General features: G+C 47.7%; 2 protein-coding genes across 3 annotated transcripts; one reads left to right on the forward strand and one right to left on the reverse strand.

Annotated features, from left to right (window-relative positions):
• The first annotated feature begins 5,183 nt into the window (after nucleotides 1-5,183).
• PDZK1IP1 (PDZK1 interacting protein 1) lies at nucleotides 5,184-17,930 on the forward strand. The gene is made up of 4 exons (XM_073643527.1): nucleotides 5,184-5,371; nucleotides 8,080-8,200; nucleotides 15,758-15,847; nucleotides 17,790-17,930. The coding sequence occupies exons 1-4, from the start codon at nucleotides 5,308-5,310 to the stop codon at nucleotides 17,860-17,862; spliced, it is 348 nt and encodes a 115-aa protein (XP_073499628.1). The 5' UTR covers nucleotides 5,184-5,307; the 3' UTR covers nucleotides 17,863-17,930.
• A 23,502-nt stretch (nucleotides 17,931-41,432) lies between these two features.
• LOC141156942 (cytochrome P450 4A6-like) lies at nucleotides 41,433-115,503 on the reverse strand. 2 transcript variants are annotated; one of them, XM_073643528.1, is made up of 12 exons: nucleotides 115,159-115,503; nucleotides 85,903-86,047; nucleotides 72,342-72,386; nucleotides 71,931-72,058; nucleotides 71,452-71,576; nucleotides 66,145-66,296; nucleotides 65,422-65,528; nucleotides 65,065-65,317; nucleotides 63,736-63,888; nucleotides 62,412-62,476; nucleotides 43,667-43,749; nucleotides 41,433-42,435 (listed from the first exon to the last, which is right to left on the reverse strand). In XM_073643528.1, the coding sequence occupies exons 1-12, from the start codon at nucleotides 115,324-115,326 to the stop codon at nucleotides 42,216-42,218; spliced, it is 1,644 nt and encodes a 547-aa protein (XP_073499629.1). In that variant the 5' UTR covers nucleotides 115,327-115,503; the 3' UTR covers nucleotides 41,433-42,215. The 2 variants fall into 2 exon arrangements, with proteins under 2 accessions (XP_073499629.1, XP_073499630.1); XM_073643529.1 differs by having other exon boundaries at nucleotides 63,736-63,869; nucleotides 65,127-65,317; nucleotides 115,159-115,501.
• Nucleotides 115,504-144,179: the final 28,676 nt, after the last annotated feature.

A 144,179-nucleotide genomic window follows, 5' to 3' on the forward strand; every position in this document is an offset into this window, starting at 1 on the left:
GGTTAAAGCCTTGAAGAGTCGGTGTCTGATTCCCGTTCGACAACTCCAGAAGCCGGTTTGGGCATTGTCAGCAGAAGAACAAGCCCTACTCAGAAACAGTCAAAATATGTCTGTACAAATTAAGCTCCAGATTGGAGCATTACACATGAAGAAGTTCACATTCCAGGTGCTGATTGGCTTACCCACAGGATGTCCAGAGCTGAGAGATCTAGTGCCCGCTCAGGTCTGGAGATCCTGCATGGTGTATCCTGGGGGACTGCTAAGGTACAAGAGGTGTCCAGTCCCCATATCTTCAGGACAGTCATCAGTTTCTTCTTCTTCTCCACCAGATCTGCTAGTCGCTGACTCGCTGTGCGCTGAAGTCTCCGAAGGAAGTGAAGCAGAGGCAATGTCCCCACACAGTCTCGATGATTGTATCAATGATCTGGCTTCAGGTACCGTCCCGCCTTACAGACATGTCATCTCTGAAACCAGACTGAAGATGGTCCTAAAGCAAGGACCCTCCGTCTCTAATAAATCTGGTCTTATGTCCATCAAGGCGGTGTTTACCCCCGAGTCTCTGCACCCCTCCAACCATGCGGAGGACCTCCAGTTGTTTCCTGAATCCTCTGGGGTGCTACCTGATAACAAATGGAGAGAGACTTTCCTACACCCTGTACCTGGTACTTTGCCCACTTCATCCAGTAAGCTTGGCAAAGTGTACTTCGAAGCAGTGATTACCCCCGAGTCTCTGCACCCCTCCAACCAGGTGGAGGACCTCCAGTTGTCTCCTGAATCCTCCGGGGTGCTACCTGATAACAAATGGAGAGAGACTTTCCTACACCCGGTACCTGGTATGCCGCCCACTTCATCCAGTAAGCTTGGCAAAATGTACGTCAAGGCGGTGGTTACCCCCGAATCTCTGCACCCCTCCAACAAGGCGGAGGACCTCCAGTTGTCTCCTGAATCCACCAGGGTGCTACCTGATAACAATGGAGAGAGACTTTTTTGTGTTCATCTGTTGCTGAGGATGGCTTGATAGGAGGAAGCATTCTAGTCACCAAGATGATGAGACCAGTTTTGTTTCCTCTAGTGGACAGAAGAGGTAATTCTCTTGAAGAGAAGGATTGGCCTCCAAATTCTCTGCAGAAGACCCTTGCAGGCTTGAAGAAGAGGGGGCGTAAAGGGGGGGTACTGTAACATCCCTGGCGGTGTGCTTGCATAGTGCACCACCTCCCACTATGCAAGACCGCAATCTTACCCATCAGTCCAGCCTACAAACCTTGCTCCAGTTCATGCTGTGTTCATGTCTCTTGTCTGATTGCTTAGAGCGGTGGCCCGGTTACTTCCTGATTCTTATAGCTGCTGTGGGCGCTCCTAATGCGTCCCCAGCCTATTGCTGTGAGTCACTGGATATTTAAACCCCCTCCACCCAGAAGGAGGGGCCTGAGCAACACCTTCGCTCAGTTTGTCTTTGCAACTGAATTGCCAGGTCCTGTCCTGTATCTTGTCTGTTTCCGCCACTCTGGGGGCTGCATACCCAGACCTGTTATCTCTGACTTCTAGTCTGTTTCCACCATTCTGGGGGCTGCATACCCAGACCTGTTACCTGTGACTTCTAGTCTGTTTCCGCCACTCTGGGGGCTGCATACCCAGACCTGTTATCTCTGACTTCTAGTCTGTTTCCGCCACTCTGGGGGCTGTATACCCAGGCCTGTTGCCTGTGACTTCTAGTCTGTTTCTGCCACCCTGGGGGCTGTATACCTAGGCTCGTTCTTGTATCTCGTTGCAGTATCAGTTCCTGTCTGAACTGTCTCCTAGCCTGTTACCTGTTTGTCTCTATGTCCGTACCTTCCCTTTTCTTGCAGTGTCTGAACCTGCACCTAACTCCAACTCGTCTCTGTACTTCTGTTTGTGAGTTTTGTGTCCACTCGCTACTTCATAGTAAGTACCTTGTGTGTATCTGGTTCTGCTTGTCCCTTTTCCCTTCCTCCGTATCCACCTCTTGTGTTCTAGCCATCTTCCTGTATTTTCCAGTCTGTTCCATGTGAACAGAGTCCTGTCCTCTCTGCCTGCACCTTCAGCCCTGTTCGGCTCTGCTTGCTCACCGCACCAGCGGTTTCCCTCTGCTCTGGCTTGTCCACCGCACCTGCGGTTCCGCTCTGCTCTGCCTTGTCCACCGCACCTGCGGTTTCACTCTGGTCTGCCTTGTTCACCGCACCTGCGGTTTCGCTCTGCTCTGCCTTGTCCACCGCACCTGCGATTTCGCTCTGCTCTGCCTTGTCCACCGCACCTGCGGTTTCGCTCTGCTCTGCCTTGTCCACCACACCTGCGGTTTCGCTCTTCTCTGCCTTGTCCACCGCACCTGCAGTTTCGCTCTCTCTACCTTGTCCACCGCACCTGCGGTTTCGCTCTGCTCTGCCTTGTCCACCGCTCCGACTGTTCCGCTCTGCTCTGCCTTGACCACCGCTCCGGCGGTTCTGCTCTGCTCTGCCTTGACCACCACTCCGGCGGTTCCGCTCTGCTCTGCCTTGCCCACCGCACCGGTGGTTCCTCTCTGCTCTGCCTTGTCCTCCGCTCCGGCGGTTTCGCTTTACTCTGCTAGTCTACTGCATCTGCGGCTCTGTTCCTGTCTCCCAGTCTGTACTGGACCCTCTCCAGCCTGCGCTCCAACCTGCTAGTACCTCCCTGTCTGCACTCCAGCCGTGCTTGCCAGTATCTCCCTGTCTGCACTCCAGCTGTGCTTGCCACTACCCACCTGTCTGCATACCAGCCGTGTTTGCCAGTGCCCACCTGTCTGCATACCAACCGTGCTTGCCAGTACCCACCTGTCTGCATACCAGCTGTGCCTGCCAATAGCCACCTGCCTGTATGCCAGTCTAACCTGCCTGTTCCTGCATTCCCCGGTGTGGGTCAACAGCTGTGACCGGGGTCTGACCTGGAGTAGCACCTGGTCCCTCTGCTCGGTTCCTCCTTGGTTCACGGAGTCGACTGAGCCGCCGTGCGACCTTGGTCGGATCGGGTTGATCTTAGTTACGCCCCTCCAGGCACACCTCGGTTCATGGTAAAGTGGGATCACTAATCACGCTCACGCCAGTCAGTCCGGGCGCGAGCGTAACACACAAAGGAAATAAACATGTGTATAACAAAACATGTGTAATTGCAATAATTTTCTGGGAAAAATGCTTTACTTTCTGGGACAATTTTCGGCCATGACTGTAATTTGTCCCTCTTTCGTAAAAGTTGGGAGGTAAGCGTTTACACCAGCTGACTGCTGGCACCAAAAGACTGCCGATTAGCTTCTTGTTTGCTGATCGGCAGATGCTTAGTAGCCTGTTTACACAGGACGATGTGCTGCCATGAATAATAATCTTTTGGGCAAATGAAAAGATCATTTCACCCTACGAACAAGCAATTTATGCGTGTTCGTAAAGTGATCAGCTGCCTGCTTAGACTGCACGTTCCTAGGAATGCTGGTTCACTAATCAGCCAGTATAAATGCACCTTCCGTAATATTGTGCTCCTCTGACTTATTGGCCTTTCTCTGTATATAGGTATTTCATATTTTTATTTATTTTTGTATTGTTTTTCTGAAGAGCTTTTTTCACCCTTGAGAAGGATTTTGCTGATATCTTTCTTTTCCGTCCCAGTGATTTTAGCGTTTACAAATAAGATTAAACTTTTCTTTATGTAAATCTTCTCTAATGTGAATTAGTTACTAATTAATGTGGCAAAACAAACAAGATCTTTTATCATGGAAATTCCAAAAATGTATACAAAGAGCCAGCAACACATGTGGCATCCAGCTCCTTTATTTATTGGTGATATTTCCAAAATGAAGTCAAAGTGAGGCTTAAAAGTTGGCTTCACCTTAAACGACTGCCGATCACAAAGCAGATAACTGTAGTATTGGTATAAAGTAAGATCTGTACAGTCATATGATATGAGTATGCATTATAGAGCACTTGATGCTTTATTATGGTCTATAATGCGGCACTGTGTGATGGTATTATTTAGGCTTGTTTTAGCACTAGAATTGAGTGTGGTTTAACGCTCTATCCAATAAATGTCATGTATAGAGATGAGCGAACCCGAGCTTAAAAGTTTGGACTTTGTACCGAACAGTTAGTTCCAGTGCTAAATGCCGAACCTGGACTTCTCCTGGAGGTCTGTTACCATGGGGAGAAAGAGAGGGGGGAGAGAGCGAGAGAGGGAGAGAGAGTCAGAGAGAGAGAGGGAGAGCGAGAGTGAGAGAGGGAGTGAGAGAGAGAGCGAGAGAGGGAGAGGGAGAGAGAGAGCGAGAGAGAGGGAGAGCGAGAGAGCGAGAGTGAGAGAGAAAGAGGGAGTGAGAGAGAGAGGGAGAGAGAGAGCAAGAGAGGGAGAGCGAGAGAGGGAGCGTGAAAGAGAGTGAGAGCGAGAGAAGGAGAGTGAGAGAGGGAGAGCGAGAGAGCGAGAGGGAGTGATAGCGAGAGTGAGAGAGAGAGCTAGTGAGAGCGAGAGCTAGAAAGAGCAAGAGAGAGAGAGTGATATAAAGAGCAAGAGAGGGAGAGTGAGAGAGCAAGAGAGAGAGAGCGAGAGAGTGAGAGATAGCGAGAGAGTGATATAGAGAGTGAGAGAGGGAGAGTGAGAGAGCGCGAGAGAAAGCGAGAGAAAGCGAGAGAGAGCGTGCGAGATTGAGAGCCAGAGAGGGAGAGAGAGAGCATGAGAGAGAGAGATAGAATAATTTCAAGCTCAAAAGTTCGGGTCCCCATTGTTTTCAATGGGGTTCGGGTTCTGGTGCAAGTTCGGGTACAGTTCTGTTACCCAAACTGAACTTTGGACTATAGTTTGGTTGGGTACCAGAAACCGGACTTCCACGGGTCCACTCATCTCTAGTCATGCAGATCCCCACACATTGGACTTCACATCCAGACCCTAACAATTGGTGCTTTTAGGGCAAGCTTCAGCGTTTAGAGGGGGGGGATCAGTGCCGCTGCCTGGTCTGTGCCGTGTTATGGTGCAGAATTCATTTTATATAAAGATGAAGATCCTCTTTAATTTAACATCTGCCCCATAGTTTTGATCAGCAAAAACTCGACAACAGATAATAAAAGCTTGTGATATCTGCCAGAGACTTGTGGCTTCCAGATTAATGATGTGGCTCGTTGGTTTTTTACTAGGTGATGAATTAGCTCCTGTGACTGGAGCCGCCAGGTCCCTCCCAAAGTGGAGAGGTGTTGCCAAATACCTGGCAGGTTGAGCATTAACTGCAGAGGAATTCTTCCTTGTCCTGATTTCTGTGATCGGAGGTTATTTTCCTGACCAGCGCAGGAGGGAATCTCAGTAAGTATGGTGTCCCTGCAGCTCCTCTCCCTGCTGCTTCTCTCTCTAGGACCGGTCTCCTGCCAGTCAGGTAGGTTATTGTATTACTGGGCTCTTCTCCATTGCATACATTTGCTTTTATCTTATGCGTATAAACATCATATGGACAAAACAGTCAGGCAAAAAAACAATGTGTGCGCACGAGATTTCTGAAATCTCATAGACTTTGCTGGTACTGTAAAACGCAGCTTAAAATTTGCATAAAAAAAAACGCTGCAAAAACGCAACATGTGAACAGAGCCTAAGACTCAGGTCACATCACATCATGCTGGAAGAAAAGGCCAAAGGCAACATTTTCTCCTCTGTTGGGTAAACAGAGTCCTATGGATACATTTGGCATATTCTCTGGCATGCATATATGTCAAACTTCTCTAATGTAATGTGAATGGGAAAGTTCTCTTACAAAATACCCCAGCAAAACTAATACTTTTCACAGCTTCTGGTTTGTTACAATGTGTCCAGTCTAGCCAATCCTCTGTGAGCTAAACCTGCACCAGCACAAATCTCTCTTCTATCCTGATAGTTTGATACAATGTATCAGGGCAGGTAATATGTATGAGCCTGGAATCCATACTGTGTATTTTGAGGAAGATTCTCTAAATTTGAAACAATAATAAACCCTCATCTGTGAGATGTCAGGTTGAGTTTTAAAGGGAGTCCATCACCCCCAAAATGCATTTTAAATGGGCTATACAGTGTTGTAGGGGACTTAGCCCCTATAACTATACAAGCACTGTACCTGCTACTGGTACCCTGCCTGAAAAGTAAGTTTTAATTTATATGCAAATGAGGGGGCTTTGGTGCACCCATGGTGTGGCCAAGAGTCTGGTGCACAGTTACTCTTCCTCATTTGCATATTTGAGAAATTGCCCCCTTCTGAGGCAATTTGGGGGAGGTGCCCAAAATGCAAATAAGGATGCATAAGAGTGCACTAGACTCTTGGCCACACCATGGGTACACCAAAGCCTCCTCATTTGCATACAAATTAAAGCCTGTTTTCTCAGGCACTATACCAGTAGCAGGTGCAGTGCTAGTATGGTTTTGATAGTCCCTTACAACACTGTATAGGCCATTTAAAATGCATTTTGGAGGTGACGGATTAAACCTCTGGATGCAAATTAACTTCACACAAGGGTCTTTAGGACATTGTTCTCTTGATTCCATCATTTGGATCCCCAGCAATAACATATTTATCCCTTATATCGTGGATAGCTTATAAATTAATTTAGTAGGAAAACCCCTTTAAGACGTATATTGTGATTGTACAAGGTTTTTATAATGACCAATGTCTGACTGCGAAAACTCTAAAGTGCCATTAGCTGAAGACTTATGCAAACAAACAGCTCTGCATATCGGTGCCAGGAATCTTGGGGCCGCTGCCGCTCGCTACTTTTTTCTGCTTCCACGTCACTGTGTGTATATTTTTGTCTTGATTTATTTTACAGTATTTTTTTTTTTTTTGTAAATTGTGTCTTGTGAAATAACAGGGGTAAGTAAGACATTTACAAAAGCTCATGAATCACCTGCTGTTAGCTCAGGACCCATTGTGTAATAGGGCAGACAAACACATCATTGTTATTGTGCTTTCCCCAAGCAGAAGAAGCAAGAACGTCATAAGGAGTTTGGGTCGCCATCCAATGAACAGTGGCAGGCATTGCTCAAACCTTTCTTCATCCTTGCGAGAAAAATAACTCTTTGTCACAAAAACGCTGGGAATTTTTGTTGAGTTTTTAAGTAGAAACTGCTGGAAATGTTCTTTTTTGGGCAAGTTTTTATTTTTCTGAAGAGTTTTGGAAAAGTTTTTTTTCCTGAACATTTTTTTCTGATTGGATATTGCCTAGTTTGGAGTGAATTCCTTTAGGATCTGCTTTTATTTTCCATACCAGGTGTTTTACAATACCTTTACAGGGGCAAAAAAGGCTCAAAGAAAAACTCCTTATATGAACAATAAAGTGGATTTTATAGTTTATCGAAAGAGTTTTCTAAGGATTTTTGAAGCAGTTTTAAAGGGAAAGATTTTTGGAGAGAATCCGCTTCAATAAGCTAAAAATGGTGTAAGAGGAACCCTTAAATAATATCAGAAAATTATCCAAGACGGTGCTGCGCTAGGCACTATGTGTTAAAGGGATTTTCCATAGACAACATTGACCCAAAATGGACAACTCTTTTTTTGTTAGATCACAGATTATTCTACTCCCCTCCCTTTCAGTTATATTTGTGGAAACTGGCAGCAGGAGTTTAATTTCCCTGCAGCGCTCCCACAGGGGAAATGCAGTATTACACTGCTCTCATTAAGGTCAGTGATCTGTCTCTGTAATGCAAGGACGTGCCGGGTCTTCCAGAGGAAAGATGCTGGTGGTGGTCTCTAACCAGTCTAATTGTTGAGATATTTTCTAAATCTGATCATCAAGGGGGTTTCATGTTGAACAACTCAATAAATTAAAGTGATATCCCCCCCCCCCCCGGAGATGGTACAGTGTAAGTGGCCAATGAATGCCACAGTGGTAAAACTTGGAAAATCATTGATATTTATAACGATAGGGGGCACCAGAGCTTGAGAAGTCACAAAAGTCCCTATGTGCCATATGAATAGACCAGTACTATTAATAATGTGTGATTTTTTTGGGAGGGGGAGGTGGGTGGGTTGTTACCAATTTTGCATTGGGGTCTAGGAGCTTCAAGCTAAAATTGTCTAAAAAAATCTAAAAAAAGTCAAAAATCTTGATGTTTCTACTACAGAGACCAGCAAGCAGACCAGGAAGATTCCTCAATGGGGCACAGGTCTAATTGCCGTCACAGTTTTCCTTTTCCTTGTTCTTGTTATCTACGTGGCCAAGATAGTTATGAAGAAATCATCTAAGTAAGTATTCTGAATGTAATGGACAGCAAAAGGCTGCCCTCGATTAGAAAAGAAGCAGATCTGCATTCAGAAACAGCGCCTCACCTGTTTACTGGGCGTGTCTGGTATTGCAGCTCCCCTCCACTAACATTAATGTGCCATCATGCCTCCAAGAACATGTGGACTTTTTGCAAGAAAGGAGCCATCTTTTCCAATCCTGGACAAGACCATTGATGTGCTACTTGTAGCACCGCAGGAGACAGTGTTACATTTTAGGTAATTTGTAATCTAGTTAATTATTTGTATGAAAAACCCTCAGTGAGTACAAAGGTTTGTAGTCAGCATTCACATTAGGGGAAAATATGCATCTACGAGAGAGGAGGATCCTACATTTGTGAATGCTTATATTGATCGATCTGGTGTACCATAATTGTAGAGGAGTTTTTCCACCACCAGGGCTACCAGTAAGGTGACAGTAGGGACTTGTCAACTTCTCAACCTTATTTGCAGACATAAGAAAGTATCTTATGTTACTGTAAGACGAGGTGCATTATAAAAGAGGATACGTGTAGGGGACGCTTGTATTTAAGAAGTTCAGAAATGTTTAAGCAGAGTAACGGAAATCTGGACGGTTTCTTTAGGATTGATCGCTTATGTAAAATACTGGACAGCTCTGGTCACATCTGCCTCTCTGGAATGGTTATTAGTTTTCACTTAATTCTTTACATTATCTATTCACTTTTTTTCTAGCTTTATGTAAATATAGTTTAGAATGATCAACCAGCAAAAAACTGGAAATGAAGCTCCAACTCAGATGAATTGCGCTCATCCCAACCCCAAAATGATACTTAACGGGGTATACTCAAGTTCGAAAGTTCTACCCTAACCACAGGATAAGGGATAACTTTCTGAGTGCTGGAGGTCCAACCCCCATATTCCCAGTGATCCCGAGAACTAGGGCTCTGAAGAGCCACGGATGAATGGAGCACAGGTCGTTCATGCGCACTGTCGCTCCGTTCATTCCAATAGAAGTGCCAAAGATCAGCCGAGCGCAGTGCTTGTCAATCTCCGGCACTCTGATTAAGAATGAATGGAGCATTTGTGTGCATGATGGACCATCACTTCACTCAACCCTGGTTCTGACCACAGTGGCCAACAGCAATCATAAAGTTATCTCCTATCCCGTAGACCAGTGTTCCCCAACTCCGGTCCTCAAGAGCCACCAACAGGTCATGTCTCCAGGATTTCCTTACTATTGCGCAGGTGATATTTGCATCACCTGCACAGGCAATAATTCCATTACCAGTTCAATACTAAGGAAATCCTGAAAACATGATCTGTTGATGGCTCCTGAAGACCGGAGTTGGGGAACACTGCCGTAGAGAAAGAACAGCTTTAAAACTTAAGAACACCCCTTTAAGGCCACTATACACACACATGACAAAAATGGGCCAATAGGAAATGAAAAGTCATTAGTCGGTGGAAAATAAAGCTTCTCTGTCTTCTTTGGCCGTGTTGGATTTTTTGGGTTGATGATGCAACCAGTGCTTATTATTGGCCCAAAAAATCCAACATGCCGACCTTGTTTTTAAACTAAACTGAATGCTTGACAATCATCTCCTATGCTCAAAATCATCCATTTCAGATTACTTTTATTTAATGCCTATCGTAGTGTTGGACTGGGGAGCCAAGGGCCCACCAGTAGCCAACTCCAGGGCCCCACTTTTCAGCTTCATGCAAATGTGGCATAATCCTCAATCACAAATTTATATAACAATGAACTGGGTAGATTGTTAGATGAATAAGATGCTGCCATTGTCTGCACATAGTGATTCAAGTATATAGTGCTGAGTAGTGGCCCACCAGAGGATTCTCCTGTTTTCCTGTTGGCCAGTCCAAGCATGTAAGCCTATGAGAGCCATTACTGTACCTGCTCTTTGCTGTTCTAAAGATTTGTACTGGAGTCTTTGTACAGACTTTACTACAACTAGAAATAGGTCTAGAGCGGAGGTTGCCATTATTGGCACAGGAACCTGTCCAAAAATTACCATAGAGAGATTGCTTTCTTCTGGAGAAAAGCATATTTTTTTCTGGTTTGTGGGAAAATTAACATAATCTCGGTTAGTCTTTAATTTTGTCTTCCCCCTTCTTCTTCCTCCTTCCCAACCATATTACTACTAGTTTAAGGATATAGGTTTCTGGTTGGGAAGAAGCCCAAACTTCACAGACCAAGCAAAGCTACGTTCCTTCACTGACCATTTCACAAAAAATGAATTCTTGTTTCTGTGTTGGATTTTTTTTTGGATATTTCAGTGGATTTATCCCCATCAGAATACCTGCCTTGATCTCTTGATTTCTGCATTGGATGGCTCTACTTCTCGTTACGTTCCAACACAGAAATTGGGCTCCCCCTACCATATGTGTTAACACGTGACATGACTAGACGAAAGTGCTTGTATAGGGATGACTGTCTGGTTGCGTTCATTAGCTAAGTCAGCCTCTTATTCCATCAATGTGGATGCGGAGACAGAGAAGCGGGCTGGCTTAGGTAACTGAGACAGATAGCCAGCCCCATTCTCGTATGTCACTTGTCATGTGCCAACACAGAGAAGACGAGAAGCTGATTTTGTGTAATGGAACAAACCAGGTAGTAGAGTGAATCAGCGCTGGAATCAGGACATCAGCGGAGCTATCCTAATGAAACTAGTTTAGTAAATTCAACACATTTGCATTTCTAACACAAATAAACAACTTTTTATTTGGCTGGACAATTCCTTTAAGGGTTGGCATTTAAAGGATTTAATTGTGTTGTTCTTCGGAGCTACTAAAATTGAATTTGCAATTTATTTTTTCATGCAAACTAATACATTTTGTTAATTCCGTTTCCCCCAAAGAGAAGTGAGCGTTTGGCACAGGGTTTGTTGCCTTTAGGGTTACGCTGAAATTGTGTTTATAGTTGATTGCTGGTCACATTCATATGTAAATGTATCATAGAGGTAGAAGATTTATAAATGCTATGAATGTGGCAGTTGTAAAAGGGACTGATTTAGCTTACTGGGAGAATCAGAATGTAAGGGAGTTTCTGAACACAATAAAACCTCTTTGAGATGACCACCATTGCACTGACAAGTGGTCTTCTAGAGGAGGCGTGGAAAGAAAATGTGTACAATATATGGTGGAAGTGAAAATCTATCAAAGGAAATCTGACCTGCATAAGTTGTGGTCTTTTCAAGGAGGTGGTCTTTTAGACATGTTTCGATTCATTTCTACACAGGGAGTAATCTACTCTTCTGAACTGATAATTTCTTACATTCTTGCCGCCTGCACTAGGGGGAGCTCAATGCAGAAGGTGTTTACAGCTGGTATCAATCTGTATATAGTGAGCTCCTCTTAAACGGGTTGTCGAAGACTATATTATTTTTTTTTGCTATGCGTCAAAACTAACAAGCAAGTCGTTGCTAGCGACCTGTCTGTTCTATCTGGGGCAGCTCAGAACAGTTACTGGCCGGTCCTGCCAGCGATTCAGCTACTCCACGTCAACAGAGCTCTTCCTCTTCCGGGCTGCTCTTTCGACAGGACATGACTGCCGGTGTCATGTTAATTGACAGCCGGCATCCCGAAGTTAGGCAGCGGGAAGTAGGCTGCTAATCAGAAGACATCGGCAGTCACACCCCGTCAACAGAGCAGAGCAAAAGAGAAGCTTCTTGTCACCACTCTGTTGTCGGTTATCTCGGGGCCAGTGGCTCCTTCCCTGTCCCTAGCGCGAGGGGCGCCCTAGCTATCCCTGCTCCCCGGATTACTTCTAATGGTAAAGACACTGGGGCCACGTACCTTGCTGAGCTCCTGAATCCACCCTCAGTCTGTACCCTTCCCCTCACCCAGGGAAGAGGGAAGTAGTAGTGTATGGCAATACAAAAACCAGAGTAAGAAGGTAATACAGGGATAAAGAAAAATACCAATCATACAAATATGCTCTCATAAACAACAGAGGGGAACACGGGGGAGTGAAGTAAGGAAAAAATCTAAGTAGGAGAAGAAGAGAATTTGCACACATAAAAAAACAAGCATCAGTCTTTATATAACTCCACCAAACACTTCCTCAAACAGCAAAACACCACCAACTCCTGAACCATGCAGCATGGAGCTAGCTCTGGCACTCCCTGATTGCCAGAGGTGAGTACATATAAGTGGGAGAAGTGGCTAACACTGAACAGCTGAGAGCATCAAAGCAGGTAAGCTTCCAGGAGCTCTCAACTGAACAGATTAACCCCTGCACTGATAGAAGAAACCTGCACTGTTTAATATGAAGGTGAAGTGCTTCTAAACAGTGCAGGAGTAGGAGAAATCAGACAGCGCGGTCTTCTGGCTTCTCTAGATCGCGGTAAACCTGTGACACCTCTGCTCTGTCAACAAGACGTTGGTGGAGCCAGCATAATCACCGGCACGTGTCTGTGCACGATCTTTCTTGGTAGAAAGTTCAGCACGATCTTTCTGTGTCTCCCTCTGGTCATATTCTCCCTCTGCTCTTCCCTTCTTCTCTCTTTTCCATAAAGTCTAATATGAGGTGTAGCCTGACATCTCACTGTGCTGACAGTCTATCTTGTGGCTTGGGGGGAGAAATGGCTTATAAGTGAAGAAAGAGCCGGTTTCTTTGATAAATTAGCTTACAAAGTTTATTATGTTTGCCTGTACCATTGATATATACAAAGTTTTTTTGAAAACTCAGTTTCCATTTAAAGGGAAGAAACTTCTATGACTCCAAAACATTTATATGTCTGCACTTTAAAAAAATAAGCAAGTTCATCTTGCAACTGTAGAAGTTTCTGACAGGGTCCCTTTAAGGATCACATAGACTTTTCTCAGGTGGTGTTTTAACACGCTTTATTCTCTTGCATTGCCTAATAATAGGTGTGACAACTTCCATGTAGAATATACTCCAGGATTACAAACACCATACTCCACCCAGGTATCAGCTTTGCTTTTGTTTCTCATCTGGGTGATTTTTATTCACTGACTGCTCACACAATTTGATCCCAGTGCCAGTCTTAGACATGACATTAGGATGGCAACACCCTTTAGTTTGCCTGGTAACATCATCATGGCATTAGGTTTAAAAAAAATGTCAAATACTTATCTTGTCAGCCTGCAAGACTATTTGCCATCTTGTAGAAAACTGCTTTAACTAAGGGTATGTTCACACAGGGCATTTTTGGTGCATTTTTTTTCTGCAGGAAAACCTGCTCTTTTGCCAGAAAAGAAACATTGTTAAAAACACAGGTTTTAGTGCACTTTTCGGGATCTCAAAGTTCAGCTTTGCTTCTACCACAGAAGCATGAGCCCAGGTCACCAATGCAAGACATGTGTGGAACCATATTAACCAGAATTACAAATGTAACAGTGGGGGGAGGCAAATTGTTCTGGAATAGTTTACCTAGACATTGGCAGGGTATTGAGCTTGTAGGACACGGTTTACTTTCATACTTTGGTCTGCCATTGAGTTGCTCAGGCATTGTTTAATTTTACACCTTGGTCGGCCACAGGTATTGTTCAATCTCACAACTTTGTCGGCCAATGTTTACTTTGCATGGATCACTAATTTAATTAAACTGTGCTAATCCTAACTGACATCTCAGGTGACCAAGACAAGATTGTTTAAACTTGGGAAAATCACAAGAATAAATGTGTTTCACATACTGCTGCACTTGTTTTTTTTCACTAAAAATGCAGCAAAACCTGATATTTGCATTTTTTCAGTGTTTTTACTACCCATTGCTTTCAATGGGTGAAAAACATTGCAAAAACAGTGAAAGAAGTGACATGCTTTATTGTGCAAAGAAACCATGCAAAGCACAAAATACTGAGGACAAAAAAAAACAAGCTGTGTGCATGAGATTTCTGAAATCTCATAAAATTAGCTGATACTGTAAAACACAGCTGAAAATGTGCATAAAAAAACAAATTAAGTCTTCTTAGATATTGTATAATTGGATGCAATCATGGTGTTGTTAGCATTTTTTACTTGACTGTCACTTTAAATTATAAAGCACTAGTCTTACATTATTTAAGAGTTTTGGTCCCGATGGTTGCAGCTTTGGCATAGTAGTAGTCTATTTTTTAGATGTGACCACAAAGAAATATTGAGCTGCAGCACCAGGAGCTTCTACTTACACCTCTGCAGCCATGCAAGGATTCAATGCAGCTACTGTAGTAAAATCTTCACCAGGGATCTAGGACAATAGACTCACTGATGAAATATGTAAAGTTTACATTCGGGAAGTGATTGGAATGCCTGCTGTATTTCCTGTGCATTGTACCAGATATACTGTACTTTCCTGCCTATGACGATTCACATTGTGCAAACAGAGACTTAAATACATTTATGTTTACTCCGGGTTTATTGAGGAGGAATAGAAGCTATTTTATTGTCCCAATGCATAAAAAATAATGCAACATTGCAAACAGTTTTGATTAAACATGTCTTATTGTTTTGTGTATCACCTTGGTAACAGACTGCAAACAAACACAGTGTAGTCTGACCCTTCAGCCATAGTCCCTTCCATCTGCGCCCTATTTCCCATGCTAATCTGCTAAATGTATGCTAGCAAGATGTAGAGGACAGAAGGAAGAGAGGTGGCGCTGTAGAGTCAGACAATAAAAAGATTGCTTGTAGTTGGATATTGTTATATCCCTACCTGCTCCAGCGACGTCTGCATCTGTCACCAGGCACCTCCATATACACTCTGCAAGCGGCTCTGGTGATGGAGGATGTGACATTGCCAGGCGCTGTCCAGCTAAGAATACTGGTGTGGCTGAAACTTATGGTGCTGTCCAGTCCCGGGAATGGGTGAGTCCATCCCAACTGCTCAGGAGGGGGAATCAGTTCCCTGCTGAGTTCTACGGGGCTATACCTCACCCTGTATAATATCCCAGCAGTCTACTGAGAGTTGCAGGTTGAGTATTGGAATATTTGGTTACCTGTTCTGGTGACATATCTGCTCATATTCTGATTCTGACCTGGCTTGATCTTAACCTTGCCAGCTCAACTGTTTTTTTATCTGACTTCCTAGTAGCTATTCCTCGGACTATGTTTTTTTCCTCCTGATTCTGTCTTTGGTTCTGTCCCCCACATATACTGACCAGGCTAGTTTTACTACTCTTGCGTCATACTTGCTCCCCCGGCCAGCAGCTACTTCATGGATGCAACCCAGGTGGCCCTGTTATAAGTCAAGCTGTAATATTGTGAAGATCAGGTTACGTATAGGACCTGCTAAATGGAGTGGCCAGCATCTAGTATGTCTTGAGGTTGCCTTTTTCAGCTGACAACCTCTTACAGATTTAAAAGATATTTTTAATCAAGACTATTTGCAAAATTCCTACTCTACGCCTCTGGAAATAATACCTCCAAAATAATTGAATATGTTAAAATTCATCCTATCCAGTCCTTTTTTCCCAGTTTAGAGAGACCGATAAATTACTGCTTTATGCCCATAAATATTTTATTTCTTTTATGTGTATGATGTAGAACTAATTTTTAGTTGTACTGTATTTCATAGTTATGTTATTATTCTTCTATTCCAGATCCAATATAGAGGCAGACCCTAAAGAAGAATCTAAGGTCCATAACGATGCGTCTGTTCCTAATGGCACCTATGGTCAATACACCAGCAGGTATGGATGACAATGGAGCACGTTGGACTTCTAAACTGTAATTCCATGCAAGACAGATTGTAGCCGCCAGAGGTACGCCAGATCCCCAGATTGTAGCTGCCAGAGGTACATCAGATCCCAAGATTGTAGCTGCCAGAGGTATGCCAGATCCCCAGATTGTAGCTGCCAGAGGTACACCAGATCCCCAGATTGTAGCTGCCAGAGGTACGCCAGATCCCCAGATTGTAGCTGCCAGAGGTAAATCAGATTACCAGATTGTAGCCACCAGAGGTACACCAGATCCCCAGATTGTAGCTGCCAGGGGTTCACCAGATCCCCAGATTGTAGCTTCCAGAGGTACGCCAGATCCCCGGATTGTAGCCGCCAGAGGTACACCAGATCCCCAGATTGTAGCCGCCAGAGGTACGCCAGTTCCCCAGATTGTAGCTGCCAGGGGTTCACCAGATCCCCAGATTGTAGCTGCCAGAGGTACGCCAGATCCCCGGATTGTAGCTGACAGAGGTACGCCAGATCCCCGGATTGTAGCTGCCAGAGGTACACCAGATCCCCAGATTGTAGTCGCCAGAGGTACACCAGATCCCCAGATTGTAGCCGCCAGAGGTACGCCAGATCCCCAGATTGTAGCTGCCAGAGGTATGCCAGATTACCAGATTGTAGCCACCAAAGGTACATCAGATCCCCAGATTGTAGCTGCCAGAGGTATGCCAGATTACCAGATTGTAGCTGCCAGAGGTAGACCAGATCCTCAGATTGTAGCTGCCAGAGGTACGCCATATCCCCAGATTGTAGCTGCCAGAAGTATGCCAGATCCCCATATTGTAGCTTCCAGAGGTACACCAGATCCCTAGATTGTAGCTACCAGAGGTATGCCAGATCCCCAGATTGTAGCTGCCAGAGGTATGCCAGATCCCCAGATTGTAGCCGCCAGAGGTACGTCAGATTCCCAGATTGTATCCGACAGAGGTACGCCAGATCCCCAGATTGTAGCCGCCAGAAGTATGCCAGATCCCCAAATTGAGGCCTTCAGAGGTACGTCAGATTCCCAGATTGTAGCTGCCAGAGGTATGCCAGATCCCCAGATTGTAGCTGCCAGAGGTAAGTCAGATTACCAGTTTGTAGGCACCAGAGGTATGCCAGATCCCCAGATTGTAGCCACCAGAGGTACACCAGATCCCCAGATTGTAGCCGCCAGAGGTACATCAGATTCCCAGATTGTAGCTGACAGAGGTACGCCAGATCCCCAGATTGTAGCCACCAGAGGTACGTCAGATTCCCAGATTGTAGCCGACAGAGGTACGCCAGATCCCCAGATTGTAGCTGCCAGAGGTACGTCATATCCCCAGATTGTAGCCGCCAGAAGTATGCCAGATCCCCAAACTGAAGCCTTCAGAGGTACGTCAGATACTCAGATTTCAGCCGTCAGAAGTACGCCAGATCCCCAGATTGTAGCCGATTTGCTGTAGCTATTGAGGAGGTTAGGCAGGGCTATGTTGATGATACAGGACAGGATAGGCAAGGGTCAATGCCAGGAGGATGGCTCAACATACAATTCAAAGCTCCAAAGCATAACTAGAAGATAGAATTGAGGTCAATAACAAAGTCCGAAAAAGGAGAATACCAGGAGTAAGTCTGAAAGATTGAGTCAGAATTACAGTCAGGATGAGCAGAATCTTGTAACCAGGATCAGGACAGTATAATGATTGGTAGCAGCCAGAGAACAAGTTTAATTTCACTTTAAATAGGTCATCTATGGTAATGTCATTGTGCTTCACTACTGGACATCTTGTTGATCATTTCCTAGTAACAATAGGAGATTCTTTTCCGTATCATACGTGCAAATATTTTGGTTGTTACATTGCTTTTACTGTGCTTTTCGCTTTGTCACATGTGAATAGTAAGATCTTCCAGTGTCAGCCATTGATACGTCTGTTGTTATTTTCAGATCCCGAGAACATGAGCACTCCTATGACAACCCAACTGAAGTTGATGATAACGTTCTCACTACCCCCATGTAATGATAATGTCTCCATGACTTTCTGACCACAAGCAAAATTATCAAGATATTAAAGAAATAAAAGGAACACTTCTCGTTATTAGACAGCCCTTCACCGGCCTTTCTGCTTTCCTCGAGTCACTGGGAGCATAGTCATTACTTTTCAGTATTATCCTGTAAACTTTGTTATAAAAGACTCTTATAAATACTAAGTCACAAAGAATCTACGCACGTAATTACTTGGACTCAATTTACACTCAGTGGGGCTTTCCACTTTTTGTTATGATCGGCTCAGCAGCATCCTGTCTAGAATCATTTTGAATTTTTGCAACCATTTTTAATTGTTTTAAAACATCTACAACAAAAAAAATGTAGCAATTTTGCACAAAATCTACTGTTTTATGTACATAGCAAATCTACCGGACTCCATGTTAACAGACTATAAGTAAAATAAACACTCAAAAAAAACCAAGATAAAAACATAAAAAGGAAATACCCTGCAGTAAATAAATAAACAGCAATAGTGCATGAAAATATTAATATTAAAACCTTACCATTTGTCAAGTGACATACATGTGGACAAGGGCTGAGAAGGACTGCCCCGGATAATGGACACCCAGGCGTGGGGAACTACATGAATGTAATGTCCAGCTCAAAGAAAAGGGAGTTCACTCCTTTATTTGAACAGAATGCAAAAACACTGAAACGAAAACACCTGAAGAGGCTATGTTCACACGTTGCATTTTTGCTGTTTTTTTCCAAAGGCAAAACCTGCTCTCTTGGCAGTAAAGAAGCTGCTTACAAAAAAGAGGGTTTTGTTGATATTTTATGTGTTTTTGTTGCTTTTTTGTCTGTCTCTTGTGCATGCTGATAAAGTTTATTAGTTCATAAAAAAAACATGATTCAACTTCCTCAGTTTTTTGCACCAAAAACGCAGCAAAACCTGATACCTGATTTTTTTGCTGCATTTTTGCACTACCCATTGCTTTGAAAGACGCTGCAAAAACGTTGAAAGAAGTGACAAGCTGCATTTTGCAAAAACGCAGCAGTTTGACAAATCAATCAGGAATAAAAAAACAATGTGTGTGCATGAGATTTCTGAAATATCATACACTTTGCTATTACTGTAAAACACAGCTTAAAATTTGAGCAAAAAAAAACGCAGCAAAAACACAATGTGTGAACATAGCCTAAGTTGGTATGCATGCAGCGTGTAGACGCATGTTCACACTGGCCAATAGACAGACAAAACCCAAGATAAAAACATAAAAAGCAAATACCATGCAGTAAATAAAAGCTGCGTGTCCACTAGCTGGGTCTCAGTCCTTCTCAATCCTTATCCACATGTACGTCACTTGACAAATGGTAAGGTTTTAATATTAGGGGTTAGGACCATCCCGAATAGGGTCACCGTGAAGTGGTGGGATGGCTTTTTCATTTTTTTGATCAAAATAATAATGTTGACTAAGCTCCCTATATTATTTTCACTCATTATTGCTGTTTATTTATTTACTACAGGGTATTTGCTCTTCATGTTTTTTCTTGGGTTTTGTCTGTTTAGTGGCCAGTGTGAACATGCGCCTACACACTGCATGCACACCAACTTATATTCCAGTTAATCTATTCAGGTGTTTTTTGCACAAATAAACCCTGTGTAGTCTGATCTTGCAGTTGTGCCATTATTCATTTGCTCTCTACTTCTTTCTTACCTACCAAATGTACGTTAGTAAGAAGAAAACGCGTTTCTCGGCAGCACGCTCACACAATCCAATGAGCTCCGGTTACTGGTAGAGTGCCTTTTTATGGCAGGATATTGAGGTTTTTCCGAGATATTTTGATCTCCCATTGTCTTCGTGTCATCAGAAAGCGGTAGAGAACCCCCCTCCTCCAACTACCAAGTCAAGTGGTACCCAGCTTTGGAAACAATACAATACTTGGCCAGGCCAACCCTGTCAATGTGAGAGTAGCCATAGGGGCCAGATAAGTAGTGGCTGCACCTAGTCCTTGGTGTCTAAGAGGATCCAAAGGCCCACGTGCCACATGAGAGGTCCGGTATTATATATGGCACTTAGTAGGTGGGGGACCCTCATGGGCAGACATACAATTGGTGTACCTTTTGCAGCCACATTGGGGCCCAAGAGGTAAGAGGACCACATCTGCCACCATGCAGGTGGAATTCTGCATTATGATGAGTTATTGGACTGTAAAGGGCCCATGAATTGTTCTCTTCTGTCTGTGTCCCCATTGGGGACCCTGTGATAGATTTAGCACTGGGAGGCCCTTTTCTGCACCCTAGGTTGAAGCATAATAGGATCTTTTTGTTTTATAATGTTGATTAGATCAGGGTGACGGTGGGTAAATGATCTGCCCGCATACTATGGGTTTAGTAAACTTTTCCAGAGTTAGACTCAGCACTTTCCTACAGCTCAGTTATTGATTAGTGCTTAAGAAGCTTTTTTTACTTGCAGCCGGAGGAACACATCTTTGGTTTGTAGACCTTACAGCTTATTAAGCGTTTACAGGGATTTTCTGCACCACTTAACCCTTCCTCCCACCACCCTCCACCCCACCACCTCTTTCCAGGCAGCGACCACTTCCTGCAGAACGTTTCTTTTGGAGATCCCCAAAATTCTCAATATTGACTTACTCCACCCAAACACAAGGCCTGGCATATACATGTTATTACTGGAATAAGGAAAACTTCTTTGTGACTCGGAAAAATAATCATTGTATTAATATTGTGTAAACAGTTAGTGTTATATGTTATCAGCCATTACATTTTGTGAGCGGCTGTATGTTTATATTTTGATACTCTATACTATTAGAATTGATTATTGTGTTATTGGCTGATGATGATCTATCAATCTCTGTACACATTTTGTGACTATTTTACTGACCTCGATTTTATTCTAATAAATAGATTTTTTTTTTTCAAAAGTTTCCGAGTTCTTAAGAAAATAAATTATATAACAATATATAATGCATTGTATATGCAGATGTAGCAGAGCCAAATCTATCATTGAGTTGAGCTTTAGGGGTGGCCTTAACCGTCCCCGTTCCTGCAAAGCTGAGGCTAGGTCACATATTTCCCATATTTCCCATATAGCCACACTTTAGTAGTCCCTCTCAGTTGTGACTAAGGAGGGGATTCTATTCTATAATGTTCATATATCTTAATAGGGAATAAGGAAATTAATATATAATTTTGGAAATAACTCATGTAACCTAGCATAATGGTCAATGTACTGTCCATGTACAGTCTGTTGTGCACCAAACTAATGCAAACTACCTGACCCCAGCCCTATGCAATATCAGCTCTAGAAAATCTGTAAAATACCATATTTTCTGGACTATAAAACACACGGTTTAGCAAGAAGAAAATCTGACTAAAAAAGTGTGCGTCTTATAGTCCGTAGACTGCTTCTTATGATCCAAAAGAACGCTGAAACAGCGTCCTTCCCGATTACTGAGAAAACTGCTCTCTCTCCTGCTGCCTGACACTAATCTATCTAATCGGCGCAGGGTAGGAGAGAAATTCCCAGGACCTGCACATTAACAGAGGTGCATTTACATTGCAAGATAATTGTGAATGAGAGTTGGTAAAAACTCTTGTTTCACGATTATCTGGCCATGTAAACAGGGTGCCTATAAATAAGAAAAATTCCTGTTCACCTGATGAAATGATTTTTTACATCATAAAAATATCATTGTTCTTGGCAGTGCATGGTTCTGTGAAAATAGGACTCGCGCTGCCGAGAACAATGGCAGCCTAGCACACTGAGTGATCTGTGCGTATCATTTGCTTTGGTCAGCCTGTGTAAACAAGCATTCAAACGACCACCAATCATTAAAAGTTTACTGATCGACAGTTGTATCGTGCCGACAGTTGATCTGTCTTAATGGACCCTAAGTGTGCAGCAGAAGTGTGTTTTCATTGATGTGCAGAGCTGTGTGTGTTGATGTAGCAGACCTGTGTGTGTTTAGCAGAGCTGTTTTTGTATGTAGCAAAGCTGTGTTTATGTTGATGTAGCAGAACTGTGTGTATAGCAGAACTGTGTGTGTGTGTGTATGTAGCAGAACTGTGTATACAGCAGAGCTGTGTGTATTTAGCAAAGCTGTGCGTGTGTTGATGCAGCAGAACTGTGTGTATACAGCAGAGCTGTGAGAATGTAGCAAAGCTGTGTGTGTGTGTTGATGTAGCAGAGCTGTGCATACAGCAGAACTCTGTGTGTGTATACAGCAAAGCTGTGTGTGCATGTAGCAGAACTGTGTGTATACAGTAGAGCTGTGTAAAATACGCTGAACAAGCCCTAAAAGCTGACACATGGACTAAAAATGAATCCAGCGCACTGAAGAAAAATAGTCTGTTTTTCTCCTAACCCCCTCAAAAAATTGATCTTAATAAGACCTATAACATGAAAGCTGTGCTCTGAGTGGTTGCTTTGCACAACACAGACATATTTCCTTTTGGACAGTTTCACAAAATCCCCCATGTTATTTTCCCACCACATGTCTAAAATATTAACAGTATTTGTTGCCCATAGCAACCAATCACAGCACAGCTTTCATTTTTCCAGAGCACTGCATAACATAAAAGCTGTGCTGTGATTGGTTGCACAGAACATAACATAAAAACTGTGCTGTGATTGGTTGCTATGGACAACAAAGACATTTTTCAATATTTTCCACTGTAAAAGGCACCATAAAGCAGTAATTTAGCATTCCTAAATTAACATTGTTGTCCCTGTGGTCACTAAAGCCAATAAATTTCTCTCTAAATTTGGCCGTTCATAACAAAGATTGAAATAGGGAACAGGGCGGTTAGAATACAGTTATTATCTACATGTTCGTGTCCGTTGCCGGGGTCATATGATGTGTATTACATGACGACGACATCTTCTGTATGTCAGTGTTCGGAGCTGATAAGGCCAACTGTCCTGATCTGCTGAGCTGATGACGCTCAAGCATTCATGACACAGTGCAAACATGGCAAATATTACGCCATAAAACCAGTTATACTTCACGGCTGCCATGTGAATAATGAGCGATGTTCTCCATCCAGGCTGCGGAGATGTCCTGCTGATCACAAGCACCAGAGCAGACAGTGAAGAATACCTGGTGGCGGATTCTTGTGCAGACCCATTTGTTGCACGCTCCGCATGCTGTCAACTTAGTGGTGGCAATCAGCCTCTTGTATCTCCAAGTATCGCGGAGACATGGCGTGTGTATTTGTAATGATAGTGGGTTTGGAGGCTTCTGACAGGAAGACGGGAATTGTGCAAGTATCTTCTTGCTGAGCCAGACACTGATAGCATGTAAGAGCCTGCACTTGTGGGTCCGCAGGGCCTCCTGATAACATCACAGGCTGATAACGCAACGTCTCGTAAGACAAACTGATGAAAAGGTGGGGAGATTAAGAAACAAAAAAAGACTTTATGAATGTAACAGTCATTAACAGGGATGCCTAGCCCTTTCTTACCCATGTATATGTGCTTTCCATATATATATTACCCATGTATATGTGTATGAAGTGAATCGAAGCCTTCGAAATGTGGTGCTGGAGAAGGATGTTATCAATACCATGGATGGCAAGAAGAACAAACAAATCAATTTTGGAACAAATCAAGCCAGAAATATCACTCGAAGCAAGGATGACCAAGCTATGACTTGCCTACTTTGGACACATTATACGAAGATAACGAGCAACAATGGAGAAGGACATCATGGTCGGAAGAATAGAAGTTACAAGGCAAAGAGGAAGACCAGAAACCCGATGGCTTGATACCATCAAGATAACGGCAGAGAAGACCCTGGTGGAGCTATCTAGACTTGCACAAGATCGATCTTCCTACAAAGAGCGTTCATCCATCAAGTCGCCATGGCTGGAGATCAAACCAAAGACCATTAAATAATAATAATAATAATGATATGTGCTTTAGAGGGGTTGTCTTGCTATGGACAACCCCTTTAATAGGCTTATCATACTGATTAGATCGCTGTGCGTCTAGCTCCAGAGACCCCCATCAAACAGCCGTTTTTGCCAGGGAGAGATTCACTGCAGGTTGTACTTTTTTTAGCCGCTATAAGGCAAATATAGTATTATATGGCGGCCATCAGTGACTGGCAACAGTATAGGTCCCAAATAGGGGACAACCCTCTACGATGTCCATATATCCCCTTCCCACATCTTACATACTTGCCAACCATCCTGGATTTCCCATGACTCCTGGGCCGATAGGGGCCACGGTTTATAGATGACCTGGAGATGTAACCCGGGAGAGGTTAGGTTGGTGGATGGAACTTGAACGTCCACAGAAATGTTGGCATCTATGACCTTAACATATGAATACGTCAAGATGATCGTGCACGATCATTGGTGGGAAGATGACCTTTGGGGTATTTTTAAACAATTTTTTTTTACATTTTGGAAGAGATAATCCACATGATAATGATAGAGATAATTCCATAATCCACATGAGCAACCCCTTTAAATACTCTTAATTAGCTTCCTATTAATTTCAATGGGAACATATACCTCTAGTGCACACGGTGATGTTTTTTTTTTCCCGTATGTTTTTTCTTCATATGTAAAAAGAATCAACCTGTTAATTCCTGAACGTTTCTGCTTGAAAAACTGCACCAACTTTTACTACTGAATTTTATCAGGTAAAAAAAAAATGACATACACAAAATCTATGTAAAAAATACATCACAGTTTTTAGATAGCAATTTTTCAGCCATAAAAATCCACATCAAGGAACTCAGTGTGAACATATTTCTATACATACAGTACAGACCAAAAGTTTGGACACACCTTCTCATTTAAAGATTTTTCTGTATTTTCATGACTTTGAAAATTGTACATTCACACTGAAGGCATCAAAACTATGAATTAACACATGTGGAATTATATACTTAGCAAAAATGTGTGAAACAGCTGAAAATATGTCTTATATTTTAGGTTCTTCAAAGTAGCCACCTTTTGCTTTGATGACTGCTTTGCACACTCTTGGCATTCTCTTGATGAGCTTCAAGAGGTAGTCACCGGAAATGGTTTTCACTTCACAGGTGTGCCCTGTCAGGTTTAATAAGTGGGATTTCTTGCCTTATAAATGGGGTTGGGAGTGGACCATCAGTTGTGTTGTGCAGAAGTCTAGTGGATACACAGCTGATAGTCCTACTGAATAGACTGTTAGAATTTGTATTATAGCAAGAAAAAAGCAGCTAAGTAAAGAAAAACGAGTGGCCATCATTACTTTAAGAAATTAAGGTCAGTCAGTCCGAAAAATTGGGCAAACTTTGAAAGTGTCCCCAAGTGCAGTTGCAAAAACCATCAAGCGCTACAAAGAAACTGGCTCACATGAGGACCGCCCCAGGAAAGGAAGACCAAGAGTCACCTCTGCTTCTGAGGATAAGTTTATCCGAGTTACCAGCCTCAGAAATTGCAGGTTAACAGCAGCTCAGATTAGAGACCAGGTCAATGCCACACAGAGTTCTAGCAGCAGACACATCTCTACAACAACTGTTAAGAGGAGACTTTGTGCAGTAGGCCTTCATGGTAAAATAGCTGCTAGGAAACCACTGCAAAAGACAGGCAACAAGCAGAAGAGATTTGTTTGGGCTAAAGAACACATGGAATGGACATTAGACCAGTGGAAATCTGTGCTTTGGTCTGATGAGTCCAAATTTGAGATCTTTGGTTCCAACCACCGTGTCTTTGTGCAACGCAGAAAAGGTGAACGGATGGACTCTACATGCCTGGTTCCCACCATGAAGCATGGAGGAGGAGGTGTGATGGTGTGGGGGTGCTTTGCTGGTGACACTGTTGTGGATTTATTCAAAATTGAAGACATACTGAACCAGCATGGCTACCACAGCATCTTGCAGCGGCATGCTATTCCATCCGGTTTGCGTTTAGTTGGACCATCATTTATTTTTCAACAGGACAATGACCCCAAACACACCTCCAGGCTGTGTAAGGGCTATTTGACCAAGAAGGAGAGTGATGGGGTGATACGCCAGATGACCTGGCCTCCACAGTCACCAGACCTGAACCCAATCGAGATGGTTTGGGGTGAGCTGGACCGCAGAGTGAAGGCAAAAGGGCCAACAAGTGCTAAGCATCTCTGGGAACTCCTTCAAGATTGTTGGAAGACCATTTCCGGTGACTACCTCTTGAAGCTCATCAAGAGAATGCCAAGAGTGTGCAAAGCAGTCATCAAAGCAAAAGGTGGCTACTTTGAAGAACCTAGAATATAAGACATATTTTCAGTTGTTTCACACTTTTTTGTTAAGTATATAATTCCACATGTGTTAATTCATAGTTTTGATGCCTTCAGTGTGAATGTACAATTTTCAAAGTCATGAGAATACAGAAAAATCTTTAAATGAGAAGGTGTGTCCAAACTCTTGGTCTGTACTGTAGATGAAACCCCACTGTAACTGCCTACAATTAATTATTCCTCCCATAGTTGCCAACATTTCTCAACACTTTCCAAAACCCATCCCCAGCTCCTAACCAGGGACACCGTTAACCCTCCCGGGCCCACCCCAAATGCCCACTTTTGGAAAGGGTTTTTTAATGCCACCATCGCCCCATTTCGGCCCAGTAGTCTGTGAATTCCCAGGACAGTTGGGAACTACTGTATGTCCTGCCAGTGATGCAATCAACATTGATCGAGACACCATATGGGGAAGGCCCTACTGTTGTCACTATGAAGACAACATAAAGGTCTCTTCTAAACAAAAAAACAGCCTGTAGCTAGTCCTATCCAAAGACATACTGGTAAGGAATTTAGATTGTGAGCACCATTGGAGATAGTGATGATGTCTGCAAAGTGCTGCGGAGTATGATGGCGCTATATAAGCAATACATAATAAATAAATAACTGGTGCCTGCTATTTCTATTCACATGCGCATATTATACTGCAAGTGAAAAAAAGGAAGTTTCCCTTCGTGAGGTTATAAAAATTGTTTCAAATTTTAATAAAAAAATCAGAAAACATGTTATTAAAAAAACACATATAGACTAACATAACCCTCCACATATTTGATATCCCCATAATTATCAGTGAAAAAAAAAAAGAAGCAAACTGGTGGATTTTTTTTGCTTGCTTGTTCCTCCAAAATGAACTGAATGCACATTAAAGTGCACTGGCTTCAAACTATTTGAAATGCTCCAAAATTTAGCAAATTGTGGCGTTTTTACACCAGTCCTGGCCAGCTCTGCCAACTTTTTTGAAAAAAATGGACGAAGCATAGCTGGGACGGGGCGCGGCCAAGTGTGGCCGACAAAGTCAGCATGATTCATGCCATAAAAGTGTTGTAAATTACGACAAAAATTTACTCCAGCCCCTGACTGGAGTACATGTCTTGTGATGGTGCACATCTCTTACTGAATTTGAATTACCTCTTACTCCAGAGCACCCTTCAAAATGCCGGTTTTGAGGAATCGAAGCCCTAAATGGTAACATATAGTTATCACAAAATGGCATGTTTAAAGTAAAACTTGTCTTGCACAAAACCCCCATATTGCTACGTTAACGAAAAAAATAAAAAAGTTATTAGTTCCAGAATAATGAACTGAAAAATACCTAAATTTTTGTGTGGTCCAAAAACGGTTAATAGAGAATATGGACAGGGATTGTGTTGCTAGCGTAATTTTAGCAATTTTATACCACTTGAAGTGGAACTTTCACTGGATTTTTTAATTTAAAGTTTCACCAACTGTCACTGCTCCACTGATTCTGGGACAGTTTTTCTTTTACTTCTGAGCCCCTCTGTTTTAAAGTTATGCCCCTCCTTGGTAATAATGGTGCAAATTTTCCCTTCAACTAACTGGGCATGTACTACAGAGCTTCTCTATGGCTGTGGCCTTGTTTTAATTGGCCAGTATCAGAGGTGAAAAAAGAAACGCCCACAGAGAAGTTATGTGGTATACGCCCAGTTGGTAGAAGAAAAAATTTGCATCTTTATTAAAGAGGTTCATAACTTTAGAATGGAGGGCCACAGAAAAAAAAGAAAAACTGTTTCAGAATCAGTTGAACAGCAGTAATTGGAGGATGTACAGCGTTTAAATGGAAAAATTCCAGTGAGAGGTTTTCTTTAAATCTTTAAAGGGCATTTCCATTGAAGTAATATGTAGAGATGGATGAAATTAATTTCTTTGTATCACTGTAAGATTTGGGTCATTTGGGGAAAAAGTTGTCCCGAAATTAATTTTTATAGCTATAAATTTGGCACTAGAAAGACGCTGCTTTCTCTTTGGTGCAGGAGAATCTTCTTTCTAAGGTTCCTGGAGCTAAATTATTGGAATGGGTTTTCCCATGCAAATTATATATATATTATTCTTTTTTCGAATTTTTTGCAAGTAGAAGTTTTACTTGTTGTGACCTCCATTAAAGCCTGATATAGTGATCATCACAAGATCTCATCCTGCCATCACTCTGCTAAGCTCTGCTGTTTCATTACCCTCCAGTTTTTGTTATCTCAGAGCCATAAAGTGGGTGCTACTGTATGTAGACGCCCTGCACAGCTGGAATCAGACTGGCAGACATACAGCTCCCAAGTCTCTGATGTCAGTAAACAGTAAATAAGTGAGCAGAGATAATCCATGGAGATAAAGGTCCAGATGAAGGATACAAATCCTGATCACCCTGATTATTGCAATCAAATATTTCAAAATACTTTAAGGGGTTCTATAGGATGATGATAACACGTCCCCGAGCTGGCCAAATTTTGTTTTTACACTTTCGTTTTTTCCTCCCATTTTTCCAACAGCCATAACTTTTTTTTTATATTAAAATAACCGTATGTGGGCTTGTTTTTTTATGGGATGAGTCGCAGTTTTGAATGACACCATATAATGTACTGAAAAATTCCAAATATTGTGAAATGGAGAAAGAAAATGCTCATTGCTTATATGAAAAGTTCTGCATCTCCAATTATACTTTTTATATTAATTGCTCTCAGTTTTCTAGATACCTGCTTGCTGTCACTGAATAGCTTTTATTTACAACCCTACTAATCTGATCATTCATTGAGCTCAGTTTGTTTCTTTAAAGGTAACTGAGCTTATGGACAAACAGTTTTCAGAAAATGGGCAACCCCTTTAAATGTATGGGATTTCTTTCTTGTATATTAAATGCAGCAAATATATGTCAAAGACTCCACTACTGACACATCCTATTGCCCTCGGGAACTTTTGATAAATTTGCTACGTGAATCAATTCCTTTCCCGGGTCTTACCGAGTTCACCATGCTCAATTGTCATCTTTAGTCGCAAATGTTACCGTATGTATCATTCGGATGATATCAAGACTGGTGTTCAGCTTCTGCGTGCAGACAAGAAGATTCCCGTTCACAGATAGTAAGCAGAGATCTTGGAAATGAAAAGGATGGATAGAAATTCTCCAATCTGTTTTAAAAAGATTATTCCCATCTTTTAAAATGATGACATAGTTATCATTGGGAATCCGACCTCCACTGATCCTGAGAATGGGACGATGACCCTCCCTATCGGTGGGAATCCGACCACCACTGATCCTGAGAATGGGAGGATGACTCTCCCTATTGATGGGAATCTGACCTCCACCGATCCTGAGAATGAGACAATGACCCTTCCTATTGATTGGAATCCGACCTCCACCGATCCTGAGAATGAGACGATGACCCTTCCTATTGATTAGAATCCGACCTCCACCGAACATGAGAATGGGACGATGACCCTCCCTATTGTTGGGAATCCGACCTCCACCGATCCTGAGAATGGGACGATGACCCTCCCTATTGATAGGAATCCGACCTCCACCGATCTTGAGAATGGGACAATGACCCTCCCTATCAGTGAGAATCCAACCTCCGTCAATCCTGAAAATGGAACGATGATCCTCCCTATCGGTGGGAATCTGACCTCCACCGATCTTCAGAATAGGACGATGACCTTCCCTATCGGTGAGAATCCGACCTCCACTGATCCTGAGAATGGGACGATGACCCTCCCTATTGATGGGAATCCGACCTCCACCAATCCTGAGAATGGGTCGATGACCCTCCCTATTGATGGGAATCCGACCTCCACCGATCTTGAGAATGGGACGATGACCCTCCCTATCGGTGGGAATCCGACCTCCACCGATCCTGAGAATGGGACGATTACCCTCCCAACCACCAAATTAAGTCGAAGGGCCCTTTATGATTTCAGATGATATCTAGCTTGTGTTTGTGTGGTGCCCTGCTGTGCATTGCTGCCACAGAACCCAGAAGGGTGCATGGATGGACTTCTCCACAAGAGGCCCTCACACATTCACACACCTCCACCCTACCACCTCAGACCAGCAGAGGGAGCCCTGATAGGGATATATATAGGGAGGGTGGAGCCAGGCAGCTGAGTGAGTGTTCAGAGACAGAGAGGAACACAGCTCAGAGGTGAGCTGAGAGCGTTCTGACACTCAGAGAGCAGTGAAGAGGCAGCATGCTGGCTGCCGTGCTTAGGCGAGCCAAGGCCTAAAGCACAAGTGAAAGTCTAGTGAGGCCCTGAGTGTGGCCGAAGGCGAGAGGAGAAGGAAGAAGTAACAAGGGGACAGAGGAGCTTACCAGGCTCACCCCGAGATATATACCGGACACCCGGTCCACGCATACGGGGTCCCTTTATACCCAGTAGGGACCACTGGAACCCCTGGAGGACTACAGGTCCCAGGTTTGCCAAACGCTGACTACAGTACCAGGGCTAGGAGTCACGGAGGCCCCAGCGTCCAGGGAGAGTGAATTCCAAAGAGAAGGCCCTACCACCAGTTCAGCAGGTGCAGAGAGAGACAGTAACCAAGCTAGGCCTAGTTTCAGGCAGGCCAGAAGCTTAACGAGAAAAGCCACGGATCAGGACGCCCTATACCCGTTCACTGGGAGAGTCCAAAAGTGCACCCTTCGCCTGGAGTACCCTGGACCGTGCCTGCAGCATCACCAGTAAAGGTACTGAAGCTTACCCCCGTGTGAGTGTCCGTCTTTCCTCCGGGACCGTCCTGCCGTCTCTCCCCAGCATCCTCCATTACACCCCACGCTGCCCTGGAGCTAGCTCTACCTGTGGAGAGCCACACCATCCCTGCTGCCGTAACACCAGCTCCAGAGGACTGCTCCGCAGCGGCAGCACCCTTTTGCCGCATTCCACAGGTGGCGTCACGAACTTTCCAAATCCCCTATAAATTCCCTTTTTTACTGACCGCCCTGGGTCACGGACCGGGCCAGCCACCGTGATATCCCCCACTGGCATACGCAGAGGCCCGGCTGCCGAGTACTCCCACGGCCCAGGGGGCACGTCATTTGTGATAAGGAATTAGATTGTGGACACATTTATTCTGTGGAATGTCATATGTATGATATGATATTTCATCAATCTATAGGTTGAAGGACAAGGAGTCCTGCTCCGTTAGAGCAGCCGTATCGATGATGTCATAGGGCGAGCGGTGCGGCTCTGTGGATAGGAGGAGACAGTGGTGTCATAAATACATTTATTATGGGTCCCATTGTACTCCGTGCTAGCGGCAGCCATCCCTGGAGCTCGTGTTATCTCCTTATTACACCTGCTCCAGTTAAGAGATCAGGCTGAATTTTTTCCCGTAGAATCCAGGGTTTTGGGACTGTTAATTATTCTCGGAGGGTTAGTGGGGCCCTAATCTTTCACTGGCAAGCAGCATCTCTAACTGTCTGAATCCTCCTCCTGTAGTTGCTGATAATACACCATCTGCATGAATGAACGCAATTATCAGGCCCTGTGACACGACTGCACAACCCGATAATAAATGTGTAGTAATGACACGCCGCTGCTGATTATCTCCCTGATATAGATCCCTTTACTTCAATTGTTTGCCTATCTAAAAATGGCTCACGATAAACGTGGGGTTCTGTGCTAAAATACCAGCTCTTTATAGCGCCCCCTTCAGCCCAGCCGAGCTCATTTAACCAGCAAATGCACAGATGAAAAATTATTCATCTCAAATTGTTAAACACTCATAGAATTCATTATTACATTTACACTTTTTTTTGGTCTAATTTTTGGTGTTTTTTTCCACCTGTTTGCAAAATATTCTTCTTTAATTCACTACTTTTTTTTTAAAGTCTATTTTATCTTTATTGCTTTTTTTTACATTCATCATTGTGGCTGATTCATCGAGTTATGATTTTATCAATTTTTGTGCAAATATATTCCAGACCCACAAAAGGAAAGTAAGAGGAAATCCAGCACATCCATCCGGGGTAAAAGGATTTTTCTTTATTAAAGTTCTATTAAAAAAAAATACAACCAGATCTTTGGAAAATAATTAACATTCTGGCTCTGACACGTTTCTGGCGAAACTGCCCTTAGTCATAGTATAAAGAACAAATCAAAATGGTATTTAAATCATTAGGGACCAATCACATAAAAATAGGGAAATGACCAATAGTGAACCACCATTGATGTAAAAAAAATTATCAAAATATTTACATAAACAAAAAAAGAAAACATCAACAAATATAACAATGATAATTAAAAAATAAATGTATGAAATTCATTCCATGTGGATACTTGGTATTTAAAGTTAAAATCCAATATGCCTCATGTGTGATCACGACTCCTCCCCACCCTGCCCCATCCCCCGAGTGACTTTATGTACATCTGCACTTATTGTGCACATTTTGCATCATTTTAATAGAACATGAAACTTTTTGGGCTAAAAAGTCTTAAAACAAGATTAAAGAAGAATTCATGAACCACAAGCACCATTTTAAAGAATTTAGTGCAAAAAAAGTGAAAAACGGCCCCACTATCAGCATTTGATCAGTGTTCGGTCAGTATATTTTCTCAGGAGTGGAAGCCAAAACTAGGAGTGGGTGATAAATGCAGAATTGGTGACTTGTTTCTATTACACCTTTTCTCTGATTGTTCCTCACCTGGTTTTGGCTCCCACTCCTGAGAAAAAATACTGACCGAATACTGACCAAATACTGATAGTGGGGCCGTGGCCTAAGTTTTAAACCTGTTGCCCACTGGAATAAAGTGTAAATGCTTCTTAATTTGGGCTGTTCTTACACCAGAAACTTAAATTGTTGGCTTTTCATAGTTATGGTTTATTATGCTCATTTATTGCAGAATTATTTATAATTTTGTATCCATTGAGGAGACAGTCAGATTTATATTTATTTTTATCTTGAATGCATTCCTGCTTTTCTCCATTCCTGATACATGGCCCCTTCTTCCCTGTGTGTAAATCTAGTGGGTGTGGCCATCAGCTGGTCTTTGTGGGTGTCTTCTTGGGGACCACACCCACTTGACTAACAAGACATATACAGTGAAGCGGAGACCTATCACAGGAACTGAGAGGAGCAGGAACAATAAAAAAATATCACTGGATTCAGGAGAACAGCGGCAATTACACCAGGAAAAAAATTACATATTTATGGCAAGTGACAGATTCTCTTTTAAAAAAAAGTTAATACGCTTACAGTGGGAAAGAAGTATTTGATACATTGCCGATTTTACAAGTTTTCCCACCTACAAAGAATGGAGAGGTCTGTAATTTTTATCGTAGGTCACTTCACCTGTGAGAGACCGAATCAAATAATAAAAAACAGAAAATCACATTGTATTATTTTTACATAATTAAATTGCATTTTATGGCATGAAATAAGTATTTTATCACCTACCAACCAGCAAGAATTCTGGCTCTCACAGACCTGTTAGTTGTTCTTTAAGAAGGCCGCCTACTCTGCACTCATTACCTGTATTAATTGCACCTGTTTGAATTTGTTACCTGTATAAAAAACACCTGTCCACACACTCAATCAATCACACTCCAACCTCTCCACCATGGTCAAGACCAAAGAGCTGTCTAAGGACACCAGGGACAAAATTGTAGACCTGCACAAGGCCAGGATGGGCTACAGGACAATAGGCAAGCAGCTTGGTAAGAAGGCAACAACTGTTGGCACAATTGTTAGAAAACGAAAGAAACAAAAGATGACTATCAATCTTCCTCTGTCTGGGGCTCCATGCAAGATCTCACCTCGTGGGGTAAGAATGATTCTGAGAATGGTCAGGAATCAGCCCAGAACTACATGGGAGGACCTGGTCAATGACCTGAAGAGAGCTGGAACTGACGCGCCCCCTGGGACATATTCCTTTTTGAGGGGAATACCCGGCACCGGATCAGATGGGGGGTTGTAGTCTCCGAGCGGCTGTGACCCGGTCCCGTGCCCAGGGCGTCAAGCTCAGTGTTATGTGGCAGTCCTTACTGATGTTATTAAAGTTCGTTGTGTCGACTACGCCACCCGTTGTGATGCGGTCACTGTGGCCGCCGCTGCTGCAGGGTCCGCTGAGGCTGATGGTGGGTGCGCAGCTTGGTGGGATAACCCCCAACGGGAGGGGTATAGCCTCAGAGGGGACAGGCGCAGAGGATGGGGGTTGTGGTGGTGCGGTGCAGCCGGTAATGATGACAGACTCGGGTTGTGCAGTTAAGGGTCTTTACTTACTGCAGATGTTCCTGGTCACTCTAGCTCCAAGTGACCTCCCGAGCCGTGCTGCGTCCACCAGGTCCTGGATCCAGCCAACCCCCAAACAAGTCCGGAGCGTGGCCCTGAGCTCTCCCTCTGTCCTTTCTTCAGCCGTCCCCACCAGTGATTCACCTAAATCCAGCTCCCTCGGGCCTTCTGTTGGGCAACCTTTGGCCTCAGGTTCCCTGACCCTCCATGTGGTGTGCCTTCAGGGTGAATGTAGTGGGTGACCGTGACAGACACTGCCCACGGTCTCCGGTCTTTGGCTGGGGAATGTCTTTGCCCCCACCAGCTTGGGTTCCGGTACCCTTGTGCTGACTCCTCACCCGGTGTTCTTATTTGGGTTCTTGGGTCCCTTCTTTGTCCCCCTCTGGGTCTTTCTGCACTCCACTCTCTCTCCAGGGCTGTTGTTTCTTTCTCTCAGCTGCAGGCTTGTCCTCTGCATCTGACTTCCTCTCTGCGTCTGACCCTGATTCTAGTTGGTGCCCTCCTTATATATCCCTCTATGTGTGAGCTCAGGTGACCAGCACCCAATGAGCTCCTATCACTACCCAGACTGCTCCCCCTATCTGCCCCTACACTACATGGGATGTTCCTCCCCCCTCCCACTCCAGCCAGGAACAGGCTCGGTCGCACCTGCACATTTCTAAGTGGGAGTGCCGTCGGCCTGCTCCTCTGGAATGGGATGTATGTAGTGCATGCAGTCTATCTGAGCCCAGTTCCACACTCCTTCCTTACCCGGGAGTGGAATATCACACCTCTGGGTTGAGGTGCAATACCCCTGTAGCAGCCGAATCCTCAGGGTGCTACATTCCCCCCTGGTAAATCACAGCACGTCCTCGGGCTGCAAGACATAAAACACCAAAACATACAAATTTTTATAAACATGTAAAACACATAAAACATATATATATAAAACTTTCTCGTCGTCTTTTTCTTTCTTCCTCCTCTGGTCACCGTGCAACTCGTGACCAGGTAAAGTGCGACAGTCTTTTGAAAAACAGTTTCTCATATAAAACCGGTAGGGGGCGCTTTAGGAAGCGCAACTATGTACAGGGGAATTTTGGCCGTTCTCAGTCCCCGGCCAGGTAAAGGGAAAGGGATGGCTGCTCACAGTCCTCAGCCTGGTATGGAAGGGGTCACACAGGTAAACAGTTCACTGGTCCCAACGGGGACTACTTTAGCAGCAGCAACAGTTCCTTTATACCCCGATTGGGTAACTATTTACATCACTTCTCGGCCGCACTCAACGGCGTCTTCCTCCTGCTCTTTGAACTTCAGACCCGTCCGGGTCCTCTTGCTCCTCCTCCCAGACGCGGCACCCTTGGTTTTACGGGCGCGGGCGCGGTGGTGGTGGCGCCCGGGTTGCCCAGGCCTTGCGGCCAGGCCTGGGGCACCTGGAAGGTGAAGGGCACCGTTAGGACGGCGGCGGCCTGGGCTACCTGGCCTTGCGGCCAGGCCGGAGGCTCCGCGGAGGTAGGGGGCGCTGTTGGTGGTGCGGCGCCCGGGGGTACTAGGCCTTGCGACCAGGCTGGTGGTAATTCCTGCTTTGTCACGCTCCGGGTCGGGGCGCGTGATGTCACAGGGGTCGCGGCGGCGGCTTCCGGTTGGGGCCTAGTCCATGGCGGTGATCTGGCGGCTACGGGCACAGCAGGGGGACTTTCGGGCTCTGCGACGGGGAGCTGGGGCAGGTAAGCGGTGTCACGGCTTGGGGTATAGGCGTCCCCTTTACCTGCCTCCATGCGCTCGGCTCCCTCCTCGGCGCCGTCTCCGGCCTTGGGTCCTCCCGCGCCATCCTCAGAGGCGGTCTGCTTCCTCTTCCAGGGTAGCGTGCTCCGTTGACTGGTCTCTGCTTGCTGGGCCATCTCCCGGCTCCACTCCGCCAGTATCTCACGCTGTACCCGGGCCATCCTTCCCGCGAGGCCCTCCAGGGCACTCCGCGCGCACTCCCGGTCTCGGGGGAGTTGCGCTAGGATCTCCGCTAAGCCTAGCGGGGTTGTTGACTCCAGCAGGCTCCTGACCATCGGGTCGGTGCTGCTCTGCTCTGTTTCCGGCAGGCTCCTGGCCATCGGGCCGGTGCTGCTCTGCTCTCCTCCTTCTTCCTCCAGCAGGCTCCTGGCCAGCGGGCCGGTGCTGCTCTGCTGCCGCTCCATTCCCGGGTCTACTCTTTCTCTCCTCGACTCCGGGTGCTCTCGCTCTAGACACCTTGTCTCCGGGTGCGCTCGTTCTAGACTCCTCCAAGCGACACCCATCTTTGCTCTTTTCTTTCGTCTCCTCCCACTTCGAGGGCGGTCCCGGGGCAACTCGGTGACTGTCAGCTCCAGGGGTAGTTCTTTCACGCTGACAGACACCTCCAGCATCACAGTCTCTGTTGGTGGGGGCGGTTTCCACTTTTGGCGCCATTTTCTGTCCCGGCCCACGATGGGAGGTGGCCTCTTGCCCTCCTTTGGCACGCCCATAATGGCGTCCGCTGCTCTTCCAAGGCGGGAAATCTGCGGTTTTGGCGGGAATCGTCGCCCAGTGGCGGGAAACTCTGCAGATGGCGGGAACAAGCTGGAAATGGCGGACAATCGGCGGGAAACGACTGGTGATGGAGTCCGATGGCGTGGACCCTCCGGAACCGGCAGGAGTCTTCTTTCTGAGGTAAACTTGCACTTTTCTTCAGGCACGCAGTACCCGGGTGTTGCGGGCACGTAATCCTGCCGACTACGCCAAAGTTGACGCGCCCCCTGGGACATATTCCTTTTTGAGGGGAATACCCGGCACCGGATCAGATGGGGGGTTGTAGTCTCCGAGCGGCTGTGACCCGGTCCCGTGCCCAGGGCGTCAAGCTCAGTGTTATGTGGCAGTCCTTACTGATGTTATTAAAGTTCGTTGTGTCGACTACGCCACCCGTTGTGATGCGGTCACTGTGGCCGCCGCTGCTGCAGGGTCCGCTGAGGCTGATGGTGGGTGCGCAGCTTGGTGGGATAACCCCCAACGGGAGGGGTATAGCCTCAGAGGGGACAGGCGCAGAGGATGGGGGTTGTGGTGGTGCGGTGCAGCCGGTAATGATGACAGACTCGGGTTGTGCAGTTAAGGGTCTTTACTTACTGCAGATGTTCCTGGTCACTCTAGCTCCAAGTGACCTCCCGAGCCGTGCTGCGTCCACCAGGTCCTGGATCCAGCCAACCCCCAAACAAGTCCGGAGCGTGGCCCTGAGCTCTCCCTCTGTCCTTTCTTCAGCCGTCCCCACCAGTGATTCACCTAAATCCAGCTCCCTCGGGCCTTCTGTTGGGCAACCTTTGGCCTCAGGTTCCCTGACCCTCCATGTGGTGTGCCTTCAGGGTGAATGTAGTGGGTGACCGTGACAGACACTGCCCACGGTCTCCGGTCTTTGGCTGGGGAATGTCTTTGCCCCCACCAGCTTGGGTTCCGGTACCCTTGTGCTGACTCCTCACCCGGTGTTCTTATTTGGGTTCTTGGGTCCCTTCTTTGTCCCCCTCTGGGTCTTTCTGCACTCCACTCTCTCTCCAGGGCTGTTGTTTCTTTCTCTCAGCTGCAGGCTTGTCCTCTGCATCTGACTTCCTCTCTGCGTCTGACCCTGATTCTAGTTGGTGCCCTCCTTATATATCCCTCTATGTGTGAGCTCAGGTGACCAGCACCCAATGAGCTCCTATCACTACCCAGACTGCTCCCCCTATCTGCCCCTACACTACATGGGATGTTCCTCCCCCCTCCCACTCCAGCCAGGAACAGGCTCGGTCGCACCTGCACATTTCTAAGTGGGAGTGCCGTCGGCCTGCTCCTCTGGAATGGGATGTATGTAGTGCATGCAGTCTATCTGAGCTCAGTTCCACACTCCTTCCTTACCCGGGAGTGGAATATCACACCTCTGGGTTGAGGTGCAATACCCCTGTAGCAGCCGAATCCTCAGGGTGCTACAGAACCACAGTCTCAAACATTACTGTTTGTAACACACTACGTCATCATGGATTAAAATCCTGCAAGGCACGCAAGTTCCCCCTGCTCACGTCAGCACATGTCCAGGCCTGTATGAAGTTTGCCAATGACAATCTGGATGATCCAGATGAGGCATGGGAGAAAGTCATGTGGTCAGATGAGACCAAAATAGAACTTTTTGGTATCAACTCCACTCGCCGTGTTTGGAGAAAGATAAAGGATGAGTACAACCCCAAGAACACCATCCCAACCGTGAAGCATGGTGAGGAAAACATTATACTTTGGGTGTGCTTCTCTGCAAAGGGGACAGGATAACTGCACCGCATTGAAGAGAGGATGGATGGGGTCATGTATCGTGAGATTTTGGCCATCAATCTCCTTCCCTCAGTAAAAGCATTGAAGATGGGTCGTGGATGAGTTTTCTAGCATGATAATAACCTGAAACACACAGCCAGGGCAACTAAGGAGTGACTCCGTAAGAAGCATTTCAAGGTCCTGGATTGGTCTAGCCAGTTTCCAGACCTGAACCCAATAGAAAATCTTTGGAGAAAGCTGAAACTCAATGTTGCCCAGTGACAGCCCCAAAACCTGAAAGATCTGGAGAAGATCTGTATGGAGGAGTGGACCAAAATCCCTGCTGCAGTGTCTGCAAACTCGGTCAAGAACTACAGGAAACGTCTGAATTCTGTAATTGCAAACAAATGTTTCTGTACCAAATATTAAGTTCTGTTTTTCTATTGTATCAAATACTTATTTCATGCAATAAAAGGCAAATGAATTATGTAAAAATCATACAATCTGATTTTATGGATTTTTTAAAGATTCAGTCTCTCACAGGTGAAGTGACCTACGATAAAAATTACAGACCTCTCCATTCTTTGTAGGTGGGAAAACTTGCAAAATCGGCAGTGTATCAAATACTTATTTTCTCCACTGTATATTTAATAAGAGCCGCATCTTATATGCTGTGATGTTATCAGGGGTGTAATAAACGTGGTGGAAGCGGGCTCTCCAACTTTACCACCCTTTTTAGCTGGATGTGTGTCTCAAATGCTCATTTAGTTGAAATGTATTGTGGAACAGAGGGCCACCGTAAAATCAGAGGCTGGCAGCTGACGTCAGCGTGCCTGTTGCGGGCGGTGCATGTAGTTTTGTGCTCTGGCTATGGAGGAGGAAGAGGACACGACTCGTGAAAGCGGCGACATGTAAAAGAATTTAAAAAAACATAATTACTATAGCAGGCCAATTGAGGGACATTAGTTTATGGCCTTATTGTCGTCACTACAGACTGATAAGCCCTGGTGCAAAATTTGGACCTAGCCTCCCCACATGTATGGGTCCTTGTAGGGTTCTAAATCCTATAAGGACATACAAGTTGCAACTCCTCCCCCATTATGTAGTAATGTCCCCTATCCTGGTGTAATATATATATATATATATATATATATATATATATATATATATATCCCCCATCCTTGTATATATGTCCTCCATCCTGGTCTATGTGTTCCTTATCCTGGCCCCATCCTGTTATATATGACCTCCATCCTGGTATATATATCCCCCATCTTGGTACATGTCCCCCATCCTGGTATATCTTCCCCATGCTGGGCCCTTCCTGGTATATATGTTCCCCATCCTGGTATATATGACCGCCATCCTGGTATATATCCCCCATCCTGGGCCCTTCCTGGTATATGTCCCCCATCCTGGTATACTACATATGTCCTCCATCTTGGTCTATATGTTCCTTATCCTGGCCCCATCCTGTTATATAAGACCTCCATCCTGGTGTATATATCCCCCATCTTGATACATGTCCCCCATCCTGGGCCCTTCCTGGTATATATGTTCCCCATCCTGGTATATATATGTCCTCCATCCTGGTAAATATCTCCCTTATCCTGGGTCCCATCCTGGTATATATGTACCAAATCCTGGCCCCCATCCTGGTATATATATCCCCCATCCTGGTATATGTCCCCTCAATCTGCCGCTGTTCTTTAATGCATAGAAAAAAATAAACCATTATACTCACCTTTCCCCCGCTCCCCCGCCGTGATGCATCCTGACTTCAGCGTGCAAGCGACGGGAGCGAATGACATCACTGCCATACACCCCAGTCACATGCACGTCGGTGTCAGCGGCTCGCCTCTGATTGGCCGGCCGCATGTACTGCAGAAAACAGACTCGACGAGTCTCTGCGCCACAATACACTTCAGCTGAATGTGCGTCCGAGAATGAGATATTATTGGTATACAGGGTTTTTTCAGTCACAGGACGGTGATTATACTCAGACACTAAGCGGTGATAATATATGCTCATTGTGTGCTGTATTTATCTTTATTATGTGATTTATTATTGGTATAGCAGACTTATATAGTAACAATATGGCGATATTTATTAGTCGGTAACTGTATGACAACCATTTAGAAGTATGACTTGGAAAATGATCTTATTGCTGTGTTTTTTGTAAGATTTATATATATTTTTTTAATTGGGAGGCGGTCGGGGAAGGTGAACACATTTGTCTTTTTAGGATCTAGACCACCTGTACAATTTCTACATTCATTGGTTTTTAAAAAAAAGCTGAAATTCGTCCTTAGGGGCGTACACAAAATTGTAATATGGCTCCGTGCAGTCGTGTCATGATGCACATTGACGATTTAGGGCTTTGCTGTTCCTTTAGATGCCTCTCGTTTTCTATGACAAGATGGGTAATAAATAATAATAAATGCAAATTGTAATTTTGGTGATCAGGAAACATGAATGTAGAAATATCCGATGGGATGAGGAGGAGAACAGTTCATGGCTTTATTCCCCGTCATTTTTGCCTCCGCACCATTCGCTTTGGCTCGTACATTATATGGCAAAGCAGTTTTGTATTGTAAAGCGTTTGCTGCCACCTGCTGGTAGATACAGGTTTAAACAATAAAGAATGAAAATACCAGACATGTAAAAGAATTACAAAAACAACAACTTTTATTTTATAATTATATTAATTATTGTATAAAAAAGGCAGTAGTGAACTAAAACCTCAATTACAAAGTTTGCTTTTTCCTTTTCAGAGTTTTATCCTAGTGGTGAGTAAATTCACTGTTCCTTTATTACAGCTATGGAGGATGGATTTCAGAGGTTACAAAAAGCCCAGTATAATAAGTAGTAGTATGTGTTGTTTAAGGGGTCCTTGAATAGATTTAGAATAGGGGCCTCAAATGTGTATTTCTGAGGCACTAGTGTGAATGGTGCCCTATACTGAATGTCTGTGGAAAAGTTATTTCTCTTGAAACTTCCATACAGTATGTTGAAATTTTGACATAGGAAGGCAGAGGTAGCAATGGTACCCCAGTCCTTCTTTCAGGCACCCCAGTCCTTCTTTCAGGCACCCCAGTCCTTCTTTCAGGCACATGGTAGGTGGAGACCCTTTTTCATATTTCACATTGGGACCCTAGAGCATCATCTTGTGCCTCTGGATCTTTATCTCCCCCATCATTAGATGTAAACCAAAGTATTAATGTTAAAGGGATTGTCTACGAGTATAAAACATGAAATTACCTGCAAGAAATTTGCTGCTGCAACCAAACACCGGCTTCTATGGACACATGCCATGCCGGGTAGTACGAGTGGAGGCAAGTGATTGGCTGCAGCAGTCACATGGATGAACATGATGTCATCACTCTGAAAAAGTAAACAAAGAACAGCAACAGCCAGAGAAGCAGCAGTGCCGGATCTGACATGTGAGCAATGGCTGGTTTATCATTATATTACATATGATTTAATGATCCATAAAACAGTGGTCTACAACTCCCACCCTGTAATGGGCATACCATGCTGGGAGTTGTAGTTTTGCAATAGCTGGAGAGGCACAGGATGAAGATTGTCTTCCTAGGGAATGATTTATGGGCTGCTGTCTATACAGCGTCCCCTACACCCTCAGCTCTGATCGTGTCTTTCCCATAATCCGTCTCAATCTTCTTCAGCTTTAGATGAATTCCGTTCATAGATCGGAGAACTATCTGAGGAATTTTCTGAGGTTCATTTTTGGGGTCCGGCAGAAGCTGAAATTTCTGTAATATAAGAGCCACGGCCACTTTCATCTCATTCATAGCAAAGTTCTGCCCAATGCAATTTCTGTAACAGAAGATGTACAGCGTTATCTGATCAGTCACTCAAAGGGTTACATTACCGTACACTGTATTTAAAGGGAACCTGTCATGTCCCCAAACGCTATTAACCTACAGATACAGGGTTAATTTACAGATTAATAGCGTTACAATGCTGTCTGGCCGCCTTACTGAAAGTGTGGCTACTGGGAAAAAATAAACTTTATTCCTCCTGGAGGCCGCCAGCTTTCAGTCATAGAGAAGTGCACAAAGTGGCTTCAGTCAACACTCACAGCACTGTAAGCAGTGGCTGCTAGCATGTCTGGGCACCTTTAAATGAAAGCTTGTTCAGTACAGAGTGAGCTATCAAAGTGCCGGGGCGTGCTTACAGCCATCATGCCCTGACTGTAGCCATCCTGAGCACACCTCTATGACTGAAAGCTGGCAGCTACCAGGAGAGGTTCTTCCAAAAGAACAGCATTGTAACGTTATTAACCTGTAGATTAATCCCTTACCTGCAGGTTAATAGCATTCGGGGACATGACAGGTTCCCTTTAAAGGAAAAAATCCAGCAAAAGCTGAAAAGCGAGTTCATCCAGTTTGTTCTAGAAGTGTCCTTTCAAGGATACAGATCCCACACGTATCACCATTTCCGTTTGTGGCTTCTTCAGGAGTTGCATAGACCTCAAACCTCTGAGGAAGCTTCAAACAGGGATGTATCTCTTGTTTCCCACATCCCATGCTGCCACATTCACTTTGGTGAAATTCTTTCATTATTTTGCAAAACTTTTCCTGGTTCGTTCTGTATGAATTATGGGTTTGCACTTGATCCCACTTGGGTTGCATCATTTACTTTACTATATTGGGGCTGTGGAGCTTTGATGTATTTTATATATTGTGCTCTGATTATGCACATTCATGGATTTCTTTGATTAGTTTCTTTGTAATAACTTAGGATGTGGGGGGGGGGGGATAGATCCACCATATTAATGTTGTACCTTGTGTGGTGTTGGATTTTAGATGTAGTTTCTTCATTTTTTGATAAATATTTAATAATAAATAAAATTAAACATTGATATACTGATATCTGGGAGAGCGACAGGTTGTATATCCTCTTTTTTTGCATTTAACTAATCAGGTTAAAAGTGTCATTTTTTGCAGAATGCTGAGGAGTTGCCATAGAAAAAAAAGGTTTTTTTTACTATAATTTTAGTACTTCATGCTTAAGATTCTGGAACAGTAAATCCCTGTTGTCTTACCTGGATCCAGCCGCAAAAGGAAGAAAGGCATGGGGGTGTCTGTCTGCCGAATTCTCCACGGAAAACCGCAGGGGATCGAACACCTAAAGGTGGAAAAAACAAAGCAAAAAGATTACTTCACAGATGGACTGAGTAATGTACGGGGTTAAAGGGGTTGTCCAGAAATATTTTACCTAAAGCTTAGAATTGTATAAAAGCTAAATCCAGACCCCCCCCATCGCTCTTCTGCGGTCGTTGCCCAAATTCCTGCTGGATTCTGTATTCTCTCCTCCAACAACATGGACATTCGTGGTCTGCATCAGGGACCACATTGGTAACATGTCCATGTCAACTTGTCATCTCTGAAGACCTGAATATAGAAATTGCTGGACCCGGGAAAGTGTTGTAGTGACGGGGGACAATTAAGGTGAGTGATATTTAGAGTTAAAGGGTGGTGGTGTCACATCTACACATATCTGCAGGGTTTCTCTGATAAAGCCCCCCCTTCAGACTATTTTGGAAATCTGGAAGATTGAATGTCTGGAGAAGAAAAGGTTATTGCTACCATGAGTCCTGTGTCATCCAATTGTAAAGCGTCCTGTGACCATTCATGTGGGGGGGCTTCTCATGCATGGAGGGGGTTTCCTAAAAACAGGGCCATGAATAAAGAATGGGATCTAAACATCCTCCAAATGAACCAGGAGCAATATGGTGATGAACAATGAATTTTCCAGCATCATGGAAACCATGTAATAAGGCAAAAGTGATAACCAAGTGGTTCAGTGAACAAAACAGTGACATATTGGGTTCATGGCGGGGAAACTCCCCAGATCTCAATCCCTTATAGAACCCATGGTCAATCCTCAAAAAGTGGGAGGACAAACAAAAATACAAAAATTGTGATAAACTCCAAGCACTGATTAGGTAAGAATAGGCGGTCAGCAGTCAGGATCTGGCCCAAAAGAGCTGATATCCAGCTGCCGGGGCCAAGGGTAGAAGTCTGGAGAAATAAGGGACAGCACTGGAAATATTGAGTCTTTTTTTTTACTTTTTATTGACAAATATATCAAGTTTATAGAACTTCTAAAATTCTTAGAATTGTACTTCAATAACCAAAGAAACATCCCATTAAAAAGATCTAAAAAAAAAAGCAGAAAGAAAAATAAAATTTGTATCAGTTGCAAAACTTTTGGTCATAACTGTATAGAACAAGTGATCAAATCCCCTATGTAGACTAAATAAAAGCAGTGAAAGGTAAAAAAATATATATACAGGGTGGACCATTTATTTGGATACACCTAAATTAAATGGGAATGGTTGGTGATATCAACTTCCTGTTTGTGGCACATTAGTATATGGGGGGGGGAAAACTTTTCCAGATGGGTGGTGACTAGTGTTGAGCGATACCTTCCGATATCAGGAAATATCGTATCGGATTGGATCGGGCCGATACCCAAAAAGTATCGGATATCGCCGATTCCGATACCGGAAACCAATGCAAGTCAATGGGACACAAATATCGGAATGAAAATAAACCCTTTCTTTCCTTGTAGGTTAATTCTACATGAAGTAAAACAACTAAGAATAATGTAGAATGACATGAAAAGCCGGCAATTCATCAGCGGCATTCACCGGTACCCGACAATTTACAACAGAAAGAATAGAGCTTCACACATAGATTAGGTAGATAGAAACATGTCAGTCACATATATATGAAGTACAGGGACAGTGTTGCTTACTGTACTTGTCATTTAGTGTAAAGGATTTATTAAAAAAAATATTAGTGTTTTCGTGCACCGTCTCTTTAAAAAAGCCGGCCGGCAATTCAGCAGCGGTACCCGACAATTTATAACAGACAGAATAGAGCTTCACACATAGATTAGATAGATAGAAACATGTCAGTCACATATATATGAAGTACTGTGACAGTGTTGCTTACTGTACTTGTCATTTAGTGTAAAGGATTTATTTAAAAAAATAATAGTGTTTTCATGCACCGTCTCTTTAAGAAAGCCGGCCGGCAATTCAGCATCTGTACCCGACAATTTAGAATAGAAAGAATAGAGAATCACACATAGATTAGATAGATAAAAACATGTCAGTCACATATATATGAAGTACAGTGACAGTGTTGATTACTGTACTTGTCATTTAGTGTTAAAATAAAGGATTTATTTAAAAAAAAATTGGCGTGGGGTTCCCCTTAATTTTAGGCTCTAGCGGAGGTTAAGCAGACAGCTGGGGCAAATGTTTGAAGCCTGGGAAGGGGGTAATACCCACGGAGCTTCCCAGGCTACTAATATCAGCCCCCAGCTGAATACCTAGCCTTTACTAGCTATTAAAATGGGGGAACCCCCCAAAAAAAATAACGTGGGGTCCCCCCTAATTTAATAGCTAGCACAGGCTAGGCAGACAGCTGGGGGCTGATATTAATAGCCCAGGAAGGGTGCCATGAATATTGGCCCCCTCCCAGGCTAGAAACACCAGCCGTCAGCCGCCCCAGAAATGGCGCATCCATAGGATGCGCCAATTCTGGCACTTAGCCTCGCTCTTCCACGCTGCCCTGGTGCGGTGGCAGGGGGTAATAGGGTTGGGGTTGATGTCAGCTTATAATGCCAGCTGACATCAAGCCCAGGTTAGTAATGGAGAGGCGTCTATAAGACACCCCCATTACTAACCCCATAGTCAAAGTTAAAAGAAAACACAAACACCCAGAATAAAGTCCTTTAATTGAAATAAAGACACAATTCTTTATTGTTCTAAATTAAACCATACTTACCATCACGCCCATTCCAGCTGAAGCCAACGATCTCCTGCAATAAAAGTAAAATAATAAAGCAACCTCATCCTTACCTTTCCATGGTTCCCACGACAGCTTCAGCTCTGCTACATCGAGATGACAGGCTGGACCGCAGCAGAACGCTGCCATCCAGCCTGTCATCCCGCAGACACTGAGAAGCGCAGGCATGCTTGCGCTCCTCAGTGTCTCTCTGTGACGTCATCCAGATGAGCCGAGTTCATGTCCAATGAACTCAGCTCACCTCATGCACGCCACTGACAGCGTGGGAAAATTCTCCTGCACTCAGCGCTTCAGCGTGAGAATTCTCCCACGCTGTCAGTGACATACATGAGGTGAGGTCATGTCCAATGAACTCAGCTCACCTCATGCACGTCACTGACAGCGTGGGAAAATTCTCACGCTGAAGTGCTGAGTGCAGGAGAATTTTCCCACGCTGTCAGTGACGTACATGAGGTGAGCTGAGTTCATTGGACATGACCTCGGCTCATCTGGATGCCGTCACAGCCAGACACTGAGGAGTGGAAGTATGCCTGCGCTTCTCAGTGTCTGCGGGATGACAGGATGGATGGCAGCGTTCTGCTGCGGTCCAGCCTGTCATCTCGATGTAGCAGAGCTGAAGCTGTCCTGGGAACCATGGAAAGGTAAGGATGAGGTTGCTTTATTATTTTACTTTTATTGCAGGAGATCGTTGGCTTCAGCTGGAATGGGCGTGACTGTAAGTATGGTTTAATTTAGAACAATAAAGAATTGTGTCTTTATTTCAATTAAAGGACTTTTTTCTGGGTGTTTGTGTTTTTTTTAAATACTTTACTAGAAATTCATGGTGGTCATGTCTAATATTGGCGTGACCCCATGAATTTCGGGCTTAGGGCCAGCTGATAATGCCAAGCTGGCCTTAACCCCTTTATTACCCAGTGAGCCACCGCACCAGGGCCCTGGATGAGTTGGGTACAGCGCCAGAAGATGGCGCTTCTATGAACGCGCCATTTTCCGGGGCGGCTGCGGACTGCAATTTGCAGCGGGTGGGGCCCAGAAAGCTTGGGCCTCCCTGCGCTGCGGATTCCAGCCCCCAGCTGCCTTGTTGTACCTGGCTGGACACAAAAATAGGGCGAAGCCCCACGTATTTTTTTTTTTAATTATTTCATGAAATTCATGGAATAATTAAGAAAAAAAGGGCTTCCCTATATTGTTGTGTCCGGCTAGGTACAAATAGGCAGCTGGTGGTTGGGGGCAGCCCGTTCCTGCCTGCTGTACCTGACTGGACACAAATATAGGGCGAAGCCCCACATAATTTTTTTTTAATTATTTCATGAATTTCCTGAAATAATTAAAAAAAAATTGACGTGGGGCTTTGCACTATATTTGGGTCCAGCCAGGTACAGCAGGCAGGAACGGGCTGCCCCCAACCACCAGCTGCCTATTTGTACCTGGTTGGACACAACAATATAGGGAAGCCCTTTTTTTCTTAATTATTCCATGAATTTCATGAAATAATTAAAAAAAAAAAAACGTGGAGCTTCTCCCTATTTTTGTGTCCAGCCAGGTACAACTAGGCAGCTGGGGGATGGAATCTGCAGCGCAGGGAGGCCCAAGCTTTCTGGGCCCCACCCGCTGCAAATTGCAGTCCGCAGCCGCCCCGGAAAATGGCGCGTTCATAGAAGCTGGATGCTGTACCTGGCTGGCATACAAAAATATGGCGAAGCCCACGTCAAAAGTTTTGGGAAAAATTAATTAAAAAATAAATAATAATTTAGGGACTGCATCTTTATTAACTCCTCAAATGTCATTTAGTGTTAAAACAATGGATTTATTTTAAAAAAAAATGGCGTGGGATCCCCCATAATTTTAGTCTCTAGCGGAGGTTAAGCAGACGGCTGGGGCAGATGTTTGAAGCCTGGGAAGGGGGTAAAACCCACGGAGCTTCCCAGGCTACTAATATCAGCCCCCAGCTGAATACCTAGCCTTTACTAGCTATTAAAATGGGGGACCCCCCCAAAAAAAATGACGTGGGGTCCCCCCTATTTTAATAGCTAGCAAAGGCTAGGCAGACAGCTGGGGGCTGATATTAATAGCCCAGGAAGGGTGCCATGAATATTGGCCCCCTCCCAGGCTAGAAACACCAGTCGTCAGCCGCCCCAGAAATGGCGCATCCATAGGATGCGCCAACTCTGGCACTTAGCCTCGCTCTTCCACGCTGCCCTGGTGCGGTGGCAGGGGGTAATAGTGGTGGGGTTCATGTCAGCGCCAGCTGCCATGAAGCCCAGGTTAGTAATGATGGGCGTCTATAAGACACCCCCATTACTAACCTACAAAGTGTTAAAAAGAAAAAACACACTACACCCAGAAAAAAATAATTTATTTGAAATAAAACACACAATTTTATTTAATTCTTAGTTTACTAAAAATAATAGTTACCTGTCCACGTTCCTGCGCTGATCTCCCATGCACAGCTGTCACATCTGGAGATGGTGACAGCTGTGCATGGCTGCTGTAAGCTCACGCTGCCGGGAACACGTCCGCTCCCGGCAGCGGGAGCCACTGACTGAGGTCACCGGAGTGCATTCAGGCAGCGCAGCTCCGGAGACCTCCTTTACGGCACTGCTGTACCGTGGGAATTTCTCACGATACAGCAGGGCCGTAAAGGAGCTAACCGGAGCAGCGCTGCCTGAGCTCCGGTGAACCCTTACGGCCCCGTCATTCTAGCGGCGGCAGCGGTTCAGAGCGGTCACATTCTATGTGGCTGCTCTGAACTGGAGATCTTCGTGGGACACTCGTGGACTGCTACGGAGGGGTAAGGATAAGGTTGTGGTTTATTATTTTATATTTTATTACAGGAGATCGATGGCTTCGGGGAATTAGGTGTCTAGGTGAGTATAGGTGTAGTTTTTTATTTTTTACTTTATTTTAGGTGGTGATCGGCGGGGACAGGTAATGTATGAACTAATTTCTTTTAGGTAACCACTGGCCACCAATGACATGTATTTAACATTTATTGGGGACACAGTAGGGCAATTTAAATAGCAGGATCAGGCTGATGGGAACTACTGCTCCCATCGAGCTGATCCTGCTGGCAGGAGTGGACGGGGGACAGACATAGGCCGATGGGAGTAGTAGTGTCACATCGGCCTATGTCTGCCTGCACGCACAGACACCCCGCACACACCCGCACACACACACCCCGCACACACACACCCCGCACACACACACCCCGCACACACACCCCGCACACACACTAATCATGACGGGTCTGGGAGGTGAGGCTGACCTGTGCGGCCGTGGGAAAGTTCATGTGAGTTCATGCAGTCAAGCATGAACTCACATGAACCCTCTGAGGGCAACGCGGCGACTTCAAATGAACAGCTGATCGGCATCACCTGATACCTCAGCTGTTCATTTGAAATAACCGGCGGGAAAGCGCAGCACAGAACGGGAAAGCCGGCGGTGAAGTCTTTTCACTGCCGGCTTCCCCGCCCGGGTCCTTCACTCCCCGCTCCTTGGAGCTGCGCTCCCCGCCCGGTCCTAACTTACGATCGGGATGGGAGGTGGCGAGGGGAGCGGAGGATCGGGGTGGGAGGCTGCGGGGAAGCAGTATGGGGCTGTGTGATTGTTTAAAAGCCGGTGGCTTTATACCGCCCGCCGGCTTTTAAACAATCAGGAGAATTCTCCCCCGCTGGGATGGCATTCTGATGACAGGCTGGATCGCGCTGCCATCCAACTTGTCATCCTTCACAGACACTGCAGAGCGCAGGCATTATGGGAACTTCCGATTCCGGTATCCGATATTGTAAAAGTATCGGAATTAAGTATCGGAATTCCGATACCGCGAATATCGGCCGATACCCGATATTACAGTATCGGAATGCTCAACACTAGTGGTGACCATGGCGGCCATTTTGAAGTCGGCCATTTTGGATCCAACTTTATTTTTTTCAATGGGAAGAGGGTCATGTGACACATTAAACTTATTGAGAATTTCATAAGGAAAACAATGGTGTGCTTGGTTTTAATGTAACTTTATTCTTTCATTAGTTTTTTACAAGTTTATGACCATTTATAAAATGTGTTCAAAGTGCTGCCCATTGTGTTGGATTGTCAATGCAACCCTCTTCTCCCACTCTTGACACACTGATAGCAACACCACAGAAGAAATGCTAGCACAGGCTTCCAGTATCTGTTGTTTCAGATGCTGCACATCTCGTATCTTCACAGCATAGACAATTGCCTTCAGATGACCCCAAAGATAAAAGTCTAAGGGGGTCAGATCGGGAGACCTGGGTGGCCATTCAACTGGCCCACGACGACCAATCCACTTTCCAGGAAACTGCTCATGTAGGAATGCTCGGACCTGACACCCATAATGTGGTGGTGACCATCTTGTTGGAAAAACTCAGGGAACGTGCCATCTTCAGTGCATAAAGAGGGCAACACATCATCATGTGGCAATTTCAGATATCCAGTGGCATTGAGGTTTCCACTGATGAAGAATGACCCCACTATCTTTGTACCCCATATACCACACCATACCATCAAGATACGAGATGTGCAGCATCTGAAAGAATGGATGCTGGAAGCCTGTGCTAGCATTTCTTCTGCGGTGTTGCTATCAGTGTGTCAAGAGTGGGAGAAGAGGGTTGCATTGACAATCCAACACAATGGGCAGCACTTTGAAAAACATTTTATAAGTGGTCATAAACTTGTAAAAAACTCGTGAAAGAGTAAAGTTACGTTAAAACCAAGCACACCATTGTTTTCCTTATGAAATTCTCAATAAGTTTGATGTGTCACATGAGCCTCTTTCCATTGAAAAAAATAAAGTTGGCTCCAAAATGGCCAACTTCAAAATGGCCGCCATGGTCACCACCCATCTGGAAAAGTTTTCGCCCTCCCATACACTAATATGCCACAAACAGGAAGTTGATATCACCAACCATTCCCATTTAATTTAGGTGTATCCATATAAATGGCCCACCCTGTATATAAAACATATTATATAATGCTTTTTTAACTTTTCACTCCATTTATTTAGGGGATTTGATCACTTTTTCTATACAGTCATGACAAAGTTTTGCTACTGATTAGTGATGAGCGAGCATGCTCACTACTGCTCGGTGCTCGCCTGAGCATCTCACTGCTGGAGATGCTCGGCGCTCGGCGAGTATTTCCAGGTTGCTCGGGCGGGAACTCGGGTCCCCCCCCTGCATGTTTGGAGCTCTTTAGAGAGCCAATGAACATGCAGGGATTGCCTGCCATGCACTGTAATGCCGTAGCCATGTTGGTTGTGGGCATTACAGTGATTGGCTGGCCGCACAGCGTCATCTATATCAGACCTGGCGCCGCCATACTCGTCACAGTCACTCCAGATCAGACAGTGTAGGGAGAGCTGTTGCTATGTCAGGGAGAGATTTGATTGTGTATTAGGTAGTGTAGGGAGAAAAACCGTACATTACACATATCCATCTTAACAAACAGTCCTTCTGAGGACTAATCCATCTGCAGAGATATCAGGCAGGCAGGGTATATAGCAGACTGCAGTGCATATAGCACAAGAGGCTCCATTCTGCCTTCTGCTGCTGTTAGATATTTCTAGAAATAGGCCCAGGTCTCAGGAGCCAGGAATAATTTTCTTTGGATCTTAATCCTCATTATTTGCTTAAAAAGCAATCCAGTGAACACTGTTTTTTCTGTGCCATTTGCTTGTTGGCACTACAGAATACAGCCAGGTCCTTTCCATATTAGAGCACTAGAAATTCAGCTATTTGAAACTGTTTTCTCCGTCAAACGGATCACATATACGTTGTCAGAAAATACTGCCATTTCTGGCCTCCATTAAAAATTTCTTTCAGTGTGTCAGTGAAGCAATTCACAGCAGTTTGCTGTTCACACTACTGACCTACAGGCCAGGTATTTAAAACTCTGTTTTCTCTATCACACGGATCACATATAAGTTCGCTCCAAACTCAGTCATTTGTAGTGAGCGTGGAAGATACTGTCCTCCATTTAAAATGGGCAAGGCACGTGGCAAGGGACGGGGGAACTGGATGTGATGGTAATGGTGCATGCAGAGGCCGAGGACAAGGCTGTGCGCAAGCCGAAATTGTGCCACAACCAACACCCACATCTTCTCGCCTGACCTTCCTGTCACAATTTCTAGGGGACCGCAGCACACCACTATTGAACCCAGAGCAGTGTCAAAAGTTTGTTGGTTGGATAGCGGATAATGCTTCCAGTCACTTAGCCACCACCACCACCCTGTCTTCCACACGGTCAAGTCTCAGTAGCCGTGAGTCTGGACCGCATATTCCTCACCCTGATCCTCCTTCCTCCCACCATGCCGAATGCCCGAAGACAACTGATCCCACACTTGGACACTCTGAAGAGCTGTTCACTTTTCCATTTATAGATTCTGGCCTCTTGCCCGGTCCACTTGAAGCGGGGCAAGAGGAGATCGCGTGTAGCGATGCCCAAATATTTGAGCAGCCATGGTCACATGAAGGCGACGGTGGGAAAGTGTCACAAGAGGTGGACGATGATGAGACACAATTGCCAGAAAGTCAGAAGGAGGATCAGGGTGCGGAAGTGGAAGACGAGGTGGTGGATGATATAGTAACTGACCCAACCTGGCAGGAGGACATGCAGAGCGAGGACAGCAGCACCCAGGGGGAGGGAGGCAGAGCACCCCAACAGGCAGGAAGAAGCAGTGTGGTGGCCGCAGACAGAAGGCAGGCAACCGTTCCCCGTAACACGAACATGAAGGAAGTTGCCAGTACAACTGTTAGGTCTTCCCGAGTCTGGTTGTTTTTTAAAGACTCTGCCGATAACCCCAAAAAAGCCATTTGCACCACCTGCCAGGCCAGCATCAACAGGGGTGGCAAAATGACCAGCCTGACCACCACCAGCATGATCAGGCACATGGCAGCAAAGCACCCGACTTGGTGGGCCGAACCCCAGGGTCCAGGAACAGTGTCTGCGTGTGGCACCATTGCTTCTTCCGCTGTTGTGCATGCAAGCCAATCCCCTGTCCACGGTGCATGCGAACATGCCTCCTGCCCTGCACCTGTCGTTGCACACTCTCAAGTAGCAGCATCAGGAAGCATGTCCTTGTCCCAGAGCAGAGTTCAGTTGTCCATACCCCAGTCCTTGGAACGCAAGAGCAAATATGCAGCCAAGGTGATGCGCCCCCTGGGTCGTGAGGGGAACTCGGCAGCTGGGCATATGGATGCTGGTGGGGGATATCACGGCGGCTGGCCCGGTCCGTGGCCCAGGGCGGTCAATAAAAAGGGGGTTTCTATTTATAGGGGATTTATAGAGTTTGTGACACCACCTGTGGAATGCGGCCAAAGGGAGTCGCCGCTGTGGAGCAGTCCTCTGAAGCTGATGTTACTGCAGCAGGGATGGTGTGGCACTCCACAGGAAGAGCTAGCTCCAGGGCAGTGTAGAAATTGTTGGTTGTGCTGGGCGTTGTAGTGCAGGGGGAAAGATGGTGCAGCTTAAATAAGGGATGGAGGCAGTGCGGTGCAGTCATCCGAGTCTTTACTCACAGTTGTTAAGTTCCTCAGGTTGCACTGTCCAGTTTACAGCCTCCCACGTCGCGATGCGTTCACCAGACCGGGGGTTCAGCTCTTCCTCAGGTAGGTTAGGAGCACCTGACGGAACCCCGCTTTCTTGTGTTCCTCTCTAGACCGACTTCATGCTGGGTCTTCTCCCTCCTGCCCTGCGCTGCTCACTCTCAGTCCCGCTCTGGTGCTCTGAAGTCCCTCCTGTGGGTCGGATCCCGGACCTGATTGACCCTCCTGGGGATTAGAATGCGGCTTACAATCCCTCTGTCTTCTGACAGATTCGGGGCGCACGGGTGCCACCCTGCACTCGCCGTACCCCCTAGCATCACTTCTTAGAACGGAGCCTACTCCCTGCTCCCCTCCTGGGCCTCCAGTCCTGGCCCTACTTGTGGAGAAGAGCTCCTAGTGAGATTCTGCTCCCGGACTGTTCTTCTGAACTGTCCCGAGCTGTTCTTCTGAACTGCTCTCCCTACTCAACTCACTCCTTCACTGAACTATCTAAGATGGCTTCCCTATATGTACTCCTACCAAAGTGCTTCCTCTAACTACTTCCTCCACCCACACCCACTAGTGGTTCCCCCCACTCCAGCCAGGGTCAGGGCTCAGCAGGAAACATACATTGCGTCTTGGCCTTCCAGATGGCCTGGAGTAGTGTAGTGTTGAATGTGGGTGTTGGGGTTCCGGGCAGCACTCCCTCTTTACCCAAGAGAAGGAGACACCACACCTCTAGGTGAGGTGCAGTACCTCTGTGGCGACTGAACCCTCAGGGGCGCCACACTCCCCCCTGGTAAAACACAGCACGTCCGCGGGCTGGAACAGAGTAAAAACAGGGTATATTACAGACATGCAAATTTTTAGATGCATCACATATAAGATCATAAACATAGCATTGCTTCCCTTTATGGGAGGCACTTTTTCTTGAACGTTACAGGTTATTGTTACACTATAAAACATTTCTTTCATTAAACATTTTTCAACAGGTTACAGTACGTTCTGTAACCGGGTGTCCATTTTCTTTTTCAAACAGGTGCAAAAGTAGCAGCATGAGGGACCCGTCCGCAAACCCTCAACGTAGGCCCTGGGCGTGGCTACAGGGCATAGGTGATCCTGGTGCTGGACCACGTCTTCCGCCACGCCAAAAGGGTTTTTCTTCTGAGGTCATTTGGTTACGCTTATAAAACAAATAAAGAGCACTTTAAGAAGTGAAGAACTATGTACAAAATCAGTTCTCGGCTGCTCACAGTCCTCAGCCTGAAGTCTGTTTACCCTGACGGGTAATTATACACACAGAGGAACAATTTCTGTTGGTACCCTTACGGGTAACTATATACAGTTTAGTCCCACCTACTGTACTAGTAGTGGGGTCCCCTCCTGGGGTATTTCTGATTTTTGCTGGACCCAACCAGGTCATCAGCCATGTCCTGCGGGGGGGGGTGTCCTCAATCACACGGTACACCTTGAGAGCATACGGCAGAGCCATGGGCATGATCCGTGCCACAGCTCCTGCTGGTGCAGCGACTGCTCCTGCCCGAGCAGCACCGGACGAAGATACTCCTGCGGGGGCGTTGTCGAGGGCCGCGGCATTCTGCTGATCATCCGCCATCGCTGCGCCCCCCCCTAGTTAACTGCGGCCTACCTTCCTGCTTGTAGAGACGGCTGCGGTCCCTCGGACGGGAAGAGGAGAACTGCTCGACTAGCAGTTCCCGGTGCAGGACCTGGCGTCCCCTTGCGTCTGACGTCAGGGTGTGCGCTTCCTGGCACAGGGGTCTCCTTCCAGGACCTGACGCTGTGTCAGTACGTGAGGCGGGGCCTGGACTTCGCGCGTTTACGCCCCTCTTCTTCCCACGAGGCGACAGGAAAATGGCGGACAATGGCGGGAAACCTCGGGAATGGCGGGAAATCTTCACCACAGTAAGTGTTACAGTCTTTTAAGGCGCACAGTACCCGGTGGCAATGGGCACGGAATCCTGTTCGTTGCAACGGGCACGAAATCCTGTTCGTGACGCCAGAAGTTGACGCACCCCCTGGGCCGTGGGGGTACTCGACAGCTGGGCCGGATGCTGGTGGGGGATATCACGGCGGCTGGCCCCGTCCGTGGCCCAGGGCGGTCAATAAAAAGGGGGTTTCTATTTATAGGGGATTTATAGAGTTCGTGACGCCACCTGTGGAATGCGGCCAAAGGGAGCCGCCGCTGCGGAGCAGTCCTCTGAAGCTGATGTTACTGCAGCAGGGATGGTATGGCTCTACACAGGAAGAGCTAGCTCCAGGGCAGTGTAGAAATTGTTGGTTGTGCTGGGCGTTGTAGTGCAGGAGGAAAGATGGCGCAGCTTAAATAAGGGATGGAGGCAGTGCGGTGCAGTCATCCGAGTCTTTACTCACAGTTGTTAAGTTCCTGAGGTTGCACTGTCCAGCTTACAGCCTCCCACGCCACGCTGCGTTCACCAGACCGGGGGTTCAGCTCTTCCTCGAGTAGGTTAGGAGCACCTGACGGAACCCTGCTTTCTTGTGTTCTTCTCTAGACCGTCTTCACGCTGGGTCTTCTCCCTCCTGCCCTGCGCTTCCCCACTCTCAGTCCCGTTCTGGTGCTCTGAAGTCCCTCCTGTGCGTCGGATCCCGGACCTGCTTGACCCTCCTAGGGATTAGAATGCAGCTTACGATCCCTCTGTCTTCTGACAGATTCGGGGCGTACGGGTGCCGTTCTGCACTCGCCGTACCCCCTAGCATCACTTCTTAGAACGGAGCCTACTCCCTGCTCCCCTCTTGGGCCTCCAGTCCTGGCCCTACTTGTGGAGCAGAGCTCCTAGCGAGACTCTGCTCCCGGACTGTTCTTCTGAACTGTCCCGAGCTGTTCTTCTGAATTGCTCTCCCTACTCAACTCACTCCTTCACTGAACTATCTAAGATGGCTTCCCTATATGTACTCCTACCAAAGTGCTTCCTCTAACTACTTCCTCCACCCACACCCACTACTGGTTCCCCCTACCTTTGGGTTCCCCCCACTCCAGCCAGTGTCAGGGCTCAGCAGGAAACATACATTGCGTCTTGCCCTTCCAGCCGGCCTGGAGTAGTGTAGTGTTGAATGTGGGTGTTGGGGTTCCGGGCAACACTCCCTCCTTACCTGAGAGAAGGAGACACCACACCTCTGGGTGAGGTGCAGTACCTCTGTGGCGACTGAACCCTCAGGGGCGCCACACTGGCCCCACAGGCCACACTACTAAATTCTCACATTTCACGACTACTTGCGCTCGAAATGTTGCCTTTTAGGCTCGTGGTGACGGAAGCATTCCGCAACCTGATGGCAGCGGCCGTCCCTCGGTACTCGGCCCCCAGCCGCCACTATTTCTCCAGGTGTGCCGTCCCCGCATTACACAAGCACGTGTCCCAAAGCATTAGCCGTGCTCTCAACAACGCAGTTACCGGTAAAGTCCACCTAACCATGGACACGTGGACAAGTGCTTGTGGGCAGGGATGTTCATCTCGCTTGTAGCATTGGCGTCTCTGCCCTCTGCCAGGCAGAGACGCCGTCCCCCTTACCGCCGTGGTCCTGCTCCGGCGTCTTCCGGCCTCCCGGCAGCTGCTGCTGGTGCACGCAGCTTCCCCGGGTCTGTGCTTAGGGCGCGCGCGCTCCCTTCCTCTTAAAGGGGCTGCACGTGCCATCCTAAAAAGTCCCGGGCCAATGGCTGGAGGACTTCTCCCTATAAAAGGCACCTCCTCCAATATGGAGGTGACTGTGCAAGGTTGTTGTTCTGTGATTCTTACTTTGCTTCAGCCCTCAGGTCCCCTGCAAGTCAGTCCTGTCCGCCAGTCTGATCTTCAGTCCAGTCCGCCAGTCTGACTACTTTCCTGCCCGAAAGTCTGTCTACGCTCCAGTCCGCCAGTCTGTCTATGGGCGCTGCCCGCCTGCTTACCTGGAAGCACTTGCCTGTTACCTGCCGTGCCTGCCAGCCCGCTTACCTGGAAGCACCTGCCTGTTACCTGCCGTGCCAGCCAGCCCGCTTACCTGGAAGCACCTGCCTGTTACCTGCCGTGCCTGCCATTCCACTTACCTGGAAGCACCTGCCAGCTACCTGTTGTGCCCGCCAGGATGCCTACCCGGAACACTCGCCTGACAATCTGCCTAACCAGCCTGCTTGTCTACCCAGACCACCCGCCAGCCTGCCAGCTGAAGCTCATCCACTGTACCAGTCAGTTCCTGCCTTCTGACCCATGGGAGTCACCTGCTCTCACACAAGGTCGGTCCCAGAGTGGCACCTGGTCCCTCTGCTCGGTTCCTGCCTGGTTCACGGAATCGACTGAGCCGCCGTGCGACAACCCCTCTGGCCCCTCCTTGCACCGCAGCACAGAGGTTCCACCACCCGGATCCGTAACATCACTGACGGCACACTGGGTTAACAGAGTGGAAGCCGGGACCCAGTCGGACCTTGGGACGGAACACGTCCTCCCGACGCCAAGGATTGTGGGCCCTAGGTCAATCAGTGTTGTCCCCAGCTCCTGCACCTCATCCTCCTCCTCCTCTTCAGCTTCCATCTCAGAAATGAGCACATCAGTCACAAGCTGGAAGCACTGTATGCACTGCCTCGGCCAAGCGGCAACAGGCTGTGCTGAAGCTTATATGCTTAGTTGAAAAACCGCACAATGCTGAAGAGTTGTGGACAGCTGTGAAAGAGCAGGCAGCTCTGTTGCTCACACCGCTGAACCTACAGCCAGGCATGGTCGTGTGTGACAATGGCCGGAACCTGGTGGCGGCTCTGAGGCGAGGTGATCTCACACACGTACCATGCCTGGCTCATGTGCTTAACCTCGTCATTCAGCGGTTTCTCAAATCCTACCCGGAGCTGCCGGATCTGCTTGTTAAAGTACGCCACCTGTGTGCCCATTTTAGAAAGTCAGCTACAGCTTCTGCCACCCTTGCAGCGCTTCAGCAGCGTTTGCAGCTTCTGGCTCACAGACTGGTGTGTGATGTCCCCACGCATTGGAACTCTACACTGCAGATGCTGGGAAGGATTTGTGAGCAGAAGAGGGCAGATGTTGAGTACCAGCATCAACAAGGTGTCGGTATTCAGTTCAGACTCCACACATAAGACCTCAGGAGTGGACATGGATGTCAGACATATTTACCATCCTCCAAAACTTTGAGGACTCCACCAAGATGGTGAGCGGCGATGATGCCATAATTAGCGTCACCATCCCGCTTCTCTGTCTTCTGAAACGCTCTCTGCTCACAATTAAAGAGGATGCATTGCAGGCGGAGCACGATGAGATGGAGCAAAGAACCATACAGGGTGATTACACACAGCCAAGCCTCATCTCATCCCAACGTGAATTGGGTGACAATGAGGAAGAGGAGGAGGAAGGACAGGAGCTAGTTTCATGCACTATAGACGGTACTACCTGCACAGCTGTCATACCGTCTGCTCAGCATGGATGGCCAGAGGACAGAGAGGAGGAGGAGGAGAGCATGGTCAGTCATCCTCTTGGTGAGGACAAGGAAGTCTTGCCTGTTAGTAGTCTGGCACGCATGACTGAGTTTATGTTATGCTGCCTTTCCCATGACCCTCGCGTTCTCAAAATTTTGGGTGACAGTCATTACTGGTTGGTGACACTTCTAGACCCACGCTACAAGGAGAACTTTATATCTCTTATTCTTGAAGCGGACAGGTCTACAAAAATGGGGCAGTAGCAGAAGGCCCTTGTTGTTGCGGAACTATTAAAAAAAAATTCCCATCTGAAAACGCTGGCGGCAGAGGGCACACTTCCTTGAACAACCAAGGAGTACAGGCGAGAGAGACACAACTTCAATCCAGCAGAGGCAAGGGAACACTGTCAAGGTTTTGGGAGAGTTTTCTCAGACCCTCCCATCGCACAGGCCCTGAGGCGCGGGGTACTCTCACAAGGAGTCCACACAACGTCCTCCGTGATTCCGCTGTGCCTTATAATTATTGGGTATCCAAGCTGGATACGTGGAATGAACTGGCTCTCTATGCCTTGGAGGTCCTGGCCTGCCCTGCCGCCAGCGTTTTATCAGAGCAGGTTTTTAGTGCCGCTGGTGGAATTATAACTGATAAGCGCATCCACCTGTCAACTGAAAATGCTGACAGGCTGACTCTTCTAAAAACAAAAAAGAGCTGGATTGGGTCAGATTTCTCAACACTACCGAATGATAGCAGCGTAACATAAACTCAAATCCAGTGTCTTTTCTTGGGAGGTGTATTCCCATGCACCTTTTCACACCCACACATGGGTGTACGCTTCCTGATTTTGTCTATTTGCTCTTGTCCTCCTCCTTCTCCTCATCCTCCACCACCATATCACCAGGGTGACCGTGGTCAGTGATGCAACACCCACTTCATTTTTTTTAAAGGGTGTTTATGATGCCCGTAAAACATTTTTTTTATACAGTATGTTCATGTATACCCCCCAGGGGTAAATGTTTGTCAGCCCATACACTTAGTGCATGGGCATTACAAGTATAGGAGGCCTGCTCCTTTCTAATGGGAACATTTTTTATGAGGCCCTCCTCCATGTCTCTTCCAAGGGGCATTGAAGTGCCTCCAAATTTTTGGCAGCCCTTGCATTCACTGCATAGGACAACACTATGGGAATTTGTCATTACTGTGGCCCTGCTCCATGTGTCTTTAAATTCTTAGTGGGGTTTTTCCTAAAATTGGTCAGCCGTTGAACTCACTGCATACCCTATAACTGTATAGCAGACCCTCTCCTTTCTAATGGGAACATGTCATACTTGTTACTGTGGCCCTGCTCTCTGTGTCTTTAAATTCTTAGTGGGGTTTTTCCTAAAATTGGCCAGCCGTTGAACTCACTGCATACCCTATAACGGTATAGCAGCCCCTCTCCTTTCTAATGGGAGCATGTCGTACCTTGTTACTGTGGCCCTGCTCTATGTGTCTTTAAATTCTTAGTGGGGTTTTTCCTAAAATTGGCCAGCCGTTGGACTCACTGCATACCCTATAATTGTATAGCAGACCCTCTCCTTTCTAATGGGAACATGTCGTACCTTCTTACTGTGGCCCTGCTCCGTGTGTCTTTAAATTCTTAGTGGGGTTTTTCCTAAAATTGGTCAGCCGTTGGACTCACTGCATACCCTATAACTGTATAGCAGACCCTCTCCTTTCTAATGGGAACATGTGCATGGTGGGAGGCATCTTCGCATGCGCCAAGGATCACTTATGATGGGGACACTTTTAGGCAGTGACCTGGGAGTCAGAGATGCTTCCAGAAGTCTTCCCCATGCTGTTCCCATGTCTTTTCAGCACTGTATGCTTGTGTCTGATGATGTCTCACACGCCACATGGACAGATAAGGTTGTAAAATGTTAAAATGACATTTCCTGGTGAATGCATTTGTCTTGGTTGAAAGCAATGCAAAAGTGCAAAAACGCATCAAAAACGCTACGTGTGAACATAGCCCAAGGTGTGGAGGAGTATTTTTGTTTTTGGCTATTTATTTTGCCTTATATACAAGTCATTACCCTGGAAAGGATGTTCCTTAACATATTTCACAGGATAATCCATTTTGGTTTCGTTTTTGTATGTTTTATTGTGAGTCCGTAAAAGTGGGGTAATACTCTGACCACGTTGCTGACAGCAGTGATCTGGGAGTCAAAAATTCTTCCAAGAGTCTTCCCCATGCTGTTCCCATGTCATTTGAGCACTGTTCCCATCGATTTGGGCAATTTTTAGGCCCTCAGAAGACCGCCGGGGGGAGCTGCCTGAAAAATGCTAAAGTTTCCCATAGACTTACATTGGGCTCGTTACTCGGACCGAGCACTCGAGTATTCCAATTTGCTCGACCCGAGCAACGAGTACCCAAGCATTTTAGTGCTCGCTCATCACTACTATTGATACAAATTTAATTATATATACTGTATATATATTAAATATAAAATTTGTATTAAATCCATCACAACAATAAGAATCACCCCTCTTTTTCCCCATCCAAAAATCTAGAAATAAAAATAAAGCATATTCAATATCACTGACAGATGTGTGCAGCTATAACTATATATAATTCAATCATAGAGTACGATATACCACAAATCATTAAGGCCATGCTCACACGTGGCGTTTTTTTTGCAGCAGGTTTTTATGCAGTATATTTGGTGCAGAATTTTGCAGTACCAGCACAATGACATTTCTGAAATCTCATGCACACGACGTTTTTGTTTTTCCTGCGCTTATATATTAAGCTCTCCTGCATTTTTGCCAAGAAGCAGCACGTCAATTCTGTTGCTGTTTCTGCAGCACTTTTCACCCGTTTAAATGAATGGATGAAAAATGCTGCAAAAAAATGCAACAAAACCACGCATAATGTATGCAGAAAAAAAAAACAACGCTGCAAAAACACAAGTGTGTGAACATAGCCTAAAGTTCAGCAATGAGTGGACTTTTTACCTCTGGGTCTTTCCAGAAACCAGGGGATCGGTTTATGCAATAAATGCTGAGGATAACCGTTGCACCTGCGGTAAATAGGGCAAAAATAATAATTTACTTAGAAATGTAAGAAAATGTCGTACTATGCATATTACAATGCTCTGCGGTCGCTGGCAACTAGCGGAATTCTGCAGAGGTTCCGACTAATAAATGTAGGGAATCTCTGCCCCCTGGTGGTCTTATTTGGTACTGCAAGTTTTTTCATCCATATTGCCCATAGATTATATTCTAGGCACCTTGTGGTGATGACTGTTCATTATTTTAATTGTCAGAGTATTAATAATGTTTTATTTCATCCGAAGAAGGTATTCATTGTTTATTATATAAAATATTTTTAAAGTTTTGATATATTCTTTTTTTCCCCATTTTTGCAAAGTATTTTTAATGCTTGAACTTGATCTGTCTCGTATTATGTCTTTAAGAACTAGATATTTTTGGTCATTTAATTAGAGGTCAGCAAAGATCTTTTATTTATAGTTAAGGCCTCATTTGTTACTTATTAGATATTCAATCAATATTTTTTTAAGGCTTTACATTTATTAGGAATGAGGTATATAAATGGAATGAAATTTGATATATTAGTGATTAGGTCCTGTTTTTTTTTTTTATTGATTTTTGCCAAAGTCTTAGCTCTGTTTATAAAAGGATTTGCTATTTCACAATATTTAACCCTATTATGGGGATTAACCATAATTAATGGTTTAGATTTTCTTTGAGTGAATTAATCTCTAGATCTAGCCAGACTTTTCTGCATGAAGAAGTCCACCAGTCCGTAACGCTGGCTAAGTGGGTGGACATTCTGTATTTTTCAGAAAATATTACATTTATTAACCCCTATGGCAAAAGAAAATCAAAAAGCTAGAATTGCCATTTTGTCGTTTGCTGCAACTCCCCCCAAAAATGCAAAAAAGATCATACGTACCCCAATATATCAATAAAACCTGTCAGCTCGCCGCACAAAAACACTGACTTGAAGAACAACATTTCCAGGTCATTTGTACCGCACAATGTACGCCATAATACAAAACTCCAAAACTATGGCGGAGTTGTGTTTCGTGTTTATTTTCACCATTTTACCCCACTTGTAATTTTTTTTCTCGTTTTTCAGGACATTATATGGTAAAGTGAATTGTGTCATTGAAAAGTAAAACAAGACATCATATATTGAAAGGAAAAAATAAAAAAAAGTTACGGCGAGGAAAAAACGAGAGTACAAAAATGAAAAACTGTGCAGTTGGGAAGGGGTTAAAGCAGAATTTTGCTTTCAAAAAATAAAATCACTGACCTTCAGGAAGACTCCGACCATCACAGAAGGTAATCGGTTTGCTGAGCTTCCGGGCAACTCCAGGTACTGGGGGATACAGTCGCAGGCTCTCCTTAATGCACATTGTAGTATAGGGGATCTTTCCGAGGTCTTCCCTGTAGAAATATTTGGATGCTGTAACCATAAAGAATTTTAGCTGTACGTGTAAAGAATCTGCCAGACCTAATCATACCCACGTTGTCCATTATAAGAGGTGGGTTTGGCTGAGGTTTATTTAATATTTTGCTTTCCTAGAATGGCTACAAAGTTCTGAATTTTCTCTATCCACTAAATTAAGTTATTAAAAAGTTCTGAATTTTCTCTAATCACAATAATAATAATAATAATAATAAATAATAATAATAATAATAATACATTTTAGTGGTTAGAGAAAATTCACTAATCACTATATAAATTTGCTATTATTATGATAGTGATTAGAGATAATTCAGAACTTTAATAATAATAATAATAATAAATAATTATTATTATTAAAATTAATTTTAAAAAAAGTTCTGAATTTTCTCTAATCACTATCATAATAATAATAATAATACATTTTAGTGGTTAGAGAAAATTCTGAACTTTTTAATAATAAATAATAATAATAATAATAATAATAATAATATAAAAACAGTTCTGAATTTTCTTTAATCACTAATAATAATCATAATACATTTTAGTCGTCAGAGAAAATGCAGAACTTTAATAATAATAATTATTATTATTAATATGAAAAAAGTTCAAACATGTCTCTAACCCCTAAAATGTATTATTATAGTGATTAGAGAAAAATGCTAAACTTTTTTAATAATAATAATTATTAAAAAAGTTCTGAATTTTCTCTAACCACTAAAATAAATTATTATTAATATTATTATAGTTATTATTATTATTAATAATACATTTTAGTGGTTAGAGAAAATTCAGAACTTTAATATTAATAACAAATAATAATAAAAAAATAATAAACTATACAATTTTGCTATCACTGTAATTGTACAGACCCAGAGAATTATATTGCCAGGTCATTTTTGCTGCACAATGAACACTGTAAAACCCAAACTCCCAAAACAATGGTGAAGTTGCTTTTTTTTCTCACAATTTCACACCACTCAAACCCCCCCCCCCCCCCCGATTTTCCAGTATATTTTATGGTAAAGTGAATGGAGTCATTCAAAACTACAACTCATCCCGGAAAAGTCAAGCCATTCTATGGCTTTGTGGATGAAAAAAAAAAAAGTTGTAGCTTTTGGAAAAAGAGTGAGGAAAAAAGAAAAGTGCAAAAATTAAAACTGGACTTATCAAGACCTGCAAAATCCCTGTAAATCACACAAGTCATATATCGGTGGCCTTGTTGCGCTGAGTCCCACCATTCCACTGTGTCCCGATCTCCCATGACTCCTCTAATCTCCTCCCGGCATTTCTCCTGGTGTTCGAGGTGCTTTGCCATGGCGTATAATATCCATGAGATGCCGCTGGCTGTTGTATCATGTCCCTCAAACATGAATGTGTCCACCTCTGCCCGCAGGTCCTTATCCGACAGTCCATGACCATTCTCATCCTAATATCACATATTAGAGTGCGGCATTATATTAGGACACCCCAAATGACAAAAAACGATTCTTCCAATAGACCTGATAACAACGTCCAGGGCTCGGCACTCACCTTCGCACACAGAAGGATATCAAGAAAATCCAGATGTCTCCTTTGACTGATCTTGTCCAGTTCTTTCTCATTCTTCAGCAACTCCTTCCTCTGCTTAATAACTTTATCTAGGATACAATCCACAATGGACAGTGCTTTAATTTTGCAGATATTCCGCCAGGGTGAAGGGAAGGCGCAGCGTCATCTCAGCCTGCGAAATGCGTGGGAACTTCTTAAAAGGAAAAAGTAAAGGGAAGAATTTCCTTACTGTATCATAAGAAAAGACATTTATGAGTGTTTTAGGTCTTATATGGCAGCGGTGGTCTCTGTCTGGAGAACTTAGCGGATGTGTCTGATCAGAAGTCATAATTCAAGGTTAAAGAGGTTAAATTACAATGTTCTTTATTCATAGAATAGGTGATAACTGTCTGATCTCTGGGGGTCTAACTGCCAATAATGAGAATGGGGGGTGCCCTGTGTGAATGGAGTAGTAGTGAGCATGTGCGACCACTGCTCCATTCACTGTCTATAGGAGTGGTGGTCGCACATGCTCACTACCTCCCCATTCATATAGGGGATTTTGGGCTCAGGATCAGAGGAGGTCTAGACCCCCAAAGATCATACACTTATCTGTCCTGTGGATAGACAATATATATTATTTGTAGGACACATCCTTTAAGATAATAGTGATTCTGGAGAGAGTTGGACCCATAGTATCATGTATATAATGTATATATACCCTACCTGTATGCTCATGTGCTATTTTCAGCGCTCGCCGGTTGCGAAATCCTTCTGGGCTCAAGTAGTAGATGAAGTCAAAATGGTAAATGAAGTGACGGAACCTGTGATCCACCAGGTAGGAGAGCTCGTACACCGCTTTAATGTAGGTGTTTTCACTGTCAGGACAAAAATTAAGATCCGACTATAGTAAAGTAAAGCTCAAGTCCATAGTCACCACAATGTTTATGCAGCCAATGCCCAACATATGTTAAAGATGCCACCATTTTTGGAAGAAAGATACCATGTTCCTATAATATCATACAAATCCTAAAAGAATGTTCTCAAAATTGAAAGCTGTGGACACAAGATGACCTCCGATTGCTGAAAGTCCAACTTAGAGAAACCCCCAGTAATCACAAATGGAATGGCTTCATTCACTGTGTATGGGACTGATCAAGAAAGTTTAGTACAGCATGACGCTATTGTAGCACCCTGAGGATTCGGCTGCTACAGGGGTATTGCACCTCAACCCAGAGGTGTGATATTCCACTCCCGGGTAAGGAAGGAGTGTGGAACTGAGCTCAGATAGACTGCATGCACTACATACATCCCATTCCAGAGGAGCAGGCCGACGGCACTCCCACTTAGAAATGTGCAGGTGCGACCGAGCCTGTTCCTGGCTGGAGTGGGAGGGGGGAGGAACATCCCATGTAGTGTAGGGGCAGATAGGGGGAGCAGTCTGGGTAGTGATAGGAGCTCATTGGGTGCTGGTCACCTGAGCTCACACATAGAGGGTGTATATAAGGTGGGCACCATCAAAGATCAGGGTCAGTCAGTTGCAGAAGACAAGTCTGTCAGCTGGAGTAAGGCAGAGGACATCCTGTCAGAGAGGAAGAGCAGCCCTGAGGAGAAAGCGAGAGAGGAGCAGTGAGAAAGACCCAGAGGGGGACAAAGAAGGGACCCAAGAACCCAAATCAGATCACCGGGTGAGGAGTCAGCAGAAGGGTACCGGAACCCAAACTGGTGGGGGCAGAAAACACATCCCTAGCCAGAGACCGGAGACCGTGGGCAGTGTCTGTCACGGTCACCCACTACATTCACCCTGAAGGCACACCACATGGAGGGTCAGGGAACCTGAGGCCAAAGGTTGCCCAACAGAAGGCCCGAGGGAGCTGGATTTAGGTGAATCACTGGTGGGGACGGCTGAAGAGAGGACAGAGAGAGAGAGAGCTCAGGGCCACGCTCCGGACTTGTTTGGGGGTTGGCCGGATCCAGGACCTGGTGGACGCAGCACGGCTCGGGTGGTCACTTGGAGCTAGAGTGACCCGTATAACAACTGCAGTAAGTAAAGACCCTTAACTGCACAACCCGAGTCTGTCATCATTACCGGCTGCACCGCACCACCACAACCCCCATCCTCTGCGCCTGTCCCCTCTGAGGCTATACCCCTCCCGTTGGGGGTTATCCCACCAAGCTGCGCACCCACCATCAGCCTCAGCGGACCCTGCAGCAGCGGCGGCCACAGTGACCGCATCACAACGGGTGGCGTAGTCGACACAACGAACTTTAATAACATCAGTAAAGACTGCCACATAACACTGAGCTTGACGCCCTGGGCACGGGACCGGGTCACAGCCGCTCGGAGACTACAACCCCCCCATCTGATCCGGTGCCGGGTATTCCCCTCAAAAAGGAATATGTCCCAGGGGGCGCGTCAACTTTGGCGTAGTCGGCAGGATTACGTGCCCGCAACACCTGGGTACTGCGTGCCTGAAGAAAAGTGCAAGTTTACCTCAGAAAGAAGTCTCCCGCCGGTTCCGGAGGGTCCACACCATCGGACTCCATCACCAGTCGTTTCCCGCCGATTGTCCGCCATTTCCAGCTTGTTCCCGCCATCTGCTGAGTTTCCCGCCACTGGGAAGCGCTTCCCGCCAAAACCGCAGATTTCCCGCCTTGGAAGAGCAGCGGACGCCATTATGGGCGTGCCAAAGGAGGGCAGGAGGCCACCTCCCATCGTGGGCCGGGACAGAAAATGGCGCCAAAAGTGGAAACCGCCCCCACCAACAGAGACTGTGATGCTAGAGGTGTCTGTCAGCGTGAAAGAACTCCCCCTGGAGCTGACAGTCACCGAGTTGCCCCGGGACCGCCCTCGAAGCGGGAGGAGACGAAAGAAAAGAGCAAAGATGGGTGTCGCCTGGAGCAGTCTAGAACGAGCGCACCCGGAGACAAGGTGTCTAGAGCGAGAGCACCCGGAGTCGAGGAGAGAAAGAATAGACCCGGGAATGGAGCGGCAGCAGAGCAGCACCGGCCCGCTGGCCAGGAGCCTGCTGGAGGAAGAAGGAGGAGAGCAGAGCAGCACCGGCCCGATGGCCAGGAGCCTGCCGGAAACGGAGCAGAGCAGCACCGACCCGATGGTCAGGAGCCTGCTGGAGTCAACAACCCCGCTAGGCTTAGCGGAGATCCTAGCGCAGCTCCCCCGAGACCGGGAGTGCGCGCGGAGTGCCCTGGAGGGCCTCGCGGGAAGGATGGCCCGAGTGCAGAGGGAGATCCTGGCGGAGTGGGGCCGGGAGATGGCCCAGCAAGCTGGAACCCGTCCACGGAGCCCGCTCCCTTGGAAGAAGACATCGACTGCCTCTGCGGATGAAGCAGGAGGACCCAAGGCCGGAGACGGCGCAGAAGAGGGAGCGAGACGCATGGCAGCAGGTAAGGGGGACGCCTATACCCCATACCGGAAGACCGCTTACCTGCCCCAGCTCCCCGTCGCAGAGCCCGAAGGTCCCCCAGCTGTACCCGAGACCGCCATGACACCGCCACCGACTAGGCCCCGACCGGAAGCCGCCGTCGCGACCCCGATGACGTCACGCATCGTGACCCGGAGCGTGGCGCAGGAAGAAGAGCCTCCGGCCTGGTCACAGGGCCTAGCGTTTCCGGGCGCCGCATCCAAAGCAGAGCCATCTACCTCCGCGGAGCCTCCGGCCTGGTCGCAAGGCCAGGTAACTCAGGGCGCCGCCGTCCTAACGGTGCCCTTCACCTTCCAGGTGCCCCAGGCCTGGCCGCAAGGCCTGGGCAACCCGGGCGCCATCACCACCGCGCCCGCGCCCGCAATACCAAGGGTGCCACATCTGGGAGGGGGAGCAAGAGGACCCGGACGGGTCTGAAGAAACCACCAGCCGTAAGCTAAGAGCAGGAGGCAGACGCCGTTGAGTGCGGCAGAGCAGGAGACTGTATATAGTTGCCCGTCGGGGCACAGTAAATCGAAACTGAAAATTGAAACTGTTGTTGCTGCTAAAATAGTCCCCGTTGGGACCAGTGAACTGTTTACCTGTGTGACCCCTTCCATACCAGGCTGAGGACTGTGAGCAGCCATTCCCTTCCCCTTTACCTGGCCGGGGACTGAGAACGGCCAAAATTCCCCTGTACATAGTTGCGCTTGCTAAAGCGCCCCCTACCGGTTTTATATGAGAAACTGTTTTTCAAAGGACTGTCGCACTTTACCTGGTCACGAGTTGCACGGTGACCAGAGGAACAGAAGAGAGAAAGAGACGACGAGAATGTTGTTTACCTGAAAAAGTTAATATATGTATTTATATAGTATTTCGTATAATGTTTGTATGTTTTACATGTTCATATAAAAATTTGTATGTTTGGTGTTTTTGTCTTTGCAGCCCGAGGACGTGCTGTGATTTACCAGGGGGGAATGTAGCACCCTGAGGATTCGGCTGCTACAGGGGTATTGCACCTCAACCCAGAGGTGTGATATTCCACTCCCGGGTAAGGAAGGAGTGTGGAACTGAGCTCAGATAGACTGCATGCACTACATACATCCCATTCCAGAGGAGCAGGCCGACGGCACTCCCACTTAGAAATGTGCAGGTGCGACCGAGCCTGTTCCTGGCTGGAGTGGGAGGGGGGAGGAACATCCCATGTAGTGTAGGGGCAGATAGGGGGAGCAGTCTGGGTAGTGATAGGAGCTCATTGGGTGCTGGTCACCTGAGCTCACACATAGAGGGTGTATATAAGGTGGGCACCATCAAAGATCAGGGTCAGTCAGTTGCAGAAGACAAGTCTGTCAGCTGGAGTAAGGCAGAGGACATCCTGTCAGAGAGGAAGAGCAGCCCTGAGGAGAAAGCGAGAGAGGAGCAGTGAGAAAGACCCAGAGGGGGACAAAGAAGGGACCCAAGAACCCAAATCAGATCACCGGGTGAGGAGTCAGCAGAAGGGTACCGGAACCCAAACTGGTGGGGGCAGAAAACACATCCCTAGCCAGAGACCGGAGACCGTGGGCAGTGTCTGTCACGGTCACCCACTACATTCACCCTGAAGGCACACCACATGGAGGGTCAGGGAACCTGAGGCCAAAGGTTGCCCAACAGAAGGCCCGAGGGAGCTGGATTTAGGTGAATCACTGGTGGGGACGGCTGAAGAGAGGACAGAGAGAGAGAGAGCTCAGGGCCACGCTCCGGACTTGTTTGGGGGTTGGCCGGATCCAGGACCTGGTGGACGCAGCACGGCTCGGGTGGTCACTTGGAGCTAGAGTGACCCGTATAACAACTGCAGTAAGTAAAGACCCTTAACTGCACAACCCGAGTCTGTCATCATTACCGGCTGCACCGCACCACCACAACCCCCATCCTCTGCGCCTGTCCCCTCTGAGGCTATACCCCTCCCGTTGGGGGTTATCCCACCAAGCTGCGCACCCACCATCAGCCTCAGCGGACCCTGCAGCAGCGGCGGCCACAGTGACCGCATCACAACGGGTGGCGTAGTCGACACAACGAACTTTAATAACATCAGTAAAGACTGCCACATAACACTGAGCTTGACGCCCTGGGCACGGGACCGGGTCACAGCCGCTCGGAGACTACAACCCCCCCATCTGATCCGGTGCCGGGTATTCCCCTCAAAAAGGAATATGTCCCAGGGGGCGCGTCACTATTTCCGACAGTCCTTTAGAAAATGAATAGAGCAGTAATGTATGCTCAGCCTCCACCACATATAGATGGTGCTCCTCACGTTTTGTTTTTGGAGAAAAGCAATGTGAATGGCAACCTATGGTTACATCTGCGGCACTGGCGGACACAGACAGAAAAGGGCCCCTGTGCAAGAACAATATATGGGCCCTTTGCAGCCCAAGAGCTCCTAAAACTGCTAAATTGTACCTGGTTTGGAGGTAGAAATGGGCCCCCTTGCCTCTTGGGTCCCTGTGCGACCAAGGTTGCACCAATGATATGTCCGCCCCTGATCTGTGGTATACGCCAGGAACTTTCCTGGCACTTATGCCCAACGAGACCTGGTGGCTGAGGTTTCATGCGTCTCCATTCCATCATTTACCTGTCTGTCTGGCAGTTGCTGTTGTAGCTGAAGGCACATTTCATGATGGTGTCCAGGGTCATGAGGCTGACATGATGGAAAAGCTCCACTGGTTTCTCATCTGGTACCAGTCGCTTCCATTTTTCCTAAAGAAACATTTGATCATTGACGTTTGTTACTCTAGATCCAGAGGACTGAACATCTGAAGATTGGTTCCAAGGACTTGGTCAGACGTAAAGTCCTAGTCTTTTCAATAAACGCAAGAGAGGACAACAGCGCTGGACTGGCCACCTGGCAAGTCGGGCAAATGCCAGATGGGCTGGTCCGGCCGTGGGCAGCTTTGTCTCCTACGCTGTTAACAGCATCGGCGTCCTTAGGACACCGATACTGTTAACCGTTGTGACGGAGCACAGAGCCACTTACTCCATCACTTACTCTGTCAGACTGCGGGCATCCTGGAGCCTACATGCACTAAGATATTTATTTGAAACAGTAATTACCAACATTATCTTGGTGCAGTCGCTCATTAGAGTCACATACGGCTTGAGGACGTCGTAATGAAATCCTGGAGTGATCAGACGACGATGCTGGAACCACTTCTGCCCTGAGGAGACCAGCAATCCTTCCCCTAGGATAAATGACGACATATGACATGTGCTCCTCCATATTGCTGATTGTCTGTGTGAGCAAGACGTCTGAAGTACATCCACTTAGTCTTGAAATGTTTGTGCAGACTTATTCTCCTACTTTGTGCTATTTTAATGTAATTTTCTTAGACATTTTATAACACAGGTCCATAGTCTCTTTCAGGAACCCAGTGCATACACATAATTCCCATCACACTTTTTCACATGCATTTTAAGGGTCGGATGCTAGCAACTGTACATTTGATTTTTAGCCACATTACTCACCAATCCAGGGGACTATAAATCTGTATGCGGTGTCATCTTTTGGGTCTAAAAAAAATAGAGATATATAAGAAAGGTGCACAATAAATATTAAGTCATAACTTAATGGGGTTTGTATCAAGTTAACCACTTCGCACCAGAGCCTGTTTTTGCCTTCGTGACCGGGCCAATTTTTTCAATTCTGACCACTGTCACTTTATGAAGCAATTACTCTGGAACGCTTCAACGGATTCCCCTGATTCTGAGACTGTTTTTTCGTGACATATTGTACTTCATGATAGTGGTAAAATTTCTTTGATATCACTTGCATTTATTTATGAAAAAATTGGAAATTTGGCGAAAATTTTGAAAATTTTGCTATTTTCAAACTTTGAATTTTCATGCCCTTAAATCAGAGAGATATGTCACACAAAATAGTTAATAAATAACATTTCCCACATGTCTACTTTACATCAGCACAATTTTGGAACCAACATTTTTTTTTGTTAGGGAGCTATAAGGGTTAAAAGTTGACCAGCGATTTCTCATTTTTCCAACAAAATTTACAAAAACATTTTTTTAGGGACCACATCATATTTGAAGTCACTTTGAGGGGTCTTTATGACAGAAAATACCCAAAAGTGACACCATTCTAAAATCTGCACCCCTCAAGGTGCCCAAAACCACATTCAAGAACTTTATTAACCCTTCAGGTGCTTCACAGGAATTTTTGGAATGTGGAAGAAAAAAATTAACATTTAACTTTTTTCACAAAAATGTTACTTTAGACCCAATTTTTTTTATTTTCACAGGGGTAACAGGAAAAAATGGACCCCAAATTTTTTTGTGCAATTTCTCTTGAGCGCGCTGATACCCCATATGTGAGGGAAAACCACTGTTTGGGAGCACTGCAGGGTTCGGAAGGGAAGGAGCGCCATTAGACTTTTTGAATGTAAAATTTGTCTGAATAATTAGCAGACGCCATGTTGCGTTTGGAGAGCCCCTGATGTTCCTAAACAGTGGAAGCCCCCCACAAGTGACACCATTTTGGAAACTAGACCCCTTAGGGAACATATCTAGATGTGTGGTGAGCACCTTGAACCCCCAGGTGCTTCACAGAAGTTTATAATATTGAGCTGTAAAAATAAAATTTTCACATTTTTCCCACAAAAACGTTTTTCATCCCTTAATTTTGCATTATCATAAGGGGAATAGGATAAATTGCACCATGAAGTTTGTTGTGCAATTTCTCCTGAACACGCAGATACCCCATATGTGGAGGCGAACCACTGTTTGGGTGCACTGCAGGGTTCGGAAGGGAAGGAGCGCCATTTGACTTTTTGAATGTAAAATTTGTTTGAATAATTAGCGGACACCATGTTGCATTTGGGGGGCCCCTGATGTTCCTAAACAGTGGAAACCCCCCACAAGTGACACCATTTTGGAAACTAGACCCCTTAGGGAACTTATCTAGATGTGTGGTGAGCACCTTGCACCCCTAGCTTCTTCACAGAAGTTTATAATATTGAGCCATAAAAATAAAATTTTCACATTTTTCCCACAAAAAATGTTTTTCATTCCCTAATTTTGCATTATCATAAGGGTAACAGGATAAATTGCACCATGAAATTTGTTGTGCAATTTCTCCTGAGTACGCCGATACCCCATATGTGGGGGAAAACCACTGCTTTGGTGTACGGCAGGGTTCGGAAGAGAAAGGAGCGCTATGTTGGCTGGGATAGGTTGCAGACACCATGTCACATTTGAAGAGTCGCTGACATGCCGAAACAGCAGAAACCCCTACAAGTGACCCCATTTTGTAAACTACACCTCTCAAGGAATTCATCTAGTGAAGTAGTAAGTATTTTTTAAATTTATACCATTGGGCAGTGAAGAAAACATAATTATATTTTTGCCACAAAAAAATGTTTTACCCTCAGATTTTACATGTTCACACAGGGCAATGGGTAAAAATGGTGCCGAAATGTGTCACACAATTTCTTCTCAAAATGGCAATACCCCATATGTGGCTGTATCGTACCTCTCAGCCATACGGCGAGATCTGGGGGGGACGGAGCGCTATTTGACAATTGGAGAACAAATTATTGTAGAATAGGCATTTGGATTTGGGAGCACAAAATTTTCTGAATTTCTTTTGGGGGGCAAGGGCCATTTCGCTTTTCCAGAGCCTTTCTGCTGCTAGTAACTTGGAAGTCACTTATATTTTTAACAGATGACGGACCTGAGTGGGGACTAGCTTTTTTTCAGGACTGAGTTGAAGCTTTTATTGGGAACATTTTACGTAACATTTATCCGGCACTCAAGGCTGAGCACTTACATCGGGGTATCCATCTAAATTTCCAAGTGATGTAATTCAGATGAAACCCCTGCGGGATCCATTCACTGTAATGAGGCAGCAGAGTTACTCTGGACTCCGTCTGGCCTCTGTTTAGCGGTGTCCTTTTTTTCAGAAGTGCACAAAACTGTGGCCAACCGCACTTTTATGCACGCCTAAAACAAATGACACCGTGGGATCACAGGCCAGACGGCATCCACAGTCGCCTATATCTGCCTCATTACAGGGAATCTTCCGTCATGGGTTCGGTCTGAATCACGTATTTCAGAGATTTACACGGAAACTCTGGTGTAAGTGCTCAGCGCAGAGCGCAGGATAAATGTGAGCAGAGCCTTACTGCGATCTTTGGTAGACATAATAAACAAATCAGTAGCAGGTAAAGAATTGGTTTTATTTATTTTTTTTACGCCGTTCCTCGTGTGATATAACTGATTAGATTACTTTATTCTTCGGATCGGTGCGATTACAGAGATACCAGATTTATATCGGGTTTTTATGACTGACAGCTGTCACACACTAAGACGCTTTTTTTTTGCAAAATCTAGTTTTTGCATCGCCATATTTTGAGAGCTATAATTTTTCCATATTTCAGCCGACAGAGTCATGTGACGGCTTGTTTTTTGCGGGACGAGTTGACATTTTTATTGATACCATTTTTGGGTACGTGACATTTTTTGATCGCTTTCTATTCCGTTTTTTGGGAGGTAAAATTAACAAAAACCAACAATTCAGGAATTGTTTTTTGATTTTTTTTTTTATGCCGTTCTGCGTGTGGTAAAAGTGATAAGGCGGCATTATTCTTCGGGTCAGTATGTTTACAGCGATACTACACGTACTATATATTTTTTTATGTTTTGGCGCTTTTACACAATAAAACTATTTTATAGAAAAAATATTTTTTTTGCATTGCTTTATTCTGAGAGGTATAACTTTTTTATTTTTCGGCTGATGGAGCTGTATGGCAGCTTGTTTTTTGCGGAACAAGATGACGTTTTCAGTGGTACCATTTTTATTTCCATTTTGCTTTTTGATCGCATTTTTTTCCACTTTTTGTTTGGCGATATGAGGAAAAAGCATAGTTTTTTGCTCCGTTTTTTATTTATTTTTATTACGTGTGCACAGAAGGAGTTAATTAGTGTGACAGTTTTATAGCTCGGGTTGTTTCGGACGCGGCAATACCAAATATGTGTACATTTTTTATTTTTGCAAAAATATATGGATTTATCGGTTTAATATTTTATTTATTTATTTTAATTTATTTTGTATTTTTTTTTAACAGTTTCAAAACATTTTTTTAAACTTTTTTTTACATTTTTACTTAGTCCCTGTATGGGACATTAATTTTTATTTTTCTGATCCCTGATCGCATGTAATGTAATAGACATATATTACATTACATGAGATCTTCACACAGTCAGTCTCCTGTCTGGCTTAGCTGCAGGCTGAGTCAGGCAGGACACCATATATGGCAGAGCTGGAGGCGGTCATGTGACCTCCAGCTGCCATAGCAACGTCAGGTCCTGAAAGGAATCAGGGGTCGTCGGAGAGGTAAGTGGACGACCCCCTCTCCTCCTGCTATCTTCTATATGCCGCGATCACTATAGATTGCGGTATATAGAAGACAGCAAAGTGTTAACATCACTGGGACCTGATCTAATCAGGTCCCGATGATGTTCCCTGTCAGAGCTATCGCTCTGCACTGCTCCCACAGCGCTTGCAGGACCCTGGGGGTCCTGAGCGCTGCGAGACCACCCACCATTTTTAAACGTCCGCGCTGCACAGAGCCCAGGCAGCGTGGACGTTTATCTACAGTGGGCGGTCGGGAAGTGGTTAATAAGTTATCTGCTACTGATAGGATAGGGGATAACTTCCTGATCACAGAGGCTCCAACCGCTGGGACTCCACAGATCCTAAGAACTGGGGCCCTGAAGAACCCTGTCTGCTTGGAGAAGAGGTCGAGCATGAGCACTTCTGCTCCATTCATCTCTTATGGGACCGCCGGAGACAGTGGTGTGCTGTACTAATTATTGATGAGTGGAACAGGCGGCCACGAGAGGTGGTGAGTTCTCCTTCAATGGAAGTCTTCAAACAGAAGCTGGACAGACATCTGTCTGAGATTGTTGGAATAATACATATTAATCTGTATGTGTATTGCAACAACTACTGTGCTGTTTCATATGTTGTGCATATTGTGAGGTTGTTAACAAAGTTAAAAAAAAAAAAAATAACTCCCACAGACAGGATGCCCCCTCCTTCTCTTCCTGTGTTGTTGTTATATATGTATTTTGATTTCCTCATGCTGCAGTAACACCAGACTCCATGCTGTGCCTATGCTGGATATGAATAAACCTACATTCTGTGTTCTAAACTCTGGATGTCACGCGGATTAATCCTCTGCTAACAGGTTGTGGGCCCAGATGTACCAGATGTACCAGAGTCCCCAGAGTCCCAGAGTCACAGATCCCCAGAACACAGAGGAAAGAAAAGAAAGAAAGACAACAAACTGAGAAGAAGCAAAGATGGCCACCAGCAGCAGCTCCATGAAATTCACAGTGCCAAGTCTCACTAACCAGAATTATCAATCCTGGAAATTCAAAGTGAAAATGCTGCTGATAAGAGAAGGTACGTGGAAATACACACAGGAGCCTAAACCTGACCCAGTGCCACAGGAGTGGACAGAGATGGATCAGAAAGCACAAAATACCATATCACTCAGTATAGATGATGACCAGATTGTGCATGTGTGCAAATGTAATACTGCAAAGGAAATGTGAGAGCAGTTGCAAAAGGTACATGAGAGGATAAATTTAAGCAATAAGCTCTATCTCATGAGAAAGCTGTACCAGTCTAAGCTACAGAAAGGCCAGGATATGCAGGATTACATAAGAAGTGTTCTGGAAGTTGTAGAACGCCTGAGAAGCATTGGGGAAGATCTAAAGGACTTTCATGTGGCCGCATTACTGCTTAGTGGCCTTCCAGAGAGCTATGATACGCTTGTAACCGCACTAGATGCGCGTCCAGATGATGAGCTTACACTGGAGTATGTCAGGGGGAAGCTCATAGATGAATATAAGCAAAAGGCAGAAGGTCTAAACAGTAAGACATGCAACACAGAATCTGCTTTACAGACACAAAACCTAACTGATAACAGTAAGCACATAAAAGAAACACTTGAATGTTTTGTTTGCAAGAAATCAGGACATTTGAAAGCTGACTGCAGAGTCTGGAAAGCTAGAATGAATCAGCTGAAAAAGCAAAGCAGTCATCAAAGGGTTAAAAGTGCTGTATCTGGAAAAAATGATTCTGTGAATACTGAAACTGCATTTACTGTCAGTGCAAATACATCAAAACATGCATGGTGTATAGACTCTGGAGCAACTAGTCACATGACTAATAACAGAGACTTCTTTTCTAAGCTTGACCAAAGTAAATCAGAGAAAGTGATTATGGCTAATGGTCAGTACATGACTTCAGAAGGCATAGGAGATGGTTATATTGATTGTCAAATCTCACCAACACAAAGCAGGAAGATCCCAGTAAAGGATGTGCTGTATGTGCCTAGTCTTGAAAGTAATCTACTATCTGTGAAGAAACTCACAAAACAAGGAAATGAAGTTACATTTAAGCATGATAGCTGCATCATCTCAAAGGAAGGTCACACACTAGCAGAGGGAAACATCACAGATGAACTTTATCAGCTGAAATGCAAAGAGTGTGTGTATACAGCGCAACAAGAAGAGCATAAAAACTGTATTCATGTGTGGCATATGCGTCTGGCACACAGAGACCCAGAAGCAATAAGAAAGTTAGTCCAAAAGCAACTAGCTGAGGATATTACAATTGATCTATGTAACCAGACAATGAAGTGTACTAGCTGTATCAAAGGGAAAATGTCTAGGAAAGCTTTTCCTAAGAGAATTAGTACAACAACAGCACAGCCACTAGATTTAATACACACAGATGTCTGTGGACCAATGAGCACTCTGACTCCAGGGAAGAAGAGATATTTTCTCACATTTATTGATGATCATTCAAGATATACAGTTGTCCACCTGCTTCACAGCAAGAAAGAAGTTCCAGAGAAACTTGAAATATACCTAGCTGAAGTATATAATAAATTTGGAAGAATGCCAAAGATTCTACGTGCAGATAATGAGACTGAGTATACAAGTAATGAGACACAGAGCATTTTAAAGAAAAATGGAATCCTATTTCAGACCACTGTACCGTACAACCCAGAGCAAAATGGTGTCGCGGAAAGAAGGAACCGAACACTATGTGAAAGTGGAAGAAGCATGTTATTTGATGCAAATCTGCCCACAGCATATTGGGGTGAAGCAATCATGACAGCTTGCTATCTTCAGAACAGACTACCAGGTAAAGCTACAGAGAAAACTCCATTTGAGCAATGGAATAGCAGAAAGCCAAAACTACATCACATAAGAATATTCGGAAGTAAAGCATTTGTACATGTTCCCAAAGAAAAGCGAACTAAGTGGGAATCTCACGCTAAGGAAGCTATCCTGGTAGGCTACAGCGAAACCCAGAAAGGTTATAGGATTCTACACCCAGAAACAAACAAGATCACAATAAGTAGAGATGTAGTGATTGATGAGAACTTTGTATCACCCAAGTTTTGTGACATCACGCCAGTAGTCCAGCTGAAGTCACAATTACAAGACAGCAACAAGGAGGATGTAGAGGTCTGGCTGGATTCTTCAACTAATGAAGGAACAACAGAAAAATCAAGTGAATCTGAAATGAGGAGATCGTCAAGATCAAATAAAGGTATACCAGCTAAACGTCTGTCCTACATTGTCAAGACACTACCTGAGTCAGAGCCGCAGTCATGGGATAAAATGCAAGCACTACCTGTCCATGAAAGAAAGTGGATCGATGCCGCTAATGAGGAAATCAAATCGCTTCATCAACTCCAAACTTGGAAACTCACCAAGCTACCACAGGGCAAAAAGGCAATCAAGTGCAAGTGGGTCTTCAAAACCAAATATGACTCTGAAGGTAAAGTCCACAGATTCAAAGCAAGGTTGGTTGCAAAAGGATATTCTCAAAAGTATGGCGAAGATTACGATGCTACATTTGCTCCAGTCGCTAAACAGACCACGTTCAGAGCTTTGTTAGCTGTAGCTGCTGTACAAAAGATGTATGTCAGACATTTGGATATAAAAACTGCCTTTTTAAATGGTGACATTGAGGAGGACTTATACATGACTCAACCTGAAGGTTATGTAAAAAGAGGTGAAGAGAATCTTGTTTGCAAACTACAAAAATCTCTCTATGGTCTTAAGCAATCAGCAAGAGCATGGAACACCAAGATGAATAAAGTCTTGTTGGAAGAAGGATTTAAAAGAGGTCAAGCAGATCCGTGCTTATACACAAAATATACAGATGGAAAGTGGATGTATATTCTCTTATATGTGGACGACGTGATTATTGTTCATCAAGACGACGCAGAAATTGGAAAAATGACTGAAATTCTGAATCAGCACTTTGAAACAAAAGACCTTGGAAGTGTGACATATTATCTAGGAATCCAAATCCAGAGAGAGGAAGATGGAAGTTTTCTTCTAAGCCAAAGTGCAAAAATTAATTTGATTCTGAATCAGTTTAAAATGTCTGAGGCCAAAAGGTACAGTGGTGGCCAAAAGTATTGGCACCCCTGCAATTCTGTCAGATAATATTCAGTTTCTTCCTGAAAATGATTGCAATCACAAATTCTTTGGTATTATTATCTTCATTTAATTTGCTTGCAAGGAAAAAACACAAAAGAGAATGAAGCAAAAATTAAATCATTGATCATTTCACACAAAACTCCAAAAATGGGCCAGACAAAAGTATTGGCACCCTCAGCCTAATACTTGGTTGCACAACCTTTAGCCAAAATAACTGCGAACAACCGCTTCCGGTAACCATCAATGAGTTTCTTACAATGCTCTGCTGGAATTGTAGACCATTCTTCTTTGGCAAACTGCTCCAGGTCCCTGATATTTGAAGGGTGCCTTCTCCAAACTGCCATTTTGAGATCTCTCCACAGGTGTTCTATGGGATTCAGGTCTGGACTCATTGCTGGCCACCTTAGAAGTCTCCAGTGCTTTCTCTCAAACCATTTTATAGTGCTTTTGGAAGTGTGTTTTGGGTCATTGTCCTGCTGGAAGACCCATGACCTCTGAGGGAGACCCAGCTTTCTCACACTGGGCCCTACATTATGCTGCAAAATTTGTTGGTAGTCTTGAGACTTCATAATGCCATGCACACGGTCAAGCAGTCCAGTGCCAGAGGCAGCAAAGCAACCCCAAAACATCAGGGAACCTCCGCCATGTTTGACTGTAGGGACCGTGTTCTTTTCTTTGAATGCCTCTTTTTTTTTCCTATACACTCTATGTTGATGCTTTTTCCCAAAAAGCTCTACTTTTGTCTCATCTGACCAGAGAACATTCTTCCAAAACGTTTTAGGCTTTCTCAGGTAAGTTTTGGCAAACTCCAGCCTGGCTTTTTTTTGTCTCGGGGTAAAAAGTGGGGACTTCCTGGGTATCCTACCATACAGTCCCTTTTCATTCAGACGCCGACGGATAGTACGGGTTGACGCTGTTGTACTCTCGGACTGCAGGGCAGCTTGAACTTGTTTGGCTGTTAGTCGAGGTTCTTTATCCACCATCCGCACAATCTTGCGTTGAAATCTCTCGTCAATTTTTCTTTTCCTTCCACATCTAGGGAGGTTAGCCACAGTGCCATGGGCTTTAAACTTCTTGATGACACTGCGCACGGAAGACACAGGAAGATTCAGGTCTTTGGAGATGGACTTGTAGCCTTGAGATTGCTCATGCTTCCTCACAATTTGGTTTCTCAAGTCCTCAGACAGTTCTTTGGTCTTCTTTCTTTTCTCCATGCTCAATGTGGTACACACAAGGACGCAGGACAGAGGTTGAGTCAACTTTAATCCATGTTAACTGGCTGCAAGTGTGATTTAGTTATTGCCAACACCTGTTAGGTGCCACAGGTAAGTTACAGGTGCTGTTAATTACACGAATTAGAGAAGCATCACATGATTTTTCAAACAGTGCCAATACTTTTGTCCACCCTCTTTTTTAGGTTTGGTGTGGAATTTTATCCAATTTGGCTTTAGGACAATTCTTTTTGTGTTTTTTCATTGAAGACAAATTAAATGAAGATAATAATACCAAAGAATTTGTGATTGCAATCATTTTCAGGAAGAAACTGAGTATTATCTGACAGAATTGCAGGGGTGCCAATACTTTTGGCCACCACTGTATATCAACCCCAATGGAACCATCCTCCCTGAAGCTCGAAGGAGAAGATGACCTGTTGCCTAACAATGAGAAATATCGTCAGGCAGTGGGGGCACTTCTATACATATCAACTATGACTCGACCGGATATCACAACAACAGTTGGAATCCTTTGCAGATATGTGGAAAAACCGCGCCAAAGAGACTGGAATGCTGTTAAGAGACTTCTCCGATATTTGAAAGAAACGCAAGATGTAAACTTAAAACTATCTGCAGCAGGAGATCTAGAAGTTACCGGCTATGTAGATGCGGATTGGGCTGGTGATTCGCGTGATCGTAAATCCACAAGTGGATACTTGTTTAAAGTTGGAGAAAGTTCAATCTCCTGGTCTAGTAGGAAACAAATGTCTGTTGCCTTGTCATCTACAGAAGGGGAGTATGTGTCCGCAGCCTATACAAGCCAGGAGGTTGTTTGGCTAAGACAATTGATGGACGATCTTGGCAAACCGACAACTCAGCCGACGGTGATTTATGAGGACAACCAAGGATGCATTAAACTTGCATGCAGTGAAAAGATCAGTGCTAGAACCAAGCACATTGACGTCAGACATCATCATCTACGTGATTTGATAGATCGTGGCATAATTCAGTTTGTCTATTGTGAAACTGATAAGATGGTAGCTGACATTATGACAAAGCCATTGCCACGAGCTAGGTTCCAAGAATTGAGAACCACAATGGGACTAAGAGGATAAGTAGTTGTTGAGTGGGGGTGTTGGAATAATACATATTAATCTGTATGTGTATTGCAACAACTACTGTGCTGTTTCATATGTTGTGCATATTGTGAGGTTGTTAAAGTTTAAAAAAAAAAAAAACTCCCACAGACAGGATGCCCCCTCCTTCTCTTCCTGTGTTGTTGTTATAGATGTATTTTGATTTCCTCATGCTGCAGTAACACCAGACTCCATGCTGTGCCTATGCTGGATATGAATAAACCTACATTCTGTGTTCTAAACTCTGGATGTCACGCGGATTAATCCTCTGCTAACAGAGATGGTTTAATGACTCCTGCATTGAGCCGGGGGATTGGACATGATGACCCTGGAGGTCCCTTCCAACTTTAACATTCAAGGATTCTACTCGGCTATGTTTGGCAGTCCCATACATAATGAACGAAGCGGAGCTTCACCTGGTTGACCTCAAAGCCATGTAGATGGAGGTCTTCGGAGGGGTTGGACCCCCAGTGATCAATAATTTATCCCCTATCCTATCCTAGCTCAAAAAGAGGGGCCACGCCCTATTTGAACAAAGTACAAAAAAACTAGAGCAAAACCAAAGAAATGAGCTGGATCATATATTGGTATAATGGGTAATTCACACTGTGGCCATCTAACAAACAAAAGCCAAGATAAAAACAAAATGAACAAATATCCTTTAGCGAGTAAATGGTAATAGTACAGTTAAATAACATAGGGGACTTGAGTAACACTGTTTTGATCAAAAAAGCGTGAAAGTCATCCCATCATGTGGCCCCCCTGTTTGAGCTAGGCATTTCAGCTATAGAACTGTTGGGCTTTGGTTCTGCTCTGCCCCATCTATATTGAGGTCAGCTGACACAAGATGAAGTTTTAATACTAGAAGATAGGACCGACCTGACTGGGTCACCTTGTCGTGGTTGGATGGCTTTTATGCTTTTTTGATCAAAATAGTGTTAACCAAGTACCCGATGTTACTTACATGTACTATTACTATTTATTTGCTTCAGTGTACATGCTCATTTTGTTTTCTCCTTTAGTTTTGTCTGTGAGATGGCTACAGTGTAAACCTGCTCCTACACCAGTGCTCATATTCCAACTTATCATTTTTATGTCATTCTTTAAGTAAAACTAATCTCTTTTTGCTGCTTCTTGGTATTTGGCTTTGATAATGCACATGCATTTTTTTACCTATCGGTTTTCCTCATCACTTTCAAGTCTAAAAAAAAAATATGCAAATAAGATGAATATTTCTTGAGAGAAATTGATTTAAAACTGCAGGTCAGTTTATGCAGCGTAAAAAAAAAAAAATAAGCACAGTAGACATAAGATTTCTACAAATCCCATTCACTTTGCTTGAACAGTAAGACGCTGTGGTTTTTGCCGAAAATACACAGCGTAAAAAACTCACCAAAAACTCATTGTGTGAACTTTAACATTATGCTGCCATCAAAATAATTATTATAAGCAGGAGATGTGCTGCTGGTACCAGGACGACGTATGGGGACAGAACAATGTTCCCGTCATTAACATTAAACAAGCTAGTAAATAAATGATCGGCGCCGGATAATGGGATGTAATCTGATCAGATGCCTCAAACTAATTTCAAGAAAAATGTCCATTCCCTGTAGGTGAAGTGGCAATAAATAACTAGACGGCTCGGGTCACACAACCGAATATTCTCTTATTCAAGAAAATTGGGACGATTATGCTAATCATACTCTGAAACACCAATGAATCAAATGGGCCAAATTAACCTATGAAACACCAAAATAAATGAAGGCAAAGAGACAACTATAAGACCCAAAGTTGAAAAAATGCCAATACTTTAATAAAATACATATTAAAAATTACATATAATAATCATAAAAACAAGGCACACCACAGATGAAAAAAATGGTGGGATGCCTGGACCCATAGTATGTGTAAGCTGAAAGCTATGTCATCCAGGTAACCAGCATAAATATATCATTAGTAATCAATATAAAACATGATATAAAATATCACGAGCAACAGAGAAAGAGGTGTATATATAAATATATTTATCACAAAGAATAATAACAGTCCAAAATTAGTAATAATAGGTAAATAACCTCTGTTGATCCATTATCCCAATACAATCACATATACAGGTATATCAATGCACAAAGGGACTATACACAAAAATAAGATATAACCATAGTTACCAAAGAGCTCAGGTCAGAGGTCCAAGCACCCACCACGCACCCGACGCGCGTTTCGCACAGGAAATGCTTCGTCCAGGGGTGGACGAAGCATTTCCTGTGTGAAACGCGCATCGGTTACCTGGATGGTTACCTGGATGACATAGCTTTCAGCTTACACATACTATGGGTCCAGGCATCCCACCATTTTTTTCATCTGTGGTGTGCCTTGTTTTTATGATTATTATATGTAATTTTTAATATGTATTTCATTAAAGTATTGCCATTTTTTCAACTTTGGGTCTTATAGTTGTCTCTTTGCCTTCATTTATTTTGGTGTTTCATTAATCATACTCTGATCAGAGTGTGATCCGATTTTCTCGGATGAGGAGAAGCGGGAAAAAAATATTTCTCCTTCTTCTACATTCTGTCAGTCCATGGAAATCGGACTGCACTCAGATGTCACCCGAGCGCAGTCTGAGGTTTTCCATGGACTCACTGATTTGCATGACAGAGTGTGAACTGAATATCGGATGCAAATCACATATGCTGCGATGACCAAAACTGTCCGAGGAAAAAAAAACAAAAAAACGGACGTGCACGATATAGAATAACATTGGTCCAAGTATGATCTGATATTTTGTTGGATATCACTCACACCAAAAATATAGTCATGTGCACGAGCCCAAATCCGGCAAATACAATGTAATCCTTTACTGCGGTAATACCAGGACCTGATTAGCAAAATTTCGGAGGCACTTTTATACCTCTCTCCAGAACGAGAAGTAACTTTTTACTCATTAACTACATACAGATTCCATTTACATCAAGTGTAACAATTTCCTGAATGTTTTATTGAAAAGTGGCAGAAAGAGTTGTAGAATAATAATAATAATAATAATAATAATAATAATAATAATAAAGGTTGAGGACAGGGCAGCGAGGTATTTGGAAGGACACATTTTGCTAATTCTGCCCTATAATCAGAATTTTTAGATTATCAGGTGCATGAATATAAACTATCATCATCTATGACTTTTCTTACCTTGTCTGGCCAAAATTGCCTTTGCGTAATCTGGGTGAGTAATTATAAGAGATGCATAGAAATTCCCGAGCCACAAAGTAAAGCCGTAGAGGTGCAGCTGTGCCCACTTGTAAAACAGGTCCAGGTCCTTTCCAACCTGCAAAAACTTTAAGAGAAACGTAAATCAGATCATTATTCACTTGAGCGGTGGCTATTATAAGATATACGGGGTCAAGTCTAACGGGCGTATTTTGCTCCAGTAAGAACCATTACATGCCAAGCAGTGCACCTTCTTTTATGGTGATGCCCTACTTTGCTGAATGTGCAGCAATACATAATTATTTCATTTTTAGGGATTATGATCCTATGACTGAATAAGACATTTTATGCAGCGGCCCCATTCTGCTTGTAAATAGTTGCATATGGACATTCAATATGACGCTGTTCAGAGCAACCAATCAGGTCACAGGTCACTGTTTTTAATGGTTGGGTTTTCTGCATTTTAATAAATTCACCCTATAGGGAGCACATGGAGGGTAATCATAGTAAGACCTTTAATACTGTCTAATATTGTACACTAGAGACTCACGGGTTAAAATCCCCCACCCCCCCAACCAATAAAATGGAAGTCTCAATATGCTACATGCAGCCAATGTGCACGCAACTGGGATTTTAACATATAATGGAAGGTTCTACAAGTTTTTAATATATCCAGTGGCGTAACTAGAGTCCGATGGGCCCCAATGCAACATTTGGACCTGGGCCCACGCACACACAACTCCCCCCCGCCCCCACATGTTGGTCAGATGCATGGGCCCTTGTAGCGTTCTAAATCCTATAAAGGACATATGAGGTGCTACCCCTCCCCCATTATGTAGTAATGACGCGCCCCTGGGCCTGCTGTGTCACGCAGCGTCTCGCGCACGGGGGCTTACCCGGAACCGGATCAGATGAGGGTTGTAGTCTCCGAGTGGCGGGGACCCGGTCTGTGCCCAGGGAGTCAAACTCAGTGTGTGGCAGTCTTGACAGATGTTATTTGAGTGTCGACTACGCCACCCGTTGATTTGCAGCTATGGAGCTGCCGCTGCAGGGCAGACCGCTGAGGCCGGTGTAGAATTGTGCAGCGTGATAGTATAACCCCCAACGGGAGGGGTATGGCCTCAGGGCAGCCGACGTGGAAAATGAGGGTAGCAGGAACCACTCAGAGACGGTGCGGTGTAATTCAGGGTCTTTACTGGTAACAACGATAGACCCTCCCGGAGTACTTGCTAGCGAACGGGGCCTGGTCAGTCCTTGAGCAGATGGGATCTCCCCTGGCCAGGCGGAGTTGTAGGCCTCCCAAACTGGCTGTACTCTTCTGGCTACCTTGCTAGAAGCGGATATAAGTAGCCCACGTCCCTGAGTGTACCATGTGGTGCTCACCCGTATGGCCGGTGACTCGGGGCCTTCTAATGGCTTCCGCTCCACGATGGCGGTGCTGGTCCCACGCGTGTGACCGTGCCTTCGGGTTTCTGGGCCTGAGGACCTGAAATCCCCTGCCGGTCGGCTTCTGCTGCTGGGTAAGAGTTAGTCCCCACAGCCTCGGACGCCGGGTCCGGTAAGAAAGCTTCTCAGTCAGGGCGAGCTCTGCAGCTGCCAGCCCCTGACTCGTAGTAGTATTGCTCCCACGGAGCTTCTGCTGTTTCTTCCTATGACTGTTTCTTGTCTCTACTCTCCTAGACTCCTAACCCTGCTTCAGCCCCGGGTTTATATAGGGGAAGTTCTTCCCCTCCCAAGACTGGGCAGGAGGTGTGGCATGCACAGGATCCCTGACCAAAGGACCTCCCACCTGCTCTCAGACATAACATTACATTACTGTGGAAACCAGACCCCTGGGGTGCCACATTCCCCCCTAGTGAACTTTAGTACTCCGGGACTAAACACATTTTTGTAAACATAACAGAGTACAACCAAAACATTATAATAAAGAGACACATAACAATGGTCACGGCGTGTCCGCAACCGGGTGCAGTCTTTGAGGGGAAGCAAGGTGTCCATTTCACCAAAACAGGGAGACGTAACCAGGTAGGGGTCTGTCCTACCCAGAGTCCTTAACAGTCTCTAGTCCATCCTGGGTTACGCTCCAACTAATTGTACAAGGATTCCCGGTAGATCCACCAAGGATTCCTAAAAATAACTAGAAACACAAAATTATACACAAGCAACAATACACAGGTAAACATAAATCAAACAATTTATACACTTTAAATCCTCCAACGTGCGGGTAACTGGCCTCTAGTGGCCCTAGTGGACCTACGGAGCTGACTGTCTAGCCCTGAACTACAGGGTGTAGGAGCTGTCAAGGGTAAACATGGGCAGCTGTCTACCGGCTCTTTGGCTCACTAGGGATATGGCAGGCTCACTGCAAGCAGAGGGTTGATCCTCCTGGTCTGCGGGTGTGGGGTCTTCTGCCTCCTGGACCGGCTGTTCTTCCAGCTCTACCTGTTGCTCCGTAGGTGCTTGGGATGCTGGTTGGAGGAAGGTGAGTACGGGTACCACAACTGCACCATTGACTTGAGTCCAAGACCGAGGGAAGTCCCCGAGCACAGTACTAACCATATCTTCCCTTTCCTCTACGGGTCGATGGTCTTCTTGTTCCTCTTCAGGGTTCCTCAGTTGTTCGGGACACTTCTTCAGGTGGTCCCGGGATACAATGGCTGTGGTTTACCCTCCGTCTTTACTGATGGTACAAACCTTCGGGTTTTCGTGGCTTGAGGGCAGTACGGTGTACGGGTCCTTCTCCCACTGGTCGTCCAACTTGTGGAGCCGTCTCTTCCTCTTCAAGACCTGCTCTCCGGGTACCAGGGGAACAGCGGGAGCATACTGGTTGTAAATTTTCTCTTGTCTTTCCCTAGCCTGACAGAGACTTCGCTCCACGCTCTCCTGTACTCTCCGGTACTGCTGCTGCCTCTCTGTGTCCCAGTCTGTTTCTGGTGAAGTGTCCTCGGGTGTCAGGACTCCCATTTCCAGGTCAACAGGTAACTTACCAGGTCTTGCCCTCATTAGGTAAGCCGGGGTACAGTTGGTGGAACCTACCGGGATGTGGTTGTATAGGTCCACCAGATCGGGCAACTTCTCAGGCCACAGACTGCGTTCTTCCAGGGGCAACGTTTTTAAAAGATCCATTACCACCTGGTTCATTTTCTCACAAAGTCCATTAGTTTGCGGATGGTAGGGTGTCGTCCTTATCTTCCGGCAGCCATACAGATTGCAGAATTCCTGGAAGACCTCCGCTTCAAAGGCAGGTCCCTGGTCCGTCAGCACTTGGTCCGGGTACCCGTTTGGACGGCAAAAGTGCTGCTGGAAGGCTCTAGCTGCTGTTTGAGCCATTAAGTCCTTGACGGGGACGACAACCAAAAACCGGGAATAATGATCCACGATGGTTAACGCGTAGACGTAGCCACTTCTGCTTGGGGTCAGTTTTACATGATCCAAGGCTACCAGTTCCAACGGTTGCCGGGTGACGATGGACTGCAGGGGAGTCTTCTGGCTGGCACGGTCCTTCCTTCTCAGGTTGCACGGGCCACAGTCTCTGCACCACTTCTCAATGGTTCCCCTCATGCCTACCCAGTGGAATCGCTCGCGCAGCAGGAACTCCAGCTTCTTCCACCCGAAGTGTCCAGCACCGTCGTGGTATGCCTCCATCACCATGGCTGCGTCTCTTCGTGGCACCACTACTTGCCAGAGTAGTTCATGCGTCCGGGAGTTAACCATTCTGCGGCACAACTTCCCCTTGTAAAGGAACAGTCGACTCTTCTCTGCCCATAGTTGTTTGGCTTCCTCCGGAGCGTCTGGTTCAAGGCAAGCCTCCGGGCGAGTCAGCATCTCCTTCACCAGTCGGACGGCAGGGTCGCTGTCTTGCGTTTCCGCCCAGTTGTAGTGAGGTAAGGGGTTCAACGTAACAGCCTGCTTACTCCTTACCCAGTGGGAATACTGGATAGTCCCATGACGGTGGAACGCAGGGAGTTCAACTTCTTCCAATCCCTCCGGATCTTCTCCTTCGTCCGGCAGGTTGGGCATCCTGGACAGGGCGTCCGCGTTGGTATTGGAGCGTCCGGCCCGGTATTTGATTGTGAACTCGTAGTTGGACAGACGGGCCATCCACCTCTGCTCCAGGGCACCGAGTCTTGCCGTGTCCAGGTGTGTCAACGGGTTGTTATCCGTGTACACGGTGAACCGGGAAGAAGCGAGGTAATGCTTAAAGTGCTCGGTGACCGCCCATACTACGGCCAGGAACTCTAGCTTAAATGAGCTGTAATTCTCGGGGTTCCTTTCGGTGGGTCGCAGTTTTCGGCTGGCGTAGGCGATTACTCGTTCCTTCCCCTGCTGGATCTGGGACAGTACGGCTCCTAGCCCGATGTTACTGGCGTCGGTGTAGAGGATAAAGGGCTGGCTATAATCCGGGTACGCCAGGATTTCGTCCCCCGTGAGGGCCATCTTCAGCTGGCGGAAGGACTCTTCTTCCAGCTCCTCCCATTTGAAGGGCGGCTTCTGGTTCTTGGCCTTCCGGGACTGGCCTATCAGGAGGTCCTGCATAGGTGCTGCCTTTTTGGTGAAACCGGGAATAAACCTTCGGTAGTAGCCTACCAACCCGAGGAACTGCCGCACTTCTTTTACGCTGGAGGGGCTTGGCCATTCCTTAATTGCGGTGATCTTATCAGGGTCGGGAGCCACTCCGTCAGCGCTCACCACGTGTCCCAGGTACTGCACCTTTGGTTTCAGGAGGTGACACTTGGAGGGTTTCACCTTTAGGCCGTAGCTTGCCAGAGCGTCGAACACTTCCGCCAGGTGTTTCAGGTGGTCCTCATACGTCTTGGAATATACGATGACATCGTCCAGGTACAACAGGACCGTCTCGAAGTTTCTGTGGCCCAGACAACACTCCATTAGTCGTTGGAAGGTTCCTGGTGCGTTGCAGAGTCCGAACGGCATGCAGGTGAACTCGCTAAGTCCCATCGGGGTGGTGAATGCGGTCTTCTCCCGGTCCGCCTCTGCTACAGGAACCTGCCAGTACCCGCTAGTGAGATCCAAGGTAGAGAAGAAGTTAGCAGATCTTAAAGCAGCCAATGACTCCTCTATCCTTGGTAAGGGGTACGCATCCTTGTGTGTGATACGGTTGATTTTCCGGTAATCTACACACATTCTCATGGTGTTGTCTTTTTTTCTGACTAAGACTAGTGGAGCTGCCCAGGGGCTACAGCTATCCCTGATCACCCCAGCCTCCTTCATGTCTCCAAGCATCCCCTTGGCGTGTTGGTAGTGGGCAGGGGGTACGGGTCGATACCTCTCTTTTATAGGAGGATGGTCTCCCGTGGGGATGTGGTGTTCTACCCCCTTGACTCGCCCGAAGTCCAACGGGTGTTTACTGAACACTCTCTCGTACTCTTGAACCACCCGATAGTCTCCTTGTTTCTGGTGTGCGGGAGTGGAGTCAGTACCCAGATGTAGTTGCTGACACCAGTCCTCCATGTTTTTCTTAGAGCCGTTACCTTCCTCCGGGTGAGATGGAGGCAAGGGTTCCACAGATTGTATAGAATTTTGGTTAATGGTATATAATTTGGCTAGCGTGGCATACCGGGGCAGGTACACTTCCCTCTCCCCGATATTTATTATGCGAACGGGCACCCTCCCATGGCGTACATCAACCACCCCCCGTGCTGTCAAAATGGTGGGCCTACTGTCCGAGTAAACTGGTTCTACCATTGCCTGGTAATCCCTACCTCTCAGACCAATAGCTGCCCGGCACCAAATCATCATTTCACTTTTTGGGGGCATGGCAATAGGAAAAGGGTCACACATTCTTACGCTACCAATCTCACCGCCGGAGAGTTCCACCTGTTGCCGTCGCATCAGCGCCCGGATCTCTTTCTGGAGCACCCGCTGCTCGCCGGAGCTGGCGTTCTTGGCAACCTGCTGTAAAAGGAAAATCACCTCTGCAAGACAATTTTCAATTACATTAGTTCCTAGAGTTATTTTTGGGTGACTCTCATGTTTGTCAATATCTACAATGATCAGTCCCTGTGCTGCCAGTTCGACTCTACCGATTTTGATGGTCACCTCTTTAAATTCGATCTGTGGCACGGGCTAGCCATTGCTGGCGATGATACTCAAGTCGTCGTCAGGGTAGCGGGTAATATCCGAGTCATTCCAGTACTGCTTAAAGAGCACGTACGGGATAGTGGTGACCTGTGACCCGGTGTCCAGTAGGGCACTCATGGGAATGCCATCCAGTACCACAGGCAAGACTGGACGTCCTCCCACATATCTGTCGCGCCAGTTCGATGGGCCTGGTGATCTTTTTCCTGGGGGTTGGCCCTCTACCCCAGGTTGTGCCCGTTTAAAGAACAGTACCTTGCCATATGTCCGGGTTGATTGCAGCGGCGGCAGATGGGTCGTCCGTCCTCGCTGTATCGGTCACTGGGTCTTCCTCTGGCCGGTGGGGTCCTCCTTGGTCGACGCCACGGGATGTCCTCCGGTCCGGATGCCAGCTGGATCTTCCCTGGGGTGGAAGCCTGTAAAGACTGCACAGTTCGGGTTAGCGCAGCAACGCTCTTAGCTAGCTCTTGGACCTGATGGTGTAGGTCTGGAGCCGGGTCATTGTCCAAAGCCTGCGCATCAGCTCCCACAGGCCCTGCCGACAAAGGCGCCGCCTCCTGGTGGTAAGTGATAGCAGGGCGCCTGTGGGTCACAACGCCACCCGGTGCCGGTTCTCGGAGCACCCGGATGGCTCTGTCCTTGAACTGTGCAAAGCCCAGATGGGGATCCTGTAAGGCCATTGCCCGCAACTGGGTTCGGTGGGTATTACAATATAGTCCCTCTATAAACTGTTCGGTCAACAGCCTGTCCTCGTTTCCCACTCCATCAGGGTCGGTCTGCTTAATAGCCCTCAGGGCCTCTTGTAGGTTTAGTGCATAGTCCCTTATACTCTCATGCGCTCGCTGCTTGCACCCGTAGAATCTAAGCTTAATCTCGGCTGAGGTGCGGGTATCAAAAGGTGTCCTTCAGCCGGGTTAGTATCCCTGCGACAGTCTTCCTCCCAGGTGGCCAGGATTTTACTTCCCTTTTGGCTGCCCCGGTTAGTTGGGCCACCAGGATGCTCACTTTTTGCTCTTCTGTGAGGGGGTACACCTGGAAGAGGCTATCCAGCTTTTCTCTAAAGTCATGCAGGGTATGTGACTCCCCTGAGTACTGGGGTAGCCAAGCTGCTCCCGGGATATAGGGCATGGTGAAGGGCATAACTGCAGCAGCGGTAGCGCTGGCGGGGGTTGAGGCAGTGAAGCTCTCCTCCGTATCCGACATCTTCCTCCCCCCTAGTGGACCGTGGCCTACCTTGCGATGATCCTCTTCCGTAGGCCGCGGCTCTGCAGTGGATGGTTGAGGACCTTCCGTCGCGCTCCTGTGACGTCGGCGTCTGCTGGGCTCCTTCCAGGACCTTACGCAACGTCCGGACGTGAGGCGGGGCTTCAGTTCTCGCGCGCTTTCGGAGTCCACGCCCCTCTTCTTCCCGCGCGGCGTCCTCAAGATGGCGTCCAATGGCGGGAAAACTCCACGGATGGCGGGAAGAAGGCAGAAGATGGCGCCGGATGGCGGGAAACTTCACCGATGGCGGGAAGAAGGCTGAAGATGGCGCCGGATGGCGGGAATCTTCACCACAGGTAAGTTTGAAAAGTCTCTTTTTCAGGCACGCAGTGTTAGAACCTTGCTGTTAGTTTTTTTTTCCTTTGCTGGTCACATGACCTTGTTGGCCTATTTAATCCTGCTCCGCCCTTCTGGCTTTGCTGGACTTCATTGTATATCTACTTTCTAGCTAGCCTGTGCTCTGTATCTAACTCTGTTAGTTTGCTTGGTCTACGGACCTCTATGTTCTATCTATTTTGTTTGTTCGTCTGTCTGCTACTATTTCTGTTAGGAGGTGTCCCATATTCCTCCCAGTCCTTAGTACTTGTAGGGATTCCCTCCCCACATCTATAGGTCTCCGTACAGACTAGATTAGGACTTTAGCAGGTCTGATCGCAGGATCAGGTTCCCTGTTACATCGTAGGGATTCAGCTGAGTCCTATAGTAGGGACAGATCTCCTCTCTTTCCTTAGCTTTGGTAGCAGAACATAACAGTAAGTCCAGCCAGCAAATTCTCTAAGGAAAGATTTTTCTGTTCCATCATGGTGTCGGTTCAGGATTTGGCTCATTGCCTGCAGGGACTCTCTCTGGAGGTGGCCGAGCTCCGTCAGCACGTGAGTAACTGTCCTGGAGCACATTTCTTGGAGCCTAAGGTATGTTTGCCGGATTTATTTTTTGGTGAACACCGAGAATTTTTTTCATTTAAAAATGCTTGCTTATTGTATTTTCGTTTGAGACCTAAGTCCTCTGGGGATGAATCCCAGCGCGTAGGGTTCATAATGTCACTTTTGCGCAAAGAGCCTCAGGAGTGGGCCTTTTCTTTGCAACCTAGTGATTCATGCTTCAGATAAGTGGATAGTTTTTTTTCTGCTTTGGGACTATTATATGATGATCCTGACCGTGTCGCATCAGCTGAGACTGAGTTGAGACGTTTAAAACAAGGATCGGGTAATGTGGAAAAATATTGTACACATTTTCGTCGTTGGTCCACTCAAACAGGGTGGAACGATTCTGCTCTGAAAAGTCTATTTCTTGCTGGGCTCAGTGAAAGGGTTAAAGACCTGCTAATTGCTTATCCTACACCTGAGGATTTGCAACAGGCTATGCAATTAGCTATACGGGTGGATAGAAGACTGCGTGCTAGGGTTAATGAGAGCAAATCCTCTGCTATGTCAGTTTCTGGTTATGATAATGTGTGTACTAACAGGGGTGAACCGATGGAGATTGGATCGGTGGCACCTCGCTCTCAAGAAAAAGACCGTCGTTTTTCGGAAGGCTTGTGTTTCTATTGCGGAAAATCTGGTCATTTGATTAAAGGCTGTGAGCTTCGTATGAAGAAAGAAAAAAAAAAGGTCAGTCACGCCCGTATTGCCTGTTTAAATTCCAAGGGTATATTTTTAGCTGCTTCCACGATTGCTCAGGAAAAATTAATGGAATTTCGGGTGTTTGTTGATTGCGGGTCTACACTGAATGTAATTGATGGGGGATTCGTGGAAAAACTCAATTTAAAACCTGAACCTTTATCATCCCCCATTGCTGTGGTTTCTGTGGATGGCTCCCCTTTGAAGAATATTACTCTCAAGGTCAGTGAATTTCCTCTCACTATTAATGGTGTTCACCATGAGAAATTGGATTTGGTAGTGTTGAATAACTTGCCTTCTCCAGTAATATTGGGTTTGCCCTGGTTAAAATTTCACAATCCTGTACTGGATTGGTCTACCAGTGAAATTAAATCCTGGAGCCATAAATGTTATGACAAGTGTTGTAACGGGCGTATTGCAGCTTTGGATAGGGGAGAATTGCCTGTTCCTATTCAGGATTTTTGGAGAGTTTTTTCTGAGAAGGAATCGCAGGTTTTGCCTCCCCATAGAGACTATGATTGTTCTATTGAATTTGTCCCTGGAGCGACTCTTCCTAAAAGTCGTTTATTTAACCTTACTATTCCTGAGAGGAAGGCTTTGGAGGAATACATACAGACAAGTTTGGCCGCCGGTCACATTAGGCCCTCTAAGTCTCCTGTGGCGGTTGGATTTTTTTTTGTAAAAAAAAAGGACGGCGGTTTACGTCCTTGTCTGGATTTTCGTGAGATTAACAAAATTACGGTACGCAATCCTTACCCACTGCCATTGATTCCTGATCTGTTTAACCAGTTATTGGGGGCCAAGTGGTTCTCTAAAATTGACCTTAAGGGGGCATACAATCTGTTGCGCATGAAGGAGGGTGATGAATGGAAGACTGCTTTTAACACTCCTGTGGGTCATTTTGAGAATCTGGTTATGCCTTTTGGTCTTACTAATGCTCCTGCATTTTTTCAGAATCTGATTAATGACATCCTTAGACCTTTGATTGGTAAAAATGTGGTTGTGTATTTGGATGACATTTTGATTTATTCGCCAGATCTGGAGTCTCATTGGCGGAGCGTGCGTGAGGTATTACAGTTATTAATGGACAATTCGCTTTTTGCTAAGCTGGAGAAATGTGAGTTCGCTGTACAGAGAATTAGTTTTTTGGGCTACATTATCTCCAGCAAAGGTTTTGAGATGGATCCGGTTAAGGTTCAGGCTGTGCAGGAATGGCCTAGGCCTATTGGTTTGAAATCGATACAGAGGTTTTTGGGTTTCGCCAATTACTATAGAAAATTCATAAAAAATTTTTCTAGTATTGTCAAACCTCTGACTGATCTCACCAGGAAAGGTGCTGATGCGGTTCAGTGGTCTTCTGAGGCCATTGAAGCTTTTGTGTATCTCAAGGAGAGGTTCACCTCTGCTCCCATCCTTATGCAGCCTGATGTTACTAGGCCGTTTTTGGTTGAGGTTGATGCTTCCTCTGTGGGGGTTGGCGCAGTATTGTCTCAGGATAACGGGGATGGATTACATCCCTGTGCCTTTTTTTCAAAAAAATTTTCGGAGACTGAATTGAATTACGATATTGGTAATCGGGAATTATTGGCTATTAAACTCGCATTTGAACACTGGCGCCACTTCTTGGAAGGTGCGGAATTTCCCGTTCAGGTTCTTACGGATCATAAAAATCTGATATATCTTGATGCTGCCAAGCGCCTGAATGCCCGTCAGGCTAGGTGGGCACTGTTTTTCTCGCGGTTTAATTTCTCCGTTACTTACATCCCTGGTACTAAGAATGTTAAGGCGGATGCCTTGTCTCGCAGTTTTTCTCCCATAGTCGGTGCTGAGAAAGAGGAAAACATTTTACAAGAAGGTGTTGTGATAGCTGCTTTAGACTCCGTTTTGGAAGATGAGATTCTTAAAGCTCAGGAGAATGCCCCATCTAACACTCCTCATGGGAGGTTGTTTGTGCCTGGGACCTTTAGGAGAGATTTGTTTGTTGAGTGTCACGAATCTCGGTTGGCAGGTCATCCCGGAATCTCTGAGACCAAGAGACTGGTGGGTCGCAGTTTTTGGTGGCCTGGATGGCAGAAGGAAGTCATTAAGTGGGTGCGCCAATGTACTATATGTGCTAGATCTAAGTCCTCACATACTCCTGCTGCAGGGTTGCTTTGTCCTTTGGAGGTCCCCAGTGCTCCTTGGACACATTTGGCTATGGACTTTATAACTGACCTTCCCCCCTCTGAGGGTTTTACTGTCATCTGGGTGGTCGTGGACCGTTTTAGCAAGATGTGTCACTTGGTTCCCTTCGTCAAACTGCCCTGCGCTAAAACTCTCGCTAAGGCCTTTGTCAAGGAAATTGTCAGACTTCATGGCGTTCCTACTGACATTGTTTCTCATAGGGGTCCTCAGTTCGTGGCTCGTTTTTGGCGTGCCTTTTGTGACAGGTTGGGAATTCATTTGTCGTTTTCGTCCGGATATCATCCTGAATCTAATGGCCAGACAGAAAGGAAAAACCAGGATGTTGAGCAGTTCTTGCGTTGTTTTGTGGCAGACAATCAAGAGGGGTGGTCGGAGTTTCTGCCACTTGCTGAATTTGCTCTGAACAATCATACATCTTCTTCTGCTGGTTGTTCGCCTTTTTTTTGTTGTTCTGGGAGACATCCGTCGTTTGGGTCGTTCTCCAAGTTGGGATCTGCCGTGCCTGAGGAGGAGAATTTTTCCGGTGATTTGGAAAGAGTTTGGACGGATGTGCGTGGTAATCTTCAGGAGGCCAACAGAAAATCTAAAGACTACTTTGATAGGAAACGACAGGAGGTTTTGTTCGCTGTTGGTGACATGGTTTGGTTGTCCTCTAGGAATCTGCGGTTGAGGATTCCTTCTAAGAAATTGGGTCCCAAGTTTGTAGGGCCCTTTAAGGTGCTTCAGGTTGTCAACCAATCTGCTGTTAGGTTGGAGGTTCCTACCTCCTGGAGAATTAATCCAGTCTTTCATGTCTCTCTGTTAAAAAAAGCTGTTGTGTCGGATGGTGACGCCTCTGCCTCTGTTCCTCCGGTGGTGGAGGACGGGGAATATGAAATTTCTCGCATCCTTGACTCTAGACGGTATAGAGGTAGTTTGCAGTATCTTGTGGCCTGGAAAGGTTTCGGACCCGAGGATAACTCTTGGGTGAGGTCAGATGATGTTTCCGCGTCCAGACTTATCAGAGCGTTTCACAGGAGATTTCCTGATAAGCCTGGTCCTAGGGGATCCGGAGGATCCTCTTAGAAGGGGGGGTACTGTTAGAACCTTGCTCTTAGGTTTTTTTTCCTTTGCTGGTCACATGACCTTGTTGGCCTATTTAATCCTGCTCCGCCCTTCTGGCTTTGCTGGACTTCATTGTATATCTACTTTCTAGCTAGCCTGTGCTCTGTATCTAACTCTGTTAGTTTGCTTGGTCTACGGACCTCTGTGTTCTATCTATTTTGTTTGTTCGTCTGTCTGCTACTATTTCTGTTAGGAGGTGTCCCATATTCCTCCCAGTCCTTAGTACTTGTAGGGATTCCCTCCCCACATCTATAGGTCTCCGTACAGACTAGATTAGGACTTTAGCAGGTCTGATCGCAGGATCAGGTTCCCTGTTACATCGTAGGGATTCAGCTGAGTCCTATAGTAGGGACAGATCTCCTCTCTTTCCTTAGCTTTGGTAGCAGAACATAACACGCAGTACCCGGTGGTTGCGGGCACGAAATCCTGCCGACTACGCCAAAGTTGACGCGCCCCTGGGCCTGCTGTGTCGCGCAGCGTCTCGCGCACGTGGGCTTACCCGGAACCGGATCAGATGAGGGTTGTAGTCTCCGAGTGGCGGGGACCCGGTCCGTGCCCAGGGAGTCAAACTCAGTGTGTGGCAGTCTTGATAGATGTTATTTGAGTGTAGACTACGCCACCCGTTGATTTGCAGCTATGGAGCTGCCGCTGCAGGGCAGACCGCTGAGGCCGGTGTAGAATTGTGCAGCGTGATAGTATAACCCCCAACGGGAGGGGTATGGCCTCAGGGCAGCCGACGTGGAAAATGAGGGTAGCAGGAACCACTCAGAGACGGTGCGGTGTAATTCAGGGTCTTTACTGGTAACAACGATAGACCCTCCCGGAGTACTTGCTAGCGAACGGGGCCTGGTCAGTCCTTGAGCAGATGGGATCTCCCCTGGCCAGGCGGAGTTGTAGGCCTCCCAAACTGGCTGTACTCTTCTGGCTACCTTGCTAGAAGCGGATATAAGTAGCCCACGTCCCTGAGTGTACCGTGTGGTGCTCACCCGTATGGCCGGTGACTCGGGGCCTTCTAATGGCTTCCGCTCCACGATGGCGGTGCTGGTCCCACGCGTGTGACCGTGCCTTCGGGTTTCTGGGCCTGAGGACCTGAAATCCCCTGCCGGTCGGCTTCTGCTGCTGGGTAAGAGTTAGTCCCCACAGCCTCGGACGCCGGGTCCGGTAAGAAAGCTTCTCAGTCAGGGCGAGCTCTGCAGCTGCCAGCCCCTGACTCGTAGTAGTATTGCTCCCACGGAGCTTCTGCTGTTTCTTCCTATGACTGTTTCTTGTCTCTACTCTCCTAGACTCCTAACCCTGCTTCAGCCCCGGGTTTATATAGGGGAAGTTCTTCCCCTCCCAAGACTGGGCAGGAGGTGTGGCATGCACAGGATCCCTGACCAAAGGACCTCCCACCTGCTCTCAGACATAACATTACATTACTGTGGAAACCAGACCCCTGGGGTGCCACAGTAATGTCCCCCATACTGAGCTCCTTCTTGGTATATACGTCTCCCAACCTTAAAAAAAATAAATATATATATATATATATATATATATATATATATATATATATATATATATATATATATATATATATTACATATACATACATACATACATACACACACACACAGTACAGACCAAAAGTTTGGACACACCTTCTCATTTAAAGAAATTTCTGTATTTTTTAATGACTTTGAAAATTGCACATTCACACTGAAGGCATCAAAACTATGAATTAACACATGTGGAATTATATACTTAACAAAAAAGTGTGAAACAAGTGAAAATATGTCTTATATTCTAGGTTCTTCAAAGTAGCCACCTTTTGCTTTGATGACTGCTTTGCACACTCTTGGCATTCTCTTGATGAGCTTCAAGAGGTAGTCACCGGAAATGGTCTTCCAACAATCTTGAAGGAGTTTCCCAGAGATGCTTAGCACTTGTTGGCCCTTTTGCCTTCACTCTGCGGTCCAGCTCACCCTAAGCCATCTCGATTGGGTTCAGGTCTGGTGACTGTGGATGCCAGGTCATCTGGCGTAGCACCCCATCACTCTCCTTCTTGGTCAAAAAGCCCTTACGCAGCCTGGAGGCGTGTTTGGGGTCATTGTCCTGTTGAAAAATAAATGGTGGTCCAACTAAACGCTAACCGGATGGAATAGCATGCCGCTGCAAGATGCTGTGGTAGCCATGCTGGTTCAGTATGCCTTCAATTTTAAATAAATCCCCAACAGTGTCACCAGGAAAGCACCCCCACACCATCACACCTCCTCCTCCATGCTTCACGGTGGGAACCAGGCATGTAGAGTCCATCCGTTCACCTTTTCTGTGTCGCACAAAGACACGGTGGTTGGAACCAAAGATCTCAAATTTCGACTCATCAGACCAAAGCACAGATTTCCACTGGTCTAATGTCCATTCTTTGTGTTCTTTAGCCCAAACAAGTCTCTTCTGCTTGTTACCTGTCCTTAGCAGTGGTTTCCTAGCAGCTATTTTACCATGAAGGCCTGCGGCACAAAGTCTCCTCTTAACAGCTGTTGTAGAGATGTGTCTGCTGCTAGAACTCTGTGTGGCCTTGACCTGGTCTCTAATCTGAGCTGCTGTTAACCTGTGATTTCTGAGGCTGGTGACTCGGATAAACTTATCCTCAGAAGCAGAGGTGACTCTTGGTCTTCCTTTCCTGGGGCGGTCCTCATGTGAGCCAGTTTCTTTGTAGCGCTTGTGTGTCACCCTGGCCTGGATGCCACAAATGTATAATAAAGCTGTGTCTGAGAGCAAGGGGGAGGTTCTCTGGTCAGGGACCATTAGCATGCAGCACCTCCTGTCCCAGGCCAGTAGGGGGAGCAGGCTGCCCCTATAAAAGCTGGAACTGGGGGCAGGGTTAGGGAGAACTGGACAACCTGTCTCTGAAGAAAGAGGTGTCCCAGAGCAGGGACAGACAGTTGTGTTGCAGCCTAAGAGGCCGTGTGGCAGTAGGAGAGCCACGAGCCAGGGGCAAGAGGCGAAGCAAGCCTGTCCTAGCAGATAGAGAAACTAATCTACCAGACTTTGGTGTCTGAGGCTGTGAGGATTCCAAGTCCTACAGCAAATAACCAGTCCGCAGGGGATTGTATGTTCCTTGGCCTAAGAAGCCCGGAGGTTCCGCCACAGCAGAAGGGACCAGCAAAGCCGTACTAGGCCGGGAGTAGAAAGGGACCCAAGTTGAAAGCCATACGGGCGAGAAGACACGGCGAGCTCAGGAACGTGGGCTATTACACCACGAGGAGGGAAATAGCCAGAAAGAGCGCAGAGAGCACGGTAGGCCTACACCCGCACCCTGACCAGGGCCAGCTTCCCACTTGTCCTCAGACATCCAGGCCCCCTCCTAGCCGGGACTGTTTTTGGGTCGTCTCGCCTGTTCTAATAATGACCCTGAACTGTTTAAGAGGCCTCCGTTTCCTAGCTATTGCGGTCGGAATCATCCCCTCCATCATCCATCTATATACTGCCCTGGGGCCATACTCCTCCCGTGGGGAGTTGTACTATTCAGTGCTGCACATTTACATCTGCCCCAGCGGTCAGCACTGCAGCGGTGGTTAGCCCTGACCGCAATCCACGGGTGGCATAGTCGGACATTGCAAAACATATAGAAGACTGCCACTGGTCTGACCACCCTGAGCCACGGACCGGGTTGCCACTACTACCCCCATTATTGTCCTGTTGCCCGGATCCGAGTGTCCCACGGCCCAGGGGATGAGCCAGCTTTGGCGTAGTCGGCAGGATTGTGACCAACCCGCCACAAACGGGTATTGCGTGCCTGAAAAAGACTGTACACGTACCTTAAAAAGAGGTTTCCCGCCATCCGGAGCCGTTTCCCGCCATTTTCAGCCGTCTCCCGCCATCTTCAGCAGCTTCCCGCCATCTTCAGCCGTTTTCACGCCATCGGACGCCATCTGCAGGACGACACGTGGGAAGAAGAGGGGCGTGGACGTCCAAACCGCGCGAGACCTGAAGCTCCGCCCTACGCACAGACGCTGCGCAAGGTCCTGGAAGGGAGAGAGAGCGACGCTGATGTCACCAGGACGCGACGCAAGGTCCTCGTCCGGAGCAGCACAAGCGGAGCCGCGGCCTACAGAAGAGGATCGTCGGAAGGTAGGCCACACTTAACTAGGGGGGGGAGGAAGATGTCGGACGCGGAGGCGCCCACTACCACCAGCGCAGCTGCAGCAGCGGTGATGCCATTCTCCCTGCCTTACATCCCTGGAGCGGCCTGGCTGCCCAAATATTCAGGGGAGCCCCATGCACTAACTGACTTTAAGGAAAGGCTGTACAGTTTATTCCAAGTTTACCCCCTGATAGCGGAACAGAAGATCAGCATACTGACAGGGCAGTTAACTGGTGCAGCCCAGCGGGAGGTAAAGTCATGGCCCGCTGAGGAGAAAAGAACTGTAAAGGACATTCTGGCCCGGCTGCGGAGTACCTTTGACACACGTACCTCCGCTGAAATTAAAATGCGGTTCTACGGATGTAAGCAGCGGGCACAGGACAGCATCAGAGACTATGCCCTAAATTTGCAGGAAGCTTTGAGAGCCATCAAACAAGCTGACCCTGGCAGCGTGCAGAATACAGATAAGCTATTAACAGAACAGTTCATAGAAGGTCTGCTGTCTAGCGCCCACAGGACCCAGCTGCGCCTCATGTTCTTTCAGAACCCTGATCTGACCTTTGCCCAATTCAAGGACAGGGCCATAAGGGTGCTCCGTGAACCCGCAACCAGTGGCGCTATAAACCCCCGGCGCCCTGCTCTCACCTACCACCAGGAGGCGGCGCCCTCCTCTATGTACTCTGTGGGGGCCGATGCACAGGCCCTGAACCAAGCCCCATCGAAAGATCTGCATCACCAAGTCCAGGAGCGTCGAGGCGTTGACCAGGACCGTCCAGGCGTTACAAGTGGACCCGTCAAGACCCATCGAGTTGGCTTCAAGTCCGGAGGATGTCCCGTGGCGTCGACAGAGGAGGACCCCGTCGTTCCGAGGGAGGCCCACAGACCACTACGCGGAGGATGGACAGCCCATTTGCCGTTGATGCAACCAGCCCGGACACGTTTCCAGGTACTGTAATTTAAATGGGTCCAACCTGGGGCAGAGGGCCAACCCCCAGGCATAAGATCACCAGGCCCTTACATTTGGCGTAATAAGTACGTTGGGGGGCGCCCGGCTTTACCCGTGGTGTTGGACGGTATCCCCATGATCACCTTGCTGGATACCGGGTCGCAAGTAACTACTATCCCTTATGTACTTTTTAAGCAGTATTGGACTGATGCCGGTATCCAGAGAATGACTTGAGAATGACATCATCGCCAGTAATGGCTTGCCCGTGCCGCAGATGGGGTTCAAGGAGATGACCATTAAGATTGGTAAAGTTGAACTGCCGGCACAGGGAGTGATTATTGTGGACATTGACCGTCGTGAAAGTCACCCTAAAATAACTGTGGGTACTAACGTGATTGAAAATTGTCTTTCAGAGGTAATTGTAGTTCTAAAACAGGTGGCGGTGAATGCTAGTTCCAGCCAACAGAGAGTCCTCAACAAAGAGATAAAAGCCCTGATGAGACGGCAGCAGGTAGAACTGTCTGGTGGTGAGATCGGTAGCGTAAGGATGAGTGACCCATTCCCCATTTCCATGCCTCCCAAAAGTGAAATGATGATCTGCTGTCGGACTGCAATCGGGTTGAGAGGTAGAGACTACCAAGCCATGGTAGAACCCGTGTACTCAGACAGCAGGCCCACCATTTTGACAGCCAGGGGGGTGGTTGATGTCCGACATGGGAGGGTGCCCATCCGCATTCTCAACATTGGGGAGAGGGAAGTACACTTACCCAGGTACGCTACACTTGCCAAACTGTTTGCTGTCGAACACAAAGCTATCAGGGCCGTGGAGCCTTTGCCTCCATCTCCACAGGCGGAGGGTAATGGCTCCCAGAAACAAAAGGAGGACTGGTGCCAGAAACTCCATGTGGGTGCTGACTCCACTCCCCTGCACCAAAAACAAGGAGTCTACAGGGTGGTTCAGGAGTACGAGAGAAATTTTAGTAAGCACCCGCTGGACTTCGGCCGAGTAAAGGGAGTGGAACACCACATCCCCAAGGGGAGCCACCCACCAATAAAGGAGAGGCACAGATCTGTACCCCCTGCACATTATCAGAACGCAAAGGGCATGCTGAGGGAAATGAAAGAAGCCGGGGTCATTAGAAACAGCTGTAGCCCCTGGGCAGCCCCCTTGGTTCTGGTAAAAAAGAAAGACGGTACCATGAGAATGTGCGTGGACTATAGACAAATCAACCGTATCACCCACAAAGAGCAATATCCGCTGCCTAGAATAGAGGAGTCTTTAGCCGCACTAAAATCAGCTAACTTCTTTTCTACTTTGGACCTTACTAGCGGGTACTGGCAGGTTCCTGTGGCAGACGCTGACAAGGAGAAGACCGCCTTCACCACCCCGATGGGATTAAGTGAATTTAACTGCATGCCCTTCGGGCTCTGCAACGCACCAGGGACCTTCCAGAGGCTGATGGAATGCTGTCTAGGGCACCGAAACTTCGAGACGGTCCTACTTTACCTGGACGACGTGATCGTCTATTCGAAGACCTACGAGGACCATCTAAAACACCTGGCAGAGGTGTTCGAAGCCCTGGCAGGCTATGGCCTGAAGGTGAAACCATCAAAGTGTCACTTGTTGAAACCGAAGGTCCAGTACCTAGGGCACGTGGTAAGCGCAGAAGGAGTAGCCCCCGACCCTGACAAGGTCACAGTAATCAAGAGCTGGCCAAGCCCCTCAAATATCAAAGAAGTAAGGCAGTTCCTCGGGTTGGTAGGCTACTACCGAAGGTTCATCCCCGGGTTCACCAAGATGGCAGCTCGAATGCAGGACCTCCTGATAGGTCAATCCAAATCCAGAAGTCAAAAGCCACCCTTCAAATGGGACAAGCTGGAAGAGGAGTCCTTCCGCCAGTTGAAGATGGCCCTCACGTGGGATGAGATCCTGGCCTACCCCGATTATAGCCAGCCTTTTATCCTCCACACAGACGCCAGTAATGTGGGGCTGGGAGCCGTACTGTCACAAAACCAACAGGGCAGAGAAAGGGTGATCACGTATGCCAGCCGGAAGCTGAGGCCCACTGAAAGAAACCCAGAGAATTACAGCTCCTTCAAGCTAGAATTCTTGGCAGTGGTGTGGGCCGTCACAGAACGGTTTAAGCATTACCTGGCCTCTGCAAAGTTCGCCGTGTACACGGACAACAACCCGTTGACACACCTGGACAATGCAAGACTAGGTACCCTAGTGCAGCGGTGGATGGCGCGACTCTCGAATTATGACTTCACGATCAAGTACCAGGCAGGCAGAACCAACGCCAACGCTGACGCCCTATCGAGAATGTCTCACTTACCTGACGGAGGCGAAGACCCAGAAGAGCTGGAGGAGGTAGAACTCCCTACGTTTCACCGGTATGGAGCCACTCAATACTCCCACCGCGTGAAGGAGGAAGACTTAACAACCGTCATGATCAATCCCCTACCTCACCACAGCTGGGCCGAGACCCAAGATAGTGACCCTGCAATCTGCATGGTGAAGGACCTGTTGACCCGAGAAGATGCCCGTCTAGATCCTGATGCTCCAGAGGAAGCCAAGCAGCTATGGAAAGAGAAGAGCAGGCTGTTCCTCTATGAAGGCAAGCTGTGCAGAAAACTCGTCAACCACCGGACGCACGAGCTGACCTGGCAAGTCGTGGTCCCAAGGCGAGATGCAGCTATGGTCCTGGAGGCTTACCATGACAGAGCGGGGCACTTCGGCTGGAAGAAACTGGAGTTCCTGATAAGAGGCAGGTTCTTCTGGATCGGCATGAGAGGGGCTGTAGAGAAGTGGTGCAGAGACTGTGGCCCTTGTAATCTAAGGAGGAAGGACCGCACCAGTCAGAAGACACCCTTGAGGCCCATCGTCACCCAGCAGCCTCTTGAGCTTGTAGCTCTGGACCACGTCAAATTGGCTCAAAGCTGGTCAGGATACGTTTATGCCCTGACAATCGTGGACCACTATTCCCGATTTCTAGTGGTGGTCCCTGTAAAAGACTTGACAGCTCAAACGATGGCCAGAGCCTTCCAGCAATACTTCTGCCGCCCACACAGGTATACGGAACAAGTCCTGACAGACCAGGGTCCAGCGTTCGAGGCTGAAATCTTCCAAGAGTTCTGCAACCTTTATGGCTGTAAGAAGATTCAGACAACGCCTTACCACCCACAGACCAACGGGATGTGTGAGAAAATGGACAATATAGTCATTGATCTCCTGAAGACGTTGCCCCTGGAGGAACGCAGCCTGTGGCCAGAGAAACTGCCGGATCTAATAGACTTATAGAACCATATCCCGGTGAATGCTACAAACTGCACCCCGGCTTACCTGATGCGAGTCAGACCAGGTAAGCTGCCCATAGACCTGGAGATGGGAGTCCTAATACTGGAGGACACCTCCCCAGATGCGGACTGGGATACGGAAAGGCGACTGCAGTACAAGAAGGTACAGGAGAGTGTGGAGAAGAGCCTGGCCCAGGTGAGAGAAAGGCAAGAGAGACTCTTCAACCAACACGCCCCTGCAGGTCCCCTAGAACCTGGTGAGCAGGTCCTGAAGCGAAAGAGAAGGCTACACAAGCTGGACGACCAGTGGGAAAGGGAACGCTACACAGTACTGCAGTCTGATCACGACAACCCGAAAGTGTGCGTGATCACCAAGGATGGAGGAGAAACCACTAGTACCGTCTCCAGAGGCCACCTGAAAAAGGTGCCCCGAGCAACTGCGGAATTCAGAAGAGGATCAGAGTGACCTTGAACCCGCAGAGGACAAGGAAGAAATGATCAGCACCGTTATCGGAGAGTTCCCTCAGTCCTGGACTTGAATAAACGATGCCATAGTGGTACCCGTCCTGCATTTCCTGCAACCAATGCAGCAACAACCTAAATAAGAGCATGAAGGTGAAGAAGAACAAGCAGCCCCAGAGGCAGAAGAGCCTGTACCAGCAGCCCAGGAGAATCAACCTTCTGCTGACAGGGAGCCTGCCATGCCTGCGGTAAGCCAGAAGACCCGCAGACAGCTGCCTGCCCTGCCTGTAAGTCTTGCCAGTGATTGCACCCCGAGCGCTAGTGAGAAAAACCAGGTTAGACCACCACCAGACAGTGGGTTACGTAGGTCAACCCGAAGCACTAGGGGGCAAATACCAGCTCGCTGGAAAGTGTAGAGTGTAATAGCAAATGTAACTATCCTGTAAAATGTTCAATTATTTGAAATGTAATTGCATGACCAGTAACTACGCGTTTTCTCAGTTTCTTTCAGTTAATGGACTAACGGGTTATGAACTGTGAGTAACCGGACTTCCCTGTAAATATGTTTGGAGCTTAACCAGGGGAATAAACAAGGACTGTCAAAGACTTGGGACTACGGCAGACCCCCCACCTGGTTAGAGCTCCCCGTTGTGGTTGGTGAAATGGACACCCGGTCACAGACCACACTGTGACCTTAAGAACTCAACCTGTGCGTCGTTTGCTTCTACCTGCCTTATAATGTTTTTATGGTCATGCATGTTACTCTTATTTCTTGTTTAGTCCCGGAGTACTACATTTTACTAGGGGGGAATGTGTCACCCTGGCCTGGATGCCACAAATGTATAATAAAGCTGTGTCTGAGAGCAAGTGGGAGGTTCTCTGGTCAAGGACCATTAGCATGCAGCACCTCCTGTCCCAGGCCAGAAGGGGGAGCAGGCTGCCCCTATAAAAGCTGGAACTGGGGGCAGGGTTAGGGAGAACTGGACAACCTGTCTCTGGATAGAGAGGTGTCCCAGAGCAGGGACAGACAGTTGTGTTGCAGCCTAAGAGGCCGTGTGGCAGTAGGAGAGCCACGAGCCAGGGGCAAGAGGCGAAGCAAGCCTGTCCTGGCAGATAGAGAAACTAATCTACCAGACTTTGGTGTCTGAGGCTGTGAGGATTCCAAGTCCTACAGCAAATAACCAGTCCGCAGGGGATTGTATGTTCCTTGGCCTAAGAAGCCCGGAGGTTCCGCCACAGCAGAAGGGACCAGCAAAGCCGTACCAGGCTGGGAGTAGAAAGGGACCCAAGTTGAAAGCCATACGGGCGAGAAGACACGGCGAGCTCAGGAACGTGGGCTATTACACCACGAGGAGGGAAATAGCCAGAAAGAGCGCAGAGAGCACGGTAGGCCTACAACCTCACCCTGACCAGGGCCAGCTTCCCACTTGTTCTCAGACATCCAGGCCCCCTCCTAGCCGGGACTGTTTTTGGGTCATCTCGCCTGTTCTAATAATGACCCTGAACTGTTTAAGAGGCCTCCGTTTCCTAGCTATTGCGGTCGGAATCATCCCCTCCATCATCCATCTATATACTGCCCTGGGGCCATACTCCTCCCGTGGGGAGTTGTACTATTCAGTGCTGCACATTTACATCTGCCCCAGCGGTCAGCACTGCAGCGGTGGTTAGCCCTGACCGCAATCCACGGGTGGCGCAGTCGGACATTGCAAAACATATAGAAGACTGCCACTGGTCTGACCACCCTGAGCCACGGACCGGGTTGCCACTACTACCCCTATTATTGTCCTGTTGCCCGGATCCGAGTGTCCCACGGCCCAGGTGGCGAGTCACTTGATGGTTTTTGCAACTGCACTTGGGGACACTTTCAAAGTTTGCCCAATTTTTCGGACTGACTGACCTTCATTTCTTAAAGTAATGATGGCCACTCGTTTTTCTTTACTTAGAATTTGTAATATGGCAAGAAAAAAGCAGCTAACAGTCTATTCAGTAGGACTATCAGCTGAGTATCCACCTGACTTCTGCACAACACAACTGATGGTCCCAACCCCATTTATAAGGCAAGAAATCCCACTTATTAAACCTGACAGGGCACACCTGTGAAGTGAAAACCATTTCCGGTGACTACCTCTTGAAGCTCATCAAGAGAATGCCAAGAGTGTGCAAAGCAGTCATCAAAGCAAAAAGTGGCTACTTTGAAGAACCTAGAATATAAGACATATTTTCAGTTGTTTCACACTTTTTTGTTAAGTATATAATTCCACATGTGTTAATTCATAGTTTTGATGCCTTCAGTGTGAATGTACAATTTTCAAAGTCATGAAAATACAGAAAATCTTTAAATGAGAAGGTGTGTCCAAACTTTTGGTCTGTATATATACACACTCTTGGTATTCTCTTGAGTTTCAAGAAGTAGTCACTGGAAATGGTTTTCACTTCACAGCTGTGCCCTGTCAGGTTTAATAAGTGGGATTTCTTGCCTTATAAATGGGGTTGAGACCATCAGCTGTGTTGTGCAGAAGTCAGGTGGATACACAGGTGATAGTCCTACTGAATACACTGTTAGAATTTGTATTATAGCAAGAAAAAAGCAGCTAAGTAAAGAAAAACGAGTGGCCATCATTACTTTAAGAAATGAAGGTCAGTCAGTGCGAAAAATTGGTAAAACATTGAAAGTGTCCCCAAGTGCAGTTACAAAAACCATCAAGCGCTACAAAGAAACTGGCTCACATGAGGACTGCCCCAGGAAAGGAAGACCAAGAGTCACCTCTGCTTCTGAGGATAAGTTTATCCGAGTCATCAGCCTCAGAAATCGCAGGTTAACAGCAGCTCAGATTAGAGACCAGGTCAATGCCACACAGAGTTCTAGCAGCAGACACATCTCTACAACAACTGTTAAGAGGAGACTTTGTGCAGCAGGCCTTCACGGTAAAATAGCTGCTAGGACACCACTGCTAAGGACAGACAACAAGCAGAAGAGACTTGTTTGGGCTAAAGAACACAAGGAATGGACATTAGACCAGTGGAAATCTGTGCTTTGGTCTGATGAGTCCAAATTTGAGATCTTTGATTCCAACCACCGTGTCTTTGTGCGACGCAGAAAAGGAGAACGGATGGACTCTACATGCCTGGTTCCCACCGTGAAGCATGGAGGAGGAGGTGTGATGGTGTGGGGGTGCTTTGCTGGTGACACTGTTGGGGATTTATTCAAAATTGAAGGCATACTGAACCAGCATGGCTACCACAGCATCTTGCAGCGGCATGCTATTCCATCCGGTTTGCGTTTAGTTGGACCATCATTTATTTTTCAACAGTACAATGACCCCAAACACACCTCCAGGCTGTGTAAGGGCTATTTGACCAAGAAGGAGAGTGATGGGGTGCTACGCTTGATGACCTGGCCTCCACAGTCACCAGACCTGAACCCAATCGAGATGGTTTGGGGTGAGCTGGACAGCAGAGTGCAGGCAAAAGGGCCAAGTGCTAAGCATCTCTGGGAACTCCTTCAAGATTGTTGGAAGACCATTTCCGGTGACTACCTCTTGAAGCTCATCAAGAGAATGCCAAGAGTGTGCAAAGCAGTCATCAAAGCAAAAGGTGGCTACTTTGAAGAACCTAGAATATAAGACATATTTTCAGTTGTTTCACACTTTTTTGTTAAGTATATAATTCCACATGTGTTAATTCATAGTTTTGATGCCTTCAGTGTGAATGTACAATTTTCATAGTCATGAAAATACAGAAAAATCTTTAAATGAGAAGGTGTGTCCAAACTTTTGGTCTGTACTGTATATATATATATATATATATATATATATATATATATATATACATATACATACACACACACATGCATCTCACTAAATTAGAATATCATCAAAAAGTTAATTTATTTCATTTCTTCAATATAAAAAGTGAAATTCCTATATTATATAGAGTCATTACAGACAGAGTGATCTATTTCACGTGTTTATTTCTGTTAATGTTGATGATTATGGCTTACAGCCAATGAAAACACAAAAGTCATTATCTCAGTAAATTAAAATACTTTATAACAACAGCTTGAAAAATGTTTTTTAAATCTGAAATGTATGTTCAGTAAATGCACTCAATACTTGGCCGGGGCTCCTTTTGCATCAATTACTGCATCAATGCGGCGTGGCATGGAGGTGATCAGCCTGTGGCACTGCTGAGGTGTTATGGAAGCCAGGTTGCTTTGATAGCAGCCTTCAGCTCGTCTGCATTGTTGGGTCTGGGGTCTCATCTTCCTCTTGACAATACACCATAGATTCTCTATGGGGTTAAGGTCAGGCGAGTTTGCTGCCAATAAAGCACAGTGATACTGTTGTTTGTAAACCAGGTCTTGGCACTTTTGGCAGTGTGGACAGGGGCCAAGTCCTGCTGGAGAATGACATTTCCATCTCTAAAGAGCTTGTCGGCAGAGGGAAGCATGAAGTGCTCTAAAATGTCCTGGTAGATGGCTGCGCTGACTTTGGTCTTGATAAAACACAGTGGACCTACACCAGCAGATGACATGGCTCCCCAAACCATCACTGATTGTGGAAACTTCACACTAGACCTCAAGCAGCTTGGATTGTGGCCTCTCCACTCTTCCTCCAGACTCTGGGACCTTGATTTCCAAATGAAAATTGGAACTCTGGGACCTTGTGGAATGTGTCAATGACTGCCTTCTGGACATCTGTCAAGTCAGCAGTCTTCCCCATGATTGTGGAGCCTACTGAAACAGACTAAGGGACCTTTTTAAACACTTAGGAAGCCTTTGCAGGTGTTTTTTGTTAATTATATTAATTTACTGAGATAATGACTTTTGTGTTTTCATTGGCTGTAAGCCATAATCATCAACATTAACAGAAATAAACACTTGAAATAGATCACTCTGTTTGTAATGACTCTATATAATATGTCAGCTTTACTTTTTGTATTGAAAAACTGAAATAAATTAACTTTTTGTCGATATTCTAATTTAGTGAGATGCACCTATATATATATATATATATATATATATATATATATATATATATATATATAAAAAATCAAGATGGGGCAAGGATGAGAGACATATACACTAGGATGGGGGACATGCTGTATATACAAGATGAAGGACAAATATATCCCCCATCCTGGTATATGTGTTCCCCACCTTGGTATACATGTCCCTTATTCTGGGCCCCATCCTGGTATATATATCCCCCATCCTAGTATATGTCCCCCATTCTGCCGCTGTTCTTTAAAGCATAGAAAAAAAAAGTGATTCTACTTATGGAATCCCACAAAGTGGCCATTTCCATGGGATACCGGATGTATCCCATGCAAATACTGTGATTTCTGTGTAACCTGTATGCTGTAACATATTGTGGGAACTGCTGACAGGCAGCACAAAATGGGTTAATCTTCCCCACAGAGGCATGTTCATGTAACCCAGCTCTCCTTGGCATGCAGTAGCTTCTGGAAAAAGCTGGAATAAACTCCCCTGGACAGTCAGCCAATGACTGCAGCTGTAAGAGTCACATGAGGGCGGGAGGAGCCAACTCCTGTGAGGTAGTAAGAATTGGGTCATGTGAAAGGGGTCAGCCATTATGTGAGAGGAGTGAGAAGATGAAGGCAGATTGGAGGAGAAGGAGTTTTCTTCCCCTGACTGCTGGGTCTAGAAGAGACCAATAAAAGAAGGTGAGCCGACAGCCTTCATATTAGGAAGATTCCTATTGCACATCTAGGAGGAAAAGCTGTCTCAGAGCAGAATCATTGCTCAGCCCTAAAGAAGAAATACACTGATCAGATGAAACAAGTGTCCAATAAAGATCTGCCTGTCCGCATGTATGAGTAAATCTTCAACGGAGAGTAAACCTGAACACCAATTACCTACTGTTTGTATATAATTACTTGCCCCGTTATCATTAGTAAAGAGAACACTGCTTCTTCATTATTGGGGATTAGTTGCACAAACCACCACCATCATCATCCTCTACCTAAAAAGGCATTACTGTGCAAGCCATCATTCTCCACATTACCCATTCTGATGGGCACAGATTTGGGATTCACCATCAGCCCTATGTCCAGGAGCCCATCTCAAACGGTCTGATACTCATCTGGTGCAACGATAAAATCATCTCCCACTGTTAGATCTCTTCTCCTTTTACATAGTGTGGGATTTTGTGTGTGTAATTGGGGAGACAAGGAGACTCAGTGACAGAAAGCTAGGTCACCGTGAGGCCCATTATAGACCGCCAGGAGCACAACCCGCTGCCGTATGCCACATGAGGTTACTGCATACTCACCTTCCCTCTGCGTCCTCTTCTGAAACCGGCAGCTGACTTCAGTGTGCAAGTGACGGGAGTGCATGACATCACTGCCATATACCCTGGTCACGTGCATGCCAACGTCAGTTGCTGGCCTCTGATTGGCCGGCCACATGTATTGCCGCGCACTGACACCTGCGCCACAATACACATAAGCTGAATGTGCACACATCCAGTTGAAGTTTGCACTAGCGTCAGTGGGTCCCGGTCACGATCATTATGCCCCTGAATATACCCTTTGTTTCAATTCATCGTCAATTTTCATATCTGTTCTTGCGGTCAGTGAATGAAAACCTGCTCAGACTTCTTTCTGCACTTCATGTGTTCACACTTTAGTTTGTCTGTCCTGTTCTTCAGGAACAGAGAAAAGGAATTCATGTCCAAAAGCAGGTCAGTTGTATAACGAATGCAAACGGAAGCAGAGGGGCTCCCCCATCGATTATTAGGCGGCTCTGTTTCTTGTCGGTTATTAGAACAGAAAAAAGTGCATCATCCAGAATTTTTTTTTCTGTTCTATAATACTAGCACATAACAGAAAGTAGACAGAGTCGCTACTAATCAATGGGGTCCCGCTGCATCCATTTGCATCAGATATGCAACGATCCAACTTGGACATTAATTTCCCTGTTACTAAAAGCAGAATACCCAAATGCAATGTCCGAACGAAAGTGTGAACACGGCCTTAACCGAGAGAAGGATACAGTTGTATCTAGCTGCCATTTCACTTGCAACAGAGACTCCAGTCTTTTACATTTTAGTCTGTTCACATACAGCTTTATCCATCCCTGGTTGCAAATATTTTCAAACTACATATGCCATGGAAGAAAGGCTGCAAAATCATTTTATAGGAATAAAGTGGCAGGTGTTGCCGATTGACAAACATTGTAAAAAAAAAAAAAAAAAAGAAAAAAAAGTTTAACATAAGGGTAACGTTTTTATCATATCCCTTTGTTTAGAAAGTCCCAACAGACTATGCTTTCCTATATCATAAAAAAAGTGCATTGCAAAGGACACCGACACTGTTTCATCACACACTGGGTGCATAGTTTTGTCATAGATACATTTGTTGCATGTATTGGAAACATTCTGCCCATTGACTGATCCATTACTGCACCTAATTTTTCTGTTTTCTATGTGTTTACCTCTTTTTTTTTATATTGGCCATTGTGGAAAAGGTTTAGGGTTTCTAGATATTTTATCTGAATCATCAATTGCAATTTTTATTTTTTTTTTAAATGCTGCAAAATTTGGCAAAAATATCCTATAGTTCTCCCCTGGAGTGGTGCCATGCTCGTCAGATATTTTGTGCTAATAAAACGATACCTGTGCCTTTTTGCTCTAAGAAATCACAAAAAAAAGTCAAAGACAAAATAAAGAGCATTTTTGATTTTGTGCAAAATTCATGAACCCGCACGAGCCTTTTGAAAAATTTGACACAAAAAAAAAAAATCAATGACAAAAGAAGAAAAGTGACTTTAAAAAATAAAATACACCCAAATGTTTTCAGATATTAAGATGTGAATGATACATTGTAGCAAACTATCAGAATTTTAGATTTTTGTGCTACTGATATTTATCTCATAGGGGATTGATTGCCCAGATTGGAGACCATTGTATCAAACTCTTTCTTCATCCCCAGCATCAAGTTTTCATCCACTGACAGCAAGCAGACATCTTGAAAATGGGGCAGATTGCAAAATATATTTACGCCATATTTATACAATCCCTGCCCCACGGTTTATGATATATATATATTTTTTTTACTCTTGAAGGTAAAGGGGTAATAAAGAGAAATGCCATCTATATGCCCAAAATAAAATGCCGCCTTACCTCTCGAGCATTGCCATAAAGCCAGTGACACAGGGGACCTGGAAATGGTCTGAATGCCGTCACCAGATCCCTCCAGATCAGAAACAGTGTAGAGACCTTAAACAGCAAGTAGAGGAGACCAATCCAAGCAGCCCAGTGCCAGAGAGCTGAGATCTGCAGGGAGAGCATGGCACCTGCCAGTGGGCACCATGCAATGCCAGCCTTGGTGACCAGTGATTGCACTAAAGCACCATAGTCGTGGCTAGTGCAGGCCTAGGGAAAAACTACAGCTGGCTTATGTGTTACGTGCAAGGGAACGACAAGTGGGGGAGGTGGAGTCGTTATACAATGCAGGGAAGGAGGAAAAGAAGGTTACAGGGAGCTGGAAGGCGCAGCTGCAGCCTATCCTCCTTCACACCCTCCTCTTCCCATCCTGCTGTATGATAATGAGGAAGTTTTATGAAAACAAATAGTTTTCCAATTTTTTTCCCCATAATTTCCATTTATAGTTAAAGGACACAGTACATACAGTCCCATATGAGGGTGGAGCAACGAGAATTAAAGTGGAACGAAACTTTAATTTTTTTGTAATTATTTTGTCCAGCATGGAAAGCTATGAAACTTTGCAACTTTATTATTCCTTCCTGTAGACAAAAAAAAGACATGCAAGTGGCTTCCTCTCCCCCAGTATATTCGCCTGCCTTCAGCTGCATTGATATCAGAATGTACTCATTATACAGATGATAGTAGTGATGGGCCAGCAACAGTCTCCTCCTTTGAGGCTAAGTGCCCATGTGGCACCCCAGGGTTCTGGTTACCACAGTAATAGCAATATTACGTCTGTGAGCAGGTGGGAGGTCTCCTGGTCAGGAACCCTAAGCATGCCACACCTCCTGCCCAGTCCTGGTCCTGGGAGGGGAAGAACTTCCCCTATATAAACTGGGGCTGAGGTGGGGTTAGGAAAAAAGAAGAGAAGAAGAGGAGTCCCAGACAGAGACACAGACTGGTCTGGAGTGGAGCAGATGCAGGGAGAGCAAGATCAGGAGCTCTGTGGGAGCAGTGATAAAAGGGGTCCAGGACTGGAAGCTGTAGAGCTCGTCCTGACTGAAGAGATCTCACCGGACACGGAGTCCGAGGCTGTGGGGACTGTTCCATACCCAGCAGCAGAAACCGTCCGGCAGGGGATTTCAGGTCCTCTGGCCAAGAAACCCGAAGGCACGGTCACACGCAAGGGACCAGCACCGCCGTCGTGGAGCGGAGGCTACCAGAAGGCCCCGAGTCACCGGCCATACGGGTGAGCACCACACGGTACACTCAGGGACGTGGGCTACTTTTACCCGCTTCTAGCAAGGTAGCCAGGAAGAGTACAATTAGTTGGGGAGGCCTACAACTCCGCCTGGCCGGGGGAGATCCTATCTGCTCACGGACTGACCAGGCCCCGATCGCTAGCCAGTACTCCCGGGAGGGTCTACCTTTGCCACCAGTAAAGACCCTGAACTACACCGCACCGTCTCTGAGTGGTTCCTGGTGCCTGCGTGCAATTCTGCTATCCCCATCATCCACGTCTGCTGCCCTGAGGCCATACCCCTCCCGTTGGGGGTTATACTACCCACGCTGCACAACTGTACCACCGGCCTCAGCGGTCTGCCCTGCAGCGGCGGCTTCATAACCGCATTCAACGGGTGGCGTAGTCGAACACTATAACATCTTCTGCTAAATTCCGCCACTTAGTTTGACACCCTGGGCACGGACCGGGTCACCGCCACGAGGACTACTAACCCCGACAGATCCGGCTCCGGGTATTCCCCGCGTGCGCAACGCTACACAACACAGGCCCAGGGGGCGCGTCAACTTTGGCGTAGTCGGCAGGATCTCGTGCCCACAACCACCGGGTACTGCGTGCCTGAAAAAGACTGTTAAACTTACCTGTGGTGAAGATTCCCGCCATCCGACGCCATCTTTTGCCTTCTTCCCGCCATCCGTGGAGTTTTCCCGCCATCCGACGCCATCTTTTGCCTTCTTCCCGCCATCCGTGGAGTTTTCCCGCCATTGGACGCCATCTCGAGGACGCCGCGCGAGAAGAAGAGGGGCGTGGACTCCGAAAGCGCGCGAGAACTGAAGCCCCGCCTCACGTCCGGACGTTGCGTAAGGTCCTGGAAGGAGCCCAGCAGACGCCGACGTCACAGGAGCGCGACGGAAGGTCCTCAACCCTGACGATCCACTGCGGAGCCGCGGCCTACGGAAGAGGATCATCGCAAGGTAGGCCACGGTCCACTAGGGGGGAGGAGGATGTCGGATACGGAGGAGAGCTTCACTGCTACAGCCACCGCCAGCACCACCGCTGCTGCGGTCATGCCTTTCACCATGCTCTACATCCCGGGGGCAGCCTGGCTACCCCAGTACTCAGGGGAGTCCCATACCCTAAATGACTTCAGAGAAAGGCTGGATAGCCTCTTCCAGGTGTACCCCCTCACAGAAGAGCAAAAAGTGAGCATCCTGGTGGCTCAATTAACAGGGGCAGCCCAAAGGGAGGTAAAGTCCTGGCCACTTGGGAGGAGGAGGACTGTCGCAGAGATACTAGCCCGGCTGAAGGACACCTTTGATACCCGTACCTCAGCCGAGATCAAGCTTAGATTCTACGGGTGCAAGCAGCGAGCACATGAGAATATAAGGGACTATGCACTAAACCTACAAGAGGCCCTGAGAGCCATTAAGCAGGCCGACCCTGACGGCGTGGGAAACGAAGACAAGTTGTTGACTGAACAATTTATAGAGGGTCTACATTGCAATGCCCACCGAACCCAGTTGCGAGCAATGGCCTTACAGGACCCTCATCTGGACTTTGCACAGTTCAAGGACAGAGCCATCCGGGTGCTCCGAGAACCGGCACCAGGTGGCGCTGTGACCCACAAACGCCCTGCTACCATTTACCACCAGGAGACGGTGCCCTTGTCGGCAGGGCCTGTGGGAGCTGATGCGCAGGCTTTAAACAATGACCCGGCTCCAGACCTGCACCGTCAGGTCCAAGAGCTAACTAAAAGCGTTGCCGCGCTAACCCGAACTGTGTAGTCTTTACAGGTTTCTACTCCAGGGAAGATCCAGCTGGCATCCGGACCGGAGGATATCCCGTGGCGCCGACCAAGGAGGACCCCACCGGCCAGAGGAAGACCCAGCGACCGATACAACGAGGACGGACAACCCATCTGCCGCCGCTGCAATCAACCCGGACATATGGCAAGGTACTGTCCTTTAAACTGGCACAACCTGGGGTAGAGGGCCAACCCCTAGGAATAAGATCACCAGGCCCATCGAACTGGCGTGACAAATACGTGGGAGGACGTCCAGTCTTGCCTATAGTACTGGATGGCATTCCTATGAGTGCCCTACTTGACACCGGGTCGCAGGTCACCACCATCCCGTACGTGCTCTTCAAGCAGTACTGGAATGACTCGGATATAACCCGCTACCCAGACGACGACTTGAGTATCATCGCCAGCAATGGTCAGCCCATGCCACAGATCGGATTTAAAGAGATGACCATTAAAATCGGTAAAGTCGAACTGGCAGCACAGGGACTGATCATTATAGACATTGACAAGCGCGAGAGTCACCCAAAGATAACTCTAGGAACTAATGTGATTGAAAATTGTCTTGCAGAGGTGATTCTCATTTTACAGCAGGTTGCCAAGAACGCCAGCTCCGGCCAGCAGCGAGTGCTCCAAAAAGAGATCCGGGCACTGATGCGACGGCAACAGGTGGAACTCTCCGGTGGTGAGATTGGTAGCGTGAGAATGTGTGACCCTTTCCCTATTGCCATGCCCCCGAAAAGTGAAATGATGATTTGGTGCCGGGCAGCTATTGGTCTGAGAGGTAGAGATTACCAGGCAATGGTAGAACCAGTCTACTCAGATAGTAGGCCCACCATTTTGACGGCACGGGGGGTGGTTGATGTACGCCATGGGAGGGTGCCCGTTCGCATAATAAATATCGGGAAGAGGGAAGTGTACCTGCCCCGGTATGCTACGCTAGCCAAATTGTATACCATCAACCAAAATTCTGTACAGTCCGTGGAACCCTTGCCTCCATCTCATCCAGAGGAAGGTAACGGCTCTAAGCAACAAATGGAGGACTGGTGTCAGCAACTGCATTTGGGTACTGACTCCACACCTGCTCACCAAAAGCAGGGAGTCTACCGGGTGATCCAGGAATACGAGAGAGTGTTCAGTAAACACCCGCTGGACTTCGGGCGAGTAAAGGGAGTGGAACATCACATCCCCATGGGAGATCATCCTCCCATAAAGGAAAGGTATCGTCCCGTACCCCCTGCACACTACCAACACGCCAAGGGGATGCTTAGAGACATGAAGGAGGCTGGGGTAATCAGGGATAGCTGTAGCCCCTGGGCAGCTCCACTAGTCTTGGTTAAAAAAAAAGACAACACCATGAGAATGTGTGTAGATTACCGGAAAATCAACCGTATCACACACAAAGATGCGTACCCCTTACCAAGGATAGAGGAGTCTTTGGCTGCTTTAAAATCTGCTAACTTCTTCTCCACTTTGGATCTCACTAGCGGGTACTGGCAGGTTCCTGTCGCAGAGGCGGACCGGGAGAAGACCGCATTCACCACCCCGATGGGACTTAGCGAGTTTACCTGCATGCCGTTCGGACTCTGCAACGCACCAGGAACCTTCCAACGATTGATGGAATGCTGTCTGGGACACCGGAACTTTGAGACGGTCCTGCTGTACCTGGACGATGTTATAGTTTATTCCAAAACCTACGAGGACCACCTGAAACACCTGGCGGAAGTGTTCGAAGCCCTGGCAAACTACGGTCTGAAGGTGAAACCGTCGAAGTGTCACCTGCTAAAACCAAAAGTGCAGTACCTGGGACACGTGGTGAGTGCTGACGGAGTGGCTCCCGACCCTGATAAGATCACCGCGATTAAGGAATGGCCAAGACCCTCCAGCGTAAAGGAAGTGCGGCAGTTCCTCGGGTTGGTAGGCTACTACCGAAGATTCATTCCCGGTTTCACCAAAAAGGCAGCTCCTATGCAGGACCTCCTGATAGGCCAGTCCAGGAAGGCCAAGAACCAGAAGCCGCCCTTCAGATGGGAGAAGCTGGAAGAAGAGTCCTTCCGCCAGCTGAAGATGGCCCTCACGGGGGATGAAATCCTGGCGTACCCTGATTACAGTCAGCCCTTTATCCTCTACACCGACGCAAGTAACATCGGGCTAGGAGCCGTACTGTCCCAGATCCAGCAGGGGAGAGAACGGGTAATTGCTTACGCCAGCCGAAAACTGCGACCCACCGAAAGAAACCCTGAGAATTACCGCTCATTTAAGCTAGAGTTCCTGGCAGTGGTGTGGGCAGTCACCGAACGCTTTAAGCACTACCTCGCCTCTTCGCGGTTCACCGTGTACACGGATAACAACCCGTTGACACACCTGGACACTGCAAGACTCGGTGCCCTGGAGCAGAGATGGATGGCCCGCCTGTCCAACTATGAGTTCACGATCAAATACCGGGCAGGACGCTCCAATACCAACGCGGATGCCTTGTCCAGAATGCCAAACCTACCGGACGTAGGGGAAGATCCAGAGGAACTGGAAGAAGTTGAACTCCCCGCTTTTCACCGTCATGGGACTACCCAGTATTCCCACCGTGTAAGGGGTAAGCAATCCGCTACGTTCAACCCCTTACCTCATTACAACTGGGCGGAAACACAAGACAGTGACCCCGCCGTCCGACTAGTGAAGGAGATGCTGACTCGGCCAGATGCCCGCCTTGACCCAGACGCTCCGGAGGAGACCAAGCAACTGTGCGCTGAGAAGAGTCGACTGTTTCTTTACAAGGGGAAGTTGTGCCGCAGAATGGTTAACTCCCGGACGCATGAACTGATCTGGCAAGTAGTGGTGCCAAGAAGAGACGCGGCTATGGTACTGGAGGCATACCACGACGGAGCTGGGCACTTCGGATGGAAGAAGCTGGAGTTCCTGCTGCGCGGGCGGTTCCACTGGGTAGGCATGAGAGGGACCATCGAGAGGTGGTGCAGAGACTGTGGCCCATGCAACCTAAGAAGGAAGGACCGTGCCAGCCAGAAGACTCCCCTGCAGTCCATCGTCACCAGGCAGCCGTTGGAACTGGTAGCCTTGGACCATGTAAAACTGACCCCCAGCAGAAGTGGCTACGTCTATGCGTTAACCATCGTGGATCACTACTCCCGGTTCTTGGTTGTAGTCCCCGTCAAGGACTTAACGGCTCAAACAGCAGCTAGAGCCTTCCAGCAGCACTTCTGTCGTCCACACGGATACCCAGAGCAGGTGCTGACGGACCAAGGACCTGCCTTTGAAGCGGAAGTCTTCCAGGAGTTCTGCACTCTGTATGGCTGCCGGAAGATAAGAACAACACCCTATCATCCGCAAACCAATGGACTTTGCGAGAAGATGAACCCGGTGGTGATAGACCTTCTGAAAACATTGCCCCTGGAAGAACGCAGTCTGTGGCCTGAGAAACTGCCTGATCTGGTGGACCTATACAACCACATCCCTGTAGGTTCTACCAACTGTACCCCGGCTTACCTAATGAGAGCAAGACCTGGTAAGTTGCCTGTTGATCTGGATATGGGAGTCCTGACACCCGAGGACACTTCACCAGAAGCAGACTGGGACACAGAGAGGCAGCAGCAGTACCGGAAAGTACAGGAGAGCGTTGAGCGAAGTCTCCGTCAAGCAAGAGAAAGACAGGAGAAGACTTACAACCAGTGTGCTCCCGCTGTTCCCCTGGTACCTGGAGAGCAGGTCTTGAAGAGGAAAAGACGGCTCCACAAGTTGGACGACCAGTGGGAGAAGGACCCGTACACCGTACTGCCATCAAGCCATGAAAACCCAAAAATCTGCACAATCAGTAAGGATGGAGGAGAAACCACAGCCATTGTCTCCCGAGATCACCTGAAGAAGTGTCCCGAGCAGCTACGAAACCCTGAAGAAGATCAAGAAAACCCTCGACCCGCAGAGGAAAGGGAAGAGATGGTCAGTACTGTACTCGGAGACTTCCCTCGGTCTTGGACACAGGTAAATGGCGCTGTTGTGGTACCCGTCCTCACCTTCCTCCAGCCAGCATCCCAAGTGCCTACGGAAAAACAGGTAGAGCTGGAAGAGCAGCCGGTCCAGGAGGCAGAAGACCCCACACAAGCAGACCAGGAGAATCGACCCTCTGCTTATAGTGAGCCTGCCGTGCCCCTAGTGAGCCAAAGAGTCCGTAGACAGCTGCCCAGCTTACCTTTGACAGCTCCTACACCCTGTAGCTCAGGACCGGTCAGTAAGCTCCGTAGGTCTACTAGGGCCAATAGAGGCCAGTTGCCCGTACGTTGGAGGATCTAAAGTGTTCAGACTGTCTTATTGGTATTTACCTGTTTACTGTTGCTTGTAAATAATTATGTTTTTCCAGTTATTTTATAGGTGTCTTTTGTGGATTAACCGGAACTCTGTTGTATATATGTTTGGAGCGTAACCCAGGAACGGACTATAGACTGTTAAAGACTCGGGGCAGGACAGACCCCTACCTGGTTACGGCTCCCCGTTCTTTGGTGAAATGGACACCCTTTTTGCTTCAAAAATTGCACCCGGTTGCGGACACTCCGTGACCACCCTAACGTGTTTTTCCTTATTGTATTGTTCCTGTTTATACCCTGTTATGTTTTCAAAAATATGTTTAGTCCTGGAGTACTAAATTTTACTAGGGGGGAATGTGGCACCCCAGGGTTCTGGTTACCACAGTAATAGCAATATTACGTCTGTGAGCAGGTGGGAGGTCTCCTGGTCAGGAACCCTAAGCATGCCACACCTCCTGCCCAGTCCTGGGAGGGGAAGAACTTCCCCTATATAAACTGGGGCTGAGGTGGGGTTAGGAAAAAAGAAGAGAAGAAGAGGAGTCCCAGACAGAGACACAGTCTGGTCTGGAGTGGAGCAGATGCAGGGAGAGCAAGATCAGGAGCTCTGTGGGAGCAGTGATAAAAGGGGTCCAGGATTGGAAGCTGTAGAGCTCGTCCTGACTGAAGAGATCTCACCGGACACGGAGTCCGAGGCTGTGGGGACTGTTCCATACCCAGCAGCAGAAACCGTCCGGCAGGGGATTTCAGGTCCTCTGGCCAAGAAACCCAAAGGCACGGTCACACGCAAGGGACCAGCACCGCCGTCGTGGAGCGGAGGCTACCAGAAGGCCCCGAGTCACCGGCCATGCGGGTGAGCACCACACGGTACACTCAGGGACGTGGGCTACTTTTACCCGCTTCTAGCAAGGTAGCCAGGAAGAGTACAATTAGTTGGGGAGGCCTACAACTCCGCCTGGCCGGGGGAGATCCTATCTGCTCACGGACTGACCAGGCCCCGATCGCTAGCCAGTACTCCCGGGAGGGTCTACCTTTGCCACCAGTAAAGACCCTGAACTACACCGCACCGTCTCTGAGTGGTTCCTGGTGCCTGTGACGCACCCCCTGGGCCAGTGTTGTTTGGGGAATACCCGGAGCCGGATCAGATGGGGGTTGTAGTCTCCGAGTGGCGGTAACCCGGTCCGTGCCCAGGGTGTCAAGCTCAGTGTGTGGCAGTCCTACAGATGTTGCTAGATGTTCTTTTATGTCGACTACGCCACCCGTTGAATTGCGGTCAATACGGCCGCCGCTGCAGCAGGGTCCGCTGAGGCTGGTGATGTGTGTGCAGCTCAGGTAGTATAACCCCCAACGGGAGGGGTATAGCCTCAGGGGGTCAGGTGTAGAGGATGGTGGTTGTGGAGGTGCAGTGAGGATGGTAATGAGACTCAGAGTCGGGCTGTGCAGTTCAGGGTTTTTACTTACTGCTGTTGTTCTGGTCACTCCGGCCTTGAGTGACCACCCGAGCCGTGCTGCGTCCACCAGGTCCTGGACTTGGCCAACCCCCAGGTGATTCTGGAGCGTGGTCCTGAGCTCCCTTTCTGACTTGTCCTTCTCTCTGGCCTTCCCCACCAGGGATCCACCTAAGTCCGGCTCCCTCGGGCCTCTTGTTGGTAAACCCTTGTCTCTGGGTTCCCTGACCCTATTCTTGGTTTGCCTTCCGGGTGGATTTAGTGGGTGGTCGTGGCAGATCCTGCCCACGACCTCCGGTCTCTGGCTAAGGATTAGGGCCCTCCACCAGCTTGGGATCCGGTACCCTTGTGCCAACTCTTCACCCTCTGATCTAATCTTGGGTTCTTGGAGTTCTCTCTTCTCCCCTTCTGGGTCCTTCTTTCTCCTCTCTCTCTCTTGGCCTTGGAGCTGGCTGAGCTGACTTTCAGACCAAACCTCTACAAAAGACTGACGTCTCACAGACTGACTGACCCTGATCTAAGATGGTTCCCACCTTATATACTCCCTCTATGTGTGAGCTCAGGTGACCAGCACCCAATGAGCTCCTAGCACTACCCAGACTGCTCCCCCTATCTGCCCCTACACTACTGGGATGTTCCACCCCCCTCCCACTCCAGCCAGGGACAGACACTGTCGTACCTGCACATTTCTCTAGTGGGAGTACCATTGGTCTGTCCCCCGGAAATGGGATGTATGTAGTGCATGCAGCCTACTGAGCTCAGTCCCACACTCCATCCTTACCCGGGAGTGGAATATCACACCTCTGGCTGAGGTGCAATACCCCTGTAGCAGCCGAATCCTCAGGGTGCTACATTCCCCCCTGGTAAATCACAGCACGTCCTCGGGCTGTTAAAGATAAAAACATCCAAAACATACAATTATTTTTCATAAACATCAACATATAAACATATAAAACATCATATATATATCAGCAATAAAACGTTTTCATAAATAACATTCTTGTAAACATTCCTGTCTCTGGTTCCTCCGGTCACGGTGCAACTTGTGACCGGGTAAAATGCGACAGTCTCTTGAAGAAAAATGGTTTTCCCATAAAACCAGTAGGGGGCGCTTTAGGAAGCGCAACTATATACAAAGGGGATATGGCCGCTCTCAGTCCTCGGCCAGGTATTAGGAACTAGGGACACACGGGCATTAGTTCACACTTTGTCCCAACGGGGAACATATTTTAAATAAGTAACAGTTCTTGGTACCCCGACGGGCAACTTTATACAGTCTCTCTCTACCGTACTTCAACGACGGCGTCCTCCTGCTCTTTCTTGTTGGTTGGTTTCAGTTTCAGACCCGTCCGGGTCCTCTTGCTCCTCCTCACACCGCAGCTCCTCCTCCGTCAGGCGATGCACATGGAGGGCGTAGGGTCCTTTGGCACACTTGTGCCGGGTGAAGGTGACCTCGTCCCCTACATACAGGTCACGACCTCTGTGTCCCTCCGGCAGATGGCTTTCTACGTCTCTGCGGGTGACAAAGACGTCGCCGGGGGTATGATGGTCTTTTATGAAGCCCCACCCATGCTGCAGGTTGAATTTAATCACAGTCCCGGTGGTACGGGGACCATGAGCTGCACGGGGATTCCTCCTGGTCCGGCTCTTCTGCTCCGCGCTCCTTATCTGTGCTTGCTGTTCCCGGACCCGCCTCTCTCTCCGCTCCTTCTCGAAGACCTCGAGCTGCTGGCGGCAGCACTCTGCACGCTCCGCTGCGGCCGCCCGAGTCTCCTGAGTGAACCCCATGAGGTCTTCTCCGGTGGGGTCCCACTCAAACTGTGCCTCCTCCAGCGGGGGTGAGGTCCTCTTTACAGGCTTCGGAGCCGGAATTAGGGGCTCGCACATGGGCCTTGCTCTCTGGAGTTCCAGCTGAATGTACTCCTGGGGCCATACAAAGGGCTGCCCATCCGGACACGTATGCTGGGCAAATAGATTTTCACCCAGGTGCGGCACTCTAGATGTTGAGGGCGCGTTGATGGTAGCGGCGCCCGGGTTGACCAGGCCTTGCGACCAGGCTTGGGGCACCCTAAAGGCAAAGGGCACCGTAAGAACGGCGGCGCCCTGGGTTACTCGGCCCTGCGACCAGGCCGGTGGCTCCGCGGAGGTAGGGGGCGCTGTTGGAATGGCGGCGCCCGGGGGTACTAGACCTTGCGACCAGGCCGATGGTATTTCCTGCTTCGCCGCGCTCAGGGTTGAGGCGCGTGACGTCACAGGGGTCGCGGCCGCGGTTTCCGGTTGAGGCCTAGTCGGCGGCGGTGACGATGCAGCGACGGGCACGGCAGGGGGAACTTCGGGCTCTGCGACGGGGAGCTGGGGCAGGCACACGGTTTCCCGGCTCGGGGTAGAGACGTCCCCTTTACCTGCCTCCATTCGTTCAGCTCCCTTCTCGGCGCCGTCTCCGGCCTTGAGTCCTCCTGCACCATCCTCAGAGGCGGTCTGTCTCCTCGTCTCGGGTGGCGTGCTCCGCTGACGGGTTTCGGTCTGCTGGGCCATCTCTCGGCTCCACTCCGCCAACGTCTCTCGCTGCACCTGGGCCATCCTCCGTGCGAGGCCCTCCAGAGCAGTCTGTGCACACTCCCGGTCTCGGGGGAGCTGTGCCAGGACCTCCACTAGGCCTAGTGGGGTTGTGGCTTGTAGCAGGCTCCTGACCACTGGGTCGGTGCTGCCTGACTCTCCCTCCATCTCCGGGTAGGCTTTCTCTGGACTCCTCTCCAGACTTCTTGTCTCCGGGTGCGCTCTCTCCAGACTCCTCCAGGCGACACCCATCTTTGCTCTCTTGTTCTGTCTCCGCCCACATTGAGGGTGGTCCCGGGGCAACTTAGTGATTGTCAGTTCCAGGGGCAGTTCTCTCACGCTGATGGACACTTCCAGCATCACAGTCTCTGTTGGTGGGGGCGGTTTCCGCTTTTGGCGCCATTCTTCGACCTGGCCCACGATGGGAGGTGACCTCTTGCCACCCTCTGGCACGCCCATAATGGCGTCCGCTCTTCCAAGGCGGGAAATCTTCGGAAATGGCGGGAATCGTCTCCCAGTGGCGGGAAACTCCATGGATGGCGGGAAAAAGCTGCAAATGGCGGACAACCGGCGGGAAACGACCTGTGATGGGGTCCGATGGCGGGGACCCTCCGGAACCAGCGGGAGACTTCTTTTTGAGGTAACGGTGAACTTCTCTTCAGGCACGCAGTACCCGGTTGTTGCGGGCACGTAATCCTGCCGACTACGCCAAAGTTGACGCACCCCCTGGGCCAGTGTTGTTTGGGGAATACCCGGAGCCGGATCAGATGGGGGTTGTAGTCTCCGAGTGGCGGTGACCCGGTCCGTGCCCAGGGTGTCAAGCTCAGTGTGTGGCAGTCCTACAGATGTTACTAGATGTTCTTTTATGTCGACTACGCCACCCGTTGAATTGCGGTCAATGCGGCCGCCGCTGCAGCAGGGTCCGCTGAGGCTGGTGATGTGTGTGCAGCTCAGGTAGTATAACCCCCAACGGGAGGGGTATAGCCTCAGGGGGTCAGGTGTAGAGGATGGTGGTTGTGGAGGTGCAGTGAGGATGGTAATGAGACTCAGAGTCGGGCTGTGCAGTTCAGGGTTTTTACTTACTGCTGTTGTTCTGGTCACTCCGGCCTTGAGTGACCACCCGAGCCGTGCTGCGTCCACCAGGTCCTGGACTTGGCCAACCCCCAGGTGATTCTGGAGCGTGGTCCTGAGCTCCCTTTCTGACTTGTCCTTCTCTCTGGCCTTCCCCACCAGGGATCCACCTAAGTCCGGCTCCCTCGGGCCTCTTGTTGGTAAACCCTTGTCTCTGGGTTCCCTGACCCTATTCTTGGTTTGCCTTCCGGGTGGATTTAGTGGGTGGTCGTGGCAGATCCTGCCCACGACCTCCGGTCTCTGGCTAAGGATTAGGGCCCTCCACCAGCTTGGGATCCGGTACCCTTGTGCCAACTCTTCACCCTCTGATCTAATCTTGGGTTCTTGGAGTTCTCTCTTCTCCCCCTCTGGGTCCTTCTTTCTCCTCTCTCTCTCTTGGCCTTGGAGCTGGCTGAGCTGACTTTCAGACCAAACCTCTACAAAAGACTGACGTCTCACAGACTGACTGACCCTGATCTAAGATGGTTCCCACCTTATATACTCCCTCTATGTGTGAGCTCAGGTGACCAGCACCCAATGAGCTCCTAGCACTACCCAGACTGCTCCCCCTATCTGCCCCTACACTACTGGGATGTTCCACCCCCCTCCCACTCCAGCCAGGGACAGACACTGTCGTACCTGCACATTTCTCTAGTGGGAGTACCATTGGTCTGTCCCCCGGAAATGGGATGTATGTAGTGCATGCAGCCTACTGAGCTCAGTCCCACACTCCATCCTTACCCGGGAGTGGAATATCACACCTCTGACTGAGGTGCAATACCCCTGTAGCAGCCGAATCCTCAGGGTGCTACACCTGCGTGCAATTCTGCTATCCCCATCATCCACGTCTGCTGCCCTGAGGCCATACCCCTCCCGTTGTGGGTTATACTACCCACGCTGCACAACTGTACCACCGGCCTCAGCGGTCTGCCCTGCAGCGGCGGCTTCATAACCGCATTCAACGGGTGGCGTAGTCGAACACTATAACATCTTCTGCTAAATTCCGCCACTTAGTTTGACACCCTGGGCACGGACCGGGTCACCGCCACGAGTACTACTAACCCCGACAGATCCGGCTCCGGGTATTCCCCGCGTGCGCAACGCTACACAACACAGGCCCAGGGGGCGCGTCACCCACGATGCAGAAATGCTGCAGATTTTTTCTGCATCTCCCTGGCAGGAAAAACGCATGCGGATTGTACATGCCTTTTTCCTGCCAGGTAGAAGCGTTTGTCAAGAGTTTTTGCATGCATTTCTGCATACGGGTTATCAAGCGCTTTTCCAAGTGATTTTAGCATCACAGTGACTCGCCCCCTGGGCCGCGTGGGGAACCCGGAACCCGGCCTTTTGTGGGAGGATGGGGGTTGTAGTCTCCGTGTGGCGGTGACCCGGTCCGTGGCTCAGGGTGGTCAAACCAGTGGCAGTCTATTTATGGGGTTTTTGTGGTTTAATGTCCGACTTCGCCACCCGTGGATTGCGGTTATTAGGAACTGCTGCTGCAAGGCAGACCGCTGGGGCTGATGGTGTATGCAGCTTAGGTAGTGTGACCCCCCACGGGAAGAGTGCAGCCCCAGGGCAATGTAGTTGATGGTGAGGGTGATAGTGCACGGGAGTCCCAGCACTAGTAGTGCTGGTGCGGCGATGAAGCAGGAACGACTCAGAGTCTTTGCAGTGCAGTTCAGGGTCTTTACTGGTGATATTAAGGCAGACCCTCCCGGGAGTACTGGCTAGCATAAGGGGCCTGATCAGTCTGTGAGCAAACAGGAGTTCCCCTGGCCAGGTGGAGTTGTAGGCCTCCCCGTCTACCTGCACTCTTTCTGGCTACCTTGCTGTAAGCGGTTAGAAGCAGCCCACGTCCCTGAGTATACCGTGTAGTGCTCACCCGTATGACTGGTGACTTGGGGCCTTCTGTTAGCCTCCGCTCCTGGATGGCGGTGCTGGTCCCTTCCTTGTGACTGAGCCTCCGGGCTTCTATGGCCAGAGGACCTGGAATCCCCTGCCGGCTGGTTTCTGCTGCTGGGTGGATATCAGTCCCCACAGCCTCGGACTCCGGTGTCCAGTTACTAAGTTGCTCTGCCAGGGCGAGCTATATCTCTGCTTAGCTTCCAGCCCCTGGTCTTCTGCTACTGCTCCTACAGAGCTCCTGCTGTAACTTTCCCTCTCCAGGCTCTGACTAACTAATCCCGCCCCAGACCCAGTTTATAGGGGCAGATTCCTCCCCTCCCAGGTCTGGGCAGAAGTGTTGCATGCTTAAGGGCTCCTGACCAGAGAAACCTCCCACTTGCTCACAGACATAATATTTCTATTACTGTGGCAACCAGACCCCTGGGGTGCCACATCCCCCCCTAGTAAATTTTAGTACTCCGGGACTAAACACATTTTCAAGAAAACACAAATACAGGGCATAAACAATAATACAACAACATATATACAAGAAGCTTTAGTCTTTAGAGGTCACGGCGTGTCCGTGACCGGGTGTCCATGTCACCCAATGTTATGCACACGCCCGGACTGACTGGCGTGTGCGGGTGTTGTGGTTCCACTAGACCATGGACCGGAGAGTGCCTGGAGGGGCGTGACTAAGTATCTGGCCGATCCGACCAAGGTGGCACGATGGCATACGACGCCAGTGCACCAGGGAGAAACCGGGCAGAGGGACCAGGTGCTACTCCAGGTCAAACTCCGGACACGGGGGTTGACCCACACTGGGATTACTGGAACAGGCAGGTTAGGCTGGCACAGACTGGTGGATGTAAGCAAACACGGCAGGTATGCAGATGGGTGGATACAGGCGAGTATGCAGGCAGGGAGGTACTGGCCGAAAGGACGGGCTGGAGCACAGAAAGGTTAAGACCCAGTACAGACTGGGTCACAGAACCGCAGATGCGGTAGACAACCACAGCAGAGAGGGAACGCCCGAAGCGGTGGGCAAGAACAGAGCAGGACGGGGCTGCAGGAGCAGCGAGCACAAGCAGGGCAGGACAGGACTGCCGGAGCAGCGGGCAGAAGCAGGGCAGGACAGGACTGCCGGAGCAGCGGGCAGAAGCAGGGCAGGACAGGACTGCCGGAGCAGCGGGCAGAAGCAGGGCAGGACAGGACTGCCGGAGCAGCGGGCAGAAGCAGGGCAGGACAGGACTGCCGGAGCAGCGGGCAGAAGCAGGGCAGGACAGGACTGCCGGAGCAGCGGGCAGAAGCAGGGCAGGACAGGACTGCCGGAGCAGTGAGCAAAAGGGTCAGAGCGGAGCAAGGCTGCCGGAGCAGTGAGCAAAAGGGTCAGAGCGGAGCAAGGCTGTGGAGCAGTGAGCAAGGAGTCAGAGCAGGCTAGAACCGCCGGAGCGGTAAGCAAAGGAGTCAGAGCAGACTAGAACCGCCGGAGCGGTGAGCAAAGGAGTCAGAGCAGGCTAGAACCGCCGGAGCGGTGAGCAAAGGAGTCAGAGCAGGCTAGAACCGCCGGAGCGGTGAGCAAAGGAGTCAGAGCAGGCTAGAACCGCCGGAGCGGTGAGCAAAGGAGTCAGAGCAGGCTAGAACCGCCGGAGCGGTGAGCAAAGGAGTCAGAGAAGGCTAGAACCGCCGGAGCGGTGAGCAAAGGAGTCAGAGCAGGCTAGAACCGCCGGAGCGGTGAGCAAAGGAGTCAGAACAGGCTAGAACCGCCGGAGCGGTGAGCAAAGGAGTCAGAGCAGGCAAGACTGAGTAGGGGGGACAGGGCTCTGTTCACACGGAACAGACAGGAAGGGAAAGGCAGAGCCAGACACCCACAGGGTACTTGCAGAGAAGTAGCGAGTGGACCACAAACTCACAAACGGGAGTACAGAGACAACAAGCAGGAGTTAGGTACGAGTTCAGACTCTGCAGAAAAAGGAAGGGAACGGACATAGAGGCAAAACAGGTAAAGGATAGGAGAGAGTTCAGACTGGAACTGAGTGTATGGAGGAGACCGACACTGCAGCGGAATACAGGCGCGGGTCTGGGAATACGGCCCCCAGAGAGGCAGGACGAACAGGCAAGGAGCGTGTTCAGACAGGACAGACAAGATACAGGAGCGGGTCTAGGTATTCGGGCCCTAGAAGGCGGGAGGAACAGGCTAGGAGCGTGTTCAGACAGGTCAGACAAGATACAGGAACGGGTCTAGGTAATCGGCCCCTAGAAGGCAGGAGGAACAGGCTAGGAGCGTGTTCAGACAGGCCTGGAAATACAGCCTCCAGGATAGGCAGACAAGAGAACACAGAACGGGACCTGGCACCTTCAGAGTGCAAGCACACACTGAATGAAACACTATGCTCAGGCAGGAATTGATTGGAGCAGCTGAGCTATATACCAGGTGACAGACAGCAATAGGCTGAGGACGCACAAGTGGTGTGACCCACAGCAGGTACAAAAAGCAGGAAGTGATCGGGCGCCGCCCTTAAGCAGCAGAAACAGACACAAACAGACAGCATGGAGGGAAGCCAGAGAGACAATCTGGACTGGAGATCAAGTGCGCGCTCTTGCACAGTGGGAGATGGACCACCATGCAAGGACGCCGCCAGGTATGTTACAGTACCCCCCCCTTACGCCCCCTCTTCTTCAGGCCTGCCAGAATCTTCCGCAGGGAATTCGAGGACCAGTCGTTCACTTCAAGGAGATCACTTCCACTGTCCACAGGAAAAACTGATCTCATCTGGTTAGCTAGGATGCTACCTCCTATCCAGCCATCCTCAGCAACAGACGAAACGGGTGGAGTACCAGGAACAGCACACAAGGAAGTCTCTCTCCACATATTTTCAGGTGGCACCCCAGAGGGTACAGGAGACAACTGGAAGTCCTTCACCGGGTTGGAGGGGGACAGAGACTTGGGGGTAATCTCTGCTTCGAGGTACATCTTGTCAAGCTCACAGGAAGAAATAGACGGGTTATCAGGTACATAATGAGGAAAAGTCACTGTCTCTTTGTTATCTGGTGGTACCCCGGAGGATTCAGGAAACAACTGGAGGTCCTCCGCCGGGTCAGAAGAGTGCAGAGGCTCAGAGAAAACATCTGCTTCAGAGTACACTAGGTCGGACTCACTGGACGAAGCAGGCGAGGTATCGGGTACCGAGTATAGGAAAGTCTCTGTCCATTCACCACCAGGTGGCACCCCGAAGGGTTCTGGAGACAACTGGCGGTCCTCCGCCTGGTCAGAAGGGTGTAGAGACTCACGGGTAACCTCTGCTTCAGAGTACACTAGGTTGGACTCACTGGACGAAGCGAGCGAGGTATCAGGTACAGAGTAAAGGAGAGTCTCTGTCCTTTCGCTACCAGGTAGCACCCCGAAGGGTTCTGGAGACAACTGGAGGTCCTCCGCCTGGTCGGAGGGGTGTAGAGACTCGGGAGTAACCTCTGCTTCGGAGTACACTAGGTTGGACTCACTGGACGAAGCGAGCGAGGTATCAGGTACAGAGTATAGGAGAGTCTCTGTCCTTTCGCTACCAGGTAGCACACCGAAGGGTTCTGGAGACAACTGGAGGTCCTCCGCCTGGTCGGAGGGGTGTAGAGACTCGGGGGTAACTACCACTTTGGGGTACCGATTGTCAGGCTCACAGGACGAAGCGGACAAAGTATCGAGTACCGAGTGTAGAGAAGTCTCTCTCCATTTGTCATCGAGTGGTATCCCGGAGGATTCAGGAGGCAACAGGGGGTCCTCCGCCAGGTAGTAGAGGTGCACAGACTCAGAGGTAACCACAGCTTTGGAGCATCCTTGGACATGCACACCGGTTAAAGTGGGTGAAGCATCTGATGCCGGGTGCAGGAAGTTCTCCTGTGTGGAGTCTGGATGGGCAGAAGTCTCTTCGGGCAGGAGAACCGGAGCACTACCCATGCACATTACCCGTTGGGGCTTCTCCGGGATACAGGGAGATGAAGCTTCAGTAGGGACTTCAAGGTTGGGGTCAGGAGGTCTCAGGGAGGACAGACCCTGGCGTGACGGCTTGCCTCTACGTCTAGCACGTCTGGACTGCCTCTTGAGGTTGGGAGATGTATTCCGGAAAGCGTAGTCACCCTGTGAAGATTCTGGGTGGACAGTAGTCTCATTGGGCTGGAGGACTATTGCGCTACCCACACACATTATCCATCGGGGCTGCTCCGGGATATTGGGAGGTGAAGCTTCAGCAGGAGCCTCCGTGTTAGGATCATCGAAGACCATTAGAAAGGCCACCAGGAAGGCCATTAGGTCCAGGAGGATCGGATCCTGTGTTTCATATAGGGGGTTGATCCATTCCAAGGCATCACCCGCCAGGTAAGACATAATGAATGCCACCTTAACCCGATCGGTGGGAAAACATAGAGGGTAGAACTTGAAGTGTAGCATGCATTGCTCCACAAATGCACGACTTTGTCTTGGATCCCCATAGTAACGTGGCGGATCCGCAGGAACGAGAGCAGATAGATCCATCTGGACGGGTGCGTAATTCGCCTGGAACTCAGCTGAGAAAAAAAAATAAATTTTATTTATTTATTTTTAATGCATGTATTCGCTGGAAAACTTCTCAGAGAGCGAAGGCCGTGGGGCTCAACGGGAACCATGGCCTGAGCATGCTGTTATGCACACGCCCGGACTGACTGGCGTGTGCGGGTGTTGTGGTTCCACTAGACCATGGACCGGAGAGTGCCTGGAGGGGCGTGACTAAGTATCTGGCCGATCCGACCAAGGTGGCACGACGGCATACGACGCCAGTGCACCAGGGAGAAACCGGGCAGAGGGACCAGGTGCTACTCCAGGTCAAACTCCGGACACGGGGGTTGACCCACACTGGGATTACTGGAACAGGCAGGTTAGGCTGGCACAGACTGGTGGATGTAAGCAAACACGGCAGGTATGCAGATGGGTGGATACAGGCGAGTATGCAGGCAGGGAGGTACTGGCCGAAAGGACGGGCTGGAGCACAGAAAGGTTAAGACCCAGTACAGACTGGGTCACAGAACCGCAGATGCGGTAGACAACCACAGCAGAGAGGGAACGCCCGAAGCGGTGGGCAAGAACAGAGCAGGACGGGGCTGCAGGAGCAGCGAGCACAAGCAGGGCAGGACAGGACTGCCGGAGCAGCGGGCAGAAGCAGGGCAGGACAGGACTGCCGGAGCAGCGGGCAGAAGCAGGGCAGGACAGGACTGCCGGAGCAGCGGGCAGAAGCAGGGCAGGACAGGACTGCCGGAGCAGCGGGCAGAAGCAGGGCAGGACAGGACTGCCGGAGCAGCGGGCAGAAGCAGGGCAGGACAGGACTGCCGGAGCAGTGAGCAAAAGGGTCAGAGCGGAGCAAGGCTGCCGGAGCAGTGAGCAAAAGGGTCAGAGCGGAGCAAGGCTGTGGAGCAGTGAGCAAGGAGTCAGAGCAGGCTAGAACCGCCGGAGCGGTAAGCAAAGGAGTCAGAGCAGACTAGAACCGCCGGAGCGGTGAGCAAAGGAGTCAGAGCAGGCTAGAACCGCCGGAGCGGTGAGCAAAGGAGTCAGAGCAGGCTAGAACCGCCGGAGCGGTGAGCAAAGGAGTCAGAGCAGGCTAGAACCGCCGGAGCGGTGAGCAAAGGAGTCAGAGCAGGCTAGAACCGCCGGAGCGGTGAGCAAAGGAGTCAGAGCAGGCTAGAACCGCCGGAGCGGTGAGCAAAGGAGTCAGAGCAGACTAGAACCGCCGGAGCGGTGAGCAAAGGAGTCAGAGCAGGCAAGACTGAGTAGGGGGGACAGGGCTCTGTTCACACGGAACAGACAGGAAGGGAAAGGCAGAGCCAGACACCCACAGGGTACTTGCAGAGAAGTAGCGAGTGGACCACAAACTCACAAACGGGAGTACAGAGACAACAAGCAGGAGTTAGGTACGAGTTCAGACTCTGCAGAAAAAGGAAGGGAACGGACATAGAGGCAAAACAGGTAAAGGATAGGAGAGAGTTCAGACTGGAACTGAGTGTACGGAGGAGACCGACACTGCAGCGGAATACAGGCGCGGGTCTGGGAATACGGCCCCCAGAGAGGCAGGACGAACAGGCAAGGAGCGTGTTCAGACAGGACAGACAAGATACAGGAGCGGGTCTAGGTAATCGGCCCCTAGAAGGCGGGAGGAACAGGCTAGGAGCGTGTTCAGACAGGTCAGACAAGATACAGGAACGGGTCTAGGTAATCGGCCCCTAGAAGGCAGGAGGAACAGGCTAGGAGCGTGTTCAGACAGGCCTGGAAATACAGCCTCCAGGATAGGCAGACAAGAGAACACAGAACGGGACCTGGCACCTTCAGAGTGCAAGCACACACTGAATGAAACACTATGCTCAGGCAGGAATTGATTGGAGCAGCTGAGCTATATACCAGGTGACAGACAGCAATAGGCTGAGGACGCACAAGTGGTGTGACCCACAGCAGGTACAAAAAGCAGGAAGTGATCGGGCGCCGCCCTTAAGCAGCAGAAACAGACACAAACAGACAGCATGGAGGGAAGCCAGAGAGACATTCTGGACTGGAGATCAAGTGCGCGCTCTTGCACAGTGGGAGATGGACCACCATGCAAGGACGCCGCCAGGTATGTTACACCCAACAAGGTGAAGTCTTGGCACAGAGTAGGGGACCTGTCCAAAGCAAACCCCAAGCGTTGGTGTGACGCCTCTCAAGCCCTGCCCTGGGAAGATGGGGTACTCGGAGCCGGGCCAGATGTTTAAGAAGGGGGATGCAGTCGTGGCCTTGACCCGTTCCGTGCCCAGGGCCGTCACATTGAAAATGATGTTATGGCTATCCGGGTTGAGTGGTAATTGTCGACTACGCCACCTGTGGTGTCTGGTGATGCGCCACCAGCGCCGCTACAGTCCGCTGAGGCCCGATGTCATGGCGGCTAAAGTTCTCGCTGCTCCCCACAGGCGGAGCGCGGCCTCAGGGCAGGCAAGGGCAGGATAAAAGGGGGGTAGTAGTGTGGGAGAAGGGACACGGCGTCCCCACTCATGGCGCGTAATGACTAGGAGGCCATAGGGATGTTTCCAAGGCTTTACTCACAGTTCTCATAAGCAGCTCAAGGCTTCTCCCAGCTCCTCGCGGAGTCCTGCGGCCACCAGGGACAGGGGTCCGACTACCTCCGAGGAAGTCCAGTGTTTGGTAGCGTCCCTACACCAGAGTGTTCCTGCACTACAGACTTTACTCCTTCCCGTCGGTGCATGTGTAGATAGGCCGGGTCTCCCTCTGAGCTCCTCTCAGGTGTAGGACTCGGGTGGCAATTCTCTTCCAGCCGAAGCCCGCTGGGATCCTCAGGGCCTAACCGAGCTTTCCCATCCTGGACATAGAGTACGAGGCCGGGTGTCGGGGGCCGGTACCCCTCTTGCAGCCGGAATCCCTCTGAATAGATCAGGTAGAAGAGGACAGGTGGCGTACTCCGCTCCGTCTGCATCCTCCCTGGGACCCATTTGCTAGGGAGCCACACTCTAAAGCTCCCGGGCCTTCTTGATCCTGGTCATTGGCCGGGTTGAGACATTCCTTGTCTGCAACCTCCCTCTCGTCCCATAGATCGGGGTACGAGGGCTGTGTCCCATGCCGGTGAAGGCCCACACAGGATCTGCGCTCCCGGAGGGAAGTCACATTACACACAGTATTTGACAGCACAGTGACAGCCGACAGACTAGCAAAGGCTAGAATCATGAACCAGAGAAGAACCAAGATCAAAGATGGCATTCTATTAAATATGAAATTAGAAGTGTCACTAACTAACTGTTCCTCCACCCACACCCACTAACTGGTTCCTACCACGTTGTGTTCCCCAGTCTCCCTGTAACCAGGGGAGCGGCACTAGTGCATACTAGCTCCCTCTGGTGGAAATGTGGTGTTGGATGCAAAACTAGGTAACTACCATCACACCGGACTTACCTCAGAGGAGGAACACCACACTCCATTAAAGAAATTCAGCGTTCCTGTGGCGGCCGAACCCTCAGGGGCACCACATTTCCCCCTGGTAAAACACAGCACGTCCGCGGGTGGCAAAGGAATATCACCCAGAAAAATCCTTTTTATATATAAACAAAACTATCATCCCTTTATGGGAGGCACATTTCTTATAACGTTGCATAACAGTATAAAAGTACAAAAGTATAAAATTATAAAAGTACAGAGACATAAAAGTGCAAAATTATAAATTATGACAAGAGACTTTTCGATTAAGGCAGCGGACTGGTTAAAAGTAGCGACAGTCAGTTCAGTAGCAAGAGGGACCTGCCCTAAACCCTCTACGTGGGCCCTGGGGTGGCTGCAGGGCATGAAGATCCGGAGTTGGACCCCCACACATGCCACTCCAGACAGGTTTTGCTTCTGAGGTCTGAGGTAGAAGAAAGGCATGGTTTTGTATAAAACCAATAGGGAGCACCTAAATAGGTGCATAACTATTTACTTTATAGTCCGCCACCTGCCATAGTCCGCAGGGACCAAAGTCTCTATAAAAGAAGGATCACACAGAAATAGCAGCAACAGTTAAATGTCAAACAATAACTACAGCAGCCGGGCGGGGGCTGCTTCAGACTTGGGGCTCACGTGGAGGGAAGGGCTCATTCCTCCCGACAGAGGGCAGCCGGTCACCCGAGGCTGAGGAGGTGGTGGCGTCGCTCCCGGACACTTTGCGGACGTCCAGGGCGTACCACCCACGCTCCCCCTGGTGGCGGGCGAATGTCACAGTATCGCCCGGGAAGAGGTTCCGGCCGGGGTGTCCCTTCTTAAGGCGCGGCTCGACGTCCCGCCGGCTGACGAACACATCATCACGGAAGAGGGGACACCGAATAAACCCCAACCCCGCCTCGTGGTGAAATCGCACGATCTTGCCTTCATACCGGGGACCGGGATGGATAGCCTCCTCCTGTCGCGCCCGAGTCTTGGAAGCCTTGGTCCGGACTTCGAGGCGCTCGCAGCATTGCTCCCGCCGACGTTGCTCCCTGGCTAGTTGAGAGACCTGATCACTACACCATCGCCTCCTCCTCTGCGCTTCAGCTGCGGTCTTTCACGGGAAGCCCATCAGGTCGCCCCCCTGGTTTTCCCAGGCCCACTCTTCGGCCTCGGGCCAGGTCACCGCCGGTGCTGGTAGTGGGGTCAGGACGGGTTGCTGAGAGTCCTCAAGTAGTGCGGACCAGTCCGGGTTGGAGCTGGTAGCCTCCTCCGCAGCTCCAGGCACCTCCGTCACGGAGCTTCCGTGGCAGTGCAAATCTCCACCGATAGCTGCCGCTTGCAGCTCAGGAGCCAGCGCCTGCTCCCAGGTGACAGTTTGGGGATGTACATACTCTGCCATGAGGTCCAGGATTAACTCAGAGGGCTCCGCAGCTGGGGCAGGGGTTGCCTCCTCACCTGCCGTCAGGTCGGTTTCCACTTCGACCTCCGGGCCGACTGCTTCCAGAGCCTCCTCTCCTCGGCGGCGGTCTCGGATCCGCTGCAGCATCTCCGCTTTCCATGCAGCCGTCGCCGCCTCCTGGGCCTCTCTCTGCCTCCTAGCAAGTTCTGGAGCCTCCTGGTTGAGAAACTCGAAGGCTCCCGGTGTCAACGCACTGCCGCTAGACTCTCCTCCGGGTGAAGGGCCTGGACTGGGTGCAACAGTCGCATGGCTTGGTTCTCCAGGGTCATCCATGACCGCCTCTGTCCACTGCCAAACTCCAACTGCAATGGCCGCACCTTGTTGCTTTCCTTCTTCTTCCTCCTCTTTCGGGGCGGTTCCTGGGCGGAATGCTGACAGGCCCGCCTTCGTTCAGCCCATCCAGTTTGACGGGCATTACCCCGCGGACAGTTTCTGATGGAAGGGGCAGTCCACATTTTTGGCGCCAAGCGGGAGCCCAGCCCACGATGGGAGGTGTACAAAGTCAGTCTTTTCACTGCGTGATGGCGCCTGTTCTTCTTGGGCGGGCGCCATCTTAGGTGTAAAACAACAGTCCAAGGTGTAAGGCACACAGTACCTGATAGCAATGGGCACTTTTCTCCGTTGCTGCGACCACAATATCCTGCCGACTACGCCAGTGATGTGACGCCTCTCAAGCCCTGCCCTGGGAAGATGGGGTACTCGGAGTCGGGCCAGATGTTTAAGAAGGGGGAAGCAGTCGTGGCCTTGACACGTTCAGTGCCCAGGGCCGTCACATTGAAAATGATGTTAGGGCTATCCGGGTTGAGTGGTAATTGTCGACTACGCCACCTGTGGTGTCTGGTGATGCGCCACCAGCGCCGCTACAGTCCGCTGAGGCCCGATGTCATGGCGGCTAAAGTTCTCGCTGCTCCCCACAGGCGGAGCGCGGCCTCAGGGCAGGCAAGGGCAGGATAAAAGGGGGGTAGTAGTGTGGGAGAAGGGACACGGCGTCGCTAGTCATGGCGCGTAATGAACAGTCCGGAGGCCATAGGGATGAGTTTCCAAGGCTTTACTCACAGTTCTCATAAGCAGCGCAAGGCTTCTCCCTGCTCCTCGCTGAGTCCTGCGGCCGCCAGGGACGGGGGTCCGACTACCTCCGAGAAAGTCCAGTGTTTGGTAGCGTCCCTACACCAGAGTGTTCCTGCACTACAGACTTTACCCCTTCCCGTCGGTGCGTGTATAGATAGGCCGGGTCTCCCTCTGAGCTCCTCTCAGGTGTAGGACTCGGGTGGCAATTCTCTTCCAGCCGAGTCCCACTGGGATCCTCAGGGTCTAACCGGGCTTTCCCGTCCTGGACATAGAGTACGAGGCCGGGTGTCGGGGGCCGGTACCCCTCTTGCAGCCGGAATCCCTCTGAATAGATCAGGTAGAAGGGGACAGGTGGCGTACTCCGCTCCGTCTGCATCCTCCCCGGGACCCATTTGCTAGGGAGCCACACTCTAAAGCTCCCGGGCCTTCTTGATCCTGGTCCTTGGCCGGGTTGAGACATTCCTTGTCTGCAACCTCCCTCTCGTCCCATAGATCGGGGTACGAGGGCTGTGTCCCATGCCGGTGCAGGCCTGTTAGAACCTTGCTCTTAGGTTTTTTCCTTTGCTGGTCACATGACCTTGTTGGCCTATTTAATCCTGCTCCGCCCTTCTGGCTTTGCTGGACTTCATTGTATAACTACTTTCTAGCTAGCCTGTGCTCTGTATCTAACTCTGTTAGTTTGCTTGGTCTACGGACCTCAGTGTTCTATATATTTTGTTTGTTTGTCTGTCTGCTACTATTTCTGTTAGGAGGTGTCCCATTTTCCTCCCTGTCCTTAGTACTTGTAGGGATTCCTTCCCCACATCTATAGGTCTCCGTACAGACTAGCTTAGGACTTTAGCAGGTCTGATCGCAGGATCAGGTCCCCTGTTACATCGTAGGGATAAAGCTGAGTTCTATCGTAGGGACAGATCTCCTCTCTTTCCTTAGCTCTGGTAGCAGAACATAACAGTAAGTCCAGCCTGCAAATTCTCTAAGGAAAGATTTTTCTGTTCCATCATGGTGTCGGTTCTGGATTTGGCTAAACGCCTGCAGGGACTCTCTCTGGAGGTGGCCGAGCTCCGTCAGCACGTGAGTAACTGTCCTGGAGCACATTTCTTGGAGCCTAAGGTATGTTTGCCGGATTTATTTTTTGGTGAACACTGAGAATTTTTTTCATTTAAAAATGCTTGCTTATTGTATTTTCGTTTGAGACCCAAGTCCTCTGGGGATGAATCCCAGCGCATAGGGTTCATAATGTCACTTTTGCGCAAAGAGCCTCAGGAGTGGGCCTTTTCTTTGCAACCTAGTGATACATGCTTCAGATCAGTGGATAGTTTTTTTTCTGCTTTGGGACTATTATATGATGATCCTGACCGTGTCGCATCAGCTGAGACTGAGTTGAGACGTTTGAAACAGGGATCAGGTAATGTGGAAAAATATTGTACTCATTTCCGTCGTTGGTCTACTCAAACAGGGTGGAACGATTCTGCTCTGAAAAGTCTATTTCTTGCTGGGCTCGATGAAAGGGTTAAAGACCTGCTAATTGCTTATCCTACACCTGAAGATTTGCAACAGGCTATGCAATTAGCTATACGGGTGGATAGGAGACTGCGTGCAAGGGTTAATGAGAGCAAATCCTCTGCTATGTCAGTTTCTGGTTATGAGAATGTGTGTACTAACAGTGGTGAACCAATGGAGATTGGATCGGTGGCACCTCGCTCTCAAGAAAAAGACCGTAGACTTTCTGAAGGCTTGTGTTTCTATTGTGGAAAATCTGGTCATTTGATTAAAGGCTGTGAGCTTCGTATGAAGAAAGAAAAAAAAATGGTCAGTCATGCCCGTATTGCCTGTTTAAATTCCAAGGGTGTATTTTTAGCTGCTTCCACAATTGCTCAGGAAAAATTAATGGAATTTCGGGTGTTTGTTGATTGTGGGTCTACTCTGAATGTAATTGATGGGGGATTCTTGGAAAGACTCAATTTAAAACCCGAACCTTTATCATCCCCCATTGCTGGTTCCCCTTTGAAGAATATTACTCTCAAGGTCTGTGAATTTCCTCTCACTATTAATGGTGTTCACCATGAGAAATTGGATTTGGTAGTTTTGAATAACTTGCCTTCTCCAGTAATATTGGGATTGCCCTGGTTAAAATTTCACAATCCTGTACTGGATTGGTCTACCAGTGAAATTAAATCCTGGAGCCATAAATGTTATGACAAGTGTTGTAACGGGCGTATTGCAGCTTTGGATAGGGGAGAATTGCCTGTTCCTATTCAGGATTTTTGGAGAGTTTTTTCTGAGAAGGAATCGCAGGTTTTGCCTCCCCATAGAGACTATGATTGTTCTATTGAATTTGTCCCTGGAGCGACTCTTCCTAAAAGTCGTTTATTTAACCTTACTATTCCTGAGAGGAAGGCTTTGGAGGAATACATACAGACAAGTTTGGCCGCCGGTCACATTAGGCCCTCTAAGTCTCCTGTGGCGGTTGGATTTTTTTTTGTAAAAAAAAAGGACGGCGGTTTACTTCCTTGTCTGGATTTTCGTGAGATTAACAAAATTACTGTACGCAATCCTTACCCACTGCCATTGATTCCTGATCTGTTTAACCAGTTAATGGGGGCCAAGTGGTTCTCTAAAATTGACCTTAAGGGGGCATACAATCTGTTGCGCATGAAGGAGGGTGACGAATGGAAGACTGCTTTTAACACTCCTGTGGGTCATTTTGAGAATCTGGTTATGCCTTTTGGTCTTACTAATGCTCCTGCATTTTTTCAGAATCTTATTAATGACATCCTTAGACCTTTGATCGGCAAAAATGTGGTTGTGTATTTGGATGACATTTTGATTTATTCGCCGGATCTGGAGTCTCATTGGCGGAGCGTACGTGAGGTATTACAGTTGTTAATGGACAATTCGCTTTTTGCTAAGCTGGAGAAATGTGAGTTCGCTGTACAGAGAATTAGTTTTTTGGGTTACATTATCTCCAGCGAAGGTTTTGAGATGGACCCGGTTAAAGTTCAAGCTGTACAGGAATGGCCTAGGCCTATTGGTTTGAAATCGATACACAGGTTTTTAGGTTTCGCCAATTATTACAGAAAATTCATAAAAATGTTTTCTAGTATTGTCAAACCTCTGACCGATCTCACCAGGAAAGGTGCTGATGCGGTTCAGTAGTCTTCTGAGGCCATTGAAGCTTTTGTGTATCTCAAGGAGAGGTTCACCTCTGCTCCCATACTTATGCAGCCTGATGTGACTAAGCCGTTTTTGGTTGAGGTTGATGCTTCCTCTGTGGGGGTTGGCGCAGTATTGTCTCAGGATAACGGGGATGAATTACATCCCTGTGCCTTTTTTTCAAAAAAATTTTCGGAGACTGAACTGAATTACGATATTGGTAATCGGGAATTATTGGCTATTAAACTCGCATTTGAACACTGGCGCCACTTCTTGGAAGGTGCGGAATTTCCCGTTCAGGTTCTTACGGATCATAAAAATCTGATATATCTTGATGCTGCCAAGCGCCTGAATGCCCGTCAGGCTAGGTGGGCACTGTTTTTCTCGTGGTTTAATTTCTCCGTTACTTACATCCCTGGTACTAAGAATGTTAAGGCGGATGCCTTGTCTCGCAGTTTTTCTCCCATAGTCGGTGCTGAGAAAGAGGAAAACATTTTACAAGAAGGTGTTGTGATAGCTGCTTTGGACTCCGTTTTGGAAGATGAGATTCTTAAAGCACAGGAGAATTCCCCATCTAACACTCCTCAATGGAGGTTGTTTGTGCCTGGGACCTTTAGGAGAGATTTGTTTGTTGAGTGTCACGAATCTCGGTTGGCAGGTCATCCCGGAATCTCTGAGACCAAGAGACTGGTGGGTCGCAGTTTTTGGTGGCCTGGATGGCAGAAGGAAGTCATTAAGTGGGTGCGTCAATGTACTATATGTGCTAGATCTAAGTCCTCACATACTCCTGCTGCGGGGTTGCTTTGTCCTTTGGAGGTTCCCAGTGCTCCTTGGACACATTTGGCTATGGACTTTATAACTGACCTTCCCCCCTCTGAGGGTTTTACTGTCATCTGGGTGGTCGTGGACCGTTTTAGCAAGATGTGTCACTTGGTTCCCTTTGTCAAACTGCCCTGCGCTAAAACTCTCGCTAAGGCCTTTGTCAAGGAAATTGTCAGACTTCATGGCGTTCCTACTGAC

The sequence above is a fragment of the Phyllobates terribilis genome, unplaced genomic scaffold, assembly GCF_046119375.1.
Source record: "Phyllobates terribilis strain yellow unplaced genomic scaffold, ASM4611937v1 Scaffold_8__6_contigs__length_399053987, whole genome shotgun sequence".
NCBI classification, from domain to species: Eukaryota; Metazoa; Chordata; class Amphibia; order Anura; family Dendrobatidae; genus Phyllobates; species Phyllobates terribilis.

Coding starts and splice junctions, on each gene's coding strand:
- PDZK1IP1 (XM_073643527.1), top strand. CDS start 5,308: ATGGTGTCCCTGCAGCTCCTCTCCCTGCTGCTTCTCTCTCTAGGACCG. Junction 8,201..15,757: donor GTTATGAAGAAATCATCTAA/GTAAGTATTCTG, acceptor CTTCTATTCCAG/ATCCAATATAGAGGCAGACC. Junction 15,848..17,789: donor TATGGTCAATACACCAGCAG/GTATGGATGACA, acceptor TGTTATTTTCAG/ATCCCGAGAACATGAGCACT.
- LOC141156942 (XM_073643528.1), bottom strand. CDS start 115,326: ATGCTCTCCCTGCAGATCTCAGCTCTCTGGCACTGGGCTGCTTGGATT. Junction 71,577..71,930: donor ACTGCACCAAGATAATGTTG/GTAATTACTGTT, acceptor ATGTTTCTTTAG/GAAAAATGGAAGCGACTGGT. Junction 42,436..43,666: donor CCTTTTGCGGCTGGATCCAG/GTAAGACAACAG, acceptor CTTCTGTTACAG/AAATTGCATTGGGCAGAACT.